The 108,323-nt window shown below is 40.8% G+C and overlaps 5 protein-coding genes across 11 annotated transcripts; 3 read left to right on the top strand and 2 right to left on the bottom strand.

Annotated features, from left to right (window-relative positions):
• Positions 1-24,516: 24,516 nt before the first annotated feature.
• rhd (Rh blood group, D antigen) lies at positions 24,517-50,371 on the top strand. Of its 2 annotated transcripts, XM_068006589.1 has the most exons (11): positions 24,517-24,845; positions 25,551-25,588; positions 27,701-27,887; positions 32,803-32,953; positions 34,364-34,511; positions 37,346-37,506; positions 40,632-40,769; positions 41,932-42,065; positions 44,185-44,264; positions 48,391-48,464; positions 49,953-50,371. In XM_068006589.1, the coding sequence occupies exons 1-11, from the start codon at positions 24,616-24,618 to the stop codon at positions 49,977-49,979; spliced, it is 1,368 nt and encodes a 455-aa protein (XP_067862690.1). In that variant the 5' UTR covers positions 24,517-24,615; the 3' UTR covers positions 49,980-50,371. The 2 variants fall into 2 exon arrangements, with proteins under 2 accessions (XP_067862690.1, XP_067862691.1); XM_068006590.1 differs by lacking the exon at positions 24,517-24,845 and having other exon boundaries at positions 25,342-25,588.
• A 6,198-nt stretch (positions 50,372-56,569) lies between these two features.
• tmem50a (transmembrane protein 50A) lies at positions 56,570-69,863 on the bottom strand. The gene is made up of 7 exons (XM_068006585.1): positions 69,766-69,863; positions 64,026-64,125; positions 63,068-63,180; positions 59,688-59,755; positions 58,782-58,874; positions 56,907-56,967; positions 56,570-56,717 (listed from the first exon to the last, which is right to left on the bottom strand). Exons 2-7 carry the CDS (start codon positions 64,122-64,124, stop codon positions 56,672-56,674), a joined length of 480 nt encoding a protein of 159 aa, XP_067862686.1. The 5' UTR covers position 64,125; positions 69,766-69,863; the 3' UTR covers positions 56,570-56,671.
• Positions 69,864-69,915: 52 nt separating this feature from the next.
• Positions 69,916-72,110, top strand: snrpc (small nuclear ribonucleoprotein polypeptide C). Its single transcript, XM_068006584.1, has one exon. It carries the CDS (start codon positions 69,962-69,964, stop codon positions 70,445-70,447), a length of 486 nt encoding a protein of 161 aa, XP_067862685.1. The 5' UTR covers positions 69,916-69,961; the 3' UTR covers positions 70,448-72,110.
• Positions 72,111-77,041: 4,931 nt separating this feature from the next.
• Positions 77,042-87,386, bottom strand: mgst3b (microsomal glutathione S-transferase 3b). The gene is made up of 4 exons (XM_068006583.1): positions 87,083-87,386; positions 81,520-81,642; positions 80,401-80,473; positions 77,042-78,169 (listed from the first exon to the last, which is right to left on the bottom strand). The coding sequence occupies exons 1-4, from the start codon at positions 87,236-87,238 to the stop codon at positions 78,066-78,068; spliced, it is 456 nt and encodes a 151-aa protein (XP_067862684.1). The 5' UTR covers positions 87,239-87,386; the 3' UTR covers positions 77,042-78,065.
• A 6,240-nt stretch (positions 87,387-93,626) lies between these two features.
• rsrp1 (arginine/serine-rich protein 1) lies at positions 93,627-105,038 on the top strand. Of its 6 annotated transcripts, none has more exons than XR_010967295.1 (6): positions 93,627-93,724; positions 96,839-96,891; positions 98,675-99,610; positions 100,785-100,945; positions 103,170-103,637; positions 103,823-103,918. XR_010967295.1 is itself a non-coding variant. In XM_068006581.1 (6 exons), exons 1-5 carry the CDS (start codon positions 93,663-93,665, stop codon positions 101,145-101,147), a joined length of 1,236 nt encoding a protein of 411 aa, XP_067862682.1. In that variant the 5' UTR covers positions 93,627-93,662; the 3' UTR covers positions 101,148-101,157; positions 103,823-103,918. The 6 variants fall into 6 exon arrangements, 5 of the variants coding, with proteins under 5 accessions (XP_067862682.1, XP_067862681.1, XP_067862683.1 ...); XM_068006581.1 differs by lacking the exon at positions 103,170-103,637 and adding an exon at positions 101,124-101,157; XM_068006580.1 differs by lacking the exon at positions 103,823-103,918 and adding an exon at positions 101,124-101,157 and having other exon boundaries at positions 101,456-103,264.
• The last annotated feature ends 3,285 nt before the right edge of the window (positions 105,039-108,323 follow it).

Raw genomic sequence — 108,323 nt, 5'->3', positions numbered from 1 at the left:
TGACAAAATATGGAGGAACAAAGTAATTTTCTATATGTAGCATTTAATGTATAATAATGATACATTTCTCCTGGTGGCTTCAGGAGTAAACACGCCACTTAGTAAGGTACAGACCTCTATAGACCAGGAAAGGCTCAGATCCATCCATGGTCTGCGCTGAGTAAGCTCACTTCATCTGGATGTCAGAAGGTTGGCTACAATTTGCCCTTGGTGTCTTGGGGTTTAAATCGGCCAGGCTTTTTGTTCTTGATCACTAGTCAGTGACTCCTGCCTGCTAGAAAGTGCATGTTTGTGGGCATCAGGTGATGACTGTAGAGTACTGAACTTGGCTGGGTGGCCTTCAAGGTTGAGAAGCCCACTAACGCTGTCACACAGGAAGAGTAATCAGTTGGGCAAGGTATCGGCAGGCTGATGGCATCTGTAGAGCTGCAAACCAAGCATGAGTTACAATCTTCAGGAAGTGAGATAGAAAATTGGATGGGATGTATAATTATTTGTTTATTAATACATCTATATAATATATTTAACTTTTTGAATGTGTTCACACAGCCATTAAGTGTCACACTTACCTCCTGTAACACTTTTCTGTCATGAATTTCTGTCTTGATCATACTTACCTAATCATTTTAATTACTCCCGATTGAGTGCTCCAAACTTGACCTCCGAGGCAGGTGGTGCTGTTGCTTACTTCTGAAATCTCCTGGCTGCATTTCCAAGATAGGTGGTGCTATGGCGTAATTGTCCATAGTGCCATCTGTTTTGGAGCAGCTAAAAATCAGGCCTATGGCCCGATGCTGACTGCCCTCTCCTGGCTGCCATCTCTCATGGCTACCGTGTCCCATGAAACCAAGGATGCTTGTTGTTTCCTCCAGCTGATTCCACTGTGACCTGACCCTTTCCCGGCAGTATCAGACCTCCACCCTCAAGTCACAAAGCACCAACCAGCAATCCCAAAAGCCATGTTTCTTAAATGTGTTTTCAAAATAATAAAAGCACTGAAAATTGGCTCCTGGCAGCAGCAGGGAAGTCGGCTTTTAGAAATGCATCTAGGAGTCTTGGGAGTAGAGGCTTAAGGTAAGGAGTTGGGGCCCAATTGCTGTCGGGCATGCAGTAGTGACGCAAGGAGGGGGAACGGTAGGTAGCATTTGTTCTGGGATCGTAGGTCAGGTGGTGGTGGTCGGGGGTGGAGACGGCAGCAGTGTTTATTTTAAATAATACAGGTTTCCCTAGGGCGCTGCTAGGGAAACCCTTTTAAAAAAAAATCCCCACAATTCAACTGAGCCTCCTTCACCACCGACACCCTCCCCTCCCCCCGCTGCAATTGGCCCTCGCTCACACACATGTATCTTTTCCTCCTACCACATTTTGCTCCTCCCATCCCTCCACATCAAGGACCCATACCTTTCACCCCACAGCTAATCTCAACCCTGAGAAAACCGCTATCACCTCACTTTTGTCAGTGGCACCCTGCAATCCTCCTCCCAGAACTCCCACATCTAGCAACCCCCTCTCCCCAATGCTCCCACACACCATGTCAACTGTCCCACCACTGCCACATCCAGCACTCTCCACCCAGAGTTCCCATACCTCAGGTCAACAACACAGCACCTCAAAGTTCCCACTATACCCTAGCATCTTTCTCCCACCTCTACCAGAGCCTGGTATCACCTCTCTAATGCTTTCAAATATCACAATTGCCTCTCCCTCTACTCCTATATCCCACAATCCCCCTCCTGGTTCTCCCAAATAATCACACCTACCCCAATGTCACTGCACCCCATAACCCTCACTGCTAAACTCCAGGTCAATCCTCCCATTTTGCTCTGTAGCTTAGGCTTTTAAAAAAAACATGAGATAAAATTAACTACATGGTTAAACAAACATTTAATGATAATCAAGGGCAATGATTTACAATTTCTGTTAAATATCCACATTATCTTAGCATTTGAACCTGAAAATATCAAACAAAAGTCTACAATATGCTTTATAAAAATGCAATTTGGTGTATTCAGTCATGAAGGCACTGATTATGTATTGTAACTTTGCAAAGCATCAAACAGTAAACATCTTACTTGCTGTGAGCAATGCCTCAGGAGATTCACTAATAACTGATCAAACATGAACAATTGATCATATGTTTATAAATGATTCATAAATATAATGACTTAATGAAAGTATTTCTCTGAAAAAGTCTTCTCTATTAAAAGCAAATAACTAGCTTAGAGTAGCAGTAGAGCAGACATCTTTATATGAAGATAATTTTTTGTCACTTTGTATATTAGACAAGTATTATTGACATTTTTGCTAACCAGAAATGTGATGCTAACTGTAATTAAGATATAAGTTATGTCTCACTGCAGTCAGTTATCACTTTACTGGCCAGCAGATGACACACTCCAGATTCGGTTTCAAAGAACGTCCATGTAATAAATAGAACATTTCATCATTGTCAGGGTGTTACCAAGATATTTTCAGTTACACTCATTCTTTTGCATTCAGATTTCACTGATTTCCATGGGTAAAATTAATGAATTCTCTCAGCCATATAAATACTGTGGCTACGAGAGCAGGTCAGAGGCTGGGTATTCTGCGGTGAGTGACTCACCTCCTGACTCCCCAAAGCCTTTCTACCATCTACAAGGCACAAGTCAGGAGTGTGATGGAATACTCTCCACTTGCTTGGATGAGTGCAGCTCCAACAACACTCAAGAAGCTCGACACCATCCAAGATAAAGCAGCCCGCTTGATTGGCACCCCATCCACCACCCTAAACATTCACTCCCTTCACCCCGGCGCACTGTGGCTGCAGTGTGTACCATCCACAGGATGCACTGCAGCAACTCGCCAAGGCTTCTTCGACAGCACCTCCCAAACCCGCGACCTCTACCACCTAGAAGGACAAGAGCAGCAGGCACATGGGAACAACACCACCTGCATGTGCCCCTCCAAGTCACACACCACCCCGACTTGGAAATATATCGCCGTTCCTCCATTGTCGCTGGGTCAAAATCCTGGAACTCCCTTCCTAACAGCACTGTGGGAGAACCATCACCACACGGACTGCAGCGGTTCAAGAAGGTGGCTCACCACCACCTTCTCAAGGGCAATTAGGGATGGGCAATAAATGCCGGCCTCGCCAGCGACGCCCACATCCCGTGAACGAATAAAAAAAAATTTAAAAAATTTAATTGGATCTGCAAAAATATTGAAATAAAGCTGATCTGGGATTCTGAACTCATGCAAACTTTGGCACATTTCTGTAACAACATATGGGATAAGGATAGATCCAACTTGATGGGAAACTTGCAATCAAATACTCCCATTCTGGGCTGATAATGTGGTGATACATACATTTTAGCTTCATCTATTTATTCCGTCTTTATGAACACGTTTTGTTCTTCGCACCTCTCTATATGTAAATTTTTGTGTCACGCTTCAAAAAGGTATTCAAGAAAGCAATGTACAGAGAAACTCCCTCATCAACAGGAAATTTCCTATTGACTTAAAAGTCAGAATTTCTGTAGCCTGCAATCATATTTTGAAAAAAGGAGAAAGTCAGGTATTTCAAACTGGACTGTGTCCTTTGGCCCAGAATTGACATTTGCAACCTTCCCTCACCAAAGTGTAATTTAACTTTGATTGACTTCACCATAATGCAGCACCTGCACTGTGGAGAGAGTGTAATACATATTTACAAAGGTCTTTACAGTTATAAATGTGGTCATAGGAAAAATAACAGCTGGTATTTATATAGCGCTTTTAAGGATGAAAACGTCACCAGGTGCTTCACCGAGGCGTAATCAGACCAAGACAGGAAATGTGCACAGATGTACAATTTTTGATATATTACTGATTTTGTGAAGGATCTAGCACACCCTGCATCTTACACCAGATATTATGGATGCAAAATTATCTTAAATGTGGGGGGGGAGGGAAGAAGTGTCAATCATTGACCAAGCACGTGAAATTTACAAGCACTTGCAACTGCACTCTGATTGTCCTTATGAGTTTATAAGTAGCTGCAGTTATCTGGACAGATGAAGATCGCAGATAAGCATCACAACCATGCTCCATACCCACGTATGAGTAACGCAAATTAAATAAAGACAAATCATGATCATCCAGTTCAGTTAGAAAATAATGTTTACAATTGTTAATACTCTAATAAAATTACCTTAATGTCAATTCCTGTTTGCAAATGCATATTGATTTTGAGTTGTTTCTGGTTTAAACAGACCTCTCTAAAATATTTTTACATTGAAAATAAAAAAAAGTGGAGAAGAATATATTTGCTGCTTTCAAACTCATTGTTTTGTTCAGTGAATACTACTGTTTCAAAGTATTCCATAGACATCTGAATACACTTAAAAGAGTACTGCACCAACTTAAAATTAAATAATGTAAATGAAGTGTTCTTGGTCGAGTTTAATTCTCTTCCATTCTGCAATAGCAATACATTTTTGACAATATAGGCATCGAGATTTGTGCTTTGTACTCATTATACATGTTATGTGCACTAGTGCTTTGTGTGCTCATGAAATGTACTCCTTCTATACATCATATGCTAACACTACTATTCTATAAGCCAGTTTAAAGGCAAAAAGATCTTGGCAAATGCCACCTCGTGTAAATTGCTGTTGATTGAGCTGGAAATCAAGCTATAGCATGAAGGACAGTTACTGGGGTCATTGATAGGGTTGTGCTGTTCATGACAGATGTCAAGTAAATTTTACAGATGGGTGCAACATAGAGAGTTAGTTTAATAAACAGATGGTGTATGACCAGTGTAAGGAATTAAAAATGTAGAGTGTCATACCGTCAAAATTTATTCATCGCCGAATTAGTTCAGATTAAGGTTCTGTTAAAGATTTGTAGAAAAAGGAGCCGTTACATAGAATTACATAGAATGTACAGCACAGAAACAGGCCATTTGGCCCAACTGCTCTATGCCAGTGTTCATGCTCCACATTAGCCTCCTCCAACCCCTCTTCATCTAATCCCATCAGCATATCCTTCTATTTCTTTCTCCCTCATGTGTTTATCTAGCTTCCCCTTAAATGCATCTATGCTATTCGCCTCAACTTCTCCTTGTGGTAGCAAGTTCCACATTCTAACCACTAACTGTGAATGGAAGCAAAATACATTGGGAATGAAAGGTATCAGAAAGAAACTTAAAGTTGAAGACTTGAATAGTACAAAACTGAGGAAAACTATCTTGTATTGTTTTGGATCAAGGTGGTTTGTTGTACAAGACTAATGCAGCTACTTCAGATTTGCATAATATAATGTAATAAACAAAACAATACGTAATCACTTGTTGTCGTGGGTATTCATTACCTGAAGAAAGTGTTGGAGATTTTTACAAGAAAAAAGTGATTCATTGGTAAAGTTGGACATTCTAGGTAGGTCAGGTACTTAATTTGCATTGTATTCTAAGGATAGGCAAATAGCTCCACCCATTCATTGCTCTCAGTGTGTTCTTGCCATTTCATTATGTATTTTTTCTGCCTGATTAGAATAATGTTGGTGGTTAGCCATTATACAGTGCTACTGCTTCATGAGGTATCTGTGGAAACAATCTCTTTAACAGTATCAACGTGGCTCAGTTGGTAGTACTTTCAACTGTCAAAAGGTTATGGGTTCAAACCCCATTCCAGGATTTAAGCACAAAATATGGACTGACACTCCAGTGGAGTGCTGCATGGTTAAGGGGTGATTAATAGTGTGCAAGGTTGAATTGTATCTGGATGGGGCAAGTTTTTTTCCCCCTTATCCTTCAATGTGTATGTTTGCATGTATCGACAGAGGTGCCTTTCTTTGGATAAGATATTAAACTGAGACCATGGCCCCGATATTAGTGTGGAGGCAGGATGGCAGTTGGGGGGGAGTGGGGGGGGGAGATGATTGGGCATGTGGGTAACCCGCCCATTAAAAAATGTCCGTTTTGCACGCGATCGCGAGTCATTTGGAGCCACTTAATGTGGCTTCCGGGTTTGCCATCTGAAAGCTGTACAGCAGGCGGACTGCGCACCCGCATCACAGGCTGTCAGCTGGAGGAGCTCTATTTAAAAGGGGCAGTCCTCCAATGGCTGCTCCTGGAGCAAACACCCACACACAATAATGGAGCAGCACAGGGGCAAGGCTGCTCCAAGATTCAACGATGCCTCACTCCAGGTGCTACTGGATGGGGTGAGGAGGAGGAGGAGGAGGGATGTATCCTACCCGGCGGACAGGAGGAAGTGGCCTGCCTCTGCCACCAAGAAGGCCTGGCTTGAGGTGCCAGAGGAGGTCACCAGCAGCAGCAACATATCCCGCACCTGGGTCCAGTGCAGGAAGCGCTTCAATGACCTAACTAGGTCAGCCAAAGTGAGTACACTTACTGATTCTCCTACTTTCATCTTCCACATCACTGCCCCCATCCCCAACTCATTCTGCACTGCCAACACTACTCTATCACATCACTCCCCACACCCACTTAAGGCTCATCCTCAGCTTACCTGCACTTCCTCAGCACTTCCTCACGTCCTCATTAGTCACCCCACCATTACCACTTAACCCAATCCACATACAATGTCATGGCTCGGTCTCATACTCACCCTCTGATGCATCTCCTTCACGGTCAGCCACACCCAAACCAATGCATTCATCGGTCGGCCACGGCACTATCACTCACTCACGCGTCTGTACTTTCTCCTCTTATAGGAGAAGAGAGCTCAGAATGCACAGGAGAGGGCGAGGATTGGAGGGGGGCCGCAACAAATCGTCGTCCTCACAGACGCGGAGCAGGAGGCGCTGGAGCTCAGCAGAGCTCTCGAGTGCCTGTCTGTCGGGATGCCGAGACAGGCACCCGACAAATGTCTGGTGACAGAACCTTAACATTCAGCGCACACAGTATGAATTGATGTTAATACACCTTGCCATCTTCAGCACCTCAGTACGCTCATCACAACATGACACATCTGTGATGATGCTTAATATTGCCTTCTGATCTCTTACAGGGTCTTCAGCGACCGCTGTGACGGCAGAGGGCGATTCTTCAGAGGACCTACCGGCCTTTGAGGGTGCACCGTCACATCTTAGCAAGCCATCCACCAGCACAGATAATCACAATTCGGTGGGTCCTAGTCCTCAGTTGGGTTGGCACCTGGTGAGTTACCACACACGTGAGCACAAGCACACACTGGTGACAGGGGCAGCTGTGGAGAATCCGCGTCGGTGGGAGCACTCTTCTCCATGCTCTGCTCAGCTGGACAGAGATGCAGAACCCTGGGGGCCATCCTTTAAAAGGAGAATGATCGAGGGACAGCAGCAAATTTGCGAGGTACCGGAACAGGTGCCACGCGCACTCTCCATAATAGCGCAGAGGATGGAGGAGTCCAACTCCTGCATGAGTGGAATGGTGGCACAGGTACGTGAGGGCATCTGAGATAGTGTCACAGGGACATGAGCAACTATCTGAGATACCGTCACGGGTAAGTGCAGGAATGTCTGTGATAAAAAGAAGGCTAGCCTCCATTGCGCTTCAAGCATGGCTCACAAATGAGTCCATTCAGGCCCTGACAACCGTACGTACTCACAGTGAACAACATTCTGCCACCTTAAACAGGCAGGCAGATACACTAGCACTGGCCTTACAAAGCTTCACACATGTCCTCCAAACTGTTGTCCAGCAGAGTGGTAGGAGTAATGTGGGCCTGGCCCAGGGGAGGGATGATGGCGAAAGGGGACATGGAAGTGGGAACATTACTCAAAGTGCTCCCACGTCTCACCCGTTGTCCCCCTCTCAACCAGTACCCACAATGCTGCCTCCTCTCCGGGTACGCCCTAGTAAGAACGGGATATGATGCTCGACTCATCGATCGACAGTTCCGACGGGCCACAGCGAAAATCGCGTAGACCTCCTCAGAAGACTAACACGGGACGCAACCAACAGAGTACCCTTCGTCGTCCAGTACTTCCCCGGAGCGGAGAAACTACGCCATGTTCTCCGCAGCCTTCAACATGTCATCAATGATGACGAACACCTCGCTATGGCCATCCCCACACCTCCACTACTCTCCTTTAAACAGCCACCCAACCTCAAACAAACCATCGTTCGCAGCAAATTACCCAGCTTTCAGGAGAACAGCGTCCACGACACCACACAACCCTGCCACGGTAACCTCTGCAAGACATGCCAGATCATCGACACAGATACCACCATCACACGAGAGGACACCACCCACCAGGTGCACGGTTCATACTCCTGTGACTCGGCCAACGTTGTCTACCTCATACGTTGCAGGAAAGGATGCCCCAGAGCATGGTACATTGGCGAGACCATGCAGACGCTGCGACAACGGATGAACGGACACCGCGCAACAATCGCCAAACAGGAGGGTTCTCTCCCTGTCGGGGAACACTTCAGCAGTCATGGACATTCAGCCACCGACCTTCGGGTAAGCGTACTCCAAGGCGGCCTTCGAGACACACGACAACGCAAAATCGTCGAGCAGAAATTGATAGCCAAGTTCCGCAGCCATGAGGACGGCCTCAACCGGGATCTTGGGTTCATGTCACACTACACGTAACCCCAACAGCGAACAAATGTTATCTGTTTTTAATATAACGGGTCATTGACTGTCTTCCTTCTCTCTCTCTTTTTTGTTTGGGGGTTTGTATATTCGGTGGCCTTTTAGGTGACACCTTTCTGTCTGCTCACTGTGATTGCCTTGGCAACGGGCAGTAATCACCAGGCATTGTTCTGTGATTTTCAAATGCGAAGGATTCGAAAATTTCATTTCCACACCATTCACCTGAGGAAAGAGGAAGCCTCCGAAAGCTTGTGGAATTTAAAATAAATTTGTTGGACTATAACTTGGTGTTGTAAAATTGTTTACAATCCTCTCCGGGTGGCCAAGTCTGCCCCTGCACTGGTGCAGGTGGAGCAGTCTTTGGAGGGGTCCTCACAGGCACCAAAACCCAGAGGGCGTAGGCCCAAAGCATCTAATCGGTCAGGGCATGAACAAGAGCAACCTGCCACTACCTCTGCTGCAGCCACAGGGGATGCAACACGTAGAAGTAGTCGGAAGAGAAAGGCAACGGTTTTGTAAGCACGAAGGGGATGCACAAGGGTGTTTGACGGTTGGTCATATTTTATATTTATAGTACCTTTTTGTTAAACTCACATTAAATAGTATTATTGTCACCACTACTGCCATGTGTTGGCTATTCTTGACTGGCTTCTGTAATAGGGCCCTTTCATGAGGTTCGCCATGAACGGAGACACTTGGGTCACTCTCTGCAGAGTGTATGTGTGGTTGCAGGCCTGTTTTGTGCAGGGAGGAGTGGGGGTGGGGGGTGCTGGTGTGGGCACTGCTCTATCCAGGTGCTGTGAGGACTGGACTCTTCACACTGTCTGATGTTAGGAGAACCGTTCACATATCAGTGACTCCCAGGCCTCTCAAGCAGCCAGGTGAGCCGCTGCTGTGCCCATGGGTTGCTCCTCCTCCTCCACCTCCTCCTCCTTCTCAATGTGGGTGGCAGATGTGGATGGGGCCTCAAGCAGCACCCCTCTCTATTGTGCCATGTTGTGCAGGACACAACACAGGACTGTAATGCGTCCCACTCTGTCTGGTGCGAATTGAAGTGCTCCCCCAGAATGATCAAGGCACCTAAATCGCATCTTGAGCAGCCCTATAGCATGTTCAATTGTAGACCTGGTGGCGATGTGGCTGTTGTTATATTGACAGTGTTGCTCGGTAATGGGGTTCCTCAGAGGTGTCATGAGCCACATGTGCAGGAGGTATCCCTTGTCTCCAAGAAGCCAACCCTAAGGGTGTTTGGTGCGTGGAAGAGGGGTGGGATGTTGGATTCCCGGAGGATGAAGGAATCATGGCAGCTGCCAGGGAATCTGGCACACAGGTGAAGAAATCTTTTGCGGTGGTCACAAACGAGCTGAATGTTGATGGAGTGATAGCCCTTCCTGTTGATTAACAATCCTGGCTCGTGTGGAGGTGCTTGTATTGCTCTATGGGTGCAATCGATTGCACCCTGCACCCATGGGAAGCCAGCCACAGAGTGGAATCCCACTGCCTTCTCCGTTTGGCTGAGGTTGTCCATGGGGAAGTTGACGTACTGCGAGGCCCTGCAAAACAAGCAGTCAGTGACCTGCCTTATGCATGTGTGCAGACGACTGAGAGACCCCGGCGATATCCCCGGTGGCACTCTGGAATGATCCAGAGGCGAAGAAGTTGAGGTCAGTGGTGACTTTGACAGCGACAGGTAAGGAGATGCTGCTCAGCCCAGCCGGGAGCAGCTCTGTAGTCTGTGACTACCTGGCCACTGACTCTGAGCATCCGTATGCACTGCTCCTCAGAGAGGTCCAGGAAGCTGAGCCTCGGTCTGTAGACCCTGTGGTGAGGGTAGTGCCTTCTGCAACGTCGCTCTCTCTGTTGTTGCCCTCTGTGCTCTTGCGCAGGTGCCTGTGGCGCAGCACTGTGTCGTGGAGCTCCACATGGCAGAGGTGGACGCCGTGTCTGGCGAGGCTGGTGATGTTGCTCGTCCTCGGATGAAGTGGTGAATGCAGCTATGGCGCCCCCCCATCCTGATGGTGTGAGTTTGAGAGGGTCCACAAAGTAGTTAATTATGTTTAAACAGCAGAGTTTGAGTGAAAAGTAAGAATTTTCAGTGAAAACACAAAGGTCTTGCAGCCAAAACTTTGTCTCCATCTGTCAAATAAGGATTTGACAGCTGCTGGCTGAAACATTTCTATTGCAACGTGGAGTGTTTCCCACAGCATGGGAAACACACTGAGGATGCTTCAAAATTGCACCCCTGCCAAAATGTGGAGCAAATTAAGTAGTTCAAGTACTTAATTTACACAGTTGTTGAGCTAGTTTATCATCCCGCCGGCTTTAATTGCCAGTGGGACTTCTGCATTCGGGAGGTGTTTGCACACCCAGACGCGTCAATGGGGATCCCGGAAGTCTGCGGGTTGGAGCCGGGCTCTGAACCTGAACTGGATTTCCCCGATTTTCAGAGCCCGCCCCCAACGCACCTGCAATTTCCCGGGAAAATCGAGTCCCACGTCTGCCTGTTTCATTGATTCAGGTGGATGTTAGAAATCTCATTGCACTATTCAAAGAAGGAGTTCTCCTGGTGTCCTGCCCAACATTCCTCCCTCAACTAACACCAACAAAAATAAATTAGCAGATCATTAATTTCATTGCTTTTTGCACTTCAAAGTAATTTGTTGTATGTGAAGCAATTTGAGACATCTGCGAGAAATGATGAGCTCCTATATAAATGCAAAATTTTCTCTTTTTTTTTATTGGTGGATATGGTCTCTGGCAGTAACAGTGGTGTTTCATAAAAATTACCATTGACCAGGTTGCAATAGTAAAGTGTCATGTATTGCAAATATATCAACTAAAAGATAATATTTAGTCTTAAAAAAAGCCAAATCATTTTTTATTTTGCTAATATTAACTAATCTTAAGTGTTAAAAGCTTAAATTGCAGGAATTAAAATCCATTTCATATACTGATTTGAATAACAAGTTCTTTAGTATGGGAAAGAGGCCAGGGAATGTGATGTTTAATTACTATAAACTGAAATGATCTGTCTGTCTTAATATATTAAAAGTAATATGACTGCATGTGTAGATATCACACTCCAGATATCACATTTCAAATGTCACAATTTGTTACAGATGCAAATCAGTCTTAAAACGCTGTGTGCTTCTCAGCTGCAGTTTGAAACTGCCAAGCATTTTCCATTCCTCATCAAACAAAATAAACTCTGACTGACCTGTGGGTCTAAATTTACTTCACAACAATTAGACTTTGTGGCCTTTAAAGGATATTATTCTGCACTGGCAGAATAAAACGTTGTGCACTACCTGGTATAACGCCTCCTTAGAAAACTGCATATCACCTAACTCTCTTTCAGCACCTCCACACCAGCTCCACGAGTGTATTACATCTGGAATGTATGTTCTTTATTACATCTCCTGTGTCACATTTTGACTGTATTACTCAGCAAAATTCCTGTGTCACACTAGCACTTGATTTATGAATACGAATTTTCAGTCAAACAGTGGCAGATCATAACTGAACTGGTACAGAACATAGTAATCAACAGGTAGCAAGTATGAATGAAAACTAACAAGCAACAATTTGAAAAAAGTCCCAATCAAACAATGGCTGTTGACAAACAGCTACCAATAGCCAAGAGAAATTGCTCCAAACATTTTTTAAAAATCTTTTTGGCCCATATTTCTGCTCAGTTAAGGCAATAGGAGATAGAAAAAGAACTTTCATTTCTATAGCACCGTTCACGACCTCAGGACTTCCCAATGCGCTTTACAGCCAATTAAGTACTTTTGACGTGTAGTCACTGTTGGAATGTAGGAAAATATGTCAGCCTATCCAGACATCACTCTTTAATTTAGAGAATTAAAAGGGAAGGTATAAAAAAAAATCTATACACAGGGTGGTTAGAGTGTGGAAATCTCTGCACAGTTAATGAAACAGAGTCCATAAATTATTATAAAAGGGAATTAGATAATAGCTTGAGAACAAGGAACTAAAGGGTCTGAGGAGAGTGCAGAAGTGAGATTAGAAGTAGTGGCACATGTAGAGCAAATGTGGACAAACGCAGCCTGATTCTGTGATTCTTTCTACTAAGTTGGGCTTTTAGTATTGAATAAACTTTGTAACATAATAAAGTTTTTTTTTAAATTGCAAAATTAACAAGAAAATTATTAAACTTATCTATGTAATAGCATTTTCTTTGTTTTAAATGTCTCTAACAATGTTTTCCATTGGTGGCCTGTAACTGTAAGAGGCTTATCATCAGTCAACTAAGCAGATTCAACAAGGTAACAGGCTATAATTCTCAGCATGTATCTGCACATACAACTTTCAGAATGTTTTGATGGTTGACCATTTAGATTGTATACCAGAATATACTGTTTGTAAACCCATACCTCTTCTACTTTGCTGCTCATTGATGGAAAATTACTGAGGATTGAGGATTGAGGACTGCGAACAAAAACCCACTGAAAAACATTTTTTTTAGGAGCAGTGAAAGTAATTGGAGTGTTTTTTTGGTATATAGTAAGCAAAAGCATGTACTTCTCTTTTTTTAAGGCGGTAACTGCTCAAAAAACAATTTAAATGACTATATTCAGGGGGTTGCTTATTTAATAAATATAGCATGTTATATGTGTTACAAATGAAATAGCATGTTACACGCGTGACAAAAAATGTTGCTGTTTGAAATTTTGATTTACATTCTATAATGTATTCTAAATTGATTATGTTAGCTACATTTTTAAAATTCATATTTAAAAAGATAAACAGTGATGTATTCTGAAAGGATCGTGCCATTATTCAACTTTAGATGGAGGTTGTAAATAAAACTCCTGAATTTAGACATGTGTATGTAAGTAAAACCAATTAGTAACACAATGGTAGATTTTCTGTAATGTCCATTTTGTGCATCATTCAAGTTTCCAATTATGGGTTATCTGAGGGCAGGAAGTTTCTGCTTGAAACAGGTGGGAGCTTAATTTTAATATTGAAATGAAGTTCCCATCATAGCATTTAGACAATTTTCCAGTGTTCCTGGGGATAAAGCACTTACTCATGTTCACACTCATTAAAAGTGAGCATTCAGGGTTCCTGAGCGCAGATACATATAGGTGGATTACAAGCGCCGTACCTGAGGATTGCAGTGAGCATTTTCGGGCCATTTTGCAATCTGTTTTTCTTGTTTTATTTCTCTCTTTTTATGCTGTTCTGAATTAAGGCGGTCCGGAGACATTTTAGCAAATGTTGTGGCATAGCCATTTTTTTTGCCAGTGACAACAATAATGGCACAATGGGTTTCCCCATGGGAATCCCCCTACATTTGTGCTTTTTGCACAAGAAGAGGTGAACCAACAGAAGTGTTCTGTAACCTGCCTCTGGTACCCTCGCAACTGCATCTACAGACAGAGGTACACAACTACTTCATGCAGCATCACGTATTTCACTAGCCATCAAACAAAGGGTTGGATCCTGGGCTGCTCCATCACTTGCCTCTCTTTCATGCCTCTATATTGGTTTTTCATTCATTTCATTTTTGCCTATCACTTCTTTCCTAGCAAATTTCTTGCAAACATCTCCTTCTCCCACTCTAATACCGCAGCACCCCCCTTTGCAACAGAGTAACCTCCAATTCACCGTGAATAATTACATGGGAGATTGGTTAGTAGCCTAATGTGTTGCACTTAAGCAGGATTTGAAAACTCTCCTGATACCGATTTCTTTGCATTGGTTTATGAAACTCAGGAAAATGTATATGAATATTAACTGGGATGGCAGCTCCTTCTGTATCAGTTTAGCAAGCAACAGACAAGGAGGTGTCAAGGGAGCTTGAGACTTAAAGCAACACAAAATAGGCAAGTGGATGGTTCCTAAACGGTGTGCTATTAAGGAAGATAAATGACTTGGGAAGATTCCATTACATGCTCATGTCTTGTCACCTAAGACACGGAGAAGGGCAGCCAGAGAGGGATTGAAATCTGCCTGCAACAACATAATGACTGTGGAACACTTTTCAAGGACTACATTTTACTCTCTGGGGAAATCATTAAGATATTGTGCTTTCAAAATTAGAAGGAGTCAACAGAAGTCATGGTCAGAGGTGTATTAAGCAAAGTGGTAAGAAAACCTTCCAACAGGCAGAATCTCTGAGTTTGAGGAGTTGACAAGAGTCTCAGCAAAAATAACTTCTCACTTTGTGTCAAAGGTGCAGCAGTTCTTCTGAAAGAACTATAATACTTGCCAAGAATCAGGATTGATCAGATAGAACTTGCAATCTTCTTAATGGGGGCAGATTTGGATTACTGCATATGAGGCATTTTAGAATGCCTGCTAGGTTGCAGTTTATTCTTTAAGATCCTACAAAGAGCTTACAATAGATGCCCAGCAAGCTATTCAAATTGGTGAATATCTCAAAGGCAGTTTATTTATTGTAGGTGCAGGGAAGGGGAGCTTCTAATCCACATCTTTTGGCAATATGCTAAAATAAACCTTTACTAGGGGGCAAGAGTTCTGGGGTCCTCTCTGGTATAACTGCCATTAAACCGGGGATATGTATACTTTGATTCCTGGCTCATGTGGCACCCTTAAAATCAGTGAAAAGATGTTACTTGCTGTGCTTAGCCAAAAGACTCTTTTTTTGCTGGAGAGCAAATTGAATTTTCGATCATCAGGAATCCCATTCGATAATGCAGTTGTGGATAATGTGAATCTAAAAAGAGTAAACATTTGTAACAGACAGATACAGTTTGCTCCTCTTAATTCACTCCCTCCACCACTGGCACACTGTGTACTATCCACAGGATGCTCTGCAGCAACTCGCCAAGGCTTCTTCGACAGCGCCTCCCAAACCTGCAACCTTCACCAGCTAGAAGGACAAAGGCAGCAGGTGCATGGGAACACCATTTCCTCCAAGTTCCCCTCCAAGTCACAACACCATCCTGACTTGGACATATATCACCATTCCTTAATCGTCGCTGGGTCAAAATCCTGGAACTCCCTACCTCGCAGCACTGTGGGATTACCTTCATCACGTGGACTGCAGCGGTTCAAGAAGGCGGCTCCCCACCACCTTCTCAAGGGCAATAAATGTTGCTCTTGCTAGAGACGCCCATATCCCGAGAATGAATTAAAAAATTCAGACAATTGATTTAAATTATTTGAAAATTTGACATTTTTAGCACTAAATTCCCACTTCACTATTATTTATGATGCTTAATTAAAATTATTAGATATTTCAATTTTTTTTTAGCACAAAAAATTACTTTGAGCTATCAGGAGTAGAGTGTACAAGACTAATGGGAGACATCAAGGCAGTGGATTATTCCAGCGAAGAACTAGCACAGACAGGATAGTTCAATTGGGCTCCTTCTGTGTTGTAAACTTCTATGTGTCTTATAGAAAGTTTGGCATGTAATAATGCAGGGAGGCACTAGATATTCAGAGCAATCTTAAGGAGTGTGGGAGAATACTTGGGGGTTAAAGGGGATTAAACGCAAGAAGGAAGCATTGAGTACATTGCACTATAACAGTCATCCCAAGGATATGGATGTAATAGAAGAACTCAGAGACAGACGTTAAGTGTTTTAGGTTTCTGGGAGAGCGGAAGTTTAAGCTTACACATGAAGTAAATGTTGATGTTTCAGGACAAGTTCCCTGTCCGCTGTTTAAAACAGGATTATGTATGTTTGTATTATGGTAATAAATCATCAAAAAAGAAATAATAAAAGATTATCTTGTTCACAATACAGCTTACATTATAGCAAATTGAATCAGTTTAGAATAAAATTTCTTTTTAAATTTTAATAAAGATTTAACCTTATCATAATTGTTTCTACGTGAATAGAACTGTATTATTACTGCTCCACATACACTGGTTTGGTGAGTTAAATAAGTTTCATTCAATGTTTATCTGCTGTAATTATTTGCTCTACTTAAAATCTATTCTACAAAGCTGCCCAATAATCGTAATTATTATTCCGTGAAATACCTGTACACTTATTGGTGTCCCACAGTCACCTCTTGTAGGCTGGTTTACGCTTTGGAACTACTGGAAGCAGACATTTTGTGTAGAACTCCCCCTTCCTGTGACATCATGAATGGAGAGTTCTACCCACAATGCATTTTCCAATTCATGATGTTACTGGGCTGGAACTTTATGAAATCACAGGAGGAAACATTTGGCACAAAAGGTCTGCTGCCAGGCTGCCTGTAACCAACAGTTTTAAAGCACAAAGTGGGGCAACAAGAGGTAACTATGAGACACAGGGCTGAATTTTCCCTTGGGATGGTTTCACCACAGGAGGAGGGTCAGAATAGGATTTTTGCCCGCCGTGATGCCAAGCCATTTTCCTGGGGCAGTAAGCGAGAGAGAGAAGCCCACGACTAGGCCTTCTTCTAAAAATTAGCACAGTGGGCTTGTTGCCACTGCTGCAGGATTCCCTGCCGCTCCTCTCCTGGTGGTCCCTAGAGTCGGCAACAGTTGAGACAGAACGCAGGGAAATTCGTTGGGATTCCTGGCTCCTCCCCACCATCATTTAATGGGGTGCGGCGATCAGCCCAGATCCCTGCAGCGAAGCGGGGTGGGAAATTTACAGCAGCATTGGCAGGGTCGAGGAGGCATCGATAGGCCTCCTTGCCCAAATCTCCTTGATTTTCCACCCAATTTTATGTGATAGAGCAGAGAAAAAGCCACCAACCAATCCTTATTTGTTCGTTTTCCAATTTTCTCCTTGAACCCTTCCTCTCTTCAAAGCAGTGACTTATACCGGGCTTTGGTTCCATTAATGCTGGAGCCCTCCAGTATACGCGTCATGAAATCCATCCATCCCTGCAACATATCACGTCACTGGCAAATCCATCCCAGCAAAAAATCTATTCCTATTGAATCCATACATGTACGAAATCTCTACCCACCCCCCCCCCCCCCACAACAGTGAATTCACCCAAGTACAGTGTCCCTCTCCTTGAGAGTCCATCCTGTTAAAGTCTTCCCCTTATTAATCCATCCCAGTACAGAGCCTCCTCCCTCAAAATAATTTCTCCATTTCAATAAAATAAAGTCACGTTAAACCTAACCCAAGGACATTTTATTCCAAAGTAAAATCAGCGGTTCTTAAAAGGGGTTAAATGCGGTTCTTAAAAGGGATGAATTTATTTTGGGTCATCCTGCCTGAATGTACTTTCTTCATCTGCAAGCTGAGAATTAGAAACATAAGAACAGAAGTAGGCCATTCAGCCCCTCGAGCCTGCTCCGCCATTCAATTAGATCAAGGGTGATCTGTAGCTCAACTACATTTACCCACCTTAGTTCTACAGCCGTTGATACCCTTACCTAACAAAAATCTAGTGATCTCAGTCTTGAGTGCTCCAATTGTCCCAGTATCCATAGCCTTTTGGGGAACAGAACTGAAGATTTCTACTACCCATTGTGTGCAAAAGTGCTTCCTGATTTCCCTCCTAAATGTTCTGACTCTAATTTTAAGATTACATCCCCTCGTTCTTGATTCTCCCACCAGAGGAAATAGTTTCTCAACCTATTGAATCCTTTTAACATTTTAAGCACCTCAATCAGATCCTGCAACCAGTCCTCATAAGTTAAGCCTCTAAGCCCTGATATAATTCTGATGAATCTGTGCTGCATCCCCTCCAAGGCCAATGTATCCTTGTGGTGTGGTGCCCAAAATTAAAGCAATACTCCAGCTGGGGTCTGACCAAGGCTGTATACAACTGATTCAGAACTTCCTCCTCTTTGTAATCCAGCCCTCTTGAGATAAAGACCAACATTTCATTGGCCTTTTTGCTTGTTTTTTGTACCTGTCTATTAGCTTTAAATGATTTGTGTACTTGGACTACCAAATCTCTTTGCTCCTCTATAGTTCCTAGTTTCTCACCATTTAGAAAATACTCCGATTTATCTTTCTTAGGTCCAAAGTGGATGACCGTACACTTGCCCACATTAAACTCCATCTGCCATAGTTTTGCCCACTCACTTAATCTGTCTATGTCCCATTACAACTTCCTACTCCCGACTGCACTACTTACTGTCCTTCCTAATGCCTTCCAGAAGGCATTCTATAAAGATCTACACAAAAGATTATTGGCAAGAATGAGAGTGCACGGAATTGGAGGAAGTCTTTTGACTCGGGTTGGAAATTGGTTGGGAGGTAGAAGACCTTGCTCTCAGGAGCTCAACATCTGTCTACAAATACCACCTTTTAATAAGATGGATGATTTTCTTGTTACTGTTGATATAGGCATTAATTGCAGGGTACAGAGCTACAGTCAATCAAACCTAAGAGATTTGGCTTTGTAGCTTTGGACATTGTAACACTCCTACCATAGTTGCAGTTGAGATCAGTTAGCTCAGTACAGGCTAGGGATCAAACATGTTCTACCACTATCTGCTGTTGAAACACGAATCCATGCTTTTGTTACCTCCAGACTCAACTATTCTAATGTTCTCCTGGCCAGCCTCCCATCTTTCACCCTCCATAAACTTGAACTCATCCAAAACTCTGCTGCCCGTGTCCTAAATTGAACCAAGTCCTGTTCGCCCATCATCCCATGCTCGCTGACCTACATTAGCTCCTGGTCCATCAACATCGCAAATTAAAAATTCTCATCCTTGTGTTCAAATCCCTCCATGGTCTTGCCCCTTCTGTAAGAATATTGGAAATAGGGAAAAATCAACATCTTTTTCTTAATGCTACTAACCATCATGCTCTAGAGGCCCTGCTGCGTATTTTGCTGAGTTTTTTTTAATTCATTCACGGGATGTGGGCGTCGCTGGCAAGGCCGGCATTTATTGCCCATCCCTAATTGCCCTCGAGAAGGTGGTGGTGAGCCGCCTTCTTGAACCTCTGCAGTCCGTGTGGTGACGGTTCTCCCACAGTGCTGTTAGGAAGGGAGTTCCAGGATTTTGACCCAGCGACAATGAAGGAACGGCGATATATTTCCAAGTCGGGATGGTGTGTGACTTGGAGGGGCACATGCAGGTGGTGTTGTTCCCATGCGCCTGCTGCTCTTGTCCTTCTAGGTGGTAGAGGTCGCGGGTTTGGGAGGTGCTGTCGAAGAAGCCTTGGCGAGTTGCTGCAGTGCATCCTGTGGATGGTGCACACTGCAGCCACAGTGCGCCGGTGGTGAAGGGAGTGAATGTTTAGGGTGGTGGATGGGGTGCCAATCAAGCGGGCTGCTTTATCTTGGATGGTGTCGAGCTTCTTGAGTGTTGTTGGAGCTGCACTCATCCAGGCAAGTGGAGAGTATTCCATCACACTCCTGACTTGTGCCTTGTAGATGGTGGAAAGGCTTTGGGGAGTCAGGAGGTGAGTCACTCGCCGCAGAATACCCAGCCTCTGACCTGCTCTCGTAGCCACAGTATTTATATGGCTGGTCCAGTTAAGTTTCTGGTCAATGGTGACCCCCAGGATGTTGATGGTGGGGGATTCGGCGAAAGTAATGCCGTTGAATGTCAAGGGGAGGTGGTTAGACTCTCTCTTGTTGGAGATGGTCATTGCCTGGCACTTATCTGGCGCGAATGTTACTTGCCACTTATCAGCCCAAGCCTGGATGTTGTCCAGGTCTTGCTGCATGCAGGCTCGGACTGCTTCATTATCTGAGGGGTTGCGAATGGAACTGAATACTGTGCAGTCATCAGCTAACATCCCCATTTCTGACCTTATGATGGAGGGAAGGTCATTGATGAAGCAGCTGAAGATGGTTGGGCCTAGGACACTGCCCTGAGGAACTCCTGCAGCAATGCCCTGGGGCTGAGATGATTGGCCTCCAACAACCACTACCATCTTCCTTTGTGTTTGGTATGACTCCAGCCACTGGAGAGTTTTCCCCCTGATTCCCATGGACTTCAATTTTACTAGGGCTCCTTGGTGCCACACTCGGTCAAATGCTGCCTTGATGTCAAGGGCAGTCACTCTCACCTCACCTCTGGAATTCAGCTCTTTTGTCCATGTTTGGACCAAGGCTGTAATGAGGTCTGGAGCCGAGTGGTCCTGGCGGAACCCAAACTGAGCATCGGTGAGCAGGTTATTGGTGAGTAAGTGCCGCTTGATAGCACTGTCGACGACACCTTCCATCACTTTGCTGATGATTGAGAGTAGACTGATGGGGCGGTAATTGGCCGGATTGGATTTGTCCTGCTTTTTGTGGACAGGACATACCTGGCATCTACCCACATTGTCGGGTAGATGCCAGTGTTGTAGCTGTACTGGAACAGCTTGGCTAGAGGCGCAGCTAGTTCTGGAGCACAAGTCTTCAGCACTACAGCTGGGATGTTGTCGGGGCCCATAGCCTTTGCTGTATCCAGTGCACTCAGCCGTTTCTTGATATCACGTGGAGTGAATCGAATTGGCCGAAGACTGGCTTCCGTGATGGTGGGGATATCGGGAGGAGGCTGAGATGAATCATCCACTCGGCACTTCTGGCTGAAGATGGTTGCAAACGCTTCAGCCTTGTCTTTTGCACTCACGTGCTGGACTCCGCCATCATTGAGAACGGGGATGTTTGCAGAGCCTCCTCTGTATTTGCTGAATTATAAACTGTTAACCTTTGAATAGTGACTGACCCTTGTAACTTTCGTTGTGAGGCAAGGCAGCTATGTGGTAAAAGAGGAACAATGACCCAAAAAGTGGAACAATAATCCAAAGATATTGATAAGACCAGGCCATTGACAAGATAGCTGGACGAGTGCGGTCAAACAAACTGGCAAACTTGAGAAACAACCTTGCAAAGGGTCTTGTGGTTAGATGAGTAATGTCAAAACAAGCTGACCATCTTGAATTCTTTGAAAAACAACTTTGTTAATCTAGAAAGGGTCTTATAAATAACAACTCCATATATGGTGTGAGGTTTCTGCTAGGGAGGTCATAAAAACCCAACGTCTTTTGAGCTCGGGTCAGAGGAATCAGCAAAGGCCATCTGGCTGTCTGAAGACTACCTCACTGTCAGAAAACTTGAAATGACCACTTCGCCAACTTAATTACGAACTCTGCTCAGAGATCAAATGGGATAATATTGTTTTGATCTTTGTTGTCTAATATTTGATTTGATTTAACTATTAATAAATGAGACATTGATTACCATTTGGTGTGATGTCCGAATCTGTTACACTCCCGATCTCTGTATAGAATCATAGAAAGGTTACAACATGGAAGGAGGCCATTTGGCCCATTGAGTCCGTGCCGGCCCAATGCAAGAGCAATCCAGCTAGTCCCACTCCCCCGCCCTATCCCCGTAGCCCTGCAAATTTTTTCCTTTCAAGTACTTATCCAGTTCCCTTTTGAAGACCATGATTGAATCTGCCTCCACCACCCCCTCGGGCAGTTACACTGATAGCATTCATCGTAAGTTTACCCTTACAATTCTGAACTAGGCAACAAATTTATATAAGAATAGACTGATGAATGGTTGGTAAGTAAATTATCAAATTATGAATCTGTACCTGCTTTTTAAAAAAATGTCAGTCCGTTTTTGACATTTAATACACACTATTTAATTCATCTCTCCAATCCAACCAAAAGAGAGACATAATGGGGCATACGCTTTTTGGCTCGGGGCTGCGGTAACCTGAGACGTCGGCTGCTGATACACAGAGGCAGGAACGACTTTTGAACTAAAGTAACCTGGGTTCAGTTACTTGCCTCAGCTGCCTGGAACCGATTTGAATTAACCAAGTTTTGTGAAAGACAAAGGAAATGTGATAAGACACAAGTCCTTATTTAGGAAAGGAGTAATGAGGTAATGCTACCTATGTCCTTGGGACAGAGCCAACGAGGAGAAGACCCAGGCAAAAGCGAGAAAGCATAAACCAACGAAATAGAGAGACAGCACCGCCTGAAGAGATAAGATTCGGAATAAGAATGAAGGATCTGAGGCGTGGAGGCAGAGCGAAGACTCCAGAGACCAACCATCGCAGAAGTGGAAGACCCTACGTCAGGGACGTAGAGACGACGTCGAAAGAGAGAGAGAACGGAACGCCTGGTCAGCGTCAGCTCTCCTTTTCGGGTATTATCCTTTATGTTCTGTGACCACTCAGGGAGTGTCAGAGAAACCTAGTGGGTGTGCGTTTAGATCTTAGTTTGGGTATAAGACTGTATAATCTGGTGTAAACTGCATGCCTATATCTAACCAGACGTATAAGCTATATGTATATGATCTAACGGCATGAATAAAGTGAATTGAGAGTTAAGAGAGAATTGACTCTTCTCCTCTGTGTACTAAGCCAGTAACCGGTGATCTCCGGTCAACATACTACCACAAGGAGAACAATTACAAATCAGATATTCTGAGATTTGAATGTTTAGGTTTCACAAGGTCAAAGCACATTGCAGACCTAAGAATGGCTGTAATTTTTTTCTGTTGTATCCTGTGCAACATGGCAATGCTGCATGGTATTACCATCGACATGTTAGAGGATACAAATGATTGTGGATGATGATGGGGGAGGCTGAGTGTAAAACAACATCATGCAGATGCTGGAATATCTGTAATCACTTTTATGTTAGTAATTGGCACATGCTCACTTAAGGTTTGGATGTTTGTGAGGAGAACTGTAAAGAGAAGATAATTTTCATAAGAAGTAATTTGAGGACTTACCACATAAAAGAACTTTTGTTTAAATTATAGAGCACTAGGGAATCTTCCTTGTCACTCTTCACAGATATTCTGGGACCTGGAGTGCAATTTTTGATATTTACTGCAGTCCCACAGCAGTCTAAACATGACATTGGTTTTCCCATGACTATAATCCAGCCAATTCTCTGAAGCAGTGTATCACATTTATGACTAAAGATAAAACTATTGCATACTTACTGATGTTGAAAGATGCTGGTCTCATAGGTATAATATTGCTTATTGACCACTTTACAAAACTTCCTAAAGGTACAGGTAACTTTTTGAAACCTCTTATTCTATTTATTTACATTATTTAAAAAAATTATTTTCTTGCAAAACCTCTCACAGTAGATTGACAATATTGGCAGTTAACAGGAAAGTGGTTATTTGAGCCAACACAATCTTTTGCTTTATGGGTGTGTGATAATTTGTAGGTATGACTCATTTCAAAATGTAATGTGACATACACATGTTAAACATAATTTTTATACATAAGACTTACATAGCATAAGGATTTAAATACAAAACCACAAAAAAGATGTAACAAACATATGCTATTATTGTGCTAAGAAGTATAAAATATAAAATGCAGCTGTGTTTAAACATTCTACTTACACAACTTTTAATGTTTTAGATTCAAACTTCTTGGGAAGCAGTATTGGAACAACCCTTTTTTTTGGCCTGAAAAGCCTGATTGTGTCAGACAAGCTTAATTACCCATAAATGTAACATCTGGAAGTAGATATTGTTTAATAGCATTCATTTATTCTGTTGGACCAGCATCAATCATAGAATCATACAGCACAGAAGGAAGCCATTCAGCCCATCGTACCTGTGCCGGCTCTTTGAAAAAGTTAACCAATACATGCTTACTCCTCATGCCCTCTACTAATTTTCTCCTTAATTGGTTAAATTGGGTGCTGCCTTTTCTCCTATCCCACTTTAATGGGCTCCTTCAAATGCTTTTCTTTTGCAAGCCTGGGTTTGAAAGACACAATGCAAAAATCAAGGTTGCTATCCTGGTGGAGAGTGATGAGAGAGATTAGTGCAAGGAATTTTTTTTTGCAAGAAGATGTTGTGGAACCCTTAGTGCTGTTCCCTTGGTTCACCAGGGTTGCTGCTGACCAGCAGAACGATGCTTTAATACCCTTATAGATTATAATGTGAAAGAACATTAAGCTACATGAACTTCATTTGTAACAAAGAAATGTCATTATTTGTACATTTCCGGATAGTTAAGGAAAGGGGTTCTTGATGCTTGCACCTGCGGGGGGGATGGTGGGAAATCAGACAGGGCAGAAGTTCATCATGGGCTTGCAACAGTACCTCAAAGAGGAGGCCTGGAAGCATCAGGCGTTAAACAGAAGAGCAGATTTCTGTGGCAGGAAATGTTAGGAACACACACAGCAGTAAGGAGATGAATGAAATGAAGCTTTCAAGGCTCAAAAATCTTATGAAAAATGACTGCCGGACCTACTTCCACTTTTCCGTGACTGCAGCTAAGGATCCTTTTAAGCAGTGCTGCACATGGCCACTTCCCTGGGCTGAGGAAGTAGCGGTGGTAGTGCTGATGGACATGAAAATGAGCCCCGCATATTTCCTATGGGACCACTGGCCGTCTAAATTGGAGTGGGCGGAACTCCAGCGGTAAGCTGTCATTTTCTTTCTCGTTACCGCCCCATTTATGCCCAAAAACAGGACAGTGGTGAGACGAAAATCATCTCCAAAGTTCCTTGGGCTGTGAGGTTTATGTCAGATGGAGAAACTCTGTGTTGGTGGGCTGTGCAGTGAGGCAGCATCTCACTTTGTCCCATAAAAACTCTGGTGGGTAATCAGGAAGGTGGATAATTAGGGCATGGATCATGGACTTTATCAAACCTAATAAAATGGAGCAACAAATGGAATTGTAGATTAAAATCAATATTCAAGCCTGAATATAGGTTTGTACCAAGGAGATATTAAAGAGGACAATACATGTTAACCCTAATTTGATAAAGCTCTTAAAGGGAAAGGCAAAAATATTTTGCCTACTAGCTCATTAGACCAGTGTTTGGATAACTTTGCATCCTATTAAGACACTGCCCCTTGAAGATATAGGTGTGTCCAATGTAATTTATCTAAGAACAGCTTTTGCTTGTGACTGGGTAATATCAAGCTGACAAATACTCACGAGGACTTTATACTCATTCATTTTATTCATATATTCAATTGGTAGGGGAAAGTTCCTAAAGTACTTAGAAAAATCATAATGTCTCGGAAACTAGCTCCAAGCATCAGAATTAGCTTTCCTCTGCTGGCTCTGATTTTACAATGTATGATAATAGTATTATTTGTCTTCTTTACTGATTACAGTGAAGATAGTCCAAGGAAATTCACTGCCACATACCCAGGTAAGTGTGCATAAAACTATTTTTCATAGCAATCAAAATGTTAAATGTGTGCTTTTTTAGATTAATGCTGTTAATTCCTATCCACTGGGAAGTGGATTGTGACTAACAAGACTTACTTCACAGAGGAATCTTCATAACTGTCAGACATCAGAAACCTTCAATGATCCTGTCCAGGTTAGCTTTGGATTTAGATGCCACAAGTAAAAAGACAGTGTTCTAACATTCTGGGGCATTTAGTCTTCTGCCATCATTTGACCACTAACAGACATTCAATACATGTAACTCATTTTATTGAGCCTCCTATAACTGAAGCTCAATAAGGAAATTGTTCCCTGCATCTGTAGGTACATTTGTAGAATCATTGCAAACCACGTAGTAAACAGAGTTAAGAACAACAAGAATCAGCAGAGGCCAAAAAAGTAATTGAGAGTGTGAAATGGTGTTCCCCGTTTTATACACATGACCACTTTCTCATTGGAATTAGTGGATGAAGGAAAATATAGTCCCGGAATGAAGGCAACAAATTGAAGACGCAGAGATCGAGATCAACATTTCCTCAATTTCAGAATTGTCCGTAGAGGTGCCACTCATTAGGATGATTAATGGACTGACGTCCCAAGCTTATTTTTATGTAACATTAGCAAAATTAATTTTCTGTATGTTTCTATTTTCCCTATTCCCTTCCGCCTTCATTTTTAAGTTATCTTCCCCCTCGTGTTAAGTTTCTCCACATCATTCTCTGACTGACGTTTGGTAAGAGGTGCATAAAAGGGGCTTGAGTGGCTCACCCTCCAATTTCTCCCTATTTGCTATCGGGAATAACCCAACATCAGTCCTCCCCTAATGTATGGCTTTTAAAACAATTCTGTGAACAATTTTAAATGTTGTTCATCTGCAGGAGTATATGTTGTTACCAGGGGCTGTAAACAAAGTTAAAGCACACTTGTGAAAATGTCTCACAACATAGTATGTAAATGAGAGGGACATTCGTGCGCCATATTTTGGCTGTTGTTCTGTTGCAACACGTTTGGGCGAGGCTATAAAGATCAGTACTTCACAGCAGTAACTCCTAAGACATGATAAAACCAAGCCACTAGTTCCAGCGTCAAAATAATTGGGCGTTAAAGTCTGACAATGCTGATAAGAGAAACCCGTAACTGTTTCTTTTTAAACGTCACTTTGTAATTCTATTTATCTTTATTTCGATTTTAAACTAAGAAACAGTACAGAAAAAAATAGAAACCATGGAAAAAGTAAATACATATAAGTAATATTTTTCATTCATATGGTTACCTCCCCCTTTGAATGTGGATATTTACATTGTTACTATAAAAGATTTGCAGTTACGTAGCACCAAATCACATTTCTTGGAAGCATCTCAGAGTACTTCACATGCAGGAAAATACAACAGACAATTTGCACAAGCAAGATCCAACAAACAGCAATGTGATGAATGAGTCTGTTTTTGTGGTGTTGGTTAAGGGTGGGAATGTTGACCAGGACACTGGGAGAACGCTCTGCTTTACTTCGAATAGTGCTGTTGGATCTTCAACTTCCACCTGAACCACAAGGTCAGGGAGGATTAACAACTCAAATTATTTGCCGTTGCAACAAGTAACATTGATATTTGCAGTATGTTCAAGTCTCAATAAAATTCAGATACTGTATACACTGGTATAGATTTTAGTAGCACCATTTACCTCCATCCACTTTTGTAGTGAAACCTGGAAACTGCATGTAGCAGATGTTAAAGTAAATTTTGGTTACCACACACTTATAAAGAAAGAACTTGCATTTATATAGTGCCTTTCGACCTCAGGACATTCCAAAGCACTTTACAGCCAATGAAGTAGTTTTGAAGTGTAGTCACTATTGTAATGCAGGAAACCTATAGCCACAGTGCAGCTTTATAGCTGGCTCTGAAGTTACAACAAATTGAAGTTGTTTCAAAGACAAAATGTAATTACTATAGTGGAAGTGAAAGTGCTCAATGGAGTAATGGACACAACCAATAAAGTCATATATTGTTTTAGATTATGATTTAATTCCCTTCCAATGATTCAATTTTCAGTTTTAACTGTACTTCCCTTTTACTTTTATTTTCAATAACAGTATTTCAAGATGTCAATACAATGGTCTTTGTCGGCTTTGGCTTCCTGGCAACATTCCTCAAGAGATATGGGCACAGCAGCATTGCCTTTACTATGCTTCTTGCAGCCTTTGCACTTCAATGGGGCACAATCCTAGAAGGGTTACTTTTTGACTTTGAGAACTCAAAGATACGAATAAGCATGATCAGGTAAAAAAAATGTTTATACCTCATTATTAGAAATGACCTTAAGCTCAATACGAATATCTTCGCTAACCCTCTGTTGGTAGTGTTTTTCTTTAGTTTTAGCTCAAAGTTAAATGTATTGGAACAGTAAATCATTCTGCCTGTTGTGGGATTTCTTGAGAGTGCAGATATTATGGAAAGAAGTACAGTACCTTATCTTTCCCAGAGCTCCCAGCAGATTTCAGTCTCCTTTGACCAGGCCTTTGCATTCCTAGGAGATCAACTGTACTCAAGCTAGACAGGACTATAAATCTAGATTGGTACCTCAGGGACCATTGCTAGCCAGGAAATGCTTACTTGACACCTGGATGGATGCTAGGTTTAATAAGATATTTATGATTGCAGATTTTGAAAAGAGTTATATGCTGGATCAGCAGAGGATGGAGTTCAATAGGATCCTTATTAAAATGTCCTTAACAGTTCCTCTTCTTGTAGGTTGCTCTTTTAGGGTAGTTGTATAATACACTGGGAACAAGCTGTTGTATCACTGAGAGTATGTACTCTGTATGACATGTGAGGATAGAGTATATTAGCTTCACTTTTTAGTATGATTGCAATTAACCTATATAACTAGATCTTTTTTAAAAGAAGAAATCATGTGATCTATAAACTTAGCAATTGCATTTGTATAGACTCTCATTCTATAATTTCAAGTTTCAAAACTGCCTGCCACTAGACTTCACTTGCCACAGATAGGACGTTTCCTTTTTAGTTTTAGCCAACTCCAAAGTGGAGTGCATTGGAATAGTAAATCATTCAACTTCCTGCTGATGCATTAGCATTGCATACAACATTGTTGCATCCATGATAGTTCATTCTATTAGTCATATAGCTCCCCATTACTGCTTATTTGACTTGTAAGGCAACGCTGTGAGTAAGGACAGAATTCTGAATGCTTTAAACTTGCAGCTGAAGACCAGTTTGGATCACAGGACTTTGTTTTACTCATTAGCTGCACTCTGATCAGCAGAGTTGTTCTTCTGCTATCGCAATCTTGTGATCAAGAAGTTAAATAGGCCAACATGGAGGAATTTAAGTAATGAACCATCATCCCTAACCCTTTTTCATACATCACTAATTTGACAATATGAACTGATACAATTTATCATCCCTATGGTAGTTGGATTCAAACAAAGAGCTCAGGTGCACGGCTATATACTGACTGTGCTCTACTTATTACATGGCACAGTATGTTAATGTGCTAATATGTTGCGCCACACAGTAGTGAGATGTGGTTTTGCTCTCCATAATTGTCTGTTGGGATGCTGAGTACAGTTATGACACTTCCCCACAAGCAAGGAAAGAAAAGCAAGGGATGAATCAACCCTCGCTACTCCTGTGCATTTCATGGTAGACAGCTCAAGATCATTGCCGGCAAATCCCTAGCAGCAGGTCACTTACCAATCTTTTGATCAGGAAGCAGTGTTTAGTGAAAGGAGAAAAGAAAGTAAAATAGAAATAAATATGGGGACTGTTGGAAATATGCTATTATTAATGCTACCAAAGATTGTTAGTCTTTCTTAATAATAACTTCCACAATGATTTGGATGTGACCGAGCATGCAAGCTTTATTATAGATACAAGAACAACGTTCTAATGCGGTTACACCAAACAATAAGTATTTATATAACAATATTCTAATACAGTTATAGCAAATAAACAAGGATGGTACAACCTGTCCCTAGAAAGTTTCAGACTAATCAGGCCTGGTATCGTAGGGTGTGTGGACCTCCACCGTCCGAGAAACTGCTTCTAATTTTTAGTGGGTCAGTGTCCCAATTTATATATCTTTCTGAAGCATAGTTGCTTCTAGTAGCTTAATGACGTTGGACGAATGATGTCATCTGTCCCGAACATCTCCCCCCACCAGGGTGCCCATTGTTCCAGACATCTTCATCCATTGTATGGTGTTAACTGTTGTCCATTCTATCTATCTTATGGGGGAGGGATATATCCTTATCATTCTGTGTATTTTGATTGTTCGGATGCAGGCATTTAAGATGTCTCATCCTGTACATGCCAATCAGGAAAGTTACCTAATTGTCTGAACAAAGCTCCTGCAATTAACATAACAGGATTAGTCTGTGTCCAGGTCCTGAGTCTTCGATTATGCCTTGGGATGTTTTGTTATCTGTTTCTGACAATTGGCCTTCAATGTGTTTTGCGCTTTGCTTTTTAGCCAAGTGTCTGAAGCGGGGTGGGATACATAATTATGATTTGGTCTAGAAATCAGGGACAAACTTAAAAATTAAAAAGAATAATGAGGTACAATTCGAGCATTAAGAAATCAGCTAGCACAAAGCCATGAATTGGACCATTTATTGCTGCTTAGGTATAAAATGTAAAAATGAATACACTTCCATGAAAATGTCAGAAATTCTGAGAAAAATGGCATTATTCCTTTAGGCTGATTTGCATTTGTATTCCTGCTAAACCTATACCTGCATATATTTTAAAAAGTATAATAGCAATCTGTGGTCTCACCCATGATGTGGAGATGCCGGTGATGGACTGGGGTTGACAAATGTAAAGAATCTTACAACACCAGGTTATAGTCCAACAATTTTATTTGAAAATCACAAGCTTTCGGAGGCTTTCTCCTTCGTCAGGTGAATTCACCTGACGAAGGAGAAAGCCTCCGAAAGCTTGTGATTTTCAAATAAAATTGTTGGACTATAACCTGGTGTTGTAAGATTCTTTACATTGGTCTCAACCAGAAAGAGTTGACTAAATCTGGTAGCCTGCAAATGAATTCTTTGCAGTTGGAAGAATCTCAAGCCTGCCATTGAAGCTAGATAAGTTGGGATACTTCAACTGACAGAGTTTTGAGCAGAATGGCAATATTTAATAAGAGTTGGAAGAGTCCGTACAGAGAATTTAAAAGGAATGTTGTACATGGAGGGAGATCAAAGCATGCGATGTCGGGGATTGCAACGGTCAGACTAGACATAGCTTTGTGGTGCTGCTGTAGAATTCTCTTTCAGTTCCTGTTTAGTCATTGTGGAAATGACAGCTGAATTTTACCATATGTGGCAAGGGGCAACAATTTAGTCTGTACTTTTGGGGATAAATTGGACATATATCAGAAAGAACTATTTACATACCGGATCTTGGTCTTAGACTGTGGGATATCCAATGAAAGGTCACATTTATCTGTGTTCCCAAATCTGTGAAGTTTTTTATTGCATATTATACGTTTCTTTTTTCTGATTTTGTCTCCATAGCTATATGATGACTCTTTTTTTGGTTTTGTTTCAATAAACTGTTCAGTGAAAAAGTAAATTCACCTTGTTATACACTGAAAACAATAGGATTTCACAAAAGTAAAAACAATCCCAGTTGGCTGTGTTTGCTGTTGTTATTAGGGGTAGTATTAGCTCAGAACAAGGATGCTAAAGAGCAAACTCAAGCTGTAGCTTTGAAATGCTAATCTCACCACCATTGACTCTATTAATATAATGGTGGTCTTAATGTTAGTGGTCAGAAGGTAAGATTAATAATTCCATATTTTCTAAGTGACCATCATTTTACTATTATCTTTCCTTAAAAAGATAGGGAAAAAGTTGTAAAAATTGACTTTTAGCATTTGTACTGTAGCTGTCTGTGAGTGGTATCTGCCACTTGGTATGGGCAGTCTCCAGACCTTGTTACACTGCAGACTGACCTGATTACAGCCAGCACCGATTTGATTTGATGCAGAACTCCGCTCCCTCTGCAGCTAACTTTTAGTGCTAGACATTCCCAGGAGATTCAATGCACTATTCAAGCACTTTTGAAATGCAGCATCACATTGGACTGGAGTAATTTTTTTTTCAAAAAATATACTTTATTCATAAAATTTGCAGCAATACATACAACACAGTTGTCATATCACATTCCAAATGTACACAATACAGATTATACAGTTTGCAGGTTACATCAAGTACAGTTCAATGAACACATTGTACATAATTACAGTTCATGACACTCCAGGGTGCCTCATTGCATTACACTCAATACAGATTATTGATTACAGATTCATTACAGGTACATTACAGATTCATTACAGGTACATTAAATCAATTTGAATTTTACATTGTGCCTGAGGGGGTTTTTCCCTGATTGCATCCCCTCAGTATACAATGGCGGGAAGGCTCTAAAGGCTTACCTTTCCCCATAGAGACTTTGCGGTGGCCACACCCAGCTTCACTGTGTCCCTGAGCACGTAGTCCTGGACCTTGGAATGTGCCAGTCTGCAACACTCGGTCGAGGACAGCTCCTTGCACTGGAAGACCAGCAAGTTTCGGGCAGACCAAAGGGCGTCTTTCACCGAGTTGATGGTCTTCCAGCAGCGGTTGATGTCTGTCTCGGTGTGCGTCCCCGGGAACAGCCCGTACAGCACAGAGTCCTGTGTTACGGAACTGCTTGGGACGAACCTGGACAGATACCACTGCACCTCTCTCCAGACCTTCTTTGCAAAGGCACATTCCAGAAGGAGATGGGTGACAGTCCACATTGGACTGGAGTTATACCACAGCTGATGCAAAGTAGAAGCAATGTAAGGAAGTCTCACACTAATTCACTTGAGAGCACTTGGGTACCAAGTGAGCACCTGAATTATACTGCGAGCGTTTGCATTGATGTGCATATGAAACTGTTTAAAATTGACTTGCAAAAGTCGGTAACTGTAGCCTCAAATGAACATATTCAGAGCAAATGTATAGTTAAACCAGATAGATTATATGGCTGCCTGTAAATTTACATTGTTTAGTTTCTACAGGTATATCTCCCAGGGCTCTGATACCACATCTCATGTTATCCCCAACTGGTTCAATTTGAGTTTGTTTCATTCCTGTGATCGCCTATCATAACTAACAGGACTTGTTGTTATTATTTTTAGTATAATCCATGCAGACCTTAGTGCAGTATCTGCACTGGTCTCAATGGGAGCAGTTCTAGGAAACACCAGCCCTGTGCAGTTACTCCTGATGACCATTCTGGAGGTGACATGCTTCATTGTTAATAAATGGCTCCTGAAGTTTTTGCTGGAGGTAAGCAAACAAGCGGGAGGGGGAAAACTGTATTTGGGAGTTTTTCACATGAAGATTAATCACCTTCAAGTGAAAAACTGGGAGGGAGAAATATATTTATTGTAAGCTCTCCTTAAAGTATTATGTCAGCTTTTAATTATATCTACCATAGTTCTGGTACCATTTCTCTAAAGGTAATAGCAGGGATTATTGGTACATTTCCATACAAGTACTCACAAACTCATGGATTTTACTATTATCCACAGACGAGTATTCTTTCCAATTGTTTTTCCCGTTTTTCTCCCCTTCTTCCCTACCATTTTATATTCATCTTGGGGTATCTTAGAATTAGAGCTGGGCCATTTAAGAGTGAAATCAGGAAGCGCTTTTTCACACAAAGTGTAATGGAAATCTGGAACTCTCTTCCCCCAAAAGACTATGGGTGCTGGGTCAATTGGAATTTTCAAAACTGAGATGGATAGGTTTTATTAGGTAAGGGTATCACGGGATATGAAGCAAAGGTGAGTAAATGGAGTTGAGGTACAGATCAGCTATGATCTAATTGAATGGCAGAACAGGCTTGAGGGGCTGAATGACCTGTTCCTGTTCCTATGTTCAGGTAAGTCCTGGTTGGGGGTGGAGGGAGGAGAGTGGGAGGGGGACTAGCACAGGGCAGCAGTGGCCTGCAGTATTGCTGTTTAGGTGGCAATCTCCAGTGGTCCCTTTAAGGCCTGCTCCACTCAGCAATGTCCAATTTCCAAAAAGGGTCTTTAAGCAGGGTCATTAACATATACATGGGACCTAACGCCTGTTTTATGCGGCCACTGGGGACACCTGGAAAGCTGCCTTTACCACACTGCGTAGAATGACAAGGTGTGAACAGAAAGCAACCAAAATGCAGCAGGGTGCTGCCAGGTTTCAGGCTACTGAAGGTTCCACTCTCTGCCCTTAGGCCATTTCAGGCCGTACCCGGAGACGCAGGCTCTCTAGAAAATTAGTTTGGAATGAAAAGTACATTACACGCAAGACTTGTTTAAACTGAACAGTCTGCTACATGGTAGAGCTGCATAGACTTAACAGGCTATAATAGGGGAAGCTCTATGTTAGGTATTTCACATTTCTGAAGAGACTATGAAACAGCATATTAGAATGAAACTCCATTTACTGTACAGTGGCCATAAAAGATGGGATTATGTACAAACTGAGGAGCTAAGCAAAAATTTAGATCATTAGCAACTCAAAATATTGATTCAATGACATAAAGCCAAATTCCTAAAATTATAGGGTGCTGAATTGTGTATTATGTAAGAGAAATACCTAAACCAAACAGGGCATTTTAGAATAAGAAAAATAACCCCATATGTTAAAATATTAATTCATGATTACACTGTAACACAGGCAGATTTAAGCTCTTGTGCTCTTCCCTTACAGATTGACCGTAAAACTAGTGGCATGTATCTGCATCTTTTTGGAGCTTTTTTTGGACTGATAGTTTCACGACTTCTCTATCGCCCAGGGCTGCAAAAAGGCCATGAAAAGGAAGGATCATTCCCAATATCTGACCTCTTTTCTATGATTGGTATGTATCGATTTAAGCATCCTCTTTGGAATTCATAGATATATTCTTGGATGCCCATCAGCTATTTTGAGGTCTAGGTTTTATCACTGCCCTGTCACTTGCCTCTGCTGCCCCATCACAGTCAGCACCTACATGTGCAGGATATGTAACATCTCACAGGCTTTCTAACACTCACATTATGTTGCCCAAAACCACCTGAAATGCTACAGAAATGGGTATAAGGACAAGGTGTAAAGAGAAAGGAACCAATATGCATCAGGTCCCAGGCTGCAGCAGGTCCCACACTCTGCCCTTAGACCACTCAAAAAGATACTCAGCATTAGTAGGATTTTAGGAAATCATGGGCCAGTCTCACCCATCTAACCACGTCAGATTTTTGTTTGCTTATGTATGTCTCTAATTGTTTTTCAAAACATATAAAAGGAAAATCTCAGTAAAGGGTTCTAGAAAGGCACCAGTATTATTATAATTATACATGAACTCAGTGCTATAATGATAGATTTGAAATTTTTTGTGAAGTATTTCAAAGATAATTTTTCAAGAAACATCTAATCAAACTGATAATTTAGAAACTGTCCAGGAAATCCAAGAAGAAGTGTAAAATGCAAATATCAGGAGTAGTTGCAAAAGTACAAACATAGTCTATAACATATTCAATCTTGTGCCAATTTTTCCCATTATAATTTCCTGAGGGAGATTTTAACTCCCTCCGCCTGGTGGAAAGGGGGCGGTTGTGCAGTTCAAAAGGAAGTGGTAGTTTTACTGCCCTGATCCTGTGCCACCGCCATTTCTCCCAGTGCCTTCCACTGGGCAGCTGAAGCACCCACCTAAATCAGGCAGGAGCCACTTTAATCCATGTAAATCAGAATCCTATGACATATAGGACCCCAATGCCAGTTAAAGTGTGTACTGTGTGGAGCATTCAACATGGATGCTCTGCTCAGTAAAACCTGAGACAACGGAAAAGGCCCCAAAAGGTAAGTGTTGCTATTATTTTTGTGAGGCTAGGAGGAGCAGGAACGCTCTTCTTGGCTCCACAAGAATAATGTGAGCCACTGCCATCCCGGGCTCCCCCCACTCCATGAATGCGACACCGCTCCCCATCCTCTGTTCCAAACCTACCTTTTCCCAGGTAGAACAGCCTGTGGACTGCCTAATATCGCATTGGCAAGCTACATCAGGATGCCCATTGGCACCCGCAGCCCTCCGCATATATATTAATGGACTGGGCCTCCCGCTGGCATTACTGCCTAGCCGGCTGGCACGCTCAGCTGCCCAGCAATTAAAATCTACCTCTCCCCACGCACCCCCCCCCACCCCATGTCTACATTTCGAATGAAAACTGTATGTAAACATTCCCTCTACAATTACACCCTCCCACCAGTGGTGATGCTGTAGCACCTCAGTCTTGCATCTCCCAGCTCTGAAGCCTATACAGCAAATAACCTCCTATGCTGCAATCAATCCTTGTTCACAAATTGCCATAAGTTTTGTCAATGTATCAAAGGACCGATATATGACTTTAAGATGGGGACCCAATTATGTCTGCACATCCAGGTCCAATTATCCCCTACCCTCTGAATCCCTTTCACCTGAACACTACACTTAGTATTTGCAAATACTATGTCCCAATACCGTGGGAGATTGACTAGTACGTATAAAGCATTTTATCATTGATGACTTACTGTTAAAAGAATTGGGCATTATTCTTGAAGAAAATAATTGTTTATTCTAAATCAGATCATGTTATACACTGCAATACGGCAAGTGTGTCTTTAACTACAAGAGTGTGTTTCAAATTTTAAACTGTAAGAAAACAGAATTATGGAGCACCTGACATCCCACACCCTGGGCAAATTGTCACTATTGGAAACAATTTCTAAACAATCTTAAAGGTGAGAAAGGAGGATGATAAACTTAACAAGGTGTTGTAGTATCATGGAGCACTAGAGGTGGTGAGCAGGATGAGGCTTTGTACTAGTTCAGAAAGGTGAATAATATGAGTTCAGTTCTCATCTGGACAGTAACAGATTTGGGAAACTGGAAACATTTAAGCCAAATTTAAAAAAAAAGAGATTTAGCCAGAAATTAGACTTTTTTTCCTTTTCACAACATAATCATTTCATTTTTATATTTTGGCAAGAAAGAAAGATTTGCATTTACATAAATGTCTCAAAATGCTTCATATGCAATGAATTAATTTGAAGAACAATGTTTGTTTCTATGTAGGTAAATGAGGCAGCCATTTTCCATTCTGCAAAATTTCATAAACAGCAATTTGCTTTTAGCAGCATTGGTTGAGGGTGAAAGGTTGGCTCTGATGCCAAAGAACTCTTCAACCTTTGAAATGGGCCAGGGATGTTTAAGATTCCCTTGAACCACTGGCAGATGGGACCTTAGGCTAACATTTCATCTGAAGGTTTAATTCACATCTACTTGTTTGTTAGAACTGTTTCAATAGGATACTCTGCATTAGTAAGATTTTAGGACCCCAGTCTCATCCATCTAACCACAATCATGTATGTTTCTAATTCTTTTTCAAAACATACAAAAGGAAAAATTTTGTAAAGTTTCTGAAAAAAACAGCAGTATTATTGTTATAATTCAGGAAACAGCCAATCAAACTGATGATTCAGAGACTTTCCAGGAAACCCATAAAGAACTGTAAGATGTTCCACTTGTGATAATATGTTGTGAAAGTGTTTTCATAGGTAGAAAAATTCTAATAGGTATTTACTATTGTTCCTTATCTGGTTTCCATACAACAGGAGGCTACGTGATAGATATCCTCCAGTTCTAAGTCCAATGACTAAAATTCTTCCTCTTGTCTGCAGGTACTGTCTTTCTGTGGATGTTCTGGCCCAGTTTCAATGCAGCACTTCTTGACACGGACAGGGCAAAAGCAGTTTTCAACACCTACTTTGCCTTGGCTGCTTGCACTGTTGCAACGTTTGCGATTTCCATTCATATCCATAGTAAAGGGAAAATAGACGTGGTAACAGAATACTTTTCATCTACTTCACTTAACTGTGTTTATCAGAATTCTAGCAGAGACAGCCAAGAATACTGCCTTGCTTCTTCCATATAATTACTGTACTACTGTTGCCAAGTTATTATTCTGAGTTGTAAACAATGATCTGGAGTGGGATCACAATGGTTCATTATTCACTCAAAGTGAAAAATATATACCATTAAATCACACTACTTAAATAATAGCTCTTTTTAACTTGTGTGATAAGTATGCTAGCTCATTCTAGTATTAAACAGACTTGGGTCTAAGATGAACTGGATATTCGATACACTTGTTGAAGACAAGTATGTTATTACCGTGCCAAGATACTACATATTTGTATTGTTGTTGCTTCACAAACCTGTGCTTAAGTTTGACCAACATAGGATATTCTTGTTCACTTGATCATCGAAAGGATCGGGCTCCAGTAGAGCAGCACTTCTGCTTTTCATGTTATTTTTATATAAACCATCTTTATTAAACTACTATCTTATTTGATGCATAAAACCCACAAATGTTTTCCACACAATTCTATTTAACAAAAACAGAAAATGCAGGAATAAAGTAAACCAGAAAGCATCTCAAAAGACAAAGATAGATCAATACCTGGGGTTTTCCGTTCTGATGAAGGGTCTCACCTGAAATATTGACCTTTCCTCTTCAGATTCTGTTTTTATTTCAAATATCCATTGTTGGCCAGTTTTCTCTTTGTGAGTTCGATCTAATTTCTAATCTTTTCATTAAAATCTTTTTTCGAAAGAGTGACAATGAAACAAATTACAAATCCAAATGGAATACTCCACTATTTTCAGTTGCTCCAGAACTGAGAGCAGAAGTAGCATGGCAAACCCTCAATATAACAGTCTATCATATACCTCAGTCTTGTTTATAAAGTGTTATTTTCTCCTTAGATACTTGAAAATGAAATAGGTTCCCCAAATTTAGCAGGTTTAGATAATGACAAGCTGAGCCATACAGGCCATAACTTCGATTATCACTCTGTGTTAATATAGCTGATCTCAGCTAGAGCAGCAGTAGCGGTCCTACAATTGGTTCTGGTGTCCCTGCATTAGAGAGGGGGCAATCGACCAAAGTACCTGCTCCCAACTGCTATCCAGCAACACCCGCTGGAAGTCAGGATGTTGTGTTGGGAACAAGATCCAGGATGGTTGAAATGCCTCCTACATTTAGACAGCTCGCTGACACTCAGTCATGAGACTCATATATAAAAATGGCCATTTGGGTGGGGTACTAGAGGGCACCCCGGGTGTCTGTGGAACTATACGCCAGCAAGGAGTCAATGCCTTCTGCAAATGAGAGAAAATTGTTGAGGAAATATAAAATCTCTGAGCCTAGAACTTCCATTCCTTTTTGGAGTGGAATTTGGGTGTTCCAGAAGCAGAGCTGCTGGAAAATAGGGAAGAACCTGTCTCTGCCAGGTTTATACCCCTTACTGACTCTCAAATGAATATCCAGTGGGGGGCCGGGGGGGTGGGGGGTGGTGCAGTCGCATTCCACTGCCCCGTCCTTACGTCATTTTAAGGGGTGCATCTGACAGAATCCTGTGCTCACTCTGGAAATCCTGCCAGTTATGCCACCCACGTGGCCAGCGGTACGTGTGCCTGCAAGCTGTGCATGTCCAAATATCAAATGTCATTTGAGCCCAATAGTGTCATATTCAAACCTTTGAATATGGGGACCGACCCCTTGCTAGGGAGCAACATTTTTGAGCAACTCCCATCTTCGGCCAGATTGGTCTGTGGACCTCCGCTACCCCCGAATGGAGTGGCGAAGAGTTGCTATGACATCTCGCCAGGTCTGTGGCAGATGCCCTAGTAGTGCCAGTGCTGGTGTGGGCACCTGTTCCAATATATAAATAATCCCTTACCCAGGATTTGGGATGGGGTCATGGCAAGTCAGATCAGCGGGACTTCAGTGTAACACTTGAATTTCTAGCCTCTTCATTTGAATCCTTCCTTTTTTAAAATCTTGCTTAGTCTCTAGTGTCACATAGAAACATAGAAAATAGGAGCAGGAGTAGGCCATTCGGCCCTTCGAGCCTGCTCTGCCATTCAATATGATCGTGGCTGATCCATTATCTCAATACCATATTTCTGCTCTCTCCTCATACCCCTTGATGTCTTTTGTGTTTAGAAATCTATCTATCTCCTTCTTAAATATATTCAGTGACTTGGCCTCCACAGCCTTCTGTGGTAGAGAATTCCACAGGTTCACCACCCTCTGAATGAAGAAATTTCTCCTCATCTCAGCCCTAAATGTCCTACCCCATATCCTGAGACCGTGACCCCTCGTTCTGGACCCCCTCAGCCAGGGGAAACATCCTCCCTGCAGTGTTCTGCAATAATTTTTATTATTCCCTTTGTCTCTTTCTGGCTTTCACATTATGTTCTGACTCAGTTTCCAGCTTTGTCTCCATATTATTGTTTTCGATTCTGGCATTTTCTCTGTGCTGCTTGCTCTATTTGTATGCATGTCCATGGTCTGCAAACATTTTTGTGTGGGCTACCCCCTGCAAATATTAATTTACCGGGGACCGAAGGAACAAAGTCGTATTTAAAATAAACAATTGAATTTGCCATCTGCCATCCTGAGATAAAATGAGAATGAGCTTAACTGCTTCCTTTTATAATTTATAGCTTTTTTGATTAAAAACGGAATCTGTGCTATTAGAAAAAGATGTTTGAATATTGGTACACCTCCCCCTCACCTGAGGACCTCAACAACGTTCCAGCTCCATGTGTCAGTGGGCCTGAATTTAAAGCCTACGAGCTTTGGGATGTTGAAGAGAAAAACAGAGAGCAGCTGAAAAAGACAAAAAGTATAAAAGCTCGCCAAAAATTAAACACATGAGGTTTGTTAATGAGAGGTCAGTGAGAGTGGTCCTCGAACATGGGAACTGTAGTCCTAATTTTAAAAAAAAGGGAGCACCTCCGTGTTAAAAAATGCTTTCAAATACTATGTACGAAACTAACATGTAAAAACTTGAAAAATGAACTTAGAAACGGGACAATATTCTATCTTTGTGTATAAAATAATGATTCAGAAATAATTGGTGCTTTACACTACTTGCTTTAATTGTGCCCCTACAGTCACATATCCGCAGTGCTACACTGGCAGGAGGAGTCGCTGTTGGACTTTCTGCCTCTCTGATACCATCTGCTTACATCGCAATGATAATCGGCTTGATTGCTGGAGTTATCTCCACCCTGGGGTTGAAGTACCTGAAGGTAATATTGAAAAAAATCATAAAAATACCAAGTACAATGTGTTTATGTGTGCACCTTATTTATCTATCTATTTTTATTTACTGTCCTTTTTCTTTGACAAAGAAAAATGTATCCACAATGGTCTGTTGAACTATAAACACCAAGGCTGAAAAATGAGGATGTAGGACCAGGAGGCATTAAGACCAGGCTTGCAGAAGCCATTGGCCTACAGCAAAAAGTCCTGTAAAATCCAATCCATGAATCCAATCTCTTCTTGTAGATTTTTAAGTAAACCTCGAATCTTGTAACTATTGCATCAACATGGTTGATCTTTTATTGACTGGCTGTGCAACATAAATTCAGAAGTGCATCTTTTAGTCTGTTCAAACAATTTACTGGATTTTATGGCACTCACTGTTTATACGCAGATGGCTATCAGAAGCAGATTGTAGAAAGTCTGCCTGAGAAGCTCTCTAGCTAAGCAAGCCAAATGCAGTAAGCATATGTCAATGTAAGAACCCATTCATCCATGCAGACCACAACACCTCAGGTTTGATCTGTGGTTTGTGCTGAGTTGGCTCATCATAACTGTTGTAGCAACTGGGCTGCTATGACCAGACAGGAAAAAAAAACAGTCAAAGTTTCTACCCCTGATCGTTGTCCAGTGACTTCTACTGGAGAGTGAACACGTGGAGAGCAGGAATGTGCTTCGCTCCAGTGCACATCCACAGTTGAGCTACCTGCTGATGCTCCCTGTCAAAGCTTACATGTGAAGAATGTCCAATTGGGTTAGGTACCAGTGGGCTGTAGGCATATGAAACCGTACACCAACAAAAGTCAACACTTTCACGGGAGATGGGGAGAAAATTTTAAAAAGATTATCTTTTAAAAATGCATTCGCTGTCAAACCGATCACACTTTCACTGAAAAGGTCCATTATTGATAGGGTTAGATGAAGAGGGGTGGGAGGAGGCTCATGTGGAACATAACCACCAGCATAGACCAGTCGGGCTGAAAGGCCTGTTTCTGTGCTGTAGACTGTGATGTAATTCTATATGTAATTGAATATTGGAGTCTTAATTTGTGCCAGTCTTATTTGGAATACTCTTAAAGTATTATTTGGTTTCCTCTCTTCTTTGTGTTTGTGTGTGGACAACATCTAACAATTTAACATTTTTTCTAGGCCAAGTTTGAATTATATTTGGGCCTACATGATACCTGTGGTGTTCTCTATACCCATGGATTGCCTGGTGTCATAGGAGGCATAGTGTACATCATCCTACTTTCAGTGCCTTCTGTAAGTGAGGATTTGCAAAGGTATGTTTTCAAACTTTGTGTTAAATAAAATGTCTAAAGCCTTTTGCTGTGTGATATGAGCATTCAAATGTGCAACACATTTGTACAAAATGACTTTATCCAATATTTTAATGAAGGGTCTGTCATATAAATGCATTAAGTATCCATGAGCTCCTAATGCACAGCATAATTTCTAGGCTAGTATGATATGTTTTGCTTTAAGTGAAATTTCACTTTAATTTTCAACAAGCTCTGTTCATTTGTTCCCTATTACTTTATATTTTTTTCAAATTACTTTCAGTCTAGTTTGTGTTTAAGTCGAGAAGTCTTCCATTTCTTTTGCTAGCTCCTTTTCTTTCTCTGTAAATTAGTGTTGAGGAATGAAACATTTCCAATTTTTGTACCTCTGTCAGGATCAAGCACTCTCACATTATGCAGATTGTGGTAAAGTTGCTTTTAGTTGCTTTGATCCAAGCAAGCATGTCAATCCCTGTGATATGGTTTAGGATGCTTTTAATGAGTCATTCTCATTTTCATTAGTCTCACTGTGTTCCCCATAAGTGGACCTCACATCTTAAGTGATCCCAAAGCTGTTGGATTTCTGCCCTCACTAAGAATTTGTAGCTTGACAGAAAAGTAAGGGAACAATGTAATTTGCCTCACTCTGAACAAGCTGTGTTCAGTGAGTTAATGAGTGCAATGCCCATCGGCAAGTGCCTATCCCTCTAACAATACAGTTGGTTGCCTTTGGGGATGCCTAAGTTAACAGTCTCAGCTGCAGGAATCATAGGTTTTGCTAATCATTAACTTTAAACATAGATTTGAATTTAAAGTGCAAGTGGATTTCCTTTATGGCGCTGAAATTTGTCTCTGCTGGTGTGAAAAATAAAAAAAAGGTGTATGAGGTCCTCCTCTTGAGGTTTGGGTTAAGGTACATTGTTGCGGCAGAGTAAAGGGAGCTTCACTATCTGTGTGGCCCATTGCACCCCTGAGTACCAGGTCCTTCAGTGCTCCATGATTCTACAGCAGTGAAAATTGTCACAGAATAATGTAACCAGGTAGCTGCTGATGTTTCTCCCATTCTTTTTGGTATGTGCTGGTATTTCTTCCGTTCTTACCCAACCAATGCTGCTGATTTTCAGGTTTTATTGTTTTGTCTCTGATCTGCACCTTCAGTTACAAATTAATGGCTGGGCTAGTGCAGCACACGTGCCAGGTGGAATGGTGCAAGGAATATGGTGTTTCATGGCTGTGGGGGAAGACCTCCATCATTACTATGGGCTGAACCGAAAAAATTTGGAAGATTCTTTTTCTAAATTTGAATGCAAAAATCTGGAGAGCAGTAATCCTTAATAAAAAGCCATCACCAATGTCAATATAAGTTTATATAGATGTTAAGATACACATTAAACTAAACATCTGGCTGCTTGCTGGTGACAAATGGTGCTGACGGCCTGGCTGGTGGGGTGGCTGTAATAGTTACAGGGTGGCTAGCTCACTATGGGTTGATTGGTTGGCTGCAGGGTTCCTGTTCTGCCGCTGACCACTGCAGTCTCTGCCTCAGCTCTTGCTCTGCTGCTGCTTTCTACCTCCTCATCAGGGACCCATAAGTTTCAAGTTCAAGCATTGTTTAATCTAAAAATTGCTGCTGTTACACCATTATTAAGACATAAACATATTTAGCTCACTTGGTAATGTGCCACGTTATCTTGCTGCAGAATTTGGTTGGCTTGTTGCAGAGATTGGTTTGGAGGTGTTGGAGTTCTAGGCATCCTGCTCAATACTGATGCTGGTACCAAAGTTGGGAAAGTATCCTATTCCCCATCAGTCATTTCCTTAGCTTTGATAAGCAGTTTATTAAGAAGAGGCAACCATGCTGTAGATAGGTTATCATCCTTCCTGTGATCTGCGACTTCTAAAAGAGGGTATAATTTTACACGTCCACCCATAGCACAAATCGGAAAGTCAGGTATGCACTACCCACCATTTTCTCAGCATTCATTTTAATAGTGTGTGTCTGAATGGCAAATTTCTGCTGCCTGTGAGTGAGACTCCCTTCTGGCAATGAAGGCTTGTAAAATTACACCTGTAGTTTTCTTCTTGGCACATTATTAAGCTCTGTTGATCTTTTTGCTTTCAGAAAGACATTGCATGCTGCATACTGGGAAACAGCTATGTTTATTACCCTGGCAATGAGCATTCTAACAGGATTAATCACAGGTGAGAGTGTAAAACATTTTATATAGATAGAATTTCAATAATGCAGCTGTCATTTATGGAGTGACGGTATAACATGTGTGTGCAGGCAAATGCCTTAACTAGTTCTGAATGATGTCAGGAACATAAAAACCATGCCTTCTCCCACCTAGCGATTTTCTAGTTTTCCTTCATCAGTTGCCAAGCTACACAATGAACTCCAAGCAGATTTGTGTTACTGCCAATATCAAATTAGTATCTAGATAGACATTCTTAGAATGCAGCTCTTTGCCTTGCAGAATTTCATGGCAAGGAAAGAAGTCACGTTAAATTTAGTTATCTGTTCTACTGGACTAGATTAAGGAGAATAGCAGCATCTTCAAAGAAGTTGTTAGGATCCACGTGGTCAGTATAGGTGGGAGAGAGTCTACCATTGATAGCGCAGTTTGGTTACATGGCTTACTTTTGGGTAATGGAGAGTGGAGACACGCCTGGCGTAATTCCTGTGGATTTTGGCAGAGACAGATTGGATGGTGACAGTGATCACAGGGAGGTTGTAAACACATTTGTGAATTAGGACAGAGGCCACTAACTCTTGAATTATGATACTGACCTCAGAAGGAATAGTGGTGAACCTGGGGTGGCACTAACCTAAAAAAAACGTTTAACAAATGAAATACATTCCAGAATGAAACTTCCTTAATTTGTAGAAACCATAACAAGACAATAAATTCATTAAAAGTACATATGTAATGAATGAAAATTTTGTTATTTGAATAATCAGGACTCAACACATTGTAAAAAATAAAGTGTTTCTTATTTTTAGAGCTCTGTCAGTGATTTTCAAGTTTGCAGATTGAGAGATATGAAACATAGCACCATCCTGATTCAGCACCACTTCAGTGTATTTAGCAACTGAAGCAGGTAGGGTGTGCAACTTTATAAAAAGAGCACAATAACTCCATCTACAGGTCGTGCAGGGCACTGCACCAGTGTGTCTTCCAATAGTGTAGTTTGAATTGGTGATGGCATTGTTAATAAAAAACAAAAGTTCTTTTTAAAAAAAAAATATTTTTAATCAAAGTTTGGAAGAATTACCGTGAAAATTTCCAGATTGCTGTAAAAACCTAATTGGTTCACTAGTTTCCTTCAGAGAAGTGGGCCTTCCTCCTCTACCTGGTCTGGCCTACGTGACTCTAGTCCCACGATATGTGGTTGACTCTTAATGCCCTCTGAAGTGGCCCAGCAAGTTGTAAATAATCACTACAGAATTCAATGATGAAAGGAATTGGACGGACCTATCGGTGATGACCCAGGCATGAGATCAGGATAAGACTAAGGAATCTCAGCCCAGTCAATCGTGCAAAGTCCTCCAAATGCAGGAGCAGCTCCAGGCATACCTTAGAATGAGGTACAATCCTTGTGAAGCTACTACACAGGGCTACCTGCATGCTAAACACTTAAAGCAACAGGCTATAGAGAGAGCTAAGTGGTTCCACAGTCAACGGGTCAGAGCCAAGCTCTGTAGCCCTACCACATCTGGTCAAATGGTGGTGCACGACCAGGAGGAGGAGTGTCCTGAAAGCCCCCAACCACAACCATAGTAGAGCCCAGCATATGAGTGTAAGAGACAAGGCTGAAGTGTTTGCATGTGTCTTCAGCCAAAATTACTGAGCAGGTGATCTCACTCAACCTCACCCCAAGGTCCCCACCATTGCAGGTTCCAGTGATCAGTCAATTCAGTTCAATCCACGTGACATTAAAAAGTGACTAAGTAAATACAGCAAAGGCTATGGGCTCTGACACCACCTTGACTGTAGTACAGAAGACCTGTGTACCAGAGCTAGCTACTCCCCTTGCCAAGTTGTTCCAGTACAGCTATGACACTGGTGTCTACCTTAAAGATTGCCCAAGTATGTCCTTTCCACAAAAAACAGGATCAATCTAACTCAGCCAAGTACCACCTTATTAGCAACCTCCCAATCTTCAGCAAAGTAATGGAAGGAGTAATCAATAGTGCCATCAAGTGACACCTGCTCACCTATAACTTATTCACTGATGCTTAGTTCAGGTTCTTCCATGATCCAGACATGGACACAAGAGTTAACTGGCAGAAGGGAGGTGTGAATAGCTGCCCTCAACATCAAGGCTCCATTTGACCAAGTATAGCACCAAGGAGCTGTAGCAAAACTGAAAGTCAATGAAGATCAAAGGGCAAACCCTCCAGTGGCTAGAGTCATACTTGATGCAAAAGAAGATGCTTCTGGTTGTCATCACAGTCCCAGGATATCATTGTAGGAGTTCCTCAGGGAAGTATTCTCAGCCCAACCACCTGCAACTGCTTCATCAATGGGTCTTCTCTCCGTCATCAGATCAGGATTGGGGCTGTTTGCTGATAATTCTACAGTGCTCAGCGTCATTCACAACTCCAACGATTGTGAAGCAGCCATCAAAAGGACATGGATAACATCCTAACTTGGGCTGACAAGTGGCAGGTAACATTTGCATCACGCAAGTGTCAAATAATGACCATCTTGAATAAGAGAAAGTTCAACCATCTCCCCTGACATTCAGGGGTACCACCATCACTGAGTCCCTGATACATGAACATTTTGAGGGTCACCGTTGACCAGAAGCTGAATTGGACCATTCATTTCAACATTGTGGGTACAAGAGCAGGGCAGAGACTGGGTATTCTGTGATGAGTAGCTCACCTCCCTCAACCACAAGGCCTCTCCACTATCTATATACCCCAAGTCAGGAGTGTGATGGAATCCTCACCGCTTACCTGGATAAGTACAGCCATAACAACACTCAGAACAGAGCAGTTCATTTGATTGGTGCTCTTGCCAATAGACTCAATATCCACCCACTCTGCCACCAGCACACTGTGGCTGCAGTATATATGATCTACAGCATCTCACCAAGGTTACTTTGATAGCACCACACTCCCCTGCAACCTCTACCACTGAGAAGGACAAGAGCAGCAATGTTGTGGGAACACTATCAAGTTCCCCTCCAAATCACACACCATCCTGATTTGGACATATATCGCTGTTGCTTCATTGTCACCGGGTCAATATCCTGGAATTTCCTACATAACCCCATTGTGGAAGCACCATCACGAGCAAGACAGCAGTGGTTGTCCGGGTGACTAGGGACGGGCAATAAATGTGGCCTTGACAATGTTGCCCACATCCTGAGAACAAAGAAAAGAACTACCAGTAGTTAATAACAGTGTTTAAAAGATATATTTTTCTTAATGTTAAATTTGGCATTTCCTCTTATCTTGAAAAGGTAAATATCCTGATCGGTTCAAATTGGAATTTGGCTTTGGATCATCTGAAGATGAAATTAAACATCAGACTCTCATTCCTCGGCCGTAACATTTTCCCAAATAACACCTGGCCCAGAAAAATGCATAAAGAATGCTTGTTAAATCGTATATTTGGAATACTTCATTTATTCCATGGATGTGATAGAAGACCTTACTGGAACTACTGCCTTGCAATTAAAACTTATTTTTAAAACAAAACTCTTGTTTTTTACCAATGGCAAATAAAAGCTGTATCCAAGGCAACTCTCTCACCCGTCCATAAGCATTGTGAGCCCAACGTAGAAAATCACACTCACTGGTGCTAAGCTGCAGACACACACAAAACTGAAAGGACTTACAGTACTCACAGGATGAATTCACTTGGAAAAAGAGTTGAATTATGTAGTGCTTTATCATGTTTCTCAGAAATATCTCAAAGTGTCTCATGTACAATGACCCTTTTGAAGTGCAATGACTGTTGTTATATAGGCAAATATGGTAGCCATTTTGCAGAGAGAAAGGTCCCACAAACAGCAATGAGACGAATGGTAAAGTTAGTCTTTTGTTGATTTTGGTTGAGGGAACAATATTGACTGGAACACTAGTCACTAACTCTCTGCTCTCCCTGGAATAGTGCAACATCCATTTCAAGCACCAGAGCAGATATATAGAGCCTCAGTTTAATATCTTATCCAAACTATGGCACTTCTAACAATGCAACGTTCCCTTAGTCTGGCACTTGGGAGTCGGTTTAGATATTTAAGTCCTGGAGTGGAAGTTGGATGTATTTTTAGGATACAACCTAAGCAAGCTTCTCTTTATTTTTGTTTGCAGGTTTTATTCTGAAGTTAAACATTTGGAAGCAGCCCCCTGATCTAAAATGCTACGATGACCAAGCATATTGGGAGGTAAGAAGAAAGCTATATATACAAATAGGACCCATACAAATAGAAATGCCCTCACAAGTTCAAATGATCAGTGAAGGAGTTTGTTATTTGTGAATAATTATTAACTGGTACACATAATATATTGTACAACAGTGGTGTTTTTGGTTTGTTTGCCTGAATACTAATCGGTTACAATCAATATTTTGAACAATAGTTTTTGGGCAGCATGCCACTGTTCTATTATCTTCCTATTTTTCCTTTTCTCTGGCCTCACTGAGTGATGCACCTCCTCCACCCAAGACAGCAGACAAGCGACTTACTCCCAGGCCTTCAACTACATTGCTCTTGAGCCAGTGTAGGAGGCAGCCCAATATGATTGTCCCTCCCTCCATCTGGGGAGTTACCTTGCCTCACTTTACACCTGTCAATAGTGGTGCAGCTGAGGTCAGGAATTCATTGGGATGGGGAAGTGACCAGCATTCCCTGGCATTGGTACTCTAATATGCTGTGCCATGCTTCAGTGAAAAACACTCTCGCTCAAGTCCACTGTCATTTTTAACAATACTATCTGATTCAGTTGTTCTTAAACTTTGTTGGGCTAGGCTCCATCAAAAATCTCTCAGTATCCTTAGGTAAAAGGGTGTGAGAGGCTGATAGTGATCTCTGCAAAAATAATGGGGGTGAAATAGGGCAAAACGGGCAATAATTCTTCGGCAGCTTATTTTACTCTGTCCAGTTTTCTTTTCCATTGACTTCAATCTCTCCCCAATCTCTCTCCTCGCTCACTACTCTTTCTTGCCCTCTACTTCCATTTTTCTTTCTCTGTCTCTCCTCCTCCACTTCTATTTCCCTCCTCACTTCTATGTTTCTCTCTGTACAAGGGGTGGACTGCACAAAAAAAATTGATAAGCGGCCTCATGCTAAATGTAGCGCCAGCGGATCAGAGCAGTTCCACTGGGCTGGAGGCTAATCGCACAGATGCTGCCCATACCTGCAGATTCAAGTCATAGAATTGTTAAGTGACGTAAGGTATCGGTTTATCAGTAATTATTCTGCAAACCATTTGAGAAGCCAGGGGTGTCACTAAGAAAATCGGATTTGGTGGTCCACCAAGGCCTTCCTCATTGAAACTAAAACACCACTCAGCCTTTTAAATGATTGCCTCCAACTTTAATCTAAAATGTAACATGCCTTCTCATTTGAAATGACAATACCGTAGGCATCAGGTATTTTAAATTAGCACTGGTTCTTCTTCATAAGCTCAAATCATAATGTTATAGATTAAGATGTCTGCAATTTCGAGTAACACAAAAGCAGAAGTGAGTGACTGTAAGAGGAATGAACTGCTGTTACATCAATCTCTCACTAAACCTAGTTTTTTTCCTGAGAAGAACTCTAAAGAACTAAGAATTAGGAGAGCAATTTTGCTCTGGGGACTCATATCTGCTGGAAATTGAATTGAAAGTAGACAATAATAGAGCTGATTCAATTCAATTTTTTTTAAAATAGTTTCCACACCTGGCAACTACAATCTGAAGAAAGAAAGGAGCTCACCAACATCGTTCCTATTTTGAAACAAAGAACAACAGGCACTAGAGATTAAGAAGAATTACTTCAGAAGGGTGGAACTAATTTCACAAAAAGTGTACAAAGAAAAAGAACAAAAATCTATTGAATTTTACAAAGGATTAATGTAAAGTGAAGTGTGGTGAAATGCTAGAGAAAATCAATACATGTTGAATGCCCACTGGATCGGGTAGGCCCTTTGTCAAAATGCTATAGCTCATGCATTATTCGGTTGTGTCTGCTTTTTGATTAAATATTGTATTGAATGTGTGCAAGGATGCATTTTATACTAATGTGAAAACTTTAACCTAGTGTTAAAAATGGTTAAAGAAATTTTAATTAAATAAATATTCAGAAAAAAACGTTGAGCTCCCCTAATGGTGCATTTGGTAAATGTATTGCTCAAAGTGGAACTGAGCCACACAGACCAGGAAAGATTCAGATACAATCCATAGTCTGTGCTGACATAGACGATGTCAGCCAGGGCAGCAATAAGGTGCTATAATTGGCCTCAGTGCCCCTTGGAGAGGAATGGGAAAATCAGATAGGGTTTCCATTCCTGATCACTATCCAGTGATTCCTGCTGGAAAAATGTGTGTGGAAGATCAAGGTTGGCTGTGATACCCCTCTCATTCAAACAACCTGCCGATACTCACTGTCTGGACTCGCACATGAAGAATGGTCATTTGGGAACTTTAATGGACGGTTGATTAATGGTATGAAATTAGAGGGTAGACTTTATAAATTTGTGCTCCAGTAAAGCTTTGTGTGCCAAGGCTATATAGCAGAGATATAGATCAGCAAACCCCAAGTGTATTTCAGTTCAATTTTTTAGCTTCCATACCTGGAAACCACTATCTGAAGAAAGAAACCTAGCACACCCCAAATGGACAGTCTGAATTTCCAACATGCTCTGTTGTATGTGAAGCTCCTCACCGGGAACACACATTCGTAAAATCTATTTTTATATTTCTACTAATATGACACCATCAGATTTTAAGTAAAACCTTTTTAAAATTGAAAATATTTGACAGGTGGTACAAACAGAATGCACCATAGTCAGAAGTGGGATAAGATTCTATACTTTCATTCATAAGTCTGACTAATCCATAATCCACTCACGTAACTTTTTCACCAAGTATCACTTGTGGAAATATTTATCATATCTCATTTCTATCTACAACATTCCTCCAAATTAGTTTTGTGTCAGTTCCAATACATTGCTTTTACCTTTTTATACATAATTTGGATATACAGGATGGTGCAAGAGTCATTCTTATGGGATGAAACATGTTATTTGTGTAACAGGTTACAATTTTCTGATTTGCTTATCATCTGTAAAGTAAATCCCTTGGAAAAAAGTTGTTAAATGGAGTGTTTAGTCTTGATACAAATATGTATTTGTTGCATTTTAGAATGTTCCCATAAAACAAATTTATTAAACCTATTTCAATTGCAACACGGCTACCACAGATGGTGTCATATTAGCAGAAATATAAAGATAGATTTTAAGAATTTGTGCTTCTGGTGAGGAGCTTCATATACAACTGAGCATAGCGGAAATTCAGACTTTCTGTCCATTTGGGGTGTGCTTGGTTTCTTTCTACAGATGTTACTTCTTGGTTTTAATAGTGATGGTGATCCAACCTATTATGGGTTTTTGTGGTCAGCCAAGTATCTTACACACAGAGACACTCAAATTTAATGGTATTCAAATCATGTTGCTGGGAAATCTACACCCACCTGTAGGGTTTCTGTTTTCTGTTGGGTTGTCCACTTATGACTGCCCTAAACATTGGATTATCTTGAGCTAGATAGAACGAATCCTGGCCCCCAATGACAACTCTCCAGATTCTATTAATGAGCCAGATTGGCTGATAAATTAAAAATGCCCTGGAGTACTGTGGACCTGCCTGGTTCAGCTATTAGATTATCACACAAGGTTCATTTAGTTTCAGGCTTCCATTAGTAGTCGTCATCTTGAAATTAGTCCCCAGGCTGTATCGGATTACTCATGTGAGATCTTTCCATCCCCAGTGTAATTTGCAGGAAGGATAATCAGGGGGCGATAGCTATAGCAACCTAACAAAATGCCAGTTATGCTCAGTTTACACCACAAAACGTGGTAGTGCGCATCAGCAAAATATTTTAACCCATCAAGACGACTGATCATCTTCAAGTTGGGTCTTCTACTATGGAATGCTCAACACCTTCAAAAAATTTCAGGTCCCATTGTATTGAATGAATGAATGATATTCACTAGTCTGGGACTGCTTGCACACCCAAAGTTCCTTAATCCAGTAATATATGAATGCTTTTATACAGATCATATTAGTGGGTGGGAGATAGGTAACTAAACATTCTGATAAGGATTTATTTTTTCCACTTTTGATGGCTAATCAGAGAACTAAGGTGCTCTTTGCAGAACATCTGCTCCTGATTCATTATTAAATGCAATAATCTGGGTATTAGCTACTTTCCTGCCATTTTCCATCTCTATCTGTTAACACACTAACCATAATAGCAGCATTGATCAGACTTGTTTTGCCAAACCACATCTTCCAAATCATTAGTAATTCCTAAAATTTTCCCAAATTATATCTTCCTCTCCCTCTTGGGCCATACACAATTCCAATCCAAGACAGCAGGTGAAAAATCAGTTCCTAAATCCCTGCACTCTGTACACTGTAATCTGCCGACGGATGGAGTGCAAGAACGGACCTGAGCGACTCACCTAATAACATTTCTACCTCTTCTTGTGAGGAAGCAATGTTTGATGCTGATCCCTAATCATTTGACCAAGATGAAGCATTCACAGTGTGGAGAATTATGGGCACAGTCCCTTAGTTTATCCATCCATGGTACAGCGCATCATACAATAACCTCCTGCATCAATGGATACTAAGATAATTGTAAGTATTACAGCAAATAGGTCCAGTTCATTGCTACACCATATTTGAAATTTGGCTTTCATTTATTGAACTGATTTTTTAACAATACTTTTAGTAATTTTGCAATAATTGTTACACTGCATATACACTTCATTATGAAAACAAATGTTAAAATATTGATTACACAAAAAACAGCAAGTCATTAAAATACATGATTTTGAGCCCCACAGTAACTTTACCAAAGCAAGAGGTCATAAATGATAATTGGACTAAATTTCAGTTTGTATTGCATGTCTGTGCAAAACTAAATGATTATATAAAAAATACAGGATTATTATAAAAGCATTTTCATGGGGAGCTTTTGCACTAGTTTTTATTATCAGGAATGCAAAGTTACAGAACATACAAAACAAAATTACTAATTAGCTACCAAGTCAAAATATTTGTGTGGGGGTCATCATGGCTAATAGTGGACATGGCTGCCAACTTAGCCACTTACACTCCAGATATGCAAATAAACCAACATTCTCAAGGTGCCACCACTGCTTATCTGACCACTGGAATTTTCCCACCATCAGCATCAAATACATGGTTAGACACAGTCGATTAGTTAAAATGAAGGTCATTGCAGTGTTAAACTGTAGTTACAAGATCCGCTCTGTATTAACATTTTTCCTCCAAATCTGACATTGCTCTTAATCACTGAATTACCCAAATCATCTATTGCTATTTGCTTTTCCTATCCAGACATAATTCATTAATGGATTCAAGCAACTTGGATTTAGCAAGTTAAAGAGCAACTATCGTCAGGATTCTCCGACTTATGACCCCTGAAACCTTTGATGTAACTTTGCAGTATCCCTGGGACCACCAGCCCATCATCACCTTTTCAACAAACAAGAGTTTAAAAAGAGGTTGAACAATGCAGACATTTAACTCATTGCTATTTATGGGACCTTGTTTAGTAGGTAAACGCATAGCAATAGTGACTACACATCAAAAGTATTTCATTGGCTGTAAAGTGCCGAGACATCTTGAGAACATGCACGGCGCTATACAAATTAAAGTTCTTTTTATATACAGAAGCTTCTATTTGAAAAATACATTGGTTGGGAATTTCCTGGAAACTTCTGCCATAATATTGGCAGATCTACGTCGCAAAGTTGTTTGCCAGTGCAAAAATCCGAGGAAAATATGACGTGGGCTAAACCAGTTTTCACACTATTCTAATTTCCTGGAACTTTTGCACCGCTTTGCAGAGAGCTCCAACGATACCCTCCAAAACTCATTAACATAGCTCCACCTCCATTCAAAAAAGAGCATATTTCTTAGATTTATGCTAGTTTTCTTAAGCATTCAATTATGCTTAATAAACTAGGCACGGGTGGGTTTGATGTCACAGGCTAGTAACATCATTTATAGCTCTCATCCAGGCAGGACTATTTGCAGCTTCAGCTCTACACATTAGGATTGACTTTTTCCAGGTTTTCTTTTGTTTGTCTCTGACTGACATCTTCAGTTTTCATGACCAAAGACCTGCGAGTTCCTGAAGCCAATATTTTTTTGGAACCCACCCCTGTCAATGTATTCAGAATGGGAAAGTAGCTCCAATGGCTGTCCCAATGCACATTCACCATGATCATGGAGGAACAGAGACAACAGCCACAGCATGTGAGGCACCACCTTCATAAGAGTGTACTTGCAAGTCTAGAGATCTAAGGTGGGACTGTGAAATGTGTGGAGCGGTTTATGTATCTGGGCTCATTAATCAACAAGTCCCGTCGATTCATGGCAGAAATACGTCGCAGCATTGCGCTAACATGTCAGTCGATGATGGATTTCGACAAGAACATATGATGGAAGCAGGAGATGTGACTAACAAAACTTTGCCTGTACTATACTTGCATCATTCTAATTCTCCAATATGCAATGGAGACTTGGACTGTCTCCCAAGCAGGCCTGCAAAAATGTCAGGTCAGACAGATGACTGCCTAAACTCACTTAACTGATACAATTGCCAAAAGATGTTCATTGCTGTTTGTGACTGGTCACACACCTCTAGGAAACTCATTACTTGTCCTCTGAAGACATGGAAATTGCCCCCTAAAAGGCTAAGAAGCACCTGGCTCTCGACCATTACAGCTGGCCTTGGGTCCCTGAATATAGGGATCCTCTCCACTAATGAGAGCTAAGGACAATGACAGATGGAGTCATACGATCCACCAAGCAATGCTCTGTAGGAGCATGCTACAGTGAATAAAGGTAGTCATACCAGGGCCTGTCAGTGGAGCAGTACACGTGCAGACTGTGCTTTATGAGAAGTAATTGAACATTGTGTGAAATGCTGCAGGAAGGTCTGAAGCCACAGTCTATGTCATACAAGGTCCAATTAGTCAAAACGAAGGTGACCATGGCCTACAATTTTAAAAAAATATTTTTTTTTTACATATGAAAAAGAACAGCTTGGGTTCCTTCCAGTCATCCAATGGAGATCTTTACAACAGCACCCAGGGAGCTGAGAGGGTTTGGATTCCGCAGGTAACAAATGCCCTCTTCTGCAGGGCATCAGACTTCATCCAACATGGCACGGCTCCTGCAGAGCAAGCTGACAGGGCCACTGACATCCACAGGCTAGCTTCTTCAGGGTGCACGAGGACTACCAATGGTACGCAAGTGGGGCTGACAGCTTCAAAAAAGGACCCAGTCACATTAATTACAGGAAAGGGTTGTATTAGTTAAATAAGCAGATCGTCTGCGATGCCCAACAAAGGATTCTACAAGTCAATGCAGTGCATCCGGGAAGCTATCACAACACCATTATCCTTCACCATTCCATCATCACTGACTTATTCAGTGAAGAGAGGCAAACAGATGGATCTTGGAGGATAAAGCCCAGCGCCTGAAGCTATAGCTGATACCATTTCACATGACCAGTGTAGCATAGAAAAGCTACAATCATGCAATTACAGTCACGCAGCACACGGTGGAGAGGACAATCAAGGTGCTGAAAGCTCGTTTTAGGTGCCTGGAGAGGTTTTGGGGGTGTCGAGCTCTAAAGTAAACAACGGAAAGGGTGGCAAGGATTGTAGGGGCCTGCTGTGCATTTTCATCCTGCAGGAAGGGCTCAGCTGGACTTGGCAGATGAGGATCCCATAGAACCTGAGGACCCCAACGTTCATGTGCCCAAGCCCAGGGTTGGTGGCGCTTCAGAAAAATTGACGCTTGCAGCTTACCAGGCAAGTCAGAGAGCAGCTGGTGGCGGAATTGTTCAGCATCTATTCTGAGCTTTTTAATAGTGATTCCACCCTTAGTTGCACTACTGCTAAGGTCCTAGGAACACCACTACGTTGGATGGTGAATGCAAATTAGTTCCCCAGGAAATTATGGCAGAATTACGTCAGGAAGATCAGCTTGCAAACCATTGTGACTTAGAGCTTAAATTTACCGATAACACCTTGCCAGGAAATTCCCAGCCATTATTAAAAAAATCATGTTACAATTCATCTACAATCCTCCACCACTTTGAATTCTGCTACTGTTAAGGGTAACCGTTTAATTTGTTCTACATTATTATAAGTCACTCATTTTGACAAATGCCTCATTAAGCAAAACAAGCCACATATCAATATGACAAACTCCAGAGGGAAAGTTAGAGTCATGGTAAAATGTAAACACAAGAGCAAAAAAAGCTACAAACATATACAGCAAGACAGATACAGGTTGTATGAGAAAAATACAGAATATAGTCAATACACTGCAATGTCTGGATGTTTACTGCCACAGATCTTCTGTACGTCCAAACTTGAAGACCAGGCCCCTGCAAAGAAAGTGAGAAATGTCATCAGCAAAAAATAAATCAATCTTTTATTAGGCTAATAAAATTAAGTTTCTGTATAATGATTATATTGGTGATTCTGTATTAGCGTGGATTTTACTTTTTAAAAAAAAATAATAGAAGTTCTACATAGGCCTTATGTAGACTTTACACTATTACATATATGCTTACCCAAAGAAGATAAATGCATTTTGGAAGAAGACAGCTATACCAGGGTAAACATCTGGCTTTTCTAAAAAAGGAAAAAAAAAATCAAAAATCAACCTCTCTTTGCTGAAATAATACAAATACAGAAAAACAGAACTAACAATAAGATGCATTTATAAAGCACCTTTAACATGGAAAAATATCCCCAAGCAGTTCAGAAGCATAATCAAAAAACAGACACCGAGCCAAAAGGAGGAGATATTAGGAGAGGTGACCAAAAGCTCAGTCAAAAAGGTGGGTTTTAGAAAGGGGGGGGGGGGGGGGGGGGGGGGGGGGGGAGTTGGAGAGGCAGACGGTTTAAAAGAAAAACTTTACCACACCGATATACACTGGTACACAACCCGCAGTAGATTTTTACAGAAACATCTACATTTTAACACTATCTTTTTGAATCAGGCCAAAAAGAATCAGCACAACACTGAAAATAATATTGTTAGGAGTAAGAAGTTAAATATAAAAAGGACATACAAATACCACTTTGTCCCTGCCCTTTCCCATTACTTTTTAGATCTTTATCACATTATTTATCCACTTTTAAAATCTATTCACTTCCCCTTTAAAAGCAATTATTGATTTTGCTTTCAGCAACATTTCTGGTCTGGCACTTCATGTCCCAACAACCCTCTTAAAATTTTCTCCTAACTTCTTGTTTCAATCTGTTGATTATCTTAAATTTATATCCAATGATTACTGTCTCAACAACTAATGGAAATAGATCCTCCCCCCCCCCCACCCCAAATTTATCTGATCAAAACTACTCAATTTTGAACACCTATCGAACACAAACATTTTGTCTATTCAAGTCATTGGTACATATACACTTATATCCCAACAGATTATTTTTAGTAGATTTATTTGATGTTGTATACATTTGCTGTGGATGGTGACAACTTAAAATTAAATGAAAAGAACTTGCATTTACTCAACACCATTCACACTCAGGATTCCCAAAGCACTTTGCAGCAAACAAATTACTTCTATAATGAAGTCATTGTTATGTAGGGAAATGCAACAGCCAATTAGCTTACAGCAAGGTCCCATAAACAGCAATGAGGTCAGTTAATCTGCTTTGGTGGTGATGGTTGAAGAATAAATGTTGGCCAAAACCCTGATCCAAGCTGACACTTGTACAAATACACAAGAAAACAACCTCTACTGCACGGTTTCCTGCAGTGATAAATAATGATGTATATGGGTCTGCAAGGATTCATCTTCATACCAAGACTGAGTTGGAGTAAAAAAAATCAGGTTTTCCCTTCTTCAAAGTCACCATGAAGACAGAAAAGGGAAATCATTAAAGTACAACTGCACTCAAGTGTCAAAACTGCAGCTCAACTTCATTTGGTGGAAGAAGATCTTTTTCTTGCACTGATATACTGTATTGAAATTACATTTCCTCTTGCAAAACATTTATGCTTTCCAAAGTTCCATAATATACTGTAGGAACTTCCCCCCCCCCAAAGTGCAATTTAAAAAAATCATGCAGATATTGCTGAATTGTACAGCATTCAGCAAATACATAAACCAATATAAAGTCCAATCTTATTTTAAGAAACTCAACCAGAGATTAAATCCCAAAATGTATGAAAAAAAACGAGAATTCATTAGCCACGGTTCTCAGTGATTACAAACAATAGGTTATCAACCTATATGTGCTCTGTTACTTTTAGTTTCCTCTCCTTTTAATCTTTAGGAGGCGGTGACACAAAGTGGCCTAATGACTTGACAAAAACTAGCAAAATCACATCTAATTATATGGGTTTCAGCATCAGTCAGGTATGGAACTAAATAAATGAGTTTTCAAAAAGCAGATTAGAGGAATTACTTGCTTTCACTTACGTGTCACAACATAACCTCCAAAAAGGATCCACATGGATGCAATGAGAGATCCAAATGCCAACATAAAACCAATGAACAGCCAGATTCGAGCACCTGAAAAGTAATTACTACTCATGAAGGTATGCAACATACAATATACTGATGGCAAACTGTCTGAATTTGATTAAAATATACAGTAGCCCCTTTTTATAATGCAGCCTTCAGGAATCTTTCAAAAAGTATGCTGCAACCAGACGGGCATTATAGGCTGGATTCTCTTATTAATGAAGAAGTCATAAACAATGTGAATTATATACCATTTGTTTTAGTCAGAGACTATTTTACCAATTACATCATCTTGCCACAACACTATCTTTCAGCTACAACAAAAGGACAAGTAAAGCACGCAGATTCCTTTTAATGGAAGAGCAGGTCAATATGCAATAACTTTCCTGAGCCAGTCACGAGAAATGTCATCCTACAGCTAGTGCAGTGGATAATTAAATGCACGAGACATTTTCCTCTGGCTGCCAGAGAAGTGAGCAGATCCATAAGCATTTCCTCTAATGGGTGACAGCAGAAATTTCAAATAAAGATGGACAGGGTACAGATGCAGCAACCCCTTTATTGGTCACAAACATGGGAAAAAAGGTCATCTTAGTCACTGGTGTTTTCAATATAAATTCGAAAGTTTTGATTGAATTATGTTACTTTATGTATATTTTTCATTCTCATTTGTAAACGGATTCTGTTAAAGCAGTAATCGAACCAAGAGGATTCAGACATGCTCAGTTTGCTTAGAGGGAATCGTAACCCAGACTAGAAACAAAATGGCAAAAGGCCTAGATGATCAAAATTTAACCAGAAACAGCCTCATACAGATAACAGAGTTCACTTCACATTATTGATCAGAATGAAAAGAAATACCTGTCTGGCCCATACAACCTTCACTATAGCCATCTCCACGGACCTGTCCATTTGAAACAGCATTTATCCTATTAAAAAAGACATTTTCAAGTCAAGCTTCATTAGCAGTATCAGAGTGAAATTGAGAACTCATGCATGTAAAACAAATCTCCAATATGGTCTCCCTTAGGCAGACTAGGAGATGAGGGCATAACATTTAAACACTACATATAAGCACAACTTATGTTTCATAAGCACATCACGGAGTACTTGTGAGGAAATCCAGCCTTCTGCATCCCTGTGGAATTGTGCTGTTCAAAATCTCTCAGTAATGAGTATAGATCAGAGAAATAGTGCTGAAACTATATAGTGCTCTGGTCAGGCCACACCTTGAGTGCTGTGTCCAATTCTGCTCACTGAGACACAGGGGAGACATTCAAGCTCAGGAGGCAGTTCAAAGAAAAGCCATGAGACCGACCAGAGGCCCAAGTTATAAGGAAAGACTGGATTTGCAGTTTTGAAAGGAAGTGATTGACAAGCTTAGGGATACTTGCATTATAAGTTTATCATCCGTGCAACACCATACTTGTCGAGTGTTAATTAGTTACGGCCTCACTGTTTCCAGAGCAAAGCGAGACTCTACGTCTGCATCTGTCTTTGTGATGTTATGAAATCGCTCCAGTCAGCGGGATTAGAAATAGTCAAGAAGTTATGCAAGAAAATTTTTTTAAATGTACATGCTTATCAAAAAAAAACTTGGACCACCAACTAGACTACCAGAAATGGACAAAAGTGTTTGAATAAACTGAGATTGTCAATGTTTAATTGCCATATTCAATTTCTATTAGGGTTTGAATTTTTTTTTAAAAAGGGAGCGATTTTGTACAAGTCAAACAAATTATAAATTATAATTGTGCTCAAACATAAAAATAATTCCTATAAAATTCTGCAGCTACATTGCATTCCAACCTAATAGTCTGAAATTGAGCTGTCAGTGCCTGCTTTGTTCTTAGAAATTAAACCACTGTACTATTATTTATGCAAGCAATATACAGTACCAGATTAATAAAAAGGTTCAATTATCCTTTTCAAAAAGGTCTGTAAAACCATGAGGGGGTTAATTTGCATTTTCTACAGAATACCAAACCTGCTCACATTTTAACAAATGATCTGATCTGAAACAGTTCTATTCTTAACAACTTGATTTTACACTTGTGTTTTCTGTTTTTTATCTTGTTCAGTTTTGTAGCTCTTTGATTTGTACAGATGAATTTTAATATTTTGCCATAGTCCACAAGGCTTCATATTTGCAAAACAAAATTACCTGCATAAACGTTTTTAACAGGTAGCTTAATTAAGCTTCAATTATACAAATGGTGAAAAAGCTAAATTCAAACAGAAGTCCTCATTGCTTACCAGAATTATATGAAATATAAAAATATACAATAAAAACTCTGCTTTATTCAGTTGGACTGGAGAGGAAGATAGGGCCCCCATCTATACTGACAGGCTAAGCATGTGAGGGTCACTGTGACTATCATACTCCACTACATCTATTTTTTTTTGTAAGACATGAAAGAATCAATGATAACAACTTGCATTTATATGGTGCTTTTAAACGCAAGAAAATGTCCCAAGGCGCTTCACAGGAACGTAATCAAGACAAAAATTGACACTGAACCAAAGAAAGGGCTATTAGAATATTAAGACTAAAAGTTTGGTCAAAGAGCTAGATTTTAAAAAAGGTCTTAAAAGGACAAGAGGGGTGGAGGGGCGGAGAGCTTAGGCACAGCCGCCAATGTTGGCGTGAAGGGAGTGGGCAAATACAGGCGATGTTACGGAAGTGGAAGTAGGCGGTCCGGGTGAAAGGAGAGGATACGGGGTCAGAAGCTTAGGTCAGGGTCAAATAGGGCGCTGGAGGTTTCAAACAGTTTAGTTCAGCCCGAGACAGCAGCCAGGGATGGGGATGAAATCGGTGGCGAGGGAATGGAGTTCGTGGCGGGAGCTGAAGGGCTTCAATCTTTCCGATGTTTAATTGGAGGGAATTTCGGCCCATTCAGGACTGGTTGTTGGACAAGCAATCTGACAACGGATCAAAAAAGGATAGAACAGGGTACTTTCTAAATGGTAAAAAGTTAAAAACAGTGGATGTCCAAAGGGACTTAGGGGTTCAGGTACATAGATCATTGAAGTGTCATGAACAGGTGCAGAAAATAATCAATAAGGCTAATGGAATGCTGGCCTTGATATCTAGAGGACTAGAGTACAAGGGGGCAAAGTTATGCTGCAGCTATACGAAACCCTAATTAGACCGCACCTGGAGTACTGTGAGCAGTTCTGGGCACCGCACCGCACCTTCGGAAGGACATATTGGCCTTGGAGGGAGTGCAGCGTATGTTTACTAGAATGATAACTTAACCCTTGAAGTCTGGGTACGAGGAGAGATTACACAAATTGGGGTTGTATTCTCTAGAGTTTCGAAGGTTCAGGGGTGATCTGATCGAAGTTTATAAGATATTAAGGGGAAAAGAAAGGGTGGATAGAGAGAAACTATTTCCACTGGTTGGGGATTTTAGGAGTAGGGGGCACAGTCTAAAAATTAGAGCCAGACCTTTCAGGAGCGAGATTAGAAAACATTTCTACACACAAAGGGTGGTAGAAGTTTGGAACTCTCTTCCGCAAACAGCAATTGATACTAGCTCAATTGCTAAATTTAAATCTGATAGATAGCTTTTTGGCAACCAAAGGTATTAAGGGATATGGGCCAAAGGCAGGTATATGGAGTTAGATCACAGATCAGCCATGATCTTATCAAATGGCGGAGCAGGCACGAGGGGCTGAATGGCATACTCCTGTTCCTATGTTCCTAAGCAGTGGAGAGGGTCAAGAAAAGTGGTGGTGTAGTAGAGCTGGATGTCGTTAGCGTACATGTGGCACTTGATGTCATGTCTTTGGATGACGTCGCCGAGGGGCAACATGTAGATGAGAAATAGATGAGGGCCAAGGATAGATCCTCGGGGCTCTCCAGAGGCAACGGTGCAAAAAGAAACGCCACTGCAGGAGATTCTCTAGCTACAACTGGATGGGTAAGAGTGGTACCAGGTGAGGGCCACTTAGCTGGACGATGGAGGAGAGGTAATGGAGAAGGATAGTGCAGTTAACTGGCTGCAGAGAAGTTGAGAAGGATGAGGAGAGACAGTGCACCACGTCAGTCAGAGAGGATGTTATTTGTGACTCTGATTAGGGCTGCTCCAGTTGTATGGTAGGGGCGGACGCCTACTTGGACAGATTCAGACATAAGAGTTGCGGGAAAGATAGGTATGGATTTGGGAGGAGACAACATGTTGAAGGACTTCAGAGTCACTATAAATCTCAGACTGCTAAGGCTCATCTCTACTTACATGAGAAATGCAAGTGTTGCTATTACTCCACAGGTGTGGTAGGAGTGGTTGAATTTATCCATTTCTGGGTACTTCACAGCAGCATCGATGATAATCCACCAGCCTGTGAAAAACTAAAGACACGAAATGCTTCAAAATTCCAGAAGTGGATGGGTTAAGTAAAATTTAGTATTCATTTTCTCTAATTCACATTAGTGATTGGCATATTCCCAAGTAAAAAATCTTGAAAAAGAGAGTTAACAAAACAAGGCACAACAAAAATAGTTCACCCAAAGAGGGTAAACCAACACAGGCTGAGATGCTCCCAGATTCAATCCCTCATCTGTGCCAAGTTAGCTGATCTAAGCGAAGGCAGCAGTAGCACTGCTACAATTTGCCTCAGTCCCGTGGGTTGGGAAAAGTAGACTGGATTCCTGCTCTTGATCATAATACAGTGACCTCTACATGCTCATCCCAGGCTCACATGATAAGGCTCACGTATGAGTATTAGCTTGGGTGAAGTACCAGAGGACACCCAGTATCTATAATAATTATAAATCAGCAAGGTACTAATGTCTTCAGGAGAGAAAGAGATAACATTTGAGTGGTATAGTATCGAAGTGAGTAGGCTACAAGTAATATTCAACATATTGGATTCTGAACTAACCCAGCAAACACTTCAAGCTTTACTTAGTGCTCTACTCAATGTTTAGGCGCTGTATCAATACAATATCGTACATTAACTTCAATGATAGGGATGCTACTTAATTCTGGAACACCAAGAGAATAATTTAAACAGCATTAGAAGGATTAAGCTGACAAATTCAGAGAGCAAACTGCTCTAGTGCTTGGTTACAGAGTCGAGTTATTAGTGCTTTTTCAATCACATACAAATCTTGTACCAACTCCATTCCAAATCATCGCTTCTATAATTATCTTATTAAAAAGGAAAATAGACAGATTTCCAAGAGGTACGTACCAAAACACCAGCAGCTATTGATGCAATGGCATTCCGTTTCTCACTCCAGTCAACACATTCACATTCTGGACATCTGATGTTATCTAAAAATCCCGACATTCTACAAGCCCAAAAAAACGGACAAAGACGTATACATAAATATATATATATATTTTTTGGAAAAAACATAAACCCATTTTTAGACTTAGGGAAATTAATTTGATGAAGTGCTTGAACATCAAAATACACCATTTGGTTTGAGGGAGAAGGTTTTTAGATTTAAGTAAGACAAACTGCGAAGAGATGAGAAAAAAGGAAACTGACCACAGTAAACTGTGCTGAACTGTTAATGGGTAAACCTACAGACAAACAATGAAAAGTATTCATGTAAGTATTTGGCACGATTCAAAACCAGTATATACCCTTAATGGCATAGGCTCCACTTGTGTAGTTAATCAACCATGGTCAACAAATAAGGCAAGAAACAGTATCAAGCTAAAAGAAAAGGCTTATACAAATGCAAGGAAAAGTAGAAATCCAGCAGACTGGGAGAGCTATAAAAAGTAACAGAGGGATACAAAAACAGAATATGAAAAAAAACTTGCAAAGCATATCAAAGCTAACAACAAAAGTTCTTATAAATATTTTGAAAAAGGGAGTGGTAATGGGAAATGTGGGCTCATTAAAGCCAGATGCAGGCGAGACTATAATGGATAATAAGAAAATGGCAGACGTGTTAAATTAGTTCTTTGTATCCATTTTCACAGTGGAAGAAGAGGACAAATTACCAGCGGTACAAGGGAATCTAAAAATAAGTCAAGAGGAGGAACTTAGTGGATTTAATAAGTTTAAAAATGGTAATGGAGAAAATAATGGAACTTAAGATATACAAATCTCCAGGACCTGATGGTCTCCATCCCAAGCTATTAAAAAAGATAGGTGAGGAAATTGCAGATGCATTAGCCATAATTTTCCAAAGCTCGCTTGATTCAGGAATTGTGCTTCTGGATTGGAAAATTACATATGTCAATCAATTATTTAAGAAGGGAAGGAGAGAGAAAGCAGGTAACTACAGACCTGTCAATTTAACATCAATTGTGAGGAAGTTATTGGAATCTATCAAAGACAAAGTAACTGAGCATTTGGACAGGCATCAGTTGATCAAAGAGAGTCAGCATGGATTTGTAACAGGTAGATCATGTCGGACTAATCTAGTTGAAATTTTGAGGGGGTCACTATTATGGATAGGGGACTGTCTCTGGACGTTGTCTATATGGACTTCCAAAGGGAACTGGATACGGTTCTGCACAAGCCATTAGCAGCAAAAATGAGAGCACATGGAATTGGAGGTAATCTTGTGATATGGGTTGGTAATTGGTTGGGAGGTAGGAGACAGAGTAGGGATAATGAATTCATTCTGATTGGCAGGGTGAGACACACGGGGATCGGTACTGGAGCCTCATCTTTTCACCATATATATTAACGACTTGGATGAAGGAATGGAGTGTTGTATATCCAAGTTTTCAGATGACACCAAGTAAGCAGTCACAGTAAGATATGTGGGTGGGAGGAGGAAGTTACAAAGGGACACAGATTATGTGAGTGGGCAAAACTATGGCAGATGGAATTAAATGTGGGGAAGTGTGAGATCATCCACTTTGAATCTGAGAAAGACAAATCAGTATATTTTCTTAATGATGAGATTCTGGGAGCTGTGGAGGAACAAAGGAATTTAGGTGTCCATGTACACAAATCACTAAAAGCCAAAGCACAAGTCCAAAATGGCTAATGAAATGTTGGCATTTATTTCAAGTGGATTGGAGTTCAAAAGTGAGGAAGTGATGCTTCAGTGTACAGAGCCTTGGTCAGACCCATCTGCATTCAGCTTTGGGAACCAAACCTCTAAAATTATTGAGGGATTTGATTGGATACAGAGAAACTATTTCCTCTGGTAGGGGAATCCAGAACAAGAGGACATAATCTTAAAATTAGGGCTGGGCCATTTAGGAGTGAAATCAGGAAGCATTTTCACATAAAGGGTAATGGAAATCTGGAATTCGCTCCCCCAAAAGCCTGTGGGTGCTGGGTCAATTGAAATTTTCTGTGTGTGTAAGTAAAAATATGCTCAAATTGGATAATCATTGCAGATGTAAATGCCAGTACATCTGATGCAACATATTGTTTAAAAAAAAACTTGCACATATAGTGCCTTAATCACATCCTTAGGGTATCCTAAAGTGCCAATGAATTACTTTTGAAGTACAATCATTGCCATTACATAGGCAAACGCAGTAGCCAAGATACACACAGCAAGATTCAACAAACAGCAAAGAAGTGATTGATCAAACAATCTGTTTTTGGCAGTCTTGATTGAGTGGGGAATGTTGGCCAAGATATCAGGAGATCTCCCTGCTCTTCAAATAGCATCAACACAGAGACACAGACAGGCATTTATATAGTCTTTCATGGCCTCAGGATGTCCCAAAGCACTTTACAATCAATTAAGTACTTTTGAAGTGTAGTCACTATTGTAATGTGGGAAACATGGTAGCCAATTTGCTACAACAAGCTCCCACAAACAGCAACATGATAATTATAGAAAGGTTACAGCACGGAAGGAGGACATTCGGCCCATCGAGTCCACGCCGGCTCTATGCAAGAGCAATCCAGCTAGTCCCACTTGCCCGCCCTAGCCCCGAAGCCCTGCAAATTTTTTCCTTTCAAGTACTTATCCAGTTCCCTTTTGGAGGCCATGATTGAATCTGCCTCCACCATTCCCTCGGGCAGTGCATTCCAGATCCGAACCGCTCGCTGCGTAAAAAAGTTTTTCCTCATGTCACCTTTGGTTCTTTTTCCAATCACCTTAAATCTATGTACTCTGGTTCTTGACCCTTCTGCCAATGGGAACAGCTTCTCTCTATCTAGACCAGTCAAGGTTTTGAATAATATCCATATAATCTGTTTTAGTGGTGTTGGTTGAGGAATAAATGTTGGCCAGGACACCAGGGATAACTCTCCTGCTCTTCTTCGAAATAGTGCCATGGGATCTTTTACATCCACCTGAGCGGGCCTTGGTTTAACATCTCATCCAAAAGACAGCACCTCCAACGGCGCAGTACTCCTTCAGTACTGCACTGGAGTATCAGCCTGGATTTTGTGCTCAAGTCTCTGGAGAGGGGCTTGAATCCACAACCTTCTGACTCAGAGGCAAGAGTGCAAACAACTTAGCCACAGTTGTTAGGATTTTTTATATCCACTTAAGCAAGAGTTTAACTTCTCATCCAAAAGATGATCAATGTAGCACTCCCTCAGTACCGTACTAAGAATCACCCTAAATAATGTGCTCAAAGTGTTTGCACCTACAATCTTGTGACTCAAGAAATCACTCAAAATGCTTTCTGAATGTTAAGTCTTTATTCCATAACAATTTTTAAAGTCCAAAATAAGGGTTTAAACAAAATTTTAAAAATATGTATTTCATAATAGAATGAGTAGTTTTATCCAAGGAATTAGCTTGTGTCCCCTTTAATGGTTTTAAAGTTTTTACTTGAAGGTCTCTGCCCCTCATAAAAGTCTACACTTCGACTTGATATTTATGTCCAGATCTATGACTGAGTAGAATTTGGATTGTTCAGTCTACCTAATTTTCCAGGATGCAGCAGTACTGTTCAGTCTATGGATGGGATTTTTCTTAGACTCCTGGCATTTTCTGCCCATGTAGCTTTTTTAAAAATTAAAAAAAAGACAAATTTCAAAAGATGTACTGACATAAAATGAATTGGAGTTTCCCCCCTCCAAAAAAGGCAGTGCGCATGGAAGAAAATTAACTTGTTCTGATTTCTCAGTTGTTGTAGATTCTGTTTTGTGTTCGTTAAAAGTTTTTTTAAAAAGTGTATTAAACGGAGAAAGAGACGCACACGCGTTGAGGGTGAGATAGACCGAAGTCAGAAAGAAAGGTGAGTGTGCTTTTGTCTTATTACTTCAATTTTCAAAAAAAAAGAATTTTGATGCTAATTATCTCCACCTGACACTTAGTAAAGGCTATTGCTAATCACACAACTGCAGGATAAAAAATTACATTTTTTACACCTGAGAAAGGGAAAACAGAAAGGCAGGCAGCTGTTTTTCCTCTTTTTAATTATTCTATTTTAAATTGAATTTTGAAAGCAAACAGCTTCCTTGAAGGAAACAGATAGGGAGAAAAACTGGTTGAGTGATTAGGGGAAAGGAGCCACTCAGTGTTACATTTTCCCCACGACCCCAACCCAAATGCAGCTACAGCCATTGGTATCTTCTTTCTCTGCCACACCCATTTGAAGAAAATAAGAGCGAGAAGGGGACAGAGAGCAAGCAGCAAAAATAATTGAGAGAAGAAAAAAGACAGAATAGGAGAGATAGAGAAATAGCAACTTGCATTTATAATAGTACCTTTGGCATGGAAAAATGTCCTAAAGCACTTCAGAGACAGACAAAAATGGACACCAAGAGAAAAGGAGATATTAGAAGGGGTGTATGGGTTTTAAGGAGGGCCTCAAAAGAAGAGGGAGGTGGAGGCAGCGGCAGCAGGGTTTAGGGAATTCTGGGGCACAGACTGGGGTGGGATGCACAAACAGCCAGAATCAGAGGAAGGGTTCAGAGGAAGGGTTCAGGGGGAGGGGGGCAGTTGTCAGGCTGGAGGAGGTAGTGGAAATAGGGAGGGGCAAGGCCATGAAAGAATTAAAACACTAGGATCCGAATTTTAAACTTGAGATGGTGGAAGAGTGGAGGCTAATGTTTGTGAGAAAGGACAGGCGTACAGGATAGAATACATACAACAGAGTTTTAGATGAGCTGAAGTTTATGGAGGGTGTTGGATACGAGGCCAGGAGGGCATTGGAAGAGTCAAATCTGGAGGTGACAAAGGCATAGATGTGCATTTCAGTGGCAGATGGGGCTGAGTAAGGGGCGGATTCATATATTAGCCAAATGAGGTCATAAACTCAGTTCAGGATTGCGATCAGCCGAAGACAATGGGCGGGAAGGAATTGATAGCGAGAGTACAGAGTTTGTGGCGACACAAAGTAAGGTGATAGTAAATTAGAGAACATGATCACACTACGTTCAATACAACAAGAGATCAACTGGCTCAGAGTGTAAAACGTAATGAATGAGTGGTTTAATTATTCAACAGTTTGGTGTTACTGAAGGAGTCATAAAAATTGTGGCATTCCAGCATCTTTTAAAAAGGTGCTTACTACACTCAAATTAAATCAATTCCAGTTTCTTCCACTTTGGAATATTCCAGAACACAGTAAAATACTTACAATCCTAAATTAACCAAATAACCTAAATCATCAATACATTCAACGAGAAATTTGTTTAAACAACTACCAATACCTTCTTGCCCGTTATATGAAAAAATGATCCATGAGTTAAGTTATTGGAGGATGTAAAGCAGTCGCAAGATTTTGCTAAGTGACTAGGCCCCGGAGTGGTCTCCAGGATTTGTAGTCCTGCATATCTTCCATCCCGTTCCATTTTCTGTGGCTAAAATCCCGTACTCTTAAAAAAAAACTACATTTCCCATACAACAGCTGGAGGTACGCATGCGCATTATACCCAAACTTTCATCCACAGCTGCGACGATCCCTTAATTATATGGCAATGGCCCAACATACAACAGCAACGACGGCAGCACATCACCGTCGTCAAAGAGAAGATAGAAAACAACAGCTAATATTTAAAAAGAAACATAACCGAAAAAATTTAAAATATCCCATACTTGCTTGGCCACAGATAAAAACGGTCACAAACAACACTCGTCCCTCTCCCAGAAGCGGGGTAATGCGCATGCCTATTAGGCGCCGAGGCATCACGTGATTCGTGACGTTCCGTTGAATGACGCAATCTTTTTATATATAAATACCTGATGACCTTCCGGCACATGCGCAGAGCAGCACCGCCATTAAGTGGACAAAATGCCGAAGTATTATTGCGATTACTGTGATACTTACCTCACGCACGACTCCCCGTCCGTCCGCAAAACGCACTGCGAGGGCCGCAAGCACAAAGAGAACGTCAAGGACTATTACCAGAAATGGATGGAGGAGCAGGCCCAAAGCCTCATCGACAAGACCACAGCCGCTTTCCGCCAGGGTAAAATCCCACCCACCGCTCCTTTCCCGGCGCCAACTGGCCCACCTCCCGCCGGGGCCGCAATCCCACCGCCGCCTGGAAATGTCGGGGTGCCGCCGCCGCGTCCTGCTATTCTACCGGGGCCCCCGATGGGAGGGCCGCCCATGATGCCAATGATGGGCCCAGCGCCTCCTGGGATGATGTTGGTGGGCCCGGGGATGAGGCCGCCGATAGGAGGCCCGATGCCGATGATGCCGGGGCCAATGATGGGGCCTCACCGGCCGATGATGGTGCCTTCAAGACCTGGATTAGTACGTTCGGGCAGATAAGCAGTGACTTAAAGAAGGACGTTTACTCAGTGCAGCTTTTCATATCCCCTGAACGGAAGGCAACGTCGCCGTTTGAAGATCAGATTTGTAACCGTCTTTTGTTGTAAATTGCGGCAAGTCGCATGTCCGCCGCCATCTTTAATGCTACTAGCCAGCTGTGGTTAATGTGTGCGGATTTCTTGCAAGTCTGTAGTCCCAATTTGTGTAACTTTCGCATTTGTAAAAGGGCAATGTCCAGCTTAGAGAGCTTCACTTTGATTCTGGCTTTCTATGGATTTTGCAGAAAATGAAGGCTTGTGTAACACTTTCCTGGTTATATACATATTGTCCCATTGTATTTGGCAGATTAAAAAAACACTTTAAAAATATCCACAATTCACTGGCTTTTTAATTGTCCATTCTTTTCTGGTCTTCCTGTGTTATATGTCATTCCTTGACCAGAAAGAGGATGGATGGTTGAAAATCTTCGTTCTTTTTGCAGGTAAACTTGAATCTGTAGCTTCATTTAGCAGATGAGAGCTTGGATTTGCATAGGTTTTCATGAGTACTAGGGGATCTACAAGGTGGTTAGATTTTTGTACTTTTCTGCAATTGTTTTTTTAAATTTCTGTTTAATGTTTTTGTCCTTGACTGTCTGTCTTTTTTGTAGCATAATTCCCTTTTGGAAATGAAGATAGGGTTTTAAGTAGTGTCAACATTTACAGGAGATCCCCATTGAGAAACCTTGCAAGATCTCCTGAGTGCTAGAAAATTGTGCAATGGTCTGCCCTCTGGGTGGTTCAGCCACAGTATTTCAAGTAGTTAGCAAATTCTACCTGGAACATAGACAACTTTTCTTGAGGTCAGAATGTTTTTTTTTAATTGATGGAAACCTATATTTGTAGATTTGAGTCCCAATAATCTTCTTTCAGAGCTTTTACCACTGGCATGAATTGTGGATGTGTAAATGACTTTTTCCCCTGGCCTGCCCTTTTTTGTTTCTTTCTTTCATCTCTGAAGAAATGTTTCACCTCTGGATCTATTCCCTCATGCAACCTGGCCAAGATTGTGATTGACTAAATCGTGGATGTTAACTTGTGTTGGTGTTTGGTCATAAGCTGTCTTACCTGTCAGTGATACTTCTACATAATGTGATTTGTAAAACCATGACAAACCACAAGTGTTAAATATAAAACTAGCTGAGATACTTAAGTATGGGAATCAGAACTAAGCTGCATTGCCCTCAAGTTACTTATTTTTAAGTGCTGTTTTATGACCACCAAGACCTGTCAAACCAGTATCTATGAATGGAAAGCTATTATAACGGAGTGTCAATGCTTTTCTTTTTATACAATAATTGTGTTGACTAGGACGGTATACTTTTTGACCTTCTGCCTTCTAAATTTTGTTTTTAATCTGTGAAAGACCCCGAAGACCCACTGTTGTGGTTGGCCCATTTGACTGTGCAAAGGCACTTAGTCATAAAATTGTATGTGGAGTTTCTTTTTTTTTCTCTCCATAATGGTAGGCTGCTGGTTTTGAGTAGCTGAACCAGCCAACTGAGAATCTTAACTTGAAAGTGTGTACTGACATATGTAACAATTTGTTTCTTTTTTTTTGCAATCATTAATTTAGTATTTTTTGTTTTTAAATCTCTATAATAAACTTCATACTTTGGACAGACCTTGTTTCTTTTGCTGTCTTAGAATGTAATTCCACTGTTATTTTGGACCTGAAACTTGGTGTAAACAAACAGGAAATAATTGTTCATAGTATTTGAGAATGGGTGAGTTGATTGCCCAAAAGTAGAAGAAATTTGTAAATGGCATGATCTCATTCTAAGGCGAGAAGCTTGTTGTACAACTTCGATCTGGTCTCCTGTACAAATTTATGATGTGAGTATGCTAGAGCTGTTAATTGGTGCCCATGTGAATGAGGGCTACCACTTGTAGATTTTGTTCACAAACCTTTTCCATATTCATTGTATATAATTAAAAGAAAAGAGGCATGGCAGTTTTATTCCAATGACAAACAGTTTTTTTTTAAAAAAAGAAATACATGACTCCTGCCATCAAACCTGAAGTTATACAGAGGAATAAAATGTCCTGGTCCAGCAATGCCTCAATTTTAAAATTCTCATCCTTGTGTTCAAATCCCTCCATCTCTGCACTCTTCCAGTTCTGACCTCTTGTGCATCCCTGATTTCTTTTACTCCACCATTGGCAACTGTGCCTTCTGCCTAGGCCCTAAACTCTGGAATTCCCTCATTTTTAAGTTACTCCTTAAAAATGACCTCTTTTACCAAACTTTTGGTCACCTGTCCTAATATCTATGTGGCTTGGTGTTGAATATTGTCTGATAACACTCCTGTGAAGCACCTTGGGATGTTTTACTATGTTAAAGGTGCTATATAAATGCAAGTTGTTGTTTCTAACCTATCTGGCACTGGGAATGTTTGATACAGACAAGTGCCATATTCTGCCTTCACTAATTACATAATACCAGCATTTCTGCACTTGACATTTGCTTATTCCCCACTCAAATATGTATGGTGTTAAGGGTTTGCTTAGTGGTAGCACTCATTCCACTCAGAAGATCAAGGGGTCACACCCCACATCAAAGACTTGAGCATATAATCTAGCCTGGGTTTTAAATACTGCACCGTCTAATGTGCTATCTTTCGGATGAGATGGTAAACAGATGTCCCTGTCTGCCCCCTCTAGTGGATGTGAAAGATCCCATAGCACTACCTAAGAGCAGGGATGTTCTCCCAGTGTCCTGGTCAATGCTACAAAAACATTACCTGGTCACTTATCTCATTGCTATTTGTGGGATATTCTGCTGCAAATTGGTTGCTGTGTTTCCCTACATTACAAGTGAGTGTACTTCATTGGCTGTGAAGTGTTTTGGGATCTCCTGGGGCTGTGAAATGCACTATCTAAATGCAAGTTCACTTGTTTTACTCACTCTGAACTGGGATCAGACTCTTCAAAATCATTTGGCCTGTTCTAACAGGAGATGTTCATTTTGATTAGTCTGTACTGAACTTGATAGATGCCCTAACTATAATCTTTCAAAGTTCTCTAGATTCAGGAACCGTCCCTCTAGATTGGATAATTGCACATGTCTCTCCTTTCAAGAAAGGAGAAAGAGAGGGAAACCAGGAAATTATAGAACAGTTAGCCTAACATCTGTTGTGGGGAAAATGCTGAAGTCTATAAGGATAGGGTGACTGAACACCTCAAATTTTCAGTTAATCAGAGAGCCAGCATAGATTTGTGAAAGGTAGGTCGTGCCTGACAAACTTGATTGAATTTTTTTGAAGAGGTGACTAAAGTAGTGGACAGGGGAATGTCAATGGTTGTTATTTATATGGACTTCCAGAAGGCATTTGATAAGGTCCCACATAAGAGACTGTTTGCTAAGATAGAAGCCCATGGAATTGAGGGAAAAGTACAGACTTGGTTAGGAAGTTGGCTGAGCGAAAGGTGATAGTAGGGATAATGGGTAGGTACTCACATTGGCAGGATGTGACTAGTGGAGTCCTGCAGGGATCTGTCTTGGGGCCTCAATTATTTACAATACAAATTGGGGTTGTATTCTCTACAGTTTAGAAGGTTAAGGGGTGATCCGATCGAAGTTTAAAGATATTAAGGGGAACAGACAGGGTAGATAAACTATTTCCGCTGGTTGGGGATTCCAGGACTAGGGGGCACAGTCTAAAAATTAGAGCCAGACCTTTCAGGAGTGAGATTAGAAAACACTTCTACACACAAAGGGTGGTAGAAGTTTGGAACTCTTCTGCAAACGGCAATTGATGCTAGCTCAATTGCTAATTTTTAAATCTGAGATAGATAGCTTTTTGCCAACCAAAGGTATTAAGGGATATGGGCTAAAGGCAGGTATATGGAGTTAGATCACAGATCAGCCGTGATCTTATCAAATGGAGGAGTGGGCTCGAGGGGCCGAAATGGCCTCCTCCTGTTCCCATGTTCGAATTTGAACCTAGACTCTCGAGCTGACAGATTTGTGTTCTCGTTCACTGACATGTTCAAAGTACTTCCCAACATTATGGTAAAAAATGTTGACCTTGGTTGTTGATTTAAGGAGAAAAGAAAATGTTCTTGCTGCCAAAGACCTTCTGGTCTCCCTCCCTGCCCAGCCATTCAAGTTATGTTACTGACAGTGTTCTGCACTGTGTACAGGCAATGGTTTGCGACATCAGTTTTGCCTAGGAGTTCCTGATCCTTGGAAATCAGGCTACTGGCCTGGAAATCTGCATTCCCAGTTGGTAGGGTTTTTCAGGACCCCTTACCTTGGTTTGCAATCATGTATTCTGTTCTTGTGGAGCTTTCACTGGAGCATCCAAGCAGCCAGTGTCTCATGGTAGAAACAATAACTTTTTAAAAAATGTCAGTCAAATTCAATTGAGGCTAATAAGGTTTATGAAATAGGGTAGCACTTTGAACAAAAAGTATTTCCTCTCTAAGAAAAATTGATGACTTAAATACTGCCTCTACACATATGGCTGTTGCATGCTTCATGTTCATACAAGGTGAGTGCTCATGAAATATGTAATCCTTTCCCAGTAATGAAAAAAAAATCCTCAGTTATAACAAATTGGCATGATGTTTCCATTACTGCTTCAACCAGCTGTACACTCCTGTGGATACTCCATTGAGATCATTAGCAAGGTTAATTGACTAAATCCCAAATTTATGTTTAGGTACCAATGTTACTGATTGGGAATAGTAGTCTTGTATGTACTGTGTACTGAAAAATTTCTCTCATACAAGGTAAACTAGTCCATAACTTAAATGGCCTACTTTTTTATAATTTTTTAAATATATCTTTAAGGTAGTAAATTGCAGTAGAAAACATCAGTCCCACATGTTCATTTTATTTTTCTCCTAAAAGTTTATTGCAGCATATTTTTTAACATTGCAGTCAATTTTATAAACCTTGCCACAACGAGGCCTAGGCGCTAACTTAAATTGAACTTTAAATGTGTTCTTCCCTGCTGGTGAACACATTTATTGTGTTTCCATTTTTAAAAATTAAAATGCATTTTCTCATTTTTAACACTAATGGGATTTGAATTTAGCCTGTAATTATGGGGAATTAACTGGTTAAAGTGGTAGAGCATATGCAACAGTAGACAAGGTGGTTGGGGTGTGGTATAACTCACTAGACACAAAACAATTAAGATTAAGGATGATTATTTGGCTAATCCTCCATTCAGAAAGACCCTAAAGTCCCTTTCACTGCAGCAGCCATTTGGTTCTTAAACAATTCCATGTATTGATCAAGCTGAAGAACTTCCTGATTTGTCCTTTACCAGTTTGAACCTAATGCTCCTTTATCCTATGTAATTTTCTGGATTTACCTTATCTGTACTGTTTATCATATACCTCTAAGACCACCTCTCATGCTCTGCTTTAAGGCTGAGAAGCCCAAATTTATCTAATCTTTCCTCATAACATAGACCTCTAACACTAGTGATTGCCCTTATGGCTCTTCTTGCTACATTGACATTTGAATATCCTGGTGTTTCAGTGACCATGTGCCTGTATTGTTTGGTGTGGAGTGATATTATACCTGTCATTCCTTGTTATTTATTAGCCAGGACTATAGGGGAGGTTGGGTAGATAAAGAAAGAGACTAAGCCCTTTTCAACAAAGAGCAAAGAAAATTAGAAATGGAACTGATGAAGGCCTTTTTTGCTGCTCTTATTTCCTGCCCAGAATTACAATAACAAATTGGGGAGTAACTTGGGAAAGGGGAGAAATCTGAAAAAGGAGAAAGTAACTTAATGTTTTTCAAATATTCTCCATGGCATATACTTTTAATCTTTTTGCAAATAAGAAAAATAATGTTCCTTCCATGATCACTCTTTTAACGAAGGTAGTACATTTAGTTTCTTCTCTTGCATACCAGCATATTCCTTGGGCCTACTCCTGTTCCTATTTTCCTATGGGCACCTCACCCAAGTGAATAGTCTGAGTCTAGACAGTATTGGACTTTTTTACCATGGGCAGTCGAGCTGGATGCTATCTTTGCTTGACACCCACATATATTTCCAGCAGTGGTTCCCAGACAGCAATTGGGAATGAGATTTCTTTTTTGCTCCCTAACTTAAGGACTTTGTAACATCCCTACCACTGCCCTCGTTGGGTTCAGATAATACAAACTAGATCAGGCTTGTGACTTTCATGGTTTGTTTAATGCATAAACTCATTAAGGCATGGTGTAAAGCAGCACTATTAATGAGAGAGAGGTACTTTAACATTTAACTTCATCGCTTTTTTTAAACTAATGTTGCTGATTCCCATTATTTTGCCTTTTAAATTTCAGGCAGGCAGTTGGCTACTGTGTAGTTTGGTTCAGTATAATTCGTCTGTCTAAATAATTGTAGCTGCCAATTTGTTGCACTATGAAAGGATATAATCATTTGATGCTTCTACATCAGCCTGTAATGTGAATTGGAAGGGGGTGGCTTGTTATTGTCCATAAGTGGATTAAACTATACAGAAAGCTTTCTTACCAAATGCTCACACGTTCCTTTTGTAGGTAGACATGGATTTTCTAAAATGTAACTTTAAAAAAAAACAACCATTGTTTTTTAAATTGATTTTTAATTAGAAATATAATGTGGTGAAACATATGAAGCCACAAAGATTCGCACACCCACCTAAACAAAACATTAAAAATGTACTAACATAGAAATCATCAATTATAGTTAGATCCTGATAAATGGTTACATTAAGATTTCTATAGAAAATCTTAAGCAAGACAAAATTATACCTCAAGGCATTTCATTATTTAATCTGCAGCTGAATCAAATTTTAAACTGACAACTTTTAGTGGTGCTGAAAATCTGATTTTAAAAACAGAAACTGCTGGATGTACAGGACAATGAACATCAGAAAGAAAGATACAAAAATGTTTCAGATGTCAATCTTTATCAAAGTTGCATGGATGTTCATGAAGGATCACACCCCAACCTGTTAACCTATTTTTCTCTTTCAGATGTTTATCCTGTTGTACACCTCTACCATTATCTGTCTATTACCTTTCAATAGATTTAATTTCAAAACATCATAATGCATGCTAATACTATGAGGTAAAATTGGAAAAAAACTTGAAATATTAAGCACCTGAAGGCCTGAAAACATGCATAACTGAGAAAGATAAATTTAGTTCAAGATTACATATTCAATTTAATGACACTCTTAACTGGAGCAAACAGGGATTCTAATTTTAGAGCAGAGGATGTAGCAGCTATTTGCCCAATTATTTGTAAAAATATTTGGAATTTAATTTTCTGTTTGGGGTTTATCTATAGTTATCCAGTTTATAAAATGCAACTTTTTATACCTTGCAGTGCATCATTTTTGTTAAATGGAATAGAAAACCTGTTTTGTGTCTCAAAACCTAATCAAAATGCAGTGCTTAACATAGCAGGGAGAAAACTCCACTACTAGCTGACAATATTAAAACGACAGGCCGCTAAACAAATAGCAGGAAGTGGCTAAGGTGATACTCATTTCAAAATGGCTGGATATGTATGGTACCAGAGAACTACTGCTGGGCAGCCAGTCACAATTTTTTTCCTACACCCATCATAATGGCAGAAAGTTTATCCGAGCAAAACAAGGGTTTTAAAAGCAACAACTATGGATAGGAAAATGACTCCCAGTAGGCCAATGTATCCATAGGAACCCTTAATTCTTTTCTCTGGCTCTGTGAAGAAAAAGCAGAGGTAATGTAGCTGAACCAAAGTACATAATCTAAAACAAAAATGTGGTTTAATTTTTTGAGACTGCTATCACGATTCATTTGTAAGAAGTATAAATTGTAGGTTTTATATGGCATATTGGAGTTATAAATAAATATAAATATTGGACCCGTCTCTTTTCAAAAGTATGCACACCTTTGAAAGAAGGTAGATCTCAATTCTAACTCTGGTATTCCACAGGATTTACACTATAACCTTTATGATCACAAATTTCAATTGTGTATAAAGAATTTCTTTTGTGGAAGTACGAGTTTCATATCTTGATATATTGTGGTCCAGTGGACTCCATGGGCCAGTTTGTCACATGCAGAGCAGGGAATGGAGAGGGGTGGTGGGGTAGTAACAAGGCACCAACCAGGATCACAGACTTCAGAAAAGCTTGGTGAATTTTTAGGGGGCGGAGAGAGAAAAACAAGCCAGGGCAGAGATGACAAAATCAAGCAGGTAGACGAGGAGAGAGGGGAGGAAAAAAAAAGTACTGGAAATACTCAACAGGTCAGTCAGCATCTGTAAAGAGATAAGAGGTTATGATATTTCTGGTGTGTAAGCCTTCATTAGAAGGGAAGACATAAATGGGCATTTTGGTAAAGTTGGGAAAAAATAGGAAAGTGGGAGAGAATTAACAAATACACCACTCAGAGATGGAGTTAATGTGTTAATTGATCTGCAAGCTGCTTAATAAGACTGTTAGATGATGTAAAAGATTATCTGTGACATGATAGTTAGGAATGTGCTAATAGTAAGGTGTCAAAAGACAGGACAGGTCCATGTGAACAAAAATGTGAGAAAATAAGCAAATATTAAGGAAAAAGTTTGCAAATGCAACACATCTGAAATTAATACAGAAAATGCAAGTGAAACATAGTGGAAACAACGACAACTAGTTTTGTGTAGTGTCTTTAACAGAAAAACATCCCAAGGCACTTTGAAGAGGCGTAATCAAAAAAAGATGGCAGGGTGATCAAAAGCTTTGTCAGAGGTAGGTTTTAAGGAGGGTCTTAAAGGAGGAGAGGCACAGTGGCTTATGGAGGGAATTCCAGACAGTGGGGCCTAGGGGGCTGAAGGCACGACTGCTAAAGTTGGGGGCAGTGCACAAGAGGCCAGAATCAGGAATGGAGAGTTTTGCTGGTGGGGTGGGGGAGGTTGCAGGGACAGGAAGAGAAGAGTAAGGCCATGAAGGAATTTAAACATAAGGATGAGAACTTTATATTTTGAGGTGTTGAGACACCGGGAGTCAATGTAGTTCAGCGAGAACTGGGGCGATGGGTGAGCAGTACTTGATGTGGAATAGGATACATGCAGCATTGTTTTGGACAAGTTTATGGAGGATAGGAGGTTGCCCAGGAGAACACTATAATAGTTGAGTCTGAAGGTGACAAAGGCATGAATGAATGTTTCAGCCACAGATGGGTGGAGGTAAGTGATGTTACAGAGATGGAAGTAGCTGGTCTTAAGGCCCAAATTAAAGGCTTTTTTTGTCTGTTAGCTTTTCTGAACCTGTTGGTCAGTTTTCTAGGTTAGCACATTTGCATCATTATGTAATTACTGACACTAAACAACTTCAAAAGAATTCCACTCTAGCTAAAAAGATACAGCATGTTTTGATTGTGGAAAAAATACCTAATGCTTTTCTTATATATCCTTTCTTGTTAACACTGACTCTACCTGTCAGTTTATCTCAGTTGGTGATTTCTGAAGGTGGGTTCAAACTCCTCTCCAGGAGTTCAGCATTTTAGTGCTGCATTGCTGGAGAGGTTATTCTTCAGAAGACAGTAAACCAAGGTCCAGTCTGCATGTTTCAATGGTTTTGATGGATGTTAAAGATCTCATGGCATTAATTGAAGAGGAGCAGGGAACTCTGCTAGTGTCCTAGCCAAAATTCCTCCCTCAACCAATACAGCCAAAAACAGATTAACTAGCCCTTCATCTCTTTGCTGTTTGTGGAAACGGCTGCTGTATTTACATTGGACCTCAAAAATAATATCATAAATGAAGAGCTTTGTTACTTTTCTGAGTTGTGATCCAGAAATTAAATTATTTGTCCCATTAATATTATTGTACATGTGGTGCCTGGTACCTTTAAAATAACATTTGCTAAACACATTTATCTTGTAATTTTTTTTCTTCTAAAATATAAAATATTTGTATAGGAAAAAGGAATCTGAATAATACATACCCCCTGTGTAATATCCCCATGCATAAGAAAATCGGCTGGTTACCCAGATGATACCGAGCACAGAAGCAGTGATCTATGAAATATTAAATAAACTAGATTATAACAAACTGGTGCTATTTTTTTGTTCATAAACACTTTGGTGTAAAATGAAAAAATATTTAGAACCCACAATGAAGGATATCATTAACACATAAAATCAATGGAAAATACTCTAACTAGGCTTTGTGTGCGTGTCTAAAATTAATACTTTTCGTTCTTGTGCAGAAAATGGCTGTACCAACGGTCACTGCACTTCAAAGTATGTAAAGCACATTGAGATGTTTAAGGTGTAGCAAGATGTTATACAAATGGCAGATTTTCTTGTTTTTCATTTTGTACCAAATTATGAACAATTTTGTGTATAGAAATGCATTTGGTAGCAGCTGAGCTAAAATTGCTCAAAATCATTTTGTTTAAGAAACATGACCAACAGAGAGAGAGAGAACGGGCGGACTTTTCTTTCATTGGTCAGAATTGAATTTAAATTTCAGTTCTGAAGGTGAAAGAACAACTTGTATATCAACCTGCCCATTTTTACAAAAATGGACAATTTCACCCCCTGTCACATACAGTTTTCTTTTATCAGAAGGATGAGGCAGTGCATGTTCAGACTTGTCCATGGTCTGTGGGAGGGCACAAGACAGAAAGTGTTCATGTTACTCTGTTCTAAGGGAAAATATGTCACTGCTGCAGGAACAATGTCCTCTGTGAAACTGAGGCACACAACATTGAGCAACAGTGAACCAAGGGATTAATACTTTGAAATTCATCTTCAGCAAGCTAAAGTTATGGACATCAGGTAATAATTTGTTGAAGAATCAATTTTTTGCATCAATGCACTTAGAAATAAAGTTCAATTATATATTAATTTTTTTAAAGTTTATTTGCTTTTTGTGGACACAACAGTGTTAGTTACAAATTCATGGGCTGTACAGTCCTTTGGCTAAAAGCTGAAGGAGTTATCCCAGTTTCAATACTGTGGAACTAATTACTGGCTGGAGAGCAGCGTGGAAGAGGACAGCGCAGATCATTTATGGCAGAATGTTTCCCTGAGCTACAATGCCATTTTCTCATCCTTACCGGATAGACAACTCCAGCTATCAGTTGGAAGATCAGCCACTGAGGATATATCTCCAATGTGTTTTGATGTGCTCGTTGGATGCAGTTGAATATTGGGTCTTTATCACTGTACATGTTTGGATACTGGAAGGAAATATAAGGTATTACTACAAAGCTAATGAACGACTGGATGATCCAATTGCAGAACTCTCGTGAATGTTTCAGCTTCAAAAGTCCGTGGCTAAAGACAGTCAATGGGAAGTTGATCCAAATAAATTCTACTTCAACTAAACAGATTCCAGCTTTCCATGAATGCTTCAAATGATGTCAAAGCTCACAAACTAATGCTGTATTTTAATTTATTTTATAATTTACTGGTCAAAGACCAAAAGAAGAATTGAAACAATATTTTCTAACTAAAACCCCTTTTCCTCAACCGTAAAAGAAACAATTCCTATGAAAATTGCAGTAGCTCATTCACAAGCTATTCTATACCAACCACTACCATAAGAGCAGTCAAGCTAGCTGAAATATGAATACTGTGGCCCTTAATTGCATAACATGAGACTTTAAAGTACCAAATATTAGTAAAAGAGAAAACTGCTGTGACTGGTCGCTATAAGGTTAATGATGGGAAATTCCTGGAGCAGACAGTCCTATATAAACATAATTAGTATGGCAAAGGGAAATCCATGCCCTGTGGGCTGAAGAACCTTTTAAATGTAGATTAGTAAAAACTGAAAAATAAATATTCAGTGTCATAGAGGAATTCTAAGTCCCTATCAGTAATAGAATTTGTCACAAGAGTTATCTTCTCTTTTAATTGTGGTTACATGTAAAAATATTCAAGGGTAATGTTACCTTATGAAAAGTACACTTAGGAAAATGTCCAAAATGTGTTTGCTTAAAAACCAGTCCAAGTTCCATGTAAGATAATAATTCTAATATTCTAAATTAGTTTCAATTGATGTACAGAGATTTTTTTGATTGCAAATCATCAATTCCTAACTGCAATGGTATTTTGACATGTCTTCTGATTCACCTAATTATTTCACACCATTACTGAATTATTTGCAAGAATTTTTCTCTCATTGTATAATTTCTTGCCAATTAGTGTCCTGATGGGGCTTTCACATTGCTTGTCATTATCACCTTGTAATACACAGTGCATTGAAACAAGACTAGCTTTCCCTGCAAAGAGAGAAGAAATGTACTGAGATATACACATGAAAATACTGTCTTCCTTAAGTTCATAATCTCTGACCAAATACATAAAATTGCAATGATTCTAGAGAAGGAAGAGAAACCTCCTATTTGGGAAGGTATTTATTCTCTCATCCTACCTTCTTCACGTTTCTCCTCTTTGGTCTACCAGGGCTAACTTTTAATTAATCAAGAAGGATGCAATAGTTGTAATTAGAAAATGGTTTCAGACATTTACTATATAGTCATCCAGGTAGAGTTGACTATCACTATTTAATTGATATTAGCACACCATTCCTCTTGCAACTCAGCTGCATACAATGTGGTATACTATCAGGTGTCAGCCTTGGCTCAGTGGTAGCACTTTTGCCTCTGAATCAGGAGGGTGTGGGTTCAAGTTTCAATCCAGAGGCTTCAGCACATAATCTAGGCTGACACTCCAGTGCAAGACTGAGGGAGTGCTGCACTGTCGGAGGTGCCGTCTTTCAGATGAGACGTTAAACCGAGGCCCCGTCTGCCCTCTCAGGTGGACGTAAAAGATGCTAAGGCACTAGAAGAAGAGCAGGGCAGCCCTCCCTGGTGTCCTGGCTAATATTTATCGCTCAACCAATCTCACTAAAAGCAGTTTATCTGGTTATCACATTACTGTTTGTGGGAGCTTGTTGTGTGCAAATTGGCTGCTGCGTTTCCTACATTATAATAGTGCCCACACTTCAAAAAGTACTTCATTGGGATGCCCTGAGGTCATGAAGGGGGCTATATAAATGCAAGTCTTCCTTACTATTGCAGCACATTGATACATCAATGGCTCACACTTATATTGTTAAAAGTATCCAATAATTATTTTTCTGGGTGGAGTGAGTGAACTGGCATTCATTGAGATGAGGGACATCAGTGCTGGGGACTAAATGCTTTCCTACTTTGGCATCCTGTGTCAGCATCAACTAGTCACTACCCCAGTTATGGCATAAACCAGATGCAAAGTAAAGCTCCCTCTATTCAGTGGCAACTCTGCCAGTGTGACGTTTTCCATACCAGCTGTCTTTCCAATCTCTGAGTAAGATTGCCATTTTGGTTTCAAAATCATGGACAGGTTTTGTGTTGTATCCATAGAATCTTACAGCACAGAAGGAGGCCATTCAGCCCATTGTGCCTGTGCCAGCTCTTTGAAAAAGCAACCCAATTAGTCCCACAACCCTGCTCTTTCTCCATAGCCCTGCTTCCACCAGCCTTTCAGATAGTGTATTCCAGATCATAACAACTCGCTGCATAAAAAAAAATTGCCTCATCTTCCCCCGGTTCTTTTGCCAATTATCTTAAATCTGCATCCTTTGGTTATTGACTCTCCTGCCAGTGGAAACAGTTTCTCCCTATCTGCTCTATCAAAAGCCTTCTTACTTTTGAATACCTCTATTAAATCTTCACTTAACCTTCTCTGCTGTAAGGAGAACAGTCTCAGCTCATCCCTGGTACCATTCTAGTAAATTTCCACTGCGCCCTCTCCAAGTCCATGAAATTCCCTCCACTAGGAAGTGAGTTGAAACTCATTTCATTTAGGATTCTTAAAGGTAACATGGTTTAGCAAATTTACTCCCATCAATCTAGACTGGATTTGAACTAAGATCCAAGGTAATGTGTTTTATTACAACAACTTGCATATTTATATCCAAAAAAATGTGTCTGTAGTGATCATTATGAATGTAACAAATGTTGTGTCTGTAGTGACTCAATTTTGTGCTTGCTGACTGATCCAACTCCTTTTATTGACATTACTGTCAATAGGTTGGAGATGTGACAGAAGGCCACCCAATATCTGAGCTTTCCAATTAGTCCAACATGTTTCATTGACAGCACTCTGGAGCAATGAGGTGGAAAATATTAGAGGTCCCACAAATGGGGATGGGTGGGAGGCCTCCAAAAAAAATCCAGATACCATTACAATTCTTTATTAAGCCTGAAGAAGTAGTTTTACACACATATGCTTATATTGGGGTTGGTGACATTTTAAAGTTAAATTAATTTTGGAATCTATGCAGCTCAGCTTTCTGGGAAGCCTACCTTTACCAAAGTCTGCCAATGAACTTCCAAAATTGCTCCATGATCCCTCTGAGCTGTCTGAGTGGCTTACCCTCTAGAAAACCTTGCCAATGGATTTTAAAAGCAACCCCATGAAAGACTCAAGTGTCAACTAATGAACTGTACTCAATCCCAATTTTTGTTTTGAAACGCCACAAAAAATTACTAGTAACTTTTAAAAACTTCAGAAATCTCTAGTTATTTATTTTTAAGTACGTAAGTGTGCTCAAATTTAAATTATTTCATGATTTTTATATTGTGCAGAGAAAGCATTTACACTTAATGATCTAAATTGTTTACTTTATTCTTTCCTTTATAGTTTTTGCTTATTGTCCTGCCTACAAAAAGCCACTCTAACTGGAAGATTTACCTACTTGATTCATGTTGCTTCTGAGCAGATTCCCAGTCTAAAAAAACTTTTTTTTAAACATGCAAATTAAACATTTGTTAAACTCAAACATTAAACAGCACACTAACAAGGTTCCCATTAAGATATTATCAATTAATTTGTCTACTTATTTAAAATGAAAACAAGCAATATGCATGATGTCTGAATATACAATGTATGCACCTGTTTTATAGGAACAGTTACATTGGTGTTATCACCTTAGACAGGATGCTTTGTTATTAAATCATATTTATATAGATTAGCCTCCCTCATTATTTTTCTCATGCATAATCTAATTTCCTTTTAAACTATATTTAGCAAGTAAATTTAAAATAGAGGTGATTAAGAGAATGTTATGGAGAGGTTTTAGTTTGATTTTTTGTTACATCAGAATGGACAACTCACAAGGAATAAAGTTACAAAGGAGTTATAGTCGTTCTCAAGTGGGGCTATAGTAGGGCACTATTTCAAGAATGTCATTTTTACTTTTTTTATCTGCATAAATTGTTTCCCATGTTCTGTCCCTCAACTTTATTAAGGTTCTTAATTTGATTTATATTTAAAATTTAAAAACTAATTGGTCCAGGCAGGCTCATTTGTGCTCTGCTGGGCCATAAATTACACCCATGGTTCTGCTGCTGTATTTGCATAATGACAATAATGAACATGATTGCACATCAGTAGCAAGTGCAGTTTAAGCAGGATCAATGAAATGGCAGTAGAGAAAAGAAAGCTGAAAACTTTGTTTAATTTTAGAGTTAAGAAGAGAAAGTAGCTGATGGCAATGAAGCTGTAGAATATACTGACAATTGGCCACATGTGTGGATTGCTGTTATGTAAAAATCAGAGGGATGCCCTCCTTGGATAAATGTGCAACATGAAAATAGGATGTGAAGTCTTAAGAGTTTTTAAAACTCAAGGTATATCATTGTCAAGTAACAGGTGAAAAAAATGCATAATACACAAATGTAGAACCAGATGCTAAATGAAGATCTTTGAGAAAGATGTCAGAACAGAAAATGTAATTAGCTCACAAAATTGCAATCAAAATTCTGGAGCAAAGTAAAAAAACAGGAAAAAAAATGTTTGCATCTGAACTGGATTTCACCACACAGACTTTCTACATTTCTTACCACCTGCCCATATGTGGGACATTCAGGATTGCATTAGGGTTAGGGTTGGTTGAACTGCAGGAAATAAACATACTAAATCAGTCGCTGACATTTTGCTAAAGCATATGCATTTGGCTGATTACGGAGAAGTCAGCTGGTTGCCCTGCTATTAACCATTCAATAGTCAAAGGTATGTGGTAATCGGAGTGGTTTTCTTCATCTTAAACTTATTTTTCCTGTTCTTAATGATAGCTAGCCGCAATTTCAACCCCCCTCCGCCCAACCTTAGCAATGATTCTGCTCCAATGAAACGACACTAGTCTTTTTAAGAATCATTCTAAAATTAGCAGCCACATAAGTACTTTGCAGAATAATATTTTTTTTCGCGAGGTCATCTTTTATGGCTGTAACAAGATCCCCCTTTGAGCTCTGCCACAGGAAATGCAGTTATGGGCCCTGAATCAGAAGAGGCCTTTTTGTACTGCTCGTCATCTTACAAACCCAAGTCATGGATTTTTAGTGGGACCATTCGAAAATTCACAGGTTTTTAAAATTTAAATCTTGTGAAATGGCACTTAATAACAGCATCTGAAACAGATATTTTAGTTTAAAAAGAGCCTCAGCAGAGAATGAACTGAAAATAACATGGCTTCACCTGGGGGGGGTCAGAAACCTGGAAAATGTCACCCGGTTACAGTCAGACTATAACAACCTTTGCGGCTGTTTTAGGGTCTAATTACAACACGTCTCCGCGGGGTTATGGAGAGGGAAGAGACCCGTGCTGATCGTTGAGGGTTTCTTTTACCTTGACATTGTATTTCTTCCTGGCAATCCCCACTTTCATTCCCAGGTAAGCCAGCATGACCCAGCTGTAGATAAATACCAAGATCACGTAGCCGAAGTGAGGGGGTATGAGCTGGGTCGGGTGGGCGATCATAGTCTCCGGGGGAACGTATTGCATAGAGACGCTGGGGCAGGTGTGGCCGGAGCGGCCAACGCTGTGCAACCTTAAAACTTCGGCCAAACAAACAGCGGCAGAGCCCGAGCCGGCGGGTCAGCTCCTCGGATCAGGGCAGCGCCCCCTCCCTCTGCCACTGGCTCTACATCTCCCTCCTCCTCCTCCTCTGTGCGCCTGATTATTTCCCCTCTTCTCTTTTGGTCTTGGTGAAAATTGCTGGTTTTCTCTCTCTCTTCCTCAGTTTTGTTTTTTTTAAATTTAAATTACAATTCCAGGATTGTTGTTAACCCTGGGGTTGGTAAATCGAGTCTTCCAACAACAATTTACATACAAAGCACAGGAAAATAAGACCAACTGGTCCACCTAGGCCATCGTATACAGTTGTAAACAATTTTACAACACCAAGTTATAGTCCAACGATTTTTATTTGAAATCTACAAGCTTTCAAATAAAAATCGTTGGCCTATAACTTGGTGTTGTAAAATTGTTTACAATTGTCAACCCCAGTCCATCACCGGCATCTCCACATCATATCCTGTACAGGTCAACCAAGACACTCCCTACCCACTAGGTGCCATGTAATCTCCAGGGAGAGGTGAAAAGGGAGATACAGTTGTTTAAGCCTATCTAGGTAGCTAAGGTGTTTTAAACTGGGAATTATTCTTGTGGTCCTCCTCTAAACCTTTTCCATAGGCTCAATATCACCCATCATGCGAGGGGACCAAAACTGGTACTGTATTCTAAATGAGGTCTAACCTAAGTCTTGTACAAGGACAAAATTGTATATTTAGTTTTATAATGAATAATTCTGTGACTGAAGTTCAGTACTCGATTTGTTTTAGCTATAGTTTCACGGGATTGGTTATGAACCTTCAGAGAGTTATTTTTTTCTGCCACCACAATTTGCATTTATTTAGTGCCTTTAGTGTAGAAAAACATCTTAAGGTGCTTCACAGAAGCGTAATCAGACAAAAATTGACACTGAGCCAAATAAAGATATTAAGAGAGGTGACTAAAAGCTTGGTCAAAGAGGAAGGGTCTTAAAGGAGGACAGGGAGGTGGAGTGGCAGAGAGGTTATGGGGGGGGGGATTTCAAAGCATATGGCCTAGATGGCTGAAGGCATAGCTGTCAATGGTGGGGTGAAGAGAGTGTTGGATGCACAAGGCCAGAGTCAGAGGAAGGCAGAGCTCTCGGATGGTTTTAGGTCTGGAGGATGTTACAGAGATAGTGAGTGGTGACACCACACAGGGATTAAAAATAAACAGTGGGGGTTATGGAGGGGGGGGGGCTCATGAACCCCACCCCCATCACTTTGAGACAGGCCAATTTTATATGACAGGATTAGGCAAAAACTTTATCTTTTAAATTCCTGATCATGATCATTTTGCCATTTTGAGTTTGATGGGAACAGTAACCAGCATTGGAGGACAGAGTCATGGCTATGCTGTGCCAAGTTGGCCAAGTCTGGACTTGGACTTCTCCAATCCTTCAACCCTGGATCTTCCCCCTAAATATGAGGTCAACAAGCACAAGGGTGAGGGGTGAGTAGGATTTGGTGGGATAGAATATGAGCAGTAGAGTTTTGGATGAGTTGACGCTTAGAAGGTGGAAAATGGGAGGCCAGCCAGAAGAGCATTGGAATCGCCAAATACGTAGGTGCCAAAGGCAAGGAATGAGGGTTTCAGCAGATAGACTGAGGAAGGGGCGGAGATGGGCAATGGTACGGGGTAGGCGGTCTTTGTGATGGAGAGGATATGGGGTTAGAAGCTCAGCTCGGGATCAGATGGGATGCCGAGGTTGCGAACAGTCTAGTTCTACTTGAAACACTGGCCAGGAGTGAGAAGGAATTGGCAGCGAGGATACGGAGTCTGTGGTGGGGTTCGAGACGGTGGATTTGGTTTTCCCAATGTTTAACTGGAGGAAATTGCGGTTCATCCAGGATTGGATGTCAGACAAACAGTCTGAGCAAGGTGGTGGAGAAGTAGAACAGGTGTCATCAGAGTGTAAGTAGAAGTTGACCATTGGGATGATGTCGCTAATGGGCAGATGTAGCTAATAGATGAGAATGAGGAGGGGTACAAGTGTTGATCTGGGTTCTTTTCCCTCAGTCTGGTTCAGCAAACACTGACTCGAACACACCTTCAGAATTAAACACATCTTTATTTTCCGCGGGGCTTTACTCTCGTGCACCCCAGTGACTCCTACCAGAGTCCGTCGAATCCAGCAGAGAAAGGCAAATTTACATTCAATGTGTTGCATTCTTATACATTTACAGCTAGAACATTAGCATAACAGCAGATTATCAGGAGCCAATCATAAGCGGTACATGTACACATTCTGGTAGTCATGCCCTGGTTCAAAACACTTAAAGGTCAAGGTAATCATTAACCTGTTCCAGCTGCACAATGTCCTGTAAACAACTGGACAAAACAATCATCTCCAAACCACAGAATGTTCCAGTTGCACAATGTCCTATCAAGTCACCTGCACTGTTAGGACATAACAGGATACTTTATAATGAATGCTATTGTTTTCCCCTCAGCATGTTGCAATACCGTGGTCGTGAACTATTTAGCAAGGGGTAAGGTCAGCATTCTTTTAGGGTCCCTAAGCCTAAGGATTCTCATTAGGACAAATCCTTGGAGGAGTCCGGAGGTAATGGTGCGAGGGCAGGAAGAGAAGCCATTTTTTTTTATTCGTTCATGGGATGTGGGCGTCACTGGCGAGGCCGGCATTTATTGCCCATCCCTAATTGCGCTTGAGAAGGTGGTGGTGAGCCGCCTTCTTGAACCGCTGCAGTCCATGTGGTGAAAGTTCTCCCACAGTGCTGTTAGGAAGGGAGTTCCAGGATTTTGACCCAGCGATGATGAAGGAACGGCGATATATTTCCAAGTCGGGATGGTGTGTGACTTGGAGGGGAATGTGCAGGTGGTGTTGTTCCCATGCACCTGCTACTCTTGTCCTTCTAGGTGGTAGAGGTCGCGGGTTTGTGAGGTGCTGTCGAAGAAGCCTTGGCGAGTTGCTGCAGAGCATCCTGTGGATGGTACACACTGCAGCCACAGTGCGCCGGTGGTGAAGGGAGTGAATGTTTAGGGTGGTGGATGGGGTGCCAATCAAGCGGGCTGCTTTGTCCTGGATGTTGTCGAGCTTCTTGAGTGTTGTTGGAGCTGCACTCATCCAGGCAAGTGGAGAGTATTCCATCACACTTCTGACTTGTGGCTTGTAGATGGTGGAAAGGCTTTGGGGAGTCAGGAGGTGAGTCACTCGCCGCAGAATACCCAGCCTCTGACCTGCTCTTGTAACCACAGTATTCATATGGCTGGTCCAGTTAAGTTTCTGGTCAATGGTGACCCCCAGGATGTTGATGGTGGGGGATTCAGCGATGGTAATGCTGTTGAATGTCATGGGGAGGTGGTTAGACACTCTCTTGTTGGAGATGGTCATTGCCTGGCACTTATCTCGCACGAATATTATTTGCCACTTATGAGCCCAAGCCTGGATGTTGTCCAGGTCTTGCTGCATGCGGACTCGGACCGCTTCATTATTTGAGGGGTTGCGAATTGCTGGAGGTGCTCTGACTACGATCAGATAGATAAGAGCGCAATCAAGGCAGCCCCACTGAGCTGGACAATTGTAGAAGGATGATGTGGTCGACCATGTCAGAGGCTTTATAGAGGTCGAGGAGGACAAGGAGAGCTCACGCACCACTGTCACAGTGATAGAAAATGTCCTTTGTGATTTTGATTAGGGCCGCTTTAGTGCTGTGTCAGGGCAGAAACTTAATTGGAGATTCAAATATTGATTTGTGGGAAAGATGGGCAGGGATTTGGGAGGTGATTGCATAGTTCAAGAACTTTGGAGAGAAAAGGGACGTCGGAAGTGGGGTGGTAGTTTGCAAGGACAGAGCGGCAGTGGTGGTGTTATGGCCTTGCAAGCTATGCAATTGGACGGGGCCCTGAGCCAGTCAGGAGGCCCAAGTGCATCCAGTGAACAGACACGTGCTCCATGGGCAACATAGCACTGAGTACAATCAGGAGGGTTATTTAATTCTTCTGCAGGTTCGTTGTCATATTAAATAGGAAGCCAGTGTTTTTATAGTTCTTTTTTTTAAAAAAACTATTTGCCCCTGTAAAAGGAAAGAGAATCATAGGCATTTGGTCCCAGTGGCAGAGTTGGTGGGAGTTTGTCTGGGATGGGAGCTCTGGTCTTCGGGTCCTGGCTGAACTTTAGGCACTGATTCTGGGGACAGACTTTCACTTTAGGGTTGCTGATACTGTGCTGCTACTGAGTGTAGGTCTGTTTCTGGGGTCCACTAGGGCAAAGAGTGAGTGTAATCAAGTTGGCAAGAGAGGTCAGGACAGAGCGAGAGAAAGAATGAAAAGAAGCACAATCCCCTCTCATACTGAGGTTGGGATACAATCCTCTTTCACTCTAGGATCAGGATACAGTTCCCTCTTGGGTAAAGGGGATGACTTACTGAATGAGAACGTGTCAGTGAATGAGAGAGTGCATAAGAATGAGTGAGTGCGTGAGCTTGAGTGTGTGCGAGTGAATATGAGAGTAAGTGAGAGAATGAGGAAGAATGTGAATGAGTGAATGAGTGTGAAAGAGTAAGTGAATATGAGAAAAAACACACTGAGTTACTGAGTGAGAGAGGGAATGAGTGAGTCAGTCAGTGAGTGAGAGCTCAAATGAGAGTAGATTGAGAAAGAGAGAAAAGTGGTGTGATTGTGAGTGATTGAGTAAAAGACTGAGTGAGAAAGTAAGTATATATGAGAGTAAAGGGGTGAGGGTGAGAAAGTGAGTGAGTGTGAGTGAATACAAGAGAGTGTGTGTCAGCAAGTGAGCACGGGAGAATGAGTGATAATAAGGGTCGTAATTCAGGGGACATGTAACAACCTGCAGCTGTTGCCTTCTCAGCTTCCCCGCTCACCTTCTTTACAGTCATGACTGAGGTGAGAAAGGAGAAGACAAAATTCAGTTCTTTCTTTTTGGGTAAGTTCTTAAACTGAATATCATTTGACTACTCAGACTAGATTGATTCCTGGGATGAGAGGTTGGCTGATGAGGAGAGATTGAGTAAAATGGGCCTATATTCTCCGGAGTTCAGGTGATCTCATTGAAATGTATAAAATTCTTAGAGGCTTGACAGGGTAAATGCTGAGAGGCTCTTTCCCCTGGCTGGAGAGTCTAGAACAAGGGGGCATAGTCTCAGGATGAGGGGTCGGCCATTTAGGACTGAGATGAGGAGGAAGTTCTTCACTTAGAGGGTGGTGAATCTTTGGAATTCTCTACCCCAGAGGGCTGTGGATGCTCAGTTGTTGAGTATATTCAAGACTGAGATTGATGAACTTTTGGATTCTAAGGGAATCAAGGGATACGGGGATCGGGCGGGAAAGTGGAGTTGAGGTAAAAGATCAGCCATGATCTTATTGAACGGCGGAGCAGGCTCGAGGGGCTGTATGGCCTACTCCTGCTCCTATTTCTTATGTTCTTATTATACATGACTTCACCACATTTAAAGCACGAAAATATAGTTTCTGAGTTGTCATACAGCTCATATACTGAAAAAACATTGGTTTCTCATGTCCTTTATAGTCATTCAATGTCATTTACTCTTGTGTTATCTATTGCTTGTTGTTTTGTTAACTATTTTTATATTATCTATTGCAAACATGCCTTTTCATGATTGTACGTGTGTGGAATTGTCACCAGGTAAATAGTATTTAGTATCATTGTCTAGTAAAATGTAGGAGCCCAGCAAGGCAAATACGGTCCCCTGCAGAGAGGATGAGGGTGGGTTTTTTTGAGGAGGAGGGTGATTATTGTGGTTTTGAAAGGGAGGGGAATAGTACCCGAGGAGAGGAGAAAATTATAGACTCATTGGATTTTGGAAAGAAAAACTCAAAAGTAAGGAATAAATAAAGTTTAAAAAATGCTAATATGTGTAGTAATGATTCTTCTAAAAGGATGCTTTCTGACTGAAAACCAGAAAATGTTGGCAGGTCAAGTGTTTTGACCCATAGGGTCCACACCCAAAATGTAAACTCCCTTGTTCTTTCCACAGATGTTGACTGACCTCTACTGTTTCCAACATTTTCTGTCTTTGTCTCAGATTTCCAGCATCTGCAGGGTTTTTTTTCTCTCCCTTTTCCTTGTTGATTGACAGTAATTTTGACTATTTGGGCGTCGAATTGCCAGGAACGCCAGGGTCCGAGCTCTGATTGATGGCTATATTGACCAATAATCAGAGGCTCGGCTCCCGGTGCGCAGTGTTTCATAGGCTGAGATCTCTTGCCGCATCCAAATTAGCCAATAAAAACAAAGATTGATAACAAATAGCCAATAATATTGAGATGGAGGCGGGTTCTGGGGACCGAATAGGTTATAAAAGGAGGAACCGGCCGTGTCTGAGTCAGTGGAAAGATGGCGGTAAGAGGGGCAGTTGTGAGTTGTTGGCTGAAGAATCAAGTCAGAGAATGTAATCTGTAAGTTTTGGGACAAAAAAAACACGCGAACTGCTTAAAATAATTCTAAATTACCATTTTCTTGGAAAATCTGAATTTAAAAAGCGGGTCTAAGTCTTGGCGTTGGGTATGACGCACTCTGACGAACTGGACATTGATCCCGTTTGGTTTGTTAGATGAGGGAGAGGGACAAAGTTAGTGTTTGGTTTGGTTTATTAGATGAGGGAGAGGGACAAAGTCGGTGTTTGGTTTGGTTTGTTCGATGAGGGAGAGGGACAAAGTCGGTGTTTGGTTTGGTTTGTTCGATGAGGGAGAGGGACAAAGTCGGTGTTTGGTTTGGTTTGGTTTGTTAGATGAGGGAGAGGGACAAAGTCAATGTTTGGTTTGGTTTGGTTTGTTCGATGAGGGAGAGGGACAAAGTCGGTGTTTGGTTTGTTAGACGAGGGAGAGGGACAAAGTCAGTGTTTGGTTTGGTTTGTTAGATGAGGGAGAGGGACAAAGTCAATGTTTGGTTTGTTAGATGAGGGAGAGGGACAAAGTCAATGTTTGGTTTGTTAGATGAGGGAGAGGGACAAAGTCAATGTTTGGTTTGGTTTGTTAGATGAGGGAGAGGGACAAAGTCAATGTTTGGTTTGTTAGATGAGGGAGAGGGACAAAGTCAATGTTTGGTTTGTTAGATGAGGGAGAGGGACAAAGTCAATGTTTGGTTTGGTTTGTTAGATGAGGGAGAGGGACAAAGTCAATGTTTGGTTTGGTTTGTTAGATGAGGGAGAGGGACAAAGTCAGGGTTTGGTTTATTAGATGAGGGAGAGGGACAAAGTCGGTGTTTGGTTTGTTAGACGAGGGAGAGGGACAAAGTCAGTGTTTGGTTTATTAGATGAGGGAGAGGGACAAAGTCGGTGTTTGGTTTGTTAGACGAGGGAGAGGGACAAAGTCAGTGTTTGGTTTATTAGATGAGGGAGAGGGACAAAGTCGGTGTTTGGTTTGTTAGACGAGGGAGAGGGACAAAGTCAGTGTTTGGTTTATTAGATGAGGGAGAGGGACAAAGTCGGTGTTTGGTTTGTTAGACGAGGGAGAGGGACAAAGTCAGTGTTTGGTTTGGTTTGTTCGATGAGGGAGAGGGACAAAGTCAATGTTTGGTTTGGTTTGTTCGATGAGGGAGAGGGACAAAGTCAATGTTTGGTTTGGTTTGTTCGATGAGGGAGAGGGACAAAGTCAATGTTTGGTTTGGTTTGTTCGATGAGGGAGAGGGACAAAGTCAATGTTTGGCTTGGTTTATTAGATGAGGGAGAGGGACAAAGTCAATGTTTGGTTTGGTTTATTAGATGAGGGAGAGGGACAAAGTCGGTGTTTGGTTTGTTCGATGAGGGAGAGGGACAAAGTCGGTGTTTGGTTTGTTAGATGAGGGAGAGGGACAAAGTCAATGTTTGGTTTGGTTTGTTAGATGAGGGAGAGGGACAAAGTCAATGTTTGGTTTGGTTTATTAGATGAGGGAGAGGGACAAAGTCGGTGTTTGGTTTGGTTTGTTCGATGAGGAAGTGGGGTCAAAACCAGCGTTTGGTTTGGTTTGTGAGTCATGAGATTGGGGTCAAAGTCAGTGTTTGGGTGGGTTTGTCAAGTGAGGTAGCAGGGTCCAAGCCAGTGGTTGGATTGTTAGTTGAGAGATTGGGTTCAAAGTCAGTGTTTGGTTGGGTAGTTAGATGAGAGATTGGGTTCAAGGTCAGTGTTTGGTTGGGTTGTTAGGTGAGAGATTGGGTTCAAAGTCACTGGGTTTGTCAGCCGAGGCATTGGGGTCAAATTCAGCATTTGGGTGGGTTTGTTAGCCGATGGAGTGGAGTCAAAGCCAGGGTGTATGTAATTGTTACTAGTGTTTCCTTTTATAAACTGTCATAATGAAGACTAATAACTTAAATGCAATGAGGAAGTGAGAACTTAACTGTTGTGCATATTGTTGAAATTACATTAAGTTGACAAGTGATCATTTTCATGATTTTAGTTCCTGCACTCAGAAAGGAGAGGCCCTATTTCTACACAAGAAAAGGTTGTTTGTATTCTGTAAAGTGCCGAGCTGCTGACTAATCACTGATTAGCGGCTAGTTCTCATTGCCCCTCCCTCTAGCTGCCCCACAGTTTGTTCTGTGATCTCTTGAGCATTGGTGAGTTTTATAGAAAGCTATTGACTCACTGTTAGGTGGCGTGATGAATCTGAATAAATTGCACAATTTTTTGCCTTTTAATCTTTTAGATTTTAAAGTAAACTTTGATTTATCAAATAATTGGTATTTTGTAAAAGCTGCAATGTAATAACATCTTCAATTTATATAGCACATTCAACGTAGAAAAACATCACAAAGTGCTTCAGAGGTGTAATCAAAAAATGAATGCTGTGCCGAAGGAGATATGAGGGGTGATCAAAGGCTGAGTCAGATAGGTGAGGAGATGGAGAGGCAGAGGGGAAATTAGGGAGTGAATTCTAGAGCGTGGAGCATAGGTGGCTAAAGGCATGGTTGCCAAGGTGCAAAGGGAGGGCAAGATGCACATGAGGGCAGAATCAGAGAAAACTGATGAGGGGGTGAGAATTGTAAGGCTGGAGGAGGTTACGGAGATGGGGAGAGGTAAAGCCATGAAGGGATTTAAACACAAGGATGAGACTTTTAATTTTGAGGCTTTGGTAGACTTGGAGCCAATGTAGGTCAATGAGGACAATGGTAATATGTGAGCAGGACTTGGTTCGGGATGATAGGGGCTGCAGAATCTTGGATGAACTGAAGTTTACGGAGGGTGGTGGATGGAAGGCCATCCAGGAGTGCATTGGAGTTGTTGAATCTGGAGGAGACAGTAAGCTTGGGTGAGGGCTTCTGTGGCAGATGAACTAAGGTAGGGGTGGAGGTGGGCGATCAGGTACGTTGTTTATTTTTCCATGTTATTCTGTTTATTTTTCCAATGGCATTAGATTATTAACCATGGGATCAGTGTGGGATCCAGTAATGCCTGTCTCGTGTGTAAACATTTTTTGCTCAAGTTTTTCCAAAAGGTGGAAATTTTACTTGGCTTAAATATAATTTAACTACATATAGTTTTGTACTAAAACGCCTATGTTTCACTTGCAAAAATAAATATGTTTTCTGTTAACAGGCTAAGTTCAGTTGGTTTAGCCTGGGAAATGATGAGAGAGAAATCGAGCTATGGTAAGTTTTCAGAATTTTGTTACTTGCTAAATTTTTAATCTTCAGTTACATGTGCAAAATCAGTGGTGTAAAAGTTCAGGATGCCTGGGAGAGAAACTGTGCTTGTTTTTAGGACTACTGTCCATTATTTTACAAGCCGAAGGATCTGTAGTGGTTAAAGCGGTTGTGTGATGGTAAGGGTCTGTGTAGAGTATGAATTTAGTCGAACTATAGAAAAGATACAGCACAGAAAGGGGCCATTCGGCCCATCGTGTCTGCGCCGGCTGGAAGAACAACCAGGTGCCCATTCTAATCCCACCTTCAGCACCCGGTCCGTAGCTCACTAGTATTTAAAGTGTGTTTTTAAAAGAGTCACTGAGGGCCACTCTGTTCCTTATGGTGTCTCTTTGGAACTGCAGTGAGCTTGCCCTTCTCTAGCAATTGTAATAGATGGCAGAGGTGAAACTAATGGATCTTGGGAGAGTGCTCTAAATGCACTGTGCCCTCAAAATTGCTTTTGAGCTGTGCTGCTAATCTCCCTGTGCGAACACGCATCAAAGAGGAAATGCTGACTGGCTGTAACACTGGTCAGTGCTAATGCATTGAGCATTAATGTCTCATGTTGCATTATATCATCAGTATGAAGATAAATACACCTGTGTACAGTAACAGAACTTTGCAGTGTTGTGGTGTAGCATCATTACATACCACCAAAACATGCTGCTCCTGTTGTAGCAGTGTATTTACTAGCCCCATTAAAATCGACTACAGCCGGGTAGAACCCATGAAAAATGGGGCTTCCTGGTTGACTATCTAAAAATTCCGGTGGTCACTGACTGTGGGAGACTTGTGCTATGGAAATTGGAGATGGAAAAACAGTATAAAAGTGCCTTTAATTGATTGTAGTTTGGAACTGTCCCATTAGTGGAATTTTTCCTCTTTACCGATGTGAAACATTTCAATGATCGTTTCCATTATCTACCCTGAGCATTCAATTCAAGATTTTGGAAACATTATGGTTGAGGCTGATCCCAAACTTGGAGGAATCATTTTATAGTATGCAGTTAAACCCAAAAATATGAAATTTTATATGGTGCCTTCGGAAGGATGTCAAGGCCTTGGAGAGGGTGCAGTGGAGGGTCATCAGAATGACACCTGAGATGAGGGACCAGTTATGTGGAGAGACTAGAAAAGCTGGGATTTTTCTCCTTTAGAGCAGAGAAGGTAAAAGGGAGATTTAATAGAGGTGTTCAAAATTATGTGGGATTTTGATAGAGTAAATAAGTTAACTATTTCCACTGGTGGGAGGCTCTGTTAACAGGGGACACAGATTTAATATAATTGACAAAAGAACCACAGGAGAGATGAGGAGAATTTTTTTTTACGCAGTAAGTTATGATCTGGAATACATGGCCTGAAAAGGTGGTGAAAGCAGATTCAATAGTAACTTTCAAAAGGGAATTGGAAATATACTTGAAAAGGAAAACTTTACAGGGCTGCAAGGAAAAAACATGGAGTGGAACTAATTGGAAAGCTCATTCAAAGAGCCAGCATAGGCATGATGGGCAGAATGGCCTCCTTCTGTGCTGTAAGATTCTATGATACGGTGCTACATTTGGTTAGTATACTACTGAATTTAACCTTCAGTGTAGAATAATGGAAAAAAGCAACAACAGTTGAAGTTCACTTATATTACACCATATGCTAGATTTAATTCTTGTGTAATTGTGCACGTGTTCAATATGGCTAACAAAATGAGCTTTCTGTTTACTGTCATTTGAATGTATAGTTATTGATCTTTCAGGTAAAACGAACGTGCAACAAAGATGTGATAATGATCTGAAATCAGATTCAGAAATGGAGCAGGTGTCTGAGATAGATATTGAAATGGAGAGGGGAACAGATGGATGCATTGCCCAGGAGCAGAAGACTGAAGAAATAGCTGCTGGTGTGGATGAATTGAGACTTGCTTCTCCTGGTCAGAAGACTGAAAAGTATGAGAGAACATCACATTCCAGAACTCTTGGCATCAAAAGGTCTATAATCTCCCGATCAGGTTCAGTGTCCTCTTCTGGCAGCTCCCGATCAGGTTCAGTGTCCTCTTCTGGCAGCTCCCGATCAGGTTCAGTGTCCTCTTCTGGCAGCTCCCGATCAGGTTCAGTGTCCTCTTCTGGCAGCTCCCGATCAGGTTCAGTGTCCTCTTCTGGCAGCTCCCGATCAGGTTCAGTGTCCTCTTCTGGCAGCTCCCGATCAGGTTCAGTGTCCTCTTCTGGCAGCTCCCGATCAGGTTCAGTGTCCTCTTCTTGCAGCTCCCGATCAGGATCAGTGTCATCTTCTGGCAGCTCTCGATCAGTGTCCTCTTTAGAGAGGTCTAGGTCAAGTTCAGATGATTCCTCCTTAGCTTCAAGGGGCAGATATGTATCACGGGAGAGGAGCTACAGAAGATCTTGGCGAACCTATTCAAGGTCAAGATCTTGTTGCCAAAGATCCAGATGCCAAATATCTTATCGGTCACCCCGTAGATACAGATCAAGATCTAGGTGCTACACGTCCCGTTCTAGGTCATACCACAGGCCAAGGTACACATTGAGATACAGAAGATCCCGCTCAAGATCAAGGTCTAGGTCTTCATCAAGACTTCGGAGGAGTTACTATGGCTTTGAGTGCAAAACCCAATTGCCATCACACAGAAGAAGCCGAAGCAGATCAAGGGGCGGATCAATACACTTAACAGAGAAAGGTAAAATACATTGAGAACAGGATTAAAGAAGTATTACAATGTGTTTTCTAAAGAATTGAGACTTAGTAATCTGGTCATAATACCTCAGTACGAAGTGGGACTCTTTATTTTTAAAAAAATTGGCAAATGCTGTATTTTGTCTATGGTGTGTCATTTCTTGTTTTGTAATTTCATTGTGATATCTTTGAGGTTAAAACCATGTTCACTTAAAACAAAAATAAAACTAGTCAGTTTGCACAAAAGCCTGGGAAACAGATTTGTGCGTGTCTCAGATAGCAGGGAGCCATTGTGTAAATATCTTAAAGTACAACCCTGTTTGAGTTCAAAGGAGGCTATTGAAATTCAACAACAATTGGTATCTTCCAGCAGCTGTTCAGTGAGTGGTGGACAGTCTTAGTTTTTTTGATTAGGTGCATTTACATATATTTCTGGATGGCTGTTCACATGCAGCCTATTACATTTGGGCAGCTTGCAAGCAGTTTTTGAGGAGCTTACCCATTATCTGGGTGTCTTGTGGGTGTTTGTCAGCATGCAGCAATTGGGTAATAGATAATACATTTTGATTTTCTTTGTTTGCTAGTTATACTTTCTAGCTACACTTAAGTATATCTTGAACAGACTTGCTTCAGTCCTTCTGAAGCTGTCAGAGGCAGGAGGGTCAGTGGAAGGTTAGCAGTGAACTTCCATGCAAGGTTATGGTCAGAACTTGTTTCAGGTCTAGTTGTATTGAGAGTTTCAGCACTGGAGATGCTACTATTTCGATACTTCAAGGAACGGAGAAGTTCTGTATTACTGTATATCTGCTGCTCATCACTACTATTCACTTAGCTATTTATTAATAAGCCATTTGGTAGTTTATAAACAATGCCACATGATGGTGTTCATTCTGCTGCCTTCCAAAGTCAAGGAGAGATGGCACTTGGACATGTGACATGTCCAGTAAGCTGAAGACAGCAGCAAAGAGTTTGTTCGATTCCTAGGCAAATTACATTACCCAGTATTGTGTTTAAAATCACAGGTCTCTGAATGACTGCTTACTTATGGGTGTGATCTTGTGCACTGAACATAAGGAAAGTAACATTGCCGATCAGCACTTTATACTCTTTAATCCATGTTTTGAAAAACTTGAAGAGTTGCATCTTAAAAAATTTAGTAAACACTTGTTTTCTTTCAGACAAAAAGAAGTTGCTTGAAATAGCAAAGGCAAATGCTGCTAAATTATTGGGAGAGGACATCAGCTTGACTCCTAGCCTGAGGTCTGCCAGTTCTCTCAAAGACGAGAGTTTCCATTTCGAAAAGTATAACAGCAATGCAGTAAAAGAACTGACCAGAAAGGTGAGTGATGAACAATGTATAATATAATGAAATATGTGCTATAATTGCATGTTTAAATGTAGAAGAAGGTCTTTTCTATCTAAATATTTGAACACCCACTCTCTTGTGCAATGGGTTGTATGATCTTGGTTATTAAAATGGCTATCGTCAATTTATCTACGTTTTGACTCTCTTGCAGACTGGTGTTCCTGCGGTGGGGTAGAATAAATTTTGTGAGTTGTATTCCTTTTCTAGCTCAACTGTTCCATTGGTTTATTATCCAAATTACTCTTTGATCGAGTCCAGTTTTATTCTCAAAGTAATATTTCTGATGGAGCACAACTATAAGATACTTGCAGCATGTAGCCATTCCTACCAAACAATAGTAGAAAATGTTTTGTGATCTGTTATGCTATACCATAATGATAATTCAGCTCTGCTGTAGTTTTAGTCAACTTGTCATTCAAACACGTCCCATATACAAAACCAATAAAATCAGTTTGCGTGACATGATTTATTTCTGTTTTATAGAAGCCTTGAAATGGACTGCACTTCTTGAAGATATGAGGTGGTATCTTTGTATCTGGGTGTGTGCAGTATTTTGGGGTGTTGTAGTGTTTAAGGGCAGCTTGACCAACGTAATGTTGTTAAAGGAACAATTGGCTTTCAAAAGCTCCATGCTATAAATGAAACTCTGGTTCTGTATGCCCACTGCCATAGATTAAGTGAGAAAGCTCCTTAAGGTCTTTGATGGTGAAATGTCACTATTGCGAATAATTAGTTTTCCACACATCTGCGACTGAGCGATGAAGTAAGTGGCTCTGTCCCAGGACAATCCTGCCCACCATAAGGTGTGAAAGAATAAACCAGTGTACACAATCTGCTTTTGCTGCCCCTTTTTTGTTGGGTCAGGGAGATCTGTGACTTCTTTTGAGCCATCTACTTCTAGAATATGGCCAAAGTGGAGAGTTAGAGAATGGGGGAGCTAGGTCATTATCTTGACACTCGGAAGACGAGTACCTCAATATACTGTATTGTCTCCTATTTCTGAAGGAGACTTCTCATGATTCATCTTAATTCTGACACTCTAATATTTAGCGTAATAAAATCTCGATGGGGGCATTAGTGGCAAATGAACCATTCCTCCATACCCAATGTACATAGGGACCATCATGCTCTGTAGACTGCCATGAACTTTTAATGGAAATGTAGCTACTTTAATTAGATTCCCAGTACTTGGATTAAAAAAATGTCCCATTGGTTTTGTAAGTACTTGTAATAGAATCTGTGTTGAGGTTGTTTTTGCAATGGCTGCATAGGTAATTTGGCCAATTTGTTGTGCATTAGTAGTGTGACAAAGCACAGAAGCAAACTTCTGTACACTTTTTTTTATTGCTGTCAACAATCAAGCCATCCAAGTGACTTCTAGTGTACCAGACTTTTTTTATCCAGCAATTGGAGTTCTAAGTTTAAAATGTGGGCTTAGTTGGACCTGAGTTTGAACAAAGTGCAGACAGTCTGTCTTACAGTGGAATGAGTTTGCCTGCCTCTGCTTTGTTCTGAGCAGGTTACATAATTTGGCATTGGATTGACTATTTAATTTTGGCATCATGTAATGGTGTGGAAAAGTTGAGAATGGTGTTCGTAGTGCTCTTTTGAGGTTGAGGTATGATGCATTATTGGAGGTAATATGGAGGGAGCTTCACTTTGCTTGTGTCGATATTGCCCTGACCTTGGAGTGCTTGATCTGATACTGGGTCCAAAAGCTTGTCACTCAACAAGCGGTGGAAAACAAAACAATGTGACTGCTCCATGCAAATATAAGTAATATTTCAATAGTAGTTACAACAACCTTGATATGTTGTCAAACTAGGTTCATATCACATTGGTGACTCAACTTCTCACTTGCTTTGTGCTATAATCCTACACTTCACAGGAAATAGAAATTAGCTCACCAAATCTATGGTCTGGAACACAGCTAAAGTATTAAACATTCCAAAAAATGATTGCTGAAGTATGTATAACTCAGATCAGTTCTTGAAGTGTGCTGCCCAGCACTTCACATCGACACTTATTTATTAGTAATGCAAAAATACTTTATTTCCTGCACTTGCATTTGGTGTTGAAGCACATGAAGTTGAGGTTTAACTATTTGCTGCTGTTGGATTAAATATGGACAAATGGACCGTGCATAAGCTTTGTTCTAGGATTTTCTTGTCCTCATAACTTATTCACTGTGTTCCAGGAGGTTTTGAATATCAGATCTTTGCCGAAGAAGAGGCCAACAGCTTTTGAAGATAAGTTTATCGGCTTTTATAGCCTAGGATATACCTTATCAACACAGCTGTATACAGTTGTAAATTTGTAGTAGCGCCTAACACATTACTGAAAATGCTCAGAAGCATTTTGAACTCTGCCAATCTGAAGTTGAAATTGTCATTGAACTAACTAAATGTTCAGTGGTAATTCACATTGAACTGAACCGTTATTGATTACACTGAAGTAATTGGTGCCCATTAAGCTTGATCAGTGGATCAGAAATTCTGGAACTTTTAATATTCTAAGTCTCATTCTTGTACCCCTGGGTCAGCATGCTATAATAAGGTTTGATGTGTTCTGAACTGTTAACCGTATTGGTGCAAATTTACAGAAATAGTACAGTGCCAAGCCACAAGGAACAATAGAAACTCTTCTGCAGATTCTACCACATCAGGTAGAAAAATAGTGAAATTTATTATTCAAAATCCAATGTTGTAATTTTGGGTCTGTCCAACCAATGCTACAAATGTTTCATCCTGAAGATACTGTCTGAATGTCGGTCACAGTTTACATTAGATTGGCCACATAGTAACCTGTTTTAAAATTAACCCGTGGGTTTTCTGTCCTTTTCTTGTGCAGAAACGCAAAAAAGCTGAAGAGGGTGAACCAGTTCAGAAATTACTAAGTGCTACTGCAAGGTTGGAAACAAACCACTGGATAGCTTTCAGTATTAAAGTAAGTAGCAGTATATAAACAAAACAGTATTGCATTCTTTCCTTCTTAGCTGTCTTCTAAGTTTTGGGTTGTTTTTGTTTGAAAATTTATTTAGCTGAGAAATTTGCAGCATCTTGCCAAGCACAGTATACAATAGTTTTTCCTGACATGATGCTACAGTTACATGTTATCTACTAGTTTTACACCAGTATGATTTTGATAGGTTTCTGTGCTGTGAACATAGTTGGACTGGTTTTGAATGAGTAGGTTATAGTGTAGTTGATGTGAAGCTATAGTGATTCAAAACTAACTCTTTGAGGCGGTTTCAGACTTGTTATTACTGTGACAGAATGTGTAGTACTCACCAAAAATGTCAATCTACGGTCCCCTTCTAGTTAGGGTTGAACTGGAATAAAGTTGACATGGGCTGATGTACCTGTGGATTTAATTTATTGCTCTATAATCAAAATTGGCAAAATAAATCTTTGCTGTTATGGTTGCTTTTGGCAGCTACTAACTTTATTTAATCTACATGTTCTTTTACAGAATACAGTGGCAAAACCATTGACTCAAAAAACAGCAAGTGCTCCTGCTAAAGAGTCTCCTGAGTACAAGCAGAAAGGAAGCCCATATGGACAGTGGGTACTGGTACACAATGGCCACAAGAGAGCTGAGAAAACAAAGGCACGATGAGGCTGTTCTGAAAATGGTGGAGAAAATATATTTTTGTACATAGGACCAATTATTCTGAACACCATGATAGAACTGTATAGCTGGGCAGAATATTGTGATCGGGCACCCAGCATAGTTTGTGAAATGTGTAGCATTATCTTAAATTGAAAACTTTGGATCAAGCTATATTGTTTTGTGACCGTATTAAGAATGTAATTGGACTAAACAGCATGTGTAATGCAACATGTTTAGCAGTTGTTCTGAGCAATATTTAGGCTATGCTAGTTTCATGCCTAATGTAATACTTCTGAAATAAGGTACTGTTTTTTCAGGTAAGAGACTGGTGATTGACCCAAGATTTCAGGTGGGACTTTTTCTGTTTTTGCAAAGAAATATCTTCATTTGTTTTGTAGATTAATGTGCACTTTGTTTTTTCCAGAATTCAATAAAGGTAATTTGTGAATTTAAATTGGTCTTTCTATGGCTTATAAATTATCTGTTTAAAGAAATAAAGGCTAATTACAGGGAACTATTGGCGTAGAATTTGAATGCTAAATTTATAAGTTTTTTTCTGATTTGTGGGAAAAGGAACGGTTGATTTTTAGGTTGTTACTTATATTTTCCTTGTGCTGAGAACCATAGACCATTCCTGTAAGTGAGCCCTTACTTATATGGAGTTTGCCAATCATTGTTTCTTTCCTATAGAAACTCATAATTTACAACATCATTAAACCTATTTATAGAGTGATCTTTTTATTTGAAATGTCTCCATGCACATTCTCGTTGAGGCCTGCGGGGTTTGGCTGAATTTCCTAAGTCTGGGTGACTAGATTCAATAAAGTAGCAGACTCCTATCAAAATGTGCCCATTATTGACTCCCAACTGCCAGAATTCTATCTCTACATTTTATGATAGTTTTTGAGTTTCATAATATTTAGATGCAAGCCAAGATGATTCTGTATAGTCTCAAGACTATGGTACTTTCCCCTAGATCACAATTTTGCTTTTCTACATTGTCACCAGTTCAAAGGAAACAAGAAACAACATAGACTGATATTGTAAACTCAATCTGTACTTTCAAGCACCAGCAGTCTCTAGGTTGGTTATTGGAATTTGTATCACTAATGGTTTGCATTTCTGTAGTCCTTGTACAGATGCATCTCAAAGAACTTGAGTGCTGGACAAAAATTAGACACCAAGCAGAAAGGAAAGTGGGGGGGGTGTAAATAAGAGGAGGTACCTGTGCTAGAGGAGGGAGTTCCAGAGGGCAGGGTCATAGTGGTTCAAAGGGCAGCCGCTGATAGAATGCAGGGAATGGGAAACATGGAATAGGCTAGTGAGTTGCAGAGGGTGCAGGACAGGAAATAAGGCAGGAGGAGTTTGCTGCGATAGAAGTAGGTTGAGATGATGGAGAGATTTGAAGGTGAGGATGAGGATCTTGTCAATTTCTTAGGGCATTTTCAATTACTTGGTACAGTATTTGGCCCAAACAACATGCATTATGGCTGTTAATGCAGTATTGTTACACATCGCCAAATAAGATTAGATTCTTGGTAAATGAACAATGCCACATGGTCTAGTATGTTGTCAACAAGGGAGAATTGATGCACGACTCCCTGTAAATAGGGCAGTTTAGGAGTCTTGAAGGATCACCATTCCACGCAGGCATAAGGTGCCACATAAAAGGTTGTTACACAAGATGAGGGCTCCTGGGTTTGGGGGTAACACATTAGCATGGATAGAGGATTGGTTAATGGACAGAAAACAGAGTGTAGGGATAAACGGGTCATTTTCAGGTTGGCAGGCTGTAACTAATGGGGTGCCGCAAGGATCTGTGCTTGGGCCTCAGCTATTTACAATCTATTAATGACTTAGATGAAGGGACTGAGTGTAACATATCCAAGTTTGCTGACGATATAAAGCTAGTTGGGAAAGTAAGCTGTGAGGACACAGTCTGCAAAGGGATACAGAGGTTAAATGAGTGGCCAAGAAGGTGGCAGGTGGAGTATAATGTGGGGAAATGTGAGGTTATTCACTTTGGTAGGAAGAATAGAAAAACAGAATATTTTTTGAATGATGAGAAACTATTAAATGTTGATGTTCAGAGAGACTTCAGTGTCCTCGTACAAGAAACACAAAAAGTTAGCATGCAGGTACAACAAGCAATTAGGAAAGCAAATGGTATGTTGGCCTTTATTGCAAGGGGATTGGAGTACAAGAGTAAGTAAGTCTTACCACAATTGTACAGGGCTTTGGTGAGACCTCACCTGGAGTACTGTGTACAGTTTTGGTCTCCTTATCTAAGGAAGGATGTACTTAGAGACGATGCAGCGAAGGTTCACTCGATTCATTCCTGGGATGAGAGGGTTGTCCTATGAGGCGCGGTTGAGTAGAATGGGCCTTTACTCTCTGGAGATTAGAAGAATGAGAGGTGATCTAATTGAAACATATAAGATTGAGGGGGCTTGACAGGGTAGATGTTGAGAGGTTGTTTGCCCTGGCTGGAGAGTCTAGAACTAGGGGGCATAGTCACAGGATAAGGGGTCGGCCATTTAAGACAGATGAGGAATTTCTTCACTGAGGGTTGTGAATCTTTGGCATTCTCTACCCCAGAGGGCTGTGGATGTTGAGTTGTTGAATATATTCAAGGCTGAGATACAGATTTCTGGACTCTAGGGGAATCAAGGGATATGGGGATCGGGCAGGAAAGTGGAGTTGAAGTCGAAGATCAGCCATGATCTTATTGAATGGTGGAGCAGGCTGGAGGGGCCATGTGGCCTACCCCTGCTCCTATTTCTTATGTTCTTGTATTATCATCTATGGAAATTAACTAGTTTATGATGTGCACAAAGTGGCTGACATATTTGCTTGTATAATTGCCACTATCCCAAATTAACGTGAAGTACTGGAGATGTAATGTTTTATATAAATGTGAGTCTCTTTTTGAGCTATATATCCACTTCATAGGTCAGTATTAATCCAGTTGCTTTAGTCTCTGAGCGAAACGGAATAGCCTCCATAATGTAAAACAGTACGATTTAGGTTTGTTTGCTAAAGAAATAATAGCTGATGAGTAATCCAAGATGGTCTTGGGTCAAATTGTTGAATGACCAAGCTGAATCTTTTATACTACTGAACCAATTATATGTGCAGGTTAAGTTAGAAAAGAAATTTAGATGTTGCTTAATTAATCTGTTTGCTACATACAGAGAGCTAGTATGGTGGTACCAAAATCTGGGTAATTTCTCCTACCATCCAAAAGCTGCCAGGTAACTCAGACTAATTAATATTTAATACCAGCTTTGACTACAACAGTATATCTCATTCTCTTTGCATGCTGAATATGCAAGTTCTGTACTTTGTCAAATATTGTTTGCAATAAGGCCCTATTCGAAAGTTTTGTCAAAGATGCTTCCATATTTTGATCTACCTCCATATTCCTCTGAAGGGAAAAGCAGATTGAAATGCATTGATATTTTAGAACCATGGTGTATTCCATAGAACAACTACTTGATCCTTTTAACCATCCCCATCTCTAAACAATGCATTGTGAGATGGGTATAAGAATGTTTTTACCCAATCTCAATTTACCCTGGTTCAATGAGGAGTGTAGAAGAGCATGCCAGGAGCAGCACCAGGATTACCTAAAAATGAGGTGCCAACCCGGTGAAGCTACAACTCAGGACTACATGCATACTAAACAGCAGAAGCAACATGCTATAGTCAGAGCTAAGTGATTCCACAACCAACGGAT

Source organism: Heptranchias perlo, chromosome 26 (genome assembly GCF_035084215.1).
Source record: "Heptranchias perlo isolate sHepPer1 chromosome 26, sHepPer1.hap1, whole genome shotgun sequence".
Lineage (NCBI taxonomy): Eukaryota > Metazoa > Chordata > Chondrichthyes > Hexanchiformes > Hexanchidae > Heptranchias > Heptranchias perlo.
The sequence above is the reverse complement of the archived record's forward strand: the minus strand, read 5'-3'. Positions and strand labels throughout refer to the sequence as shown.

What these genes read in the sequence shown, in the direction of transcription:
- tmem50a (XM_068006585.1), bottom strand. Translation starts at nt 64,124, where the DNA reads ATGTCGGGATTTTTAGATAACATCAGATGTCCAGAATGTGAATGTGTT. An exon ending in CAATAGCTGCTGGTGTTTTG is followed by an intron (nt 63,181 to 64,025) that starts GTACGTACCTCT and finishes TCGTGTCTTTAG; the next exon opens with TTTTTCACAGGCTGGTGGAT. An exon ending in TGGAGGTTATGTTGTGACAC is followed by an intron (nt 56,968 to 58,781) that starts GTAAGTGAAAGC and finishes TTCCTTTTTTAG; the next exon opens with AAAAGCCAGATGTTTACCCT.
- snrpc (XM_068006584.1), top strand. Translation starts at nt 69,962, where the DNA reads ATGCCGAAGTATTATTGCGATTACTGTGATACTTACCTCACGCACGAC.
- mgst3b (XM_068006583.1), bottom strand. Translation starts at nt 87,238, where the DNA reads ATGCAATACGTTCCCCCGGAGACTATGATCGCCCACCCGACCCAGCTC. An exon ending in GGAAGAAATACAATGTCAAG is followed by an intron (nt 81,643 to 87,082) that starts GTAAAAGAAACC and finishes ATTTCCTTCCAG; the next exon opens with TATCCAAACATGTACAGTGA. An exon ending in TAGCTGGAGTTGTCTATCCG is followed by an intron (nt 80,474 to 81,519) that starts GTAAGGATGAGA and finishes AATATTTCATAG; the next exon opens with ATCACTGCTTCTGTGCTCGG.
- rsrp1 (XM_068006578.1), top strand. Translation starts at nt 93,663, where the DNA reads ATGGCGGTAAGAGGGGCAGTTGTGAGTTGTTGGCTGAAGAATCAAGTC. An exon ending in GAGAGAGAAATCGAGCTATG is followed by an intron (nt 96,892 to 98,674) that starts GTAAGTTTTCAG and finishes TTGATCTTTCAG; the next exon opens with GTAAAACGAACGTGCAACAA. An exon ending in GGATAGCTTTCAGTATTAAA is followed by an intron (nt 103,919 to 104,443) that starts GTAAGTAGCAGT and finishes GTTCTTTTACAG; the next exon opens with AATACAGTGGCAAAACCATT.
- rhd (XM_068006589.1), top strand. Translation starts at nt 24,616, where the DNA reads ATGAATGAAATGAAGCTTTCAAGGCTCAAAAATCTTATGAAAAATGAC. An exon ending in TGACCTCTTTTCTATGATTG is followed by an intron (nt 34,512 to 37,345) that starts GTATGTATCGAT and finishes TCTTGTCTGCAG; the next exon opens with GTACTGTCTTTCTGTGGATG. An exon ending in GTAAGTGAGGATTTGCAAAG is followed by an intron (nt 42,066 to 44,184) that starts GTATGTTTTCAA and finishes TTTTGCTTTCAG; the next exon opens with AAAGACATTGCATGCTGCAT.